The sequence below is a fragment of the Suillus paluster genome, assembly GCF_016628075.1.
Source record: "Suillus paluster strain FC165 chromosome Unknown EDB91scaffold_68, whole genome shotgun sequence".
Lineage (NCBI taxonomy): Eukaryota > Fungi > Basidiomycota > Agaricomycetes > Boletales > Suillaceae > Suillus > Suillus paluster.
In genome coordinates this window covers 1-130,341 of record NW_024537628.1, presented here as the reverse complement: position 1 = coordinate 130,341, position 130,341 = coordinate 1, and the positions used below count along the sequence as shown (strand labels likewise).

The following is a 130,341-nucleotide window of genomic DNA, read 5'->3' as shown; positions in this document are numbered from 1 at the left end:
CTCACAGATTCATCCTTATGCGAAGATGGCATTCACGATACTTACCAGTGCTTATGAGGTTTAGATATAGTTTTTTCGACTTCCAATATGATATTGACTCTCTTCTTCATCAGGTCATAAGATCGCGAGCCAACTGCGACCGCGGCATCCGTCGAGTCCTACATGCGATGCGAGAAACATACGACCTTATTACATCCGTAGATGCACTTCTGCGCCTGCAGGAGCGAGAGCAGATCCTCCATGACATCGCCCAGCAAACAGTAAATTGCGCATACTTCATCCGCGACTACGTCGACAACCGAAGCAAGCGTGAGTGTTCTGCACATGATGGAAATATGTACTTACGGTTCAAAACATTTATGAAGTGGTGCAAGCGATTACGAATTCGATACTGAACGCTGAAACCGAAATAAAACAACACGAGGACGCATTCAAAGACTTAATGCACAAATTTCACCTACAATTATCGATTAATACGCACGTCACCGTTTCCAAAGTACACGAGGAACTTCATGATCACGGTGAGTCCACCGATTATCTGCTGACTTTACCTATAATAAATGATAATCCGTATAGCCGCAAAGGCAATTCTTCGAGATATGGCCTACGCAAATGACGCCAGATGTATAACAGCATGTTCCGCTACCGCAACATCTTGTGCGACTACGCCTCCCCCAGCTGATGTCATAGCATCAATACAGAGCTGGGTAAACGGCGAGAGTAAAGATTCGGAGAGAATTTGCGTTGTTTACGGTCCAGAAAAGCCGTGCAGGGCCATTGCACAGCTTGTTGGAGAGCATTTCCGCCTCGCCTCGAGACTTGGCTCTTCATATTGCTTCCGAAATCCGAGAACTTCTGAAAATCGGACGTACGCAAACTTGTTCTCGACGATCGCCCGCGACTTGGCAGATCACCATGTCCAGTTTAAGGAAAACCTCCAGCTCGCCGTGGCTGACAATACAAGCCTACGGAAGACACAGGATGTGAAAACCCAATTTGAGGGATTCGTCCTCGCTCCCTCTAGAGATGTCGTCTTGACCGGACCGCTCTTGGTAATCATTGATGGCCTGGAACTAGGAGGAAATGAAGCGTCAAGGAAGGATGTATTGGCTGTCCTTGCAGGAAAAGGCTCCAATCTTCCCAGAAACCTCCGATTTCTGATCACTTGCCGCCCGGAGGAGGATATATGCAAGGCCTTTCGCCGCTTACCGCATATCGTACGCCGGCAACTAGGAGAAACTAGCTTTACTGCTAAACAGGAAGAATCAAATCGTTTCGGCGCGGAAAATCATGTATTGCCCAATACTTTATCTCCATCGCCCCCCTCCCTCGCCCCCGCCTCTTCCCCACCACCCAACCTTGAAGATCGGCAAGAATCCACGTCGTCCCGCTCATCGTCGGAGAGCTCTACCTCGGGACTTACGTCCTTTACTCATGACAGAGCTGCTTCACCCATTACCAGTGTTGAAAGTGCGGGATTTGATGAAGAAGATGCACTCAGCAAAGTATGTCCGCGCCTGAGTGCAACGTCCGCTATGTGATTATTCACGAGGTATGCAGTTTAAGTGATTGATTATGGTTGATTCATGGGCTGAAATATTCCTCTTTAGATGGCACGTGCGTGGGTCTGGAATACACAGTTTGTACTTGCTCGGTGACATGACCAGGTGTCGATTTTGTTCTCTACTATGTAACTTGAGGCTAGAGAGGTGTAAAGCTGGCTTGACACGAGTATGCCGCTCGACTCATGGGCCCAACTTCGTTATTACACAATGATCTCCTTTGCGATTGCAGCTAAATTATTGTATTTCACCATGCTGTTCTGATACTCTCAGCGTGCCTCTGCTTACAACACTGTAGGTAATATTCAATTGCGGGGACAATTTCCAAAATAGGGATAAATGAGCAGCGGGGACGACAAGACAGGCTGCATCATGGGGACAGGTAGATACGTGTGTGTTTAGAAACGGATTTCTGTTGGGCCAGGTGACTTGCTGCAGCAACTTTCAGGGGTTATCGGAATGCAGCGAATCAAGCGGCAAGCAGGTCATGATGATCCAGATGCGTCTGGTGGCGGAGGTTCGCGAAGCGGGTTCTCTTGCCGTGCTTGGCCAAGTAACTCGCCCAAACCTTTCTCTGTAACAGCTTTCTATGTTGGAAGAGGTCAGCATCGAATTTTAGCGGGAGCCGGAACCATAATCAAATGTTGAACGAGCACTGGATCTAGTGGATTGAGGTCGCTCAGGAAATTATTCCCTGTAAAGCGGAGAAAAGAGCTGGAATTAAAGGGGCTTACCTGCACGCAATCTTTGTACCTCGCCCAGATACTCCCACATTTGCGGTCGTACTCTTCCTTCTTTTGCTTTGAGTACTCGATTCTTTGACCTTGTGGATGTCCCTTGGTATTGGCATTCGAAATAGCCGGTTCGAGGTAGCCCTCAAACCAAGTATTGAAGCACGCATCATACTCGTGCTTCAATGGCGTACATTCTGGAGACAACGAGTGAGCCATTCCTGCAAGCGCGGCAAATAGGAAGAGAAGGACGGACAACCGGCATTAACGTGCCGCTTATATAATACTTTCCCACTGACGACCTGAAGCTTGAACTTCCCTCAAGGGAGTACCATCTATATGTGTGCAACATGGTGCTTGTCCTAATAATCGGTGACTTGCACATCCCACACCGCGCACACGACCTCCCAGCCAAATTCCGGAAACTTCTTGTTCCAGGAAAAATCCAACAGATCCTTTGCACAGGGAACGTTTGTGACCGCGAGACCTACGAGTACCTGCGTACCATAGCAGGAGATGTGTATGTTGTCCGAGGGGACTACGATGAGGTGCATAATGATCACTTTCCGTTTATGCTGTGGTAGAGTTATTACTGACCTGCAGACGACCTAGAGCGCGAGCTTTCCGCTATCTGCGACCATAGTGCATACCCCAATACGGATCGGAGTGATTCATGGGCACCAGTGCGTGCCGACTGGCGACCTCGATGCGCTCAGTGCATTAGCACGGCAAATGGACGTAGACGTGCTCGTTTCAGGGCATACTCATACGTGTGTTGACTCCGCAGCATCTACACGATAGTTGACATTCTGATGTGATTCAAATAAGCTTCCAGGCAATTGAATATGACGGTCGTTTCTTTGTGAACCCTGGGTCTGCGACTGGCGCATGGACAGGTTCATACAGCGGGTACGGCCTTCACATCATTCCGCCCCCATCCTGCTTGCTCAATTCCTATTCTTAGTGAAATAACACCATCCTTTGCACTGATGGACATTCAAGGCGCTGTGGTTGTCACGTATGTATATCAGCTCGTTGAAGGCGAAGTGCGGGTCGAGAAAATTGAGTATCGGAAGGATCTGGAGGCTCCCAAGCCAGCCCAATCACAATCGTCGACATCAATTCCCCAGAGTGGGGTAGCGCCGCAGAATATACCGAGTAGTCCGCAGTCAGGACAGACATTTTGGTGAGCAGGGTCGTGTAGGATATGTTTCGCTATATGTAGTTCAGGTGTACCTCCGCAACTTACTTGACAATGTCTTGTTCTGTATGGAGCTTTGAACAGGGATTTTACCACATGGAAGTCGGGTTCGTATGCCACCTATATTGAACATCTATTAGAGCGCGGCGGATAGCATATTGTCAAGAGTGTGCGTAGTGCGGGGTTGAGCACCACTCAGATTCAACGTAGGCTGGCGTGAATCTCTAAGTGTCGCAAAAGCAATAGAAATTCTGCAGCAACTACCTCACTACTTCTTCGTCTTCTTGCTCTCTACGAAGAGTACGCGAGCTTTAACTGAAATGAACCAGTTCAGAATCTTGGCCAACCACCTGGACACCAACACCAACCTTTAGGATCATATTTGACGGCAGCGAGCTTAGGACCCTGCCTTGGGCGCAGCGTGGTGTAGAAGAAACCTGTTTGAGCAGTGGAAATCAAGCGGACGATGATTGTTCTGGCAGGAAGACGTTGGCGAAAGGAAAATAATATTGCCACAAGGCCATTGTCAAGAGAAAGTCACTAGATTAAGAGGCCACATACCGTGCTTTGGCTTTTCCTGCCATCTCTTCTCCGTGTTATCACACCCTCCTCGTCGTTTCAAACTCGTCGGAAAAGAGTAATAAACTCGGAAGTTCACGTTGGGCTATTATATGACCCCTTCTTTGGGGGTCCCGGAGTCAGTGCCGAATCTGGGAGTGGTATTTGCAAGGCAGTATACAGGTATAGTACGAATAAATGTGTATGGTGTACATGGGAGTATTGCTATTGACAGCGTTGAAAACCACCACGATGGTGCGGGTAACATCATATTGATACAAGTACATAGAAATATGACACTCTCGACCAAAACATGACTCGAGTCAGGCCCCCCAACCTTCTTCCGAAGAGGTGTGCTCAGTAGAATATCTGGTAAATTGTCATGGCGAAAGAAGAGTGATAGACTGAGGTCCGGTGGTTTGTATCTCGCTTCGGATGATAGTCTCTTGTCGGGGTGTACGTCTCCGCCTTGCTGGACGAGGGCTATCACATCGAGGAGGGACAACCGCCAAGTTGTCTTCGGTTGGAGCAGTAGGCCCGGGAATGAATAAGCAAGCATTTGGCTCATCAAGAATAGGGGTGTATGATTGGACACGACGCGGATTCGAACTGACGTGCTGCTTAACGGTTTGCTTCAGGGATGTGTGCGTAACAGTCTGCAGACCAGCTTCATCAAAGGAAATTGCCTTTTCTCTAGTCTCGATGTGTTTGAATGTGCCGACGAACCGCTTTGGGGACCCTGCATCCGTGCATGAGGTGACACTGGATGCTGGAGACGATGTATCAGGGCTAAAGGTACGAAGTCCTTCATCGAAAATGGAAGGCGCGAGGGAGCTTATGCTACTTGACGAAACAGCACTTGAGGCAGATCCGCAGAAAGAGAAATAATCGGATTGTGACAACTCGGTCTGGATTGGAGGGGTGAGTGGGCGAGGTTTAGTTCTGACTGTGGTCAGTCCATTGTCACGAGGTTGTACGGTAACAACCGCATCAAGCTCTTTGGCTAGGACATGGGGTTCGTCGCGGAGGGCGATGGCTACATCAGTCTCCGGCAGGCAGGTAATCAAGAATTTGAAGCTAGGCGGGAGAACTTTCGCCTTCTCCTTTAGGACAGAGACAACCTCCGTACGTGAATTAACATCACCACATGCGTCGAGCCCGTCAATTACAACAAGCACAGGTCCCAAGCTCGTCATCTGTTGCGCCGGTGCGAGGATGAAGTCGAACTGCGTGGGAATATGTGGGGAAGAGCCTATTGCCCGCCGTTTCACCTTGTCCCTGAGACAAACCATGAACTCAGGGTCGTGATCTGCAAGATCCCGAGCGATCGTGCTAAAAAGATTAGCCGGCTTTCTCTGACCTTGACGTGTTCTGTCAAGACAGTATGACGATCCTAGACGAGATATGTTGTCGAATTGGCGAGCTGCAGCATGGGCAACTGCGCTGATCTCGGATCCGTGAGGCCCGATCAGCAGATAGATTGCTTCACTGCTCTTGCCATTTACCCAGTCCGAGATCTCAGCGACATGGATATCCTCCAGTGAGATATCGTAAATCCTCTGCGCATGGTACGAGGCGCCAGTCGCGTAAGGTAGGGTATCAAGATCTACTTTAATGGCTGAGCTTGGTGAGTAATGCTGCCCCCCGACAACGGAGAACTACTTACCGAGGTCCTTCAAGGCATCATGTATGCGAAAAACGACCAATTGAGTGTTGATAACAGCTTTTTGCTCCAGAGCTGTCCTGATGTTTCTGAAGGCAGCTTCATAATTCTGGATGGTTTCATCGATGTTCGAAAACACATTGGCGATGCTATGCTTCACTGGATAACTGTTAATTCTGGAACTGCATGATGCTTAATCTCGATCGCTTACGTCCACTTTTATGAATGGCATAGTCACGAATAAAGTATGCACACTCTATTGTTTGACGAGCGAGCAAGTTTACGGTCTCCGCTTGACCATGGAAATTGCACAAATCTGGGGCATTCGATACTAGGCCGTAGCTCTCACACATGATGGACGCTAATCGTCGAATACTATCATCACGAGCGAGCTGCCGTTGTATAACCTACACATTCGGTGAATTTGCAACGAAAGCTCAAGGTGAGAACACAAACCTCGTAGCCTGCAGTCAGAACCATGAGCGCCATCTTGGTGTACGGATGGGCCTACCATGTGGAGAATAAATGAATCAGCTCCAAGGTGCTCAAGGTCAAGTTCTGGCCATACCTCTGCGAAAGTGCGAGCAATTTTAACAAAAGTGGTGATCCCTGACAAGAGGGGCTGGAACGCATCCGCTGTGTCATCAACGAAACTTGTTACGACTTGAACAGAGAGTGGATTAGTGTCCCCTTGCACACAACCCTTCGGTGTGGGCGATATCATCGCCGCGACAGCACGATCAGCGACGTCAACATGCTGCTGTGAACTAAAATCCTTAGATTGTCGCGACGACGAACACATAGAATCCCCGCCGTGTTCGCTTCCATGAGAGGTCGAACTTCGCGTCATTCGAAATGAAAGTTTTGTCTCCAGATTTCTTTGGCTCTGCTTGTCGAACACAACGAGCTGCCTATCACAGCCTGCACATGAAGGTAAATGATAGCCAGTAGCACAATATTTTAATGCCCTACATCCAGAGCTCTGCATAAATGCCCCAATTCGGCCGCTCACCATTCCAATGTACTCATCATTGTGAATGTGGCGTCGGGCATAAACTTGGAGTGACAGCAAGGCCGTCTCCGGAACATGGCTAGTGCTAGTTAATAATGATGGTGGATGAATTTCCAAGGCCTAACTTACAAAATGTATTTCTCATTCCAGCATATCGAACCACTCTGCTGAGTTTTTGAGCTGGTCGTTTGAGTCTCCATGATATCCTCGACCACCAGCTGGACAAAAAATTGATCATTGAATGCGACCATTCCAATTTTCGGCAGTTGAGTCAAGTAAATATCTGGAAAATCGATGAAGATCACAAGGAAGTTTGGAACATAAGGTACTTGCCTGAGACCTCCACAGCAATTGTGGTCGATGTTAGTGCGTGGGCGACCCCCCCGCCACCCAGGATGTCATGTTTACCGTCCGCACGCTGGGAGCCATCTGAAGTAGGTGGGGTCAAGGATGCAATTTGAAACTCCATGCTTGCAGGAAGTGGGTGCTCTTTTCCGATCTGATCAATCTCCGAAATCTGTCGCCTGATAACTGTGATATGTAGATGAGTGACTGTCGACCAACAAAGAACGCAACTGACAGCCCCGCCGCAGTAAAGACTCTACCTCATCGCTGATTACACCTACAAATTGATCCTCGTGAACACGGCGATGCGCGAAGATCTTCAGTTGGATTCGAGAGTCCTTTCGGTATTCACTTGACCACAAAAGCTGTTTAGTATAGACAAGAATATAATCAAATGGCTGTACTCACCAACGATATTCACCCTCCCATTGTGGTGAGTGTCCTCTTTGTACCTTCGTGACACTGGTTATTTTGCCATCTACTTCAATTTGCACGAAGAAGTGATCATCCAGGGATACGAGCCTAATTCTTGGAAGGTGGTGAACGATGATCTCTGAGAGGTAATTATGAGTAAGTAGTCAAGAGAGGGGGTCTGTCATTCTACGGACTAGAGATACATAGCTGAGCCTTTGCTGCTGACGCGGCTGCCTCATCAGGAGAGATATTCCTTTTCGTGATCCTGCATATCAGGGATGTATGTTCGAGACTGTCAGTATACTCAGGGTTATGCCAACCCCTGAAGACAGCTGTTTGCGATGCTCAGCTATGAGCTCATTAAGGAAGGAGAAAGAGGCGCACTATCGTCTGGATGTGTCACCAGCGTGTCGACGCATCTTTCCACCTTGCCTATGAATTTATTTTCATGGACATAACGCCGAGCATACAACTGAAAGGAGAGTGCGGATGACTTCCGCATGTTGCTAAAACAAGATTTACGAACAAGGTTTGGAACACATGAACATACATACAAAGTGAACTTGTGTTGCCAGCGCAGAGAGCCACGACCCTCTACGCTCGTTTCTTCTACTTTACCGTCGGCAGTGATCTGAAGCCAAAAGTGGTCATCAAGCGAAAGCCATCCGACTTTTGGTAACTGGGTCATTTCAATGTCTGTGAAAATCTCTCAGCATCGAAAGTAGTTAGATAAGAGCGTCGTACTGGAGATTTCAACACTGTAATATTCGGGAACTGATCGACTATCATGGTGTTAGTCAGTGTGTCGATGCGGCGGATAGATGTCAGATATCACCTGTGACAGTCGCTCTGGCAATCAGACCCAGGTTGAGAAAAATGATATGTTGAATCGATATCAGAGGGCTGTCTTTGTGAAAATCGGTCCCGTGTCGTGAAACATGACTGCAGTTAACGCACCTGGTATCGTCCATCGGAGAAGGGTACACAGTTTCCATCATGAACTTCACTGAGTGTTGTGCACAAAAGAACTTGTACTAGGAGGACGTTCGTGCTATGTGTTCAAATGGCTGGGGAGTTGGAAAGAACAGAACGAGAAGAAGGAAAACAGCACGCCAGCAAGCGCAACTTTAATCGCTTCATTACGCCTGCCGTGGGGCCCATTCTACTGCCAGCCATCATAGATCAGTGGCTGGTAAACGCTCGTCGCAGATTAGAAGGCTCAAATCCCAGGCATGGCAGCTATTTTCAGTTAGTGAAAACATGAGGTAGTATCGGACAAGCCCGAAGACGTTAAACTGATCTTTTGCTTTGTACCCTGAATTTGCAAATCAGGATTCGGATGGATCAACGTTCATACGCACGTGTAGACAGCATTAGTGGTCTGCAGTGATCGCAGTGCAGATGATCGAGAGTAACGTCAAAACACGCTGGGTGCATTTCTGCCACGGGCATCCACCCAAACGTTTAGTCCTCAAAGCTCGATGCCTTGCAATCATTCATTCCCTGGAAAGACTAATATTTATATGGAGAGAAGACGATCATTCCTTCCCGATAGCGGGTGTTACCTTGACTCGGAGAGCCGCAAACATCGTGATGATCAAAAACCTTAGGCCAGTGACATCGTAGTGCAGTACACTATCCGTCACGGCTGAGTACTGAGTCGTCACCCTATGGAAAGCGAGAGTGATCAGCTTCGACCGGTACCTCTTTGTATGCATTGAAGTAGCTCATCTTGTATCACAGGTGTAGAACATAGATGTGTAAGTTAGAGTCGGTTTACGGAAGTACAAAAGCATAAGTAATGTAATGAGATTCAGAGTGTGATTAGGGGTCTGGGCCGCCTGGGGGAAAGCCAAACAAAAGCCTTTTTTATAAGGGACCGTACTGGACAAATTGTTTTTTCGCTTTTGGCTTTGCGAAACTTGACTTGAGCTTAGATGTTGGAATGTCTTCCGCGTTACTATGATGTTTTGATTTTGATTTTGATGTGTTGAGCTTGACTTTGATGTTGAGCTTGACCCTCGGCAAGTGCCGGCAGAAAGTCCAGCGTCCACATCGCCCGCACACTCAATAACTATGTCACCACGCACGTTTCCCGCATCCACCCAACGCCAAGCCCCAACGACACTGTGCGCTCACCCCCAGAACGCACGGACAACTCCCGGCACGATGGTTGGTGAGTTTTTTGTTCGTTTTGTTGTCCGTTGGCGGCGTGAACCATTATATCCCTGGTCCAACACGCCTCTTGGAGGCGACAAGCGTGATGGTTTTGTTCATTTTATTTTATGTATACGCTACTGACAATTTTTCACGTCTGCTTGTTCCTAGACCGAGTTCTTCCCCTACGACGCTCGGTTTGGCCATCCTGCTCCGAAGCTTAGTGGTGGAGTATCACCCTCCCTTTCTTCACATCCATTTACGGCGCGCAACACGTCGGACTGCCGTCCTCGATGCCCATTGTTTCTGCTTCTGCTGTTGATGACCCATGTAATTCCACAAAGTCACCATCAGCAGTCAAGGCAAATCAGCCTAATGAAGTATTTCATGAGCAGCTCGATAGTCTCAAGGGGAATTTATTGATACCCATCGCTGTAATTAATACGAATAAGCTGTGCAACTGTTGAAGTTGTCTTGCGTTATGCTTCGTAGTGTGCTTGGCGTGGTCGTCGTCGTCGTGTGCCACTAGTGGCACACAGCGAGCAAGCGTGGGAAACAGCGACGAAACGCGATTTTACCAATAGCGCCGACATCCTTGGGCTTAACAGTCACGGTCACGAGGGGAATTGGCTGTAATTCAACATAAACTGTATTAATCACATAGAGTAGAGTTATGGTTACGTCGAGGCAGAAGTCAAAGTCAAAGTCAAGGTCAATGTTGCTGTCCCTGTCGAAGGACACACCTTCCTTATTCGGTAAGATCAAACTCGAGATCAAGCTCAAAGCAAAACTCTAGAATTTTGTCCAATACGGGCCCTCATACTTTTTGGGCGAAGCTGATCACTGTCGTTGAACTCAAGTTGAGCTGACCACTTTCTCTCGAGCTGATCACTCTCGCTTTCCATATCACCCCTACTACAAGTCGTCAGGTCACGCGTTTATCAGACTCACAGTGGCTCACTGCGCTGTTTTGTGGCAACAATATTAATATGGCAACATTGATACACACTGCCAGCTGAATTTAAAGTTGGCATGAGAATCAGAATCATATAGCGCCTGTTGTAGATTCTTAGTAACAACGTGTCATCTTACCTGCAGATTTTTTGAGTAGTGCAGTAGTACTGGGGAGCTCCCCATCTAATTGGTGCTGATAATCTGATAATTTTGGTTTCAGGGTCGTAGTATCAAATCTGTCTAGGACACGTACCGAGGTTTTCCGACACAACAAGCGCCGCCTGGGCCCTACTAGGCTAGTAATAGGGCCTCCAGAATGATTAATTAGATTGAACCTTGCTTGAAAACATATTACAACATCTGAGAAAGGCCTCACTTTACGGTTTCCGGTACCCTGTTATCAGTCGGACCTTCCTCGGTTCCTTCTAACAACTTCAAACCCTGAGCAAACAAAGTCCGAACACCCTGACGGCATTCACGACGAAAAGACCCCAGACTCTACTCGACATGTTCGCTTCAGTTTAATGTTGCAGCTATCATTGAGCGGGTATATAACGGCCTCAACATATCCTCCGCACATGCTTGCTCCTCCGTGACTTATGGTGACTTTGTCTTTCCTTCGTTAACGTCTCTCCTACAACTTCGTATTGTTTTCATTACCAATGATCTCTCGTTGCCGATGTGGTGTTTCCTGTTCAGTCACTGACGTGGGGGTTAATCATCTTCGGACATTGTGTTATTTTGTATCCTAGCCTAAGTGACATTGATGAATACATCAAGTTGATTCCTTAAAAACGCGAAGCCTACTCATGGCTGTAAAACGGGACAAGCAAAGAGATATGCGATAACGCGAGCACACAACTGCGAAGCCTGCTCGTGGCTGTAAAATGGGTCAGAGTGTCTTGTTGTAGGCTGAGTTGATTGAGGTTTGGGTGGCGCATATTTCAAAGTTGAACATATGGAACCGACGGCGCCTCGCTGAGAATGCACCAATGCTGCGGCGTTGAACGGGGAGTGTTGCTCGAAGCACGGCCAGTGTGTCCATTGGGTGTGGCTATAATGTGCGAGTGTTTGGGTATTGTTCGCAAAGAGATTGAGCTTACTGGAAGTATCCGCGCCAGGCCGCAACTCTAAGCCTCGGAGGCCTTGTATGTCGGTGTCTTCAAGTGCCTTCCGAGTCGATTGCGGTGGTGAGAAAGCACGAGGGTTGTTTGGATAAGTGTTCACTGGATTTATTGCAATACATATATAAAATAAAAACATGGTCTGCACTGAGTAGAAAAGCTAATGCAACGCGTACAAACAAAATCGTCCAAAGACCGAGTGCAACGTTGGCAACAACACAAGTGTGGTGGAAAGACAACTAGGATAGAAAAGGCAGCTTAAGGGGAGGTGGGGGGCGAAGCCTACTCATGGCTGTAACGGAGGGTTAAGTTGACTGGAACGAGAATACCAGCGCCTAAGTATTCCGAAGTTAAAAAATAAGGAAGACGAGCGGCTAATAAAACCTCACCGGCGGTGCGGGATGATAACTCACACGAGAATAAGGAATGCTCTAGATTCCAATGAGTGGGCAGGTACATTAGGACCAAGCTCGCGAGGAAAAAGCACATTACTAATCTGAAAAGTCAAAGTCAGCATTGGGAGCTACATATTGATTATTGCGGTTGTCGAGGTCTTTTGTGATATCCGTAAGGTTCCGTGTTCGTACCTTATTTCCTCAGGGATTGAAGGAACCGAGGAAGGCCAAAAAGGGTCCGAGTGATAACAGGGTACCATGAACTCCTCACTTTACGTTCGCAATTTGAACCTTTCTTTAGCCTTAAGCGAGTGCTTTCATCGGTGGAGAGGCTCGCGTACGATATTAAGCGGTCGGCTAAGACCAAACTCAGCTCAATGAGTACTCGATGAGCAGTTTGAACTCGTAGATGCGGCATAATGCCGATCAAGCTGGGACAGTGCAAACACTACCGTGACGTAGGTATCGGCGTCAGTAAGTTGTGCGTAATGTAAGTACAAGTTGTCCACGAGGACGCTACACAGAAGGGTATTGTGATATAATTAGTGTACAAAGTGGACACCACTCGCCATTCCCTTTCAAAATAGTACTTAGCTTGGGCAGTTTAAATGGTATTTTCAGCTAGGCTAACCCACCCGAAAAGTTTAATAGCCCTTTGCCTTCAATGCCAGTATAAGTAGTACAGCATCGAACTCCCCATGGTCACTGGTCTGTCGAGGCTGGCAGTAAGTATCACCGACATGCGAGATCGTCCCGACCCATTATTTCCGCCTCATCCACATCCGTGGAGTGACGGATTAGGGTCTTTGCCCGAACCTGCTTCTGACGCGATCGTTTGGGGGGACGACTGCTGCGTCCAAATAATCCAACCGTTGGCGGTAAATCATTCACCGGCTCCGCTGATGTGAGGAATCTTAGTTCTTTCAGTAACAGACCACTTTGAGGATGATCGTGCTGTTCAACGACCCAGCTCTCAAGCTTCTCCGAATTGGTCCCTCTAATGATCCGGCCACCAGTCTCGGAGATCTTCTCCACAGTGATCAGCTCTTGGCTCCTGCGCGTAACTTGTACAATGGCCCTCCTCTTCGAAGGCTGTGGCTCTTCATCAACGGAGCTGGCACTCGTAGGAGGGGACTCTGCAGATTCACAGCCGTCGTCCGAGTCCCATGTATCAAACACAGTGGAAATGGCTGAGCCTGAACTCGAGCTGTCCGACGTTGGAGTGGAATTACTCGTGGCAACCGTGGACGAGCCCAGTCTCAGGTGACGGAATGTATTGCGTGAATTCTGGGATAGACAAGGGAGGGGTAGGAGGGCAAGGCCTAGGTCTGCCTGTCTGGTTTTGCGATAAGGTCCGTGGTGGACTGCACTCAGGAAAGAGTGAGTCGGCGTGATGTTCCAGATGTTTCTGCATAACATGAGATTTTCCTTCAAATGCAGCACAGATGTCGTCTTCTGGCTGGCAAGTGACTAGGAACTTGAAGTTACGGGGGAGCTCTGCTCCTTTCTCTGCAAGTGCAGTCAGGAGGTCTTTACGAGCTGACTCGCTACCGCTGTATTCCAACCCGTCGATGACTACTAGCACAGGGCCAATGCACGTCATTTGCCTCGCAGGAATAAGGATAAAGCGGGTAAACTGAGTGAGTGGGTTGATCGTTTCACGTAACGCGCGCTTGTCTTTCACGGTGCCCCAGAGAGCCTTCATGTATTGGGGGTCGTGATCAGCAAGGTCCCGTGCAATTGTGCTGAACAAATTCGTAGTATTTCTCTTGTCCCGGGTGGCGCGCGAAAAACAGTACGACGAACCAAGACGCACAATGGCGTCGAATTGGCGCGCAATGGTGTGTGCGATATTGGATTTTGCGGACCCCCTGGGACCTAGCAAGAGGTAGATCTGCTGTTCATTGTCTTGATTAACCCATGAAGTTATCGACTCCACGATATCGGTCCGTGAGGGCGCGTCTACGATCTTCTGTGATTCGTACGAAGCGCCAAAAGCATAGTGCATGGAATCAAGGTCCGTTTTCGTGGCTAACAGAAATATGAACACGCGCTGAGAGAGATGGAATATGGGTATTACCATGGTCAAGCAACAGATCATGCACACGAAATACATAGAGTTCTGTGTGAATTGCGGTCTGCTGTTGTAAGGCATTCTTGAGTTCTTTGAATGCTGTTTCGTATGTTAGGATCTTGGCATCGAGGTCGGATAACGCGTTCGAAAAACTTTGTTTCCCTATATCCAGGAACTTCGTTAAAAAACTCTTATAGGAAGCTGCCAGACTTACACCCGCTCCTGTTTTGCAGGTAGTCACGGATAAAGTACGAACACTCAATCGTCTGGCGAGCAAGGGAGTTGATAGTCTTTTCTTGTGATTCTACCCTTTTCAGTTCCTCTACGCCAGAGATAAGGCTGTAGGTTTCATGCATAATGGTAATGAGCCGACGGATACTTCGGTCTCGGGCAAACTGTGAATCTACCACCTAATCAAAGGAATGAGCTCATTAGGTCTTAACATGTGGCCGTCCCGCTCACCTGATATACTGCGGTGAGGACCATGAACGCCATCTTGGTGTACGGATGAGCCTAGGGAAGTGGTGTCAGACATGTTCAGTGTTCAAGTAGAGGGACCATACTTCAGCGAACTTGCCAGCAAGCTGAACGAAAATGCTAATCTTGTCCAAGAGTGGTGTAAGGACTTCTGAGGCAAAGACAACGACGACCTGCTCTGTAGACTGTTTTAAAGATCCATTTGGACTGAACCCTCCAGTGTCCGGGATAGATGATATATCCTTGGGGGCATCGATCGTCCGGGCTAGCTGGATTTCGGCGTACTGAGTGGTGTTATGCTCGATTGCTTCATGAAGGGGCGTGATCTTGAATTCCATGCTAGCACAAAGGAGATGTTTATTGCCATGGCGGTCAAAAGACATGAGGCGGTAGATTTTAGCTAATGTTGTATTCAACGACAAGCGAGCCGATCAGATGGTGACCAAAAACTCACTTCTGGGATGAGCGAGAAGCGGCTCGACACGTTCTTGTACCATGCCAATGTACTGATCTTCATGGAGGCAACGTTTTGCGAAGACTTTGAGGGAAATTATGGATGATGCCTGTACATTACTTGCTAGGAGTCAACGCCATGAACTGGCGGGGACAAAGTAACTCACAGTTTAAATTGAGTCTTCCATGGCAATGAATGCGCTTTCTCAGCAGTGGTAGACTTGTGATCGTGGTCATCTACGGAAGCATGGACATAGAAGCTGTCGTGAATCGAACCCAAACTGATTCGCGGAAGATGGTGCAGGTCGATATCTGATTGACGTCGCATGTTACCAAAAGTAACCGTCATTCGAGATGATCTAACGTACCAAAGATTTGCACTGCAGGGGGAAATGAAGTTCTGACGGCGTCCCCATGGTCATGACTCGTTATGGGTCCCTTCCAAATGCCTTCTTGGTGACCGGTTTCAGTGCGCTGAGATGGACGAGCAGGGCTCTCATTGCCCACGATGGGGGAAATCTTGAACTCCAAGCTTGCCCTAAGTAGCTCTTCCCTGCCTTCAGGGCTTATACACTTCAGGTTTTCAAGAATAGCTTTGTTAAACTGTCAGTACACACATTCCGCAAGGATGGAGTTACTCACCGCCAGGGTACCTCAAAAATTCTTCGATACACCCCTGAACCATACCAATGTATTGGTCAGTATGGAGTTGGCGATGGGCAAATATTTTCAATGTGAGAGTGGTAGAGTTGCGAACATTGCTGCTCTTTAAATCAGCCTTTGAATCAGGCAGTAATCGCCGACGTACAAGATATGTTTACTAGTCCAAGGCATAGAGTTGGGTTTCTCCGGACTCGTAGAATTGGTCGTCCCCGCATTATCGTCAATGGATATTTCAACATAGAATTGGTGGTCCACATTCAACCACCCAATCTTGGGCAGGTGATGGAGATCGATGTCTGGGATTTGTCAGAACGGAGCAACCACGACATGAGGCTACCAAAACATGCCGAAAATTTGCACGCCATATGTCTCTGGTGCCAACTGGCTGGTCCTGTGATTGCGTGTAAGTCCTTCATTTCCAAATGATGGGGAACCGTACATAGTAATATTGACTTGTTGAAGGGCGGTCATCCTGAACGCCGTCTGAATACAGAAGTTGGAGCTTGAATCCGTCTCTGCATGATGGAGATGGGAGCTACCCCAATGAAACTCTAAGATATCCCATCTTGCCGGCGTTGGGGAAATCTCACCTGATATGTTTATGACTTGAGGATGTTAGCCTCATCTCGTCAGGGGAAACGGGGTGGAGACTTCGATTCGTGCAATGCTTAACCGCGACAGAGGTTCTCTTAGCAATGTGACAAAACTATAAATGCTTCTACCCGCTAATGTTTCTGCCCACTTATAACACAGATCGTGGGGAGCGAGTGAATCAATGGGAGAGCTGTGAGATCAAGTTGGAGGCCAAGGTGCTGCATGCAACTCCACAATAATGCCATGCGGTAAACGCGCGCTTGTGCTTTTCGGTTCTTTATCCCATTACAGCACCACCCATTCAAAAACAAGCGATTGATCATTGAGGTGACTGGAAGCTCGGAGTGCCGTGTACGTACAACAGTAGTGCCTCGTGTACCAGGTCCATATTCTTGATTAAATGATGGCCAATGGCCAATGGCCACTGATCACTGTCATTGACAGGATATCGAAGGTCAATGGTTTTGTCATCTGGTCAGAGGTTCACCGCGACATCCCTTGAGCAGCGGCAGGCGCTTGCAGACTGAGAGACTCTTCTGCACGACGTCCGCATCCAGTCGATGATGAAATCCACGGTATTAATGAGGGCTTGCTTGAGCCTCATGCTGCCACCCTAGCCGGATGAAGATCCTTGAAATGGCAAGATCGACCCAGAGTTGAAGGGTGGGAGGTACAATAAACGTTCTTGCAGCTTGCCATTCTCGAGGCTGCAAAACGCCTCAAGAAACTGCCTGATGAGTGTACATTAAAGTCAGTTGCGGTTGGCCTATCATGATCGGTAGGGTGGAACATAGCCAAGCACGGGACTCTGAGTATATCCTTTCTGGTTGTGGTTAAACTTTGGTTTGTGCTGAGCGGTCTAACTTGCACATCAGCGGTGGGCATCATATCTTGCAATCCCAGACTGGGCAACATTGATTCTTCGAACCCTGTCGCTCCTACGTATGTGTAAGTATTGCTCGAATCCGGCTCCGCGGGTTCTAAGTAGCCAACATGAAGGCCATGCGATGGAGTCGGAGAAAGCGAAGCCAATGCCTTCATACTGCAGAGCCTGGCGGGGTTGTATCCCGGCCCGTATCCGACAGGGCAACTTCCATCAGGAACACGCACTCGCTGTGTCTTGCTTCTCCTAGTGTTATTCCATGAGCTGCATCATGCACGGAACCCTATGAAACCACGGATGCGAAAAGTACCACAGTTTATGTAGTGTTGGGAAATAGTGTCACTCTATACCGTCAGCGCGAGAAAGATGTCGGTAGTTGAAGCTCCACGGAATTGTGTGTAATATCGTTCCACAAGGTTGGTTCGAGGTTTGCTTGACCAGAAAGTACACCGTTTGCTTGTGTGATATAAACAATTCGACTATAGGCGAACCAGGATCCGTTTAATGAGGGGACGAGTCGAGCGATTAGAACATTCTTGAATGTCGACGTGTGAATTCACAACGCAAACGCATGTCAGACCCAGCCGATCATGTATTGCAATTGACCTGTAGGATCGGGTTATCGTTGTTTATATTCAAGTATAACAAGAACAAGTGTCCGCAAAGCAGACCTATTTGAATTGGTTCAAACACTTTACCTGGATGTGACAATCAGATGAACAGATACATGAGCGCATCATGATACATACACGTTTTGAAGCCCTAAACAACTCCCTCAGAAATGCAAGAAATTAATCTAATGGATTTGAAATGGAATATCTAACCTTCCATCCATGCTGCCCACGAGAACTGCGGAGGTGTGCAAGGGCACAGTGCTCTGGAGCTCACACCAGACGTCAAGATCGCGGCCAGAGGTTCAGAGCTGCAACATGAAATATACCATGCGACAGCAAAGTGAGGCTAGCTGCCGTCAGCAGCTTCTGCCTCCAGTATCTCTTTCTCTAAGCGTGCGCGCTCAGCTTCACGCATACGGAGGAGTGTCAACGATTCATAGTCCATTCCCGCCTTTGCAGCAGGAGGTGGCGGTGGTGCTACATCATCAAAAGCAGGCTGACGGAACAGAAAAATGAGTTGACTGGGGGGATAGGACGAGTGAACCAGACTCACAAAACTCGAGGGAAACGAACTGAACGTCGTCCCCACTGGAGAAGCATTTGTTTTGAGGGGCTCAGCACGCTTGGGTGCGGGCCCTCCGAGTTCCCCGCGCTCGCGAAGCCAGCCTAGTATCGGGGGCTCGGACCCGCCAGCCCATGCCACATCCATACCCCGATCTTTCAACGATTCGGCACTCGATATCACAGCAAATGCAGCGCCCAGCTGATTGAACGGCACCAGCGCGGTCACAATCATTTCGCCGTCTACCAGCCCCTTGGACTTTTTCGACTTTTTGGCTTTCTGCGACATCACCACCGCCCCTTCATCGATCTCGCCATACCGTCGGAGGTGCGCGGCGAGTGCGAACGCCGTAAGAAGCGCAGGATGTGATGACAGAGCGTATTTGACACGGATCGTGGTGTCCAAGTCACCAGGCGGCGGAGGAGCAAGAGTGTCTTCTTCGACAATTTCATCTAGCTCGGGCTTCAACCTTGCACGATGACGTTCTAATTCCTGCAGCTCGAGTTCCTTCTCCCTCTGCTCCCGTAATCTCCGCCCCTCCTCCCGAATCCTTACGTTTTCGCTCTCCCTTGCAGTTCTCTCTTGCTCCTTGGCCATTCGCGCTTTCTTGAACTCTTGCTCCCGTTCCTCCAACTCAGATACCATGGCCTTGCGCTTATTATCGTAAGTTGCGAAGCGCTGCTTCTTGGCAGCTTGCAAACGGAGTTGCGCATCGAGCGCGAGACGGCGCAGGGGATCGAGTAGGAGGGTGGAGGCGGTGGTCAATGCATGGAATTTCTGGGCTACATGCATGCGTTAGCTACATCTTTTGCGAAGCTCGGTACGCACCTGCATTAGGGTCATTCCTGTTCTGCAGCGACAACGTCAATTAAGTCTCGACCTTGGGATGAATAGACGTACTCTGTCTGGGTGGACTTTTAGCGAGCGAGTTCGATAGGCTGTCCTAACCTCGGCTTCGGTAGCCTCCTGTGAGATCTCAAGCAGATCATATGGGTTTTGTTCTGGTTCTTCCGGCGCTTTGGGTGGCATGGAAAGTGCGTCTAACTAAGGTGCCGTTTAAGCTCTTCGGAGGCCTGAGGAGCCAAACAAGTGCTTACTAAGCGAACCTGTTCTCTTGTGTCAAGACTGAAATAGCACTCAATCCAGGCTTGCTGCTACATGAGCATTTCAACTGTATTGCATAATTCATTGGTTTGTTCGACACTCGCACGTTAGGGTTGGCGTGATTCTTCTCGCGTTCACGTCAAGGTTTGTAGGCTTCGCTGTTGGGTATTGTCAAGAACGCTCGTTAGGTCATTTCCCGACTTTCAGGCCTCACACTCGAGGTTTATCTCGCAGTCAAATCCTCGCAGATACCTTCAACATTGATCTCGCGTCGGATTACGTGCGTATGTTCATTCGCGTGGATGAAGCCTCTCCCCCCAACGTCTTGTAATCGTATTTGACTGTGGCCGCCTAGGAAGCATTCGTACTCGGCCAGATATGAACGTCGTCCCGTTTTATCGCCGTTCTCTTGAAACCAACGACAGGCACATTGGAAGCCCCATATCTATTTTTCGCCCGCCAGTTGCACGTGTACACTAGGCTGTGACAGTGGCGGGAATTTCTTGACAAATTCGAGCGATAAGCACACAAGGCTGCAGACATAATTAAAGACCTGCGAGTTGCGGACAATGATGGTGCCGTCCCACCATTAGTTGAACTTGCCATGGGCTTGGTCAATAGGATTATCCAAAGCCTCGAAGTCACTCATGAGCCCAATCTCACGCTCACCGAGCAGCTCATCACCGTGAGTGTCCACTACGAATTCGATATCTCATAACCCGTTCCGTAGAACGAAGATTTGCTGCCTGTCGAACCAGAGAAACAAACATGGCGTGCATACAACTACGTTGCCTTCTGGATAGCAGACATGTTTAATGTTAACATGTGGATGATCGTATCGTACGCTCGCTGTCGTTATGTATCCTTGATATGTGTTAAATGAAACATCCAAGTTCCATGATCCAACTAGGAATGTCGTGGTGGCAAGCCTGGCTATGTGTATGGCTGGGTTATGGCATTGGCACGCCGTTCCTTGTTCTGAATGCGCGTCCCGGTGCCGTTTTCCATGTGATGTTTCCAATCGTGAATCGCACAAGCTTTGGGATGTTTGGCAGCCTGTGGTGTGTCTTCAATCGCGCTGCTATGGCATGGTGCGCATTTCTGCCTTTACAGTGACACGCGAGCTGAGTAGCACAGCATATGGTATGGTGTCCAGGCGAGCATTGGCGGTTCCTGTGTGCTAGTAATGCTCAGGGCAATGTGGCCTAGCATTAATGACTTGCGTGCGTCACATATCTCAGTTCCTGATGTATGATATCCAGCTGAGGCTAGGCAATAGCAAATTCAATGCCCGCATCCTCTGGAACAGACACTCGAGATTTTCTGTGCTTCTTCCTCTTCTGGCTCATTTCACTGCCGGTCATTTGGTTCCCTGTGCACAAGGTGTAGGTACACGTATATTATCCGGTGGTCATAAAGTGACCTTCCTCAGCCGCCACTTCTTCCTTTTGACGCCCATCCTGATGCCCATAGCCTCAATTACGTTCCTCATATGGTGCATTGTAAAAGCTCACGGAATTGGCCCGATCGTTCACCAACCTTCCACGCTGCATGGATCCAAGCTGGGCTGGGCCATGGTGGTCAGTGCCATGTCATGCATCAGTAACCAGGTAACGATTATCACAAACGCACCGGACTTTGCCTCCCGCGCACGTACCCCATCGGCTGCACTATACCCACAACTGGTTGCGAGTCCTGTCACAGCGGCGTTCGTGTGTTTGATTGGCATCCTTGTGAGCTCGTCGTCGCAGGCAATTTACGGGACGGCCATCTGGTCACCTATTGTTCTTTTGGAAAATTTCTTGAATGACAATGCGTCGAAAGCCACGAGATTCGGGGTGCGTGACTGGGATTCCGAGGAGGTGGGCGTATAGCTGACGCGTTGTCGTGTCTTCCATTTGGCAGGTATGGTTTATCTCGACTTCATTCATGCTTGCACAGGTGACGTCGCGCATCTTATTCGGTGTTGGTTACGATTCTGATGCTTCTTCTCCCAGTTGGGGTGAGGTCGACAAACATGTCCAGGGCGGTCCTTAAGCTGACGTCGGTCACCAAGCACGAACATCTGTGCGAACTCAGTGTCGGCAGGGTGTGATTTGACCGCACTGTTCCCTCGTTTCATTGTATGCATCACCAATGTATAAACAAAACCTACATACTAAGATTTGACTGCAGAACATCCGACGTGGCGGGTACATTGCTGCCATCGTTGGTCTGGCCATGTGCCCATGGAACCTTCTGAAGAACAGTAATGAGTTCACCTCTTACCTCTCTGCATATTCGGTGTTCCTGAGCTCCATTGCTGGGGTTATGGTAGGCAATTCTGTCATGATTCTTTCCAGTGATCTGAACGGGTTGCGATAGGTGACGGAATATTACATTGTCCGCAAGGGTCACTATAACATCAAGGACCTTTATCGTACAGGGAAGGGCACTTGGTACTGGTATACATATGGGATCAACTTCCGGTGAGAGTCTCAATAGGCTTGAAGCGTTCAAAACTCTGACAAGTGCAATCAAGTGCATACGCCGCGTATATTTCCGGAATCCTTATCAACGCTGTCGGTTTCGCTGGAGCTAGTGAGTTAACCACACAATCGCGATGCGCTGATGCTGAGCTGCTGCTTTCTAGCCGGGCGGACTGTCCCCCTAGCAGCCACCCGGATCTACGATTTATCGTTCTTTACGGGCTTTGGGGTTTCTGCACTTGTCTATTGGGCACTGAACCGTGTGTTCCCAGTAGTCGGTGCTGCTGACAGGTTCGAGGAGATCGATGTGTCTGGGTATGGATATAAGGCAGGTGGTTTGCGAGATGCCGAGGAGATGGACATAGATGCGAAGGACGAGGGCCGAAAGAGTAGCGGAGAAGCAGGTGAATTTTAGCCGACTCCTTCAACAGGAAGAATGTGGAGGAACAAGGGAGACAAGGAAGGAGCAGCAAAAGGGATATGCGAAGGGAAAATAGGATTAATCGTTGGCAACAAGAATTGGAACGCGAAGAGCAGAGCTTTACCACCTAGTAGTAGTACTACTACAAGTACAGGGTCTACTTTCCGTCGTGTAAATATTCTTGCCACCGCGTTCTAAATCCTGAGCATTCTAGGAACTGTACTTTCTCTGTTTTAGTAGTAGAAAGGTGGCAGTTGTAAGGGCCTGATGTGACACCAGAACCAGTCCATGAGCGATTTTAATTGGCAGTCGGGGGAGTGGAGACAGGTTTATATAATTCATACCATTAAAACAAAAAATGTTAACGAAAAATTTGAACATCTGATACTTTGTGAAGGACTCGTTTGTCGAGTAGTGAAGAACGGGCAGTACAGCATCAAAACTGAGATCTGCCAAAACTTTGTATTTCAGTTAAAAGGTTTTCAAAAAATATGAGTGTGTACACATCCGTTAGGCAGACCAAAAAAATATGCGGTTTCCAATATGTTTGTAGGATACCTGATCGCACGGTCGTCCATATCAAACGCCTTTGATTGATCCCGGACAACATTCAAAGAGGATATTTGCAGCTGGATCTGCGACGTTAGGTGCAGGACCGTACCTACGCAAGGGCGAGTACTGGTTGAACTCACCGAGCGCGGGACATTTGTCGAGCGAGAGGCAAACCAATTTAACCAAAGCAATGCAACGGGAGGTCACTTGCCGCAATACCAGTATGGAAACTACCAATATTCGGACATAGATAATACAAAAAACGCACTGTCCTTCGCAACGAGATGGATAGCAGTTGGGATTTCCCTGAATATGGAATTCTGGTGTTGGTGTGCTTGAACATGGAAAACAAAACCAAGAGGGACTTGTTATATAATTTTGATAATTCAGATTCCCGAATTGGAAGGTCCTGTGGTTCAGGACGACTCATTTGCATGCATTGTTCCTTTGTTCCACCAGGATTTTTCCAGGCTTCAAGCTCGAGGATGGACAGAAGATGATCGGTGTCAGGAATTGCGTATCCATCAGACCTTTGTTCTCGTATGCATGGTACCCGTCTCCTTCACTATGATAAAGGTGAATCAGACACCTTGAACATATGCGTAGCTCTTTTCATGAAAGTGCATTGTATTCATTAACTTCTTTTGTAACATAAAAACACAAAATATCCTGGTACATTTCTGACAACGCCTCCCACAGAAAGAATGCTGGTAATACACTAATGGTGGCGCTAGCAATACATCACAAATCCTATGGTATTACTGAGGCGTGTTATTGTAAGGTTCGTGCGCTCGTGGTGGGGGATGCAATAGAAAATCTGCGATCTGCCGGAGTACGCACGATGCGATATGGGTGCAAACGTGCCCCCTTAACCGTGCGATCGGTCAGTTCCAGACACTAACACTTTTAGTTCGGCGACCCCACCACCACTGTTACAGTGACACCACGTGATGTCACACTGCCAAATCGAGTAATTCTGTCGCGCTGAAAATTTTCACCACTCAACGAGAGACGCGTCGTATGCAATATAATGAGCCGGAAACATGCATGTATTGATTCCTGAGTGATGATATACAATTGGAAGCTATAAAATAGCGAGCGAGTGATGTACGTGTAATCGTGAAAGCATGCAAAGGAAATGAAACAAACGAACAAACTGACTACACAGATTTACAAGCTTCCTTCGCATTCGTATTGCCGGCGTTATTATTCTTCCGCTTGCGGGCACTTGGTCCGGGTTGATTCTCTTTATCATCATCCAAGTCAAAAAGAGGCATAAGCCATTGCAACTCGGGGATACCAGCATCACGTTGTTCGAGGCACGTCAGCATGAATGTGTTGAGAATGTCAAGTGGCAGAGGGAGACCAGTGGGATTTTTGGGGTGTGCATACTGAGGGTGAACATCATCAAGATGTTGAATCATGTTGTAGCGCCAGACAGCATCCACAAATCCTGATTCAGCACGAGACTTCTTCCCAGTGACGGGGGTGTGAGTGACGGGTGACAGAGCTCGCACTTGATTGGGACATTGTGTGAGGGTTGATTCTTGGAGCCAATGTTGGCATTGGCATATTGGAAGACGTGAAAGTAAGGGCAGCGTGTTTCGAGTGATATGCTACCCTTACTTGAGACCTTCATCAGCAAAACCCTAACCCTATGTGCAGCGTTGTGCAGCGCTGCACAGCAATCACAGTGTCACAGCGAGGTCCCCCCATGTACAGCGCTGCACAGTGTTGCACACTACACAATTTCTCAATAAAACATAATTGTTAGCATACCATCTTGTTATATATATGTTTGTGACTACATTACACTCGTTTTTACATAGAATCAGTACCTGTGTGATGCTGCAGAGCCTTTACAAAAAACTCTGTGTGACCTGTGACATGCTGTGTGGCTGTGGCGCTGTAGCCAAATCAGGGTTTTGCTGATGTTGATTTGAATCTTGCACTTGTTGCGACTAGATTGACCACAGAATCCACATGGGTATATGAGACTGACCTGAAAACTGGTAAGTCTTGCTTGCAATGAAAGCCTTGACACATACCTCCTCCTTTAGAGTCTCCTTGATACCACAAGATGCCCACAAGATATGAATACCAATATGTGCATGCATTGAGTCAGTTTTTATGCCACATAGCGGACAGTCATCCAGAGGTCCCAATTCAGCCACAGCAAGTTGCTGACTTGCTTCTATGCAAACAATACCTGCAGAGTGTTAAGACCATGCTCAGGGGTAAGGCTGAGTCTGAGGGGCTTGGCTTCAGCTCGTATGCTGCACCCCTTACCCAAGTATGTGCCCCTAATTTCGGATTGTAGTCCAACTCGAGTTCTATGAGCTCCGACAGTATGTTGGAGTGGAGGTCCTCCAAAGGAGGGCCGACAGACTACTAGATAAGCGCGGGAACATTGGGTGGAGGTTGGTCCACCCAGCAGGGGAGAGTCGGAGGGCTACTGCAGATGGAGCTAACAGTAGGAGTGGAGCAGAGGAGACTGCTTGGACAAAGTCCAAAGCAGAATGGAAACACAGAGGACAGAAGTACGAGAGTACTAGTTGTAAGTCCGACGCGCGGGAAAGGCAGCGGAGGTGCAGGAAGTCAGATGAGCGGAGGAGGCAGCTGACCTAGGGAGTCAATCCCCTAGGCCGGCAAACAGGAGTTGTCAAGGGGTTTGCCCAAGAACAAGGACAAGAGAGCAGGGCTTAGAAAAGGTAATATTCAGACTGAGTATCTACAGACAAATGTACATATGTTTATATACTCTAAGTGATGAGCATAGCATAGCAGAAGGCTATGTGCTGAGTGTACAGGATTACTAGAAGGATGACTGAGACATACGAGAAAAGGCTCGGAGAACAATATGCATGCGATGGATCAGTAATCACTCCAGTATAGGAATTACCGGTGATCCGAAAGGAGGAACTATGATACTAAATGGAGATAAGACCAGTTAAGTGGTGCCTAGTCTAGGAGTGGACTGGTGAAACGGTCGGGCAGACTGATAGTCGGGTGAGGTGATACAAGAGAAACTGGAGGAACCGAGTGGGTCAGAAAAGTGGAGATGGTGGAGGGAGTAGGAGTAGGATCAGTCAGACCAATGGAGCGGAGGAGCGGAGCTCCAGATAGGGTCGGAGGGTAGGGATATGGTGTCAGAGAAAATAGGGGTAGTGTCGGAGGAGCGGAGCGGAGTCGGGTGGAGGTAGCAGGGCTAGTCTTGCTGAGATGCACTTCATGCATTGTCAGAGAAGGAGGGATGGAGCGGACAGGGAAACAGGGGGTCGGACCAATAGTAGGGATGTCTATGAATGGTGTTGGGAGTGGCTGAATCAGGTATATGACACAGAGTCTGTATCATCATGTTCAAGTTAGTAGATATTATGAAGTTACAAGACAAAAAATGTACCATCAGTAAGAGTGTAAGGAAACATGGAAGGGTCAATGTTAGGTACCATGCCGACTCAAGAAGCGGAGGGGTCAGGGCTTGGCTTCAGCTCTTGCACTGTGCCCTTAGCCAAGTATGTGCCCCGAATTTGGAGCGGGTCCGATGTTGTCCAACAGTAGGACAAGTAGACCACTTAGGTCTGCTTTGAGGGTCAGGAGGTGAATGCTACTAGCGGCAGGCCAACTAGGAACAGAGTGGAGAAGGCGGAGGATAGTGCAGAGGGTGGATAGGAGCAGGGGGAATACTTGATAGGGGCAGAGAAGTAAAGAGAAGACTTAGAGCATGGCTCTAAGTCAGGGTGGAGAGTCGGAGGTGACAACAAGATGAAACTTGTGTCTGGAGGAGGCAAGGTCCTACTGAGAATTCTCACAAGTAGAAACTGCAAGAAGACAAGTAATATTAAGACTGGGGAAAATATCTAAGTACAGGATATGTTATATACTTCTAAGTATGAGGCAATGATCAGGATTACTATGTTGTAAAGCTATGTACCAAGGATATAATTTGTAAGTACTTACACAGGTGAAGACATAAGTTGGAGCGGATATCAATATGTACATGTCGGATCAGTGATCGAGCGGTAAGAAGAATTACCGGTGATCCAGAAGTAAGGGTCTATGTACTGAAGGGGAAAGTATATATCTAAAAGGGGAAAGAGGTTCCAGTTGAATGGAGACATTATGGAAGAGGACCGGTTGGGCAGTCGAGCGGAAGCGTAGGGGCAGATGCAGACAATGATTGGACGGAGCGGAGGATGAATGGAGCGGAGGTGGTCGGAAAGCGGAGTGGATATTAATATTGGAGTGGTCGGATCAGGTATATGACAGTCAGAAGGGGTAGGGATATGGAGGATATTCTTGATGCTGATTGAATGCTCGCAGGCATTGCGCCAAAGAGTGTCGCATGCGAGAGAGAGAGCTGACTCTTCAATGATCCACGTGTTCCTGAGGTTATTCAATGCGAAAAACCTGTCAGAATTGATGTCATCGTGCATGTGAACGCACATTGTCTCAGGGTTAATGAGTTCTACCAGAAGTCCTGGCGCTGTAATTTCGACAACCTTTCTGTAGTTTGCTTGATGCCTTGAATCTCCGAGTATGTTTCATAATCTCCCATCCAAAGCCAGGAGTGCTGTTCAACAGGTTGGTGTGTGGGGATCAATGTTAAGATTTGGCCAGTGATTTTGACGTCAGGAGCACAAACATTTGAGGCAAGAATATGATGATGCATAATGCTATGGTGTTCAATTGATGTGGAACACACAAGTGCAATAGTAAGCGTGAGATTGATGCAGATGATTGTGAGGAAAACATTGCCAATGATGAATGTATCACCACCAGTGATAGACCTCCCTGGGAGCTCATGTCGACGATTAACCTTTGTGAAACCGACACTATCAACTCGCTCCTGTCTATCGAGAGACTTTGCGATGAAATACTTGTTGAGTACCCATCGACAGATTGTCTCCTTGTGGATGTACTTCCCATGGACAAGAAGGTAATTGTCTGGATTGATCCCAGGGCCGCTAATGAGAGCTGGAGTGTCAGGATGCAATGTCGATGGAGTAGTATGGTCAACGTTTGGGCTTCCAAATGCAACATCATGAGTAAGGGCTTCCTCCAGAGTAAGGGCATCCTCATCTAGCTCAGGCTCCTCTTCGATGCTGGTAGGACCTACAACCAGCATTGACTTGCTCAGAATGGGACAGTTGGAAGCAGAATTAACACTTGACTCAACACCGTGACCGTCAATGTCTGATGTGATCCCTAAATACTTGTTTTCCCCCCAGGGATGCATGAGGTCACAGCCATCCTGGAAAAAAAACTTGTTGAATGTGCAGCAGACTGCAGACACATGAGCATCTGTGAGCACAGTCAGTGCCTTATCACGACCATCTTTCCATGCTGAGGGAAGGTCACAATGCAATGCAACCACATCTCCAACCCAGAGATCACAGCAAATATGATCGAGCCCTTCTGTTAAGGTCATGCTCAAGGGAGAGGTTACTCAAAGGGCTTCAGCTTCAGCTTGTGCACTGTGTCCCTTACCCGAGTATGTGCCCTTAATTTCCGGGGGACAGAGGGGAAGTCCGACAGAAGTCCGGGGAATTCCGGAGGACAGAAGTCAGTGGAGTTTGGCGGAACTCCAGAAGACTATGTGGGGGCGGAGTAAGGCTACTATGGAAGTCCAGAGTAGAAACAGAACAGAGGTTAGACTACCCTAAGGTAGAGCCAGAGGATTAGTCCTAAGGTTTAACCCCTAAGACTTGGAGGTGGACAAGAGGTGAGACTCAAGTCCGGAGATTGCAGGAATGAGCAGAACTAAGATGATATTCGAACTAAGGAGTTCCGGAGTATTACAGGGGTTTATATACTGTAGGTATCATGTAAGTAAATCAGTCAGCAAAGGTAAGGGCTATGTACGAAGCATGTGGAAAGTCTATTACTAAGTGTAACAGATCAAAGCAGTGAAGTCGGAAATGAAGTAAGAATGGACGGATCAGTAAGCATAGCGGAATAGGACATAACCGGTAACCAGAGCAATAGCTAATCTAAAAGGAGTTAGGAGTGAGTGCGGAGATGAAGGCGGAGCGCCAGGCGGAATAGCAAGACGGAGGACCGGACTTTAATGAAGTAGATCCGGAATTCCGGATCTGGAGGTACAGGATATGACACCTTCAATGTGAGTGATTTTGAGTCATCATGAGCCAGATTCAAGGTCTGGGTGTTTCTTGAAAACAGTATCAATATCCTTGGTGGCGCCGATGTGATCAAGTGCCTGTGAATAATTCATGGTGGAATTATGCTGGCCCCTCATTTGTGTGATACCAAACAGCTTCTCCAGGTGGTCATCACCAGTCTGAATGAGCCAAAACTTCTGCGACCCATCAAGTTTCTGTTGCTTTGCGATGCAAAAGCACGCATTTTTCACCATCGTCTGTGAGTCATAATAGAGAACATGCAGCATGAATGCAGAGTGGTGCAGACGGAAAAATGTAAATGTGAGGTGCGCATAGCAACTAAGATGAGCAATCTGTTGGTGCAGCAACAGTGTGACATTGACAAATGGGAGGAGGAGAGATTCTAGGATAGCACAAAGAATTTTGATGGCCGCAATATTGGCACATTCACTGACAGACATTGTTGCAGTGTCGAATTTGTTTTTGGAAAGGGTGATTATGGCTTGCATAAGTTTGATTGCACGAGGTACGTCTTGGGGGTCATCTGGATTCAGGAGCTTGAGTATGGAAGCCTCATCTTGATCAGGTAGCCATGAGAGATAGTGAGCAAGCACTGCACTGTTGACAGTATGACCATTGACAAGCTTCATTCCCTTGCGGTTGCGAAGTAAGTGTAGTGAGTTACAGGTATGAGCGGATGGGAGGGACACTAGTTAGAACAATAATCTCAGTCTGTAGTCAGAACTTCTTTATCACAAGTCATGTACCTAGTTAAAACAATACTAGTGACTTGTTAACTCATTGTATCGCATCTGTAAAATAATGGGTACTCACATCTCAGTCTGTAGTCAGAACTGAGATGCTCGTATGGACCAGCTCATAACTTTATAGTATGTAGGATGGAAACAAAAATATAATGATTGAGAGATGGAATATTTGACTGGTATGAACCAACATCAAAGCATTGTTTGTCCATCACTCCTTTTATTGTGCTCACACTGACATCTCAGATCCTTTGGACAGTGCAACTCATCATTTGAATCGTTCGAAGTCCAACACTCCCCCTCAAGCACAATCCAAGCTCATTTGAGCTCTGAGCTTCTGTAGATGGGGGCAAGGTAAGCCTTTGGTGAACGCGTCCGCCACATTGTCTTCGCTGGGGCAGTAGAACAATTGGAAGGTGCCGTCCTTTATGTGGGCGCAGATGAAGTGGTACCGAATGGCTATGTGCTTGGTGCGGGACTGGAATTTTCCGTTCGACGCCAGGGCGATGGCTGCCTGATTGTTGCAGTAGATGGGACTTGGGAGAATAGGGGGCTCATACAGTTCTTTGGAGAGATACTGCAGGCATAGTAGCTCTCATGTGACAGTTGTTAGCACTATATATTCTGCCTCTGCAGTTGATAAAGCAATCAAGGGCTGCTTATGTGTGCTCCAAGCAACGGGGCCACCATTTAGCAATACAATGTAACCTGACATCAAATGATGATGGGGCTGGGACGCCCAGTCCGCATCAATGAATGCCTCAAGACCTCCATCTGTGGAGCCAAGGGTGAGTTCATAGTCCACTGTGCCCTTTAGGTAGTGCATGACATGCTTTGCTGCTTCCCAGTGCGCCTTTCCAGGGTTGCACATAAATTGGGAGAGGGTGGCGACTGCAAAAGAGATATTGGGGTGAGTGCTGGTAGTGGCATACATAAGAGAACCAATGGCGCGCTGGTATGGAACATCAGCCATGGCTTGCAGTTCGGCATAAGTAGAGGGAGACTGGTCAGCAGATAGGATAGTGCCAGTGTCCATAGGTGTCTGAGCGCTGTGGGGAATACTCCCACTGTAGGCATAAAACCCCATCCTTTCTGCATCATCTCACATCAGTTCCGCATATTCTGTGTGTTCCGCGTTTCCCATGCATTGTCTGATGTGTTCCACATTCCCGCTGTGGGTACAACAAGTGCAGCGGAGAGAAGTCAATCTACTACACAGTTGGGTCTTTGCTGCCTGCTGCCTCGCTTGGGAACAAGTGCGTTCGACCCTTAAGGGGATTGCTACTGGGGAATACTAATCTCTGTCTAAAGCGACCCTATAGGATGAAAGATTCGCAAAAGCGGATGAAACGGATAGGATGCGAAACGTACGGATTCGTCAGATGGAGCGGATGGCACTTGCAGATTGGACAGGATGCGAATCAAAGTCAAAGGAAGTTCATTAAAGGTTGGATGGATAGTGGGTATAAGTCAAAGTGACCTTCTGGTAAGGTGCAGGAAAAGTGGGAGGAAGTTACATGAAGTAAGTATTTTTCGAAACCCTCCATGCTTATAGGGTACAGTATTTGCAAGGAACATAGATATATAGGTAGCAAGTCTAGACCGTGCCATAAGCTATCCGAAAAATACTGGAGTGTGAGAGGATATGTCTGTGTTCAGTCAGTAACAAGAAAATGCGTGTGAGTACGTACCAATGAGGTAGAATGGACGTGGACAGGACGGATGCGGCAGATGTGCGAGCTATAGGGGGAGATCCGAAGGTATCCGCATGTCATCCGAAAAGCGGATGTGTATCGAATGGAATGGATAGGTGTCGGATGGACGTTGGATGGACGCCTGATGCATCGGAAAAGTGGTGGATACGAGCCTAGCATAGGGAGACTCCCTACAGTGGAGAGAAATCGATCTACTACAAAGTTGGGTCTTTGCTGCCTACTGCCTCACTTGAGAGCAAGCACGTTCGACCCTTAAGGGGATTGCTACTGGGGAGTACTAGTCTCTGTCTAAACGACCCTAATCAACCCTACCGCAAGTAGGATGAGGATCCGCAAAAATGCAGAACAAGCGGAACAAGTGGAACAAGCGTGGAACAAGCGGAACCCGAGTGGAACTCAAGCGGAATGGAAAGGAATGAAACGGAACTCAAACGGATAAAGCACAGAATGTACTGATTCGTCGGAACTCGCAGGCGAAGTCGAAGGAAGTATATCATGAGGTTAGATTGATAGTGGGCATAAGTCAAAGTGGTCCTCTAGTAAGGTGAAGGGAAAGTGGGAAGGTAAAAGATGGGATTCGATCATAAACACCCAAGCCCTGAGTACCACTACTTAAAGGGAAGATTATTTGCAAGGAACACTGAGGTACAGGTAGTAAGTCTCTCAGGAAGCGGAAGTGAAGGCAGGCAGTGCACATGGGCGCAATACTCCGGAATAGGGGTCCGTACCATAAGGGCATGTGTCAGTTTGATCCGGATAACGTTAGGAACAGCAGGAAGAGGGATACAGCGTACCAATGGACCTGGAAGGATGGGGACAGGACATGCGAAGGTCGTCTGATGATGCGCGGGAATATCAGATAGTGCGGGTGGGTTCCGAAGGATGCGTGGGAATGCAGAACCCATCAGACAATGCGCGGGAAACACGGAACGTGCGGAATATGTGGAACTGATGTGAGACGATGCGGAAAGGACGGGGTTTTACACCTACAGTGGGGGAATTCCCCACACCATGCATCCTTCGGAACCCACCTGCACTATCTGATATTCCCGTGCATTGTCAGATGACCTTTGCATGTCCTGTCCCCATCCTTCCAGGTCCATTGGTATGCTGTATCTCTCTTCCCGTTGCTTCTAATATTATCTGGATCACACTGATACATGCCCTTATGGCACAGACCCCTATTGTGGAGTATTGCACCCTTGTGCACTGCCTGCCTTCACTTCCGCTTCCTGAGAATTTACTACCTGTACCTCAGTGTTCCTTGAAAATAATCTTCCCTTTAAGTAGTGGTACTCAGGGCTTGGGTGTTTTTTATTGAATCCCATCTTTTACCTTCCCACTTTTCCTTCACCTTACTCAAATTCTAAGTTAGCCGAGGCACAAGGCTAACATAGAATATAGTCTACGCATAAGTAAGCATTGTGGCGCAGCGACTTTCTTCTTGACCACATCAGCTTTTGAACGTCGTCGACGATCACCAGCCCTAGCTCTCTCGTTTTCTGCTCACTCCTTTCAGCAAATGGCTCCTCTACTAGACGACCCAAATTTTGCAGTCCTACCTGACTTTACGTTAAATGATCACAGAGAGGCTAGGGCACAACTCACCGCCAACGGTATCGCGAACGATGCCCAAGCAGCAGAAGTGTTAGCAGCGCTATGGACCATGAACAACAACGCAGCACGGGATCTATGGGCGGAACAACTTATAGAAGCCGCTAGAGACACTGAAGAAATTCAGCGCCTAGCAGCCGAAGAAGAACAAGAACGCCAACAGACCATCGCGGAAGAACAAGAAGCAGCTCATAAAGAGGAACAGAAGAAGAACAAAGCCAAATTTGTTCCCATAGGCAAAACCAAAGTACCATCTATCCCAGTCATCATACCTTCCCACTACGCTGTATGGAAACTGAAAGCAGGTGACTACTGCGAACTCTACTACTTCACCAACAAGGGCTTGAAAGACGCCAAGAAGACCCTGCTCTCCACAGAATCTCCAGGTCTAACACTAACGACAACAGCGGACGGCCGACAAACTTGGGTCAACGCTGACGAGACTCGCGACCCAAAAGCCGTCGTCACCAAAGACGAGAATCTGTCATGGGAGCACTTCAATGAAGCTGCACCCCGCATGATTGCAGCTATGAAACAGCACGAGTGGCCAGAGGACAGAGTCACCATGCATATTCAATTCTGGACAGCCCTTCAGAACCATCGCTGGAGACATGCTTTTGACATGTTAAAACAACGCGCACTACTTCTATATCAAAGCCAGCAATGTCGGCTGTGGCACCTAACAGCGGGCGGCCCGCATGGCTGGAGCATAGCAGAGCTAAATCAAGATCTCATCCTTGAAGCTAGAGAAGAAATCTTCAACGAAGACCGCAATCTAACCCTCGCCGCACTCAAACAGGTACGGATGTCCAAAGTTCTATCCTTGCAAACCTAACCAAAAAAATTTCATTCTATCAAACACATGCATCATGCCTGCTCTTACTCCCTCTATCGTTTCGACATCGCGCTCGATCAAAAACCCAACCTACCTTGACCATCACGTGTCAATTGGCTATCAAACGCCCACATCTCGGGCATCACACGCCGCCATAACTGTCGCATCCTGCCAAAACAAACTGCATTCGCACATGCATCAGGCTGCTGCCGTCACCAATGCTAATTCCAGCCGCAATGCACAGCCCAGCTCCAGCCGCCCCTTCGGCAATCAGAAGAGACCTCTATCCCCAAACACGGATAGCTCAGACCCCAAGAAAAGACCTCATTCCTTTCGGGATCCCACCAACCCATCCTTCCCTCTCCCATGCTGCGCCGTATGCCTTGGATGTAACTCACACCGCACGGTCGAATGCACTACCCCGAGAACTTGGAACAACCTCTTTGACACTTTCTCCGAGCGCATTAACAAAGCTCTATGGACCAAAGACGGACGACAGCTATGCACCTCATGGCAACGTGAAGAAGGATGCACCAACAACCAGCACAATAGCAAACACATCTGCTCAGGCTGTGGTGCATCCAATCATGGAGCCCAGCGCTGCACTAGAGCGCAGAAAGCATAACCCCCTTACCCCCTACATCACAGATGCATGGGAGCAAGCACTCCATAACGCTAACACAACCGAAAGATTTGCTAAGGTTCCCGAAGGCTTCTGATCAGGTTTTCTTTTAGATTTTCCTTTAATTACACACGTACAAAGCCCACTGAATAAGGACTCTGTTAATCAATATTGCATGGAATTTGATACCATCATCCAGAAAGAGTTTTGCAAAGGGAGATACATAGGTCCTTTCACACCTACAACACTTAAACATATCATAGGCCCCTTCCAATCCTCCCTGCTGTCCATAATACCTAAACCCGGAAAACCCGGTAAATTCAGACTTGTCCAGAATTTCTCCTTCCCACATTCTACAACTCCCACCTACCCCAACCCATCTATTAATTCTCACATCGACGCCAATCAATTTCCCACTACCTGGGGCAAATTTTCCGTTATATATCTACTAATCTCACGATTACCGCCAGGCTCAGAGGTCGCAATGAGAGACGTTGCAGAAGCTTATCGAACCCTTCCCCTACATCCCTCCCAATGGCCAGCAGGAATAATTTGGGTATCAGATACCGAAGTGTACATTGACACCTGCATGGCCTTCGGAGCCACTCCATCGGCAGGAGCATACGGCCATGTAGCGGATGCAGGAGCCAAAATCATCAGACATCACGGAATCGGACCACTCGATAAGTGGGTCGACGACCATCTATTCGTTCATATCCGAAAAGAATCAATAGTCAACGAGCACTATGGCACACTGACATAGTAGAAAGAGGCATGCATCAATCAGGCAGCAGGATCTGGTTTGGAGGCCGCATATTCGACGACAATTCAATAGAGGAATTTAGCGAAGATTGTTCATGGCCCCTCAAAGACCTATCAGACCAATCACCCAGATCAGAACATGACAACATGTTCGGGTACTGCCTTGAGGACGTCGACAAACTCTCCGTCAAACTCGGCATCAAATGGGAAAAAGAAAAAGATCAACTATTCGCGCCCTCAACTATCTGTATCGGTTTCCTTTGGGACGTAGGTAATTGCACCGTCTCGCTAAGCCCATCAAAAGTAAGCAAATACCTAATAGCCATCCACCAATGGTGCCGAAGACCCGTTCACATCCTCCAAGACGTACAAGAGCTGTACGGAAAGCTACTACATGCATGTCAAGTCGTGCAGAAGGGTCGTGCCTACCTAACGACGCTAGAATCCATGCTGAGTATATGCGGGAAGAAACCTCGCCTCCCACACCGCCCCAGAAAAGGCATCGAGGATGATCTCGATTGGTGGTCGGACTTGCTGCAAAGGGGAGGCATCTCAAGGCCTATATACCCCCCAACCACTTACTCCGACCCACAAGCATTCTCAGACGCTAGCTCGAGCATCGGGATAGGCATCGTGATCGGAAAAAAGTGGAGAGCGTGGAGACCCATCCCCAGCTGGCAAACCCTCAATGGCAAGCGCGACATTGGCTGGGCAGAAGCTGTGGGCTTCGAACTGCTCGTCAGAACTCTCGCTGCTATCCCCAACATGGGCAATGCACTCACAGTATATGGAGACAACACCGGAGTGGTCGAGGGATGGTGGAAAGGATGACATCGCAACCAGGAAGTCAACACTGTCTTCCGCCGCATTCACGAACTCATCCAACGCGCACCCCAGTGTTTCGCAATCCGCACTGTTTACGTCGCCAGCAAACAGAACCCAGCGGATGCGCCATCCAGAGGAATCTACCCCCCCAGAGAGCTTCTACTCCCTCCAATCGACATTCCTCCCGCCATTAGACAATTCATCATCGACGCAACCGAACCCCCAACAGCTACCGAACTTCGCCTCCTGCACAACGGGCATTACCCCCCTCCAGCCACCAAAGTCATCAACCGAGCTATGCTCAGACAACAAAGCGCAGATCGCCTACAGAGGTTCCGAGAAGAAGAAGAAGAGACCCTCCTCAACTCCCTCCAGAACCACACCAACCCTAGTGACTGAACGCCAGCGTTTTGACGCCATGCTAGCCAACACCATCGCCACCGCTCCTTCAAACCCGTAACCATACAAACCTAATCTCACGCCCACACCCTCGCCCCTCCGCCTGCACTGTCTAGCTCGAGACAGGTTAAGTCTATGGATACCCTCTGGCAAAGACACTCGCAGAACAGCAACCACCAATGACCCTCTTGAATTCTCCATCTCAGATACACAGCTAAACCGAGTACTAGAAGTCATGGGAGCCTCCTGGGCTAGCACCACGAAAGAGACATACGGCGCCGGATTGCTAGTATTCCACATATACTGCAACATACATCAAATAACAGAAAATCAGAGATGTCCCATTTCCCATTCTTTACTCCTAGCCTTTTTATCTAGCTGCGCAGGATCATATTCGGGATCCGCGCTCAGTAACTATGCAACAGGACTCAAAGCCTGGCATACGCTGCACGGCCGTCACTGGCTCATACCACCCAGTGAATTAAAATCTATCCTAGACGGTGCAGCCAAATTCACTCCTGCTACCTCCAAGCGCGCTAAACTCACCCTGTTCACCCCCGCCATCATCATCAATATCCGCAATCACTTGAACCTCAAAGATCCCAAAGACGCCACCATATTTGCCTGCATAACCACATCCTTTTACTCAATCGCTCACCTAGGAGAATTCACGGTTTCCGCAATGAAAGACTTCAATCCACACAGACACGTCACTTGAGGAGACGTATCAGAAGGGTGAGACAGAAACAGTTTTGCTATAACCAAATTCCATCTGCCCAGCACAAAAGCATCCCCAAGAGAAGGGGAAGACGCCTACTGGGCAGAGCAAGAGGGACTTTCAGACCCGAAAGAAGCCTTAAAAAACCACTTTCTCGTCAACCCAGCGGAAAACACAGATCACCTATTTGCCTGGAAGCATCCCGAGAAAGGCATACGCGCACTATCAAAACCGAGCTCATCAAACGCATCTCGAACATTTCCACCATCGCCAACTTACCCAATCTTAAGGGCCACAGCATCCACATTGGAGGCACACTGGAATATCTCCTTCGCGGTGTCCCATTCAACGTCGTCAAATCTATGGGACGCTGGTCAAGCGACGCGTTCATGTGATACCTACGCGACCATGCCAGGATTCTAGTGCTGTATATTCAAGCAAACCCCTCCCTCGAGCCATTCACTCGCATCACAATGCCACCGGTGAGATAATCTCGGAAACCCGGAGTGAGTCCTCCTCCTTACACACTGGGTCACAAGCTTCGCTGTTTGCGTCATCAACCTCCTAATCATTTGGGACTCACAGCTCACCTTTTTCTCCCAGGTTTGGGCTGGTGTTTCGGACCGGAAAGCCCTGTGGGCTTTCGCCCAAACTCTTGTTACTACCTTTTCATAGCTTCTCATTATCAATCGCCCTGTACCCAGTTGCCAATATCACTATCTTCTTTCTTGATTGGTCACATAGTATCGAAACGCATAGATAGAGGACCGCTTTGATTTATGCCCACTATCAATCTAACCTTGTGATATACTTCCTTCGACTTGACCTGTGAGTTCCAATGAATCAGTACGTTCCACGCTTTATCTGTTCGAGTTCCGTTTCATTCCATTCCATTCCACTTGAGTTCCACTTGTTCCGCCTGAGTTCCGCTTGAGTTCCGCTTGTTCCACTTGTTCCGCATTTTTGCAGATCCTCATCCTACCTGTGGTAGGGTTGATTAGGGTCGTTTAGACAGAGACTAGTACTCCCCCAGTAGCAATCCCCTTTAGGGTCAAATGTGCTTGTTCTCAAGTGAGGCAGCAGGCAGCAAAGACCCAACTGTGTAGTAGATTGATTTCTCGCTGCTGCACTTGTTGTACCCACAGCACTCTTTGCGTCAGTCAAGTTGAAGTGCTCTAGAACTGTGTCGATATACGCCTTCTGGGACAGGCTGATGGTCCGTGCGACATGGTCACAGGTGACTTTGAGACCCAGAAGCCAACTCAGCTCGCCTAAGTCAGAGATTTCAAAGAACTCATGTAGTTGCGACTTGAACCGCTGAATGTGGGAAGTATGGCTAGAAGTGACAGCCATGTTGTCGATGGACATGGTCACAACTGTGTGTTCCTGTGAGGTGTGTTTAAAGTAAACAGCTTGGTCAACCTTCGAGCGACTGAACCCAATCTTCAGGAAAAGGCCGACCAGTTCTTCCGCCCATTTAAACCCTGCTTGCTTCAATCCTGGCAAGCTTCTCTTTAAGCACAGCACTTTCCCCTTCTCTCCCTCCTTCAAGTACCCAGGTGGCACCCTCATATAAATCTCCTCTTGGACATCCGCATATAGGTACGCACTTTTGATGTCTACCTGGTGTATCTCCCAGTCACACTGAGCCGCCATCGTTAGCACTGTCCGGATGGTCGTCATGTTGGAGGTAGGTGCGAATGTGTCGAAGTAGTCGACGCCATACTGCTGACGTTGTCCATTCGCCACGAGACGGGCACGCAGCTTCAGCTTCTCTCTGTCTGGTCCTTGCTTGGTAGCCAGAACAAAATGACATGGAATTATGTTAGCGCTGCGTGGTGAGTCAACCATTTCCCATGTTCCAAGCTTTTCCAGCTGACTGATCTCATAGTCGACTGCCTCTTGCCACTCCTTGCCATCCGGGCCATTCAGGGCCTGCTGAAGGGTAGGCTTGGGTTGGACAGCTGCTAGGGCATACTGGTGAGTAACCTCCTCCTGCTCCTCCAAGGCTGAGTCCTCCAGTTCGAAGATTTTGGTGGCTAATGTTGCTCTCTCTCCCTTGTTAAGGGCAGCAAAGTATCCTGGAGGCGGGTGTACTCAGGTTATCCATGGCATGGGTGGGGTCTCAGGGCATTGGTGTTGCTGTCTGGGCGGGGTAGAAGGCAGCTGGGATGGGGAAGGAGAGGTAGTCTGGATGCTATTGGCAGGTGCGTTCTCGTTCTTCCTTGCATTAGAATCGGCATTGACGGACTTCCCCTCATCCAGTACATCCTCTCCAATAACCTCAGCTACTGGTGTGAACGTAACATTCTGCTCGACCAAAATGTGTCACTTCACTGGCCAGTACACTCTGAAGCCTTTGGACTCAGTGTCAATACCCACAAACAGAGCCTCCTCCACTCTGGCCTCCAGCTTGCCTGCATGTTCCTGATAGACGTAGACAGCAGAACCGAAATCATGGGCATTGGATAGGTTGGGCTTACTGTGATGGATTAACTCATAGGGCATATGACCAGGGATGGCCTTCAACAGCAGGCGATTCTTCAACCAAGTCATGTAGCTTATAGCCTCGGCCCATAGGAACTTGGGTAGGTCCTTCACAAGTAGCATGGTACGGGCAAGTTCAACCAAGGTACGGTTTAGGCGTTCAGTGATGCTGTTTTGCTGAGGCGAATCATGGACAGTTAACTGACACGCAATTCCTTGCTCCTGCAGGTACTTGTTGAACTCCTCGCTAAGGTACTCTCTGCCGTGATCTGACCGGATCTTCCGCAGCCGGATGCCTGGGTTTTGATGAGCCAGGTGCATCTCGTAGTCCTTGAAAGCTTCTAGCGCCTCACTCTTCACCTTAAGGAAACGGACCCTCGTTTCATGGGAAAAGTCATCCATGAAACTGATATAGTAGCTCATCCCACCTAGACTGGTGGTCTGGGTCAGCCCCCGGAGATCCATATGCATGAGCTCCGCATAGCTGAGCGCTCTATTCTTCATTTCACCTGGGAACGGGCGTTTGGCTGACTTCGCCTTCACACATGCATCGCAGAACTCGGGTGATGAGGTAGGGTCAAGTTCCAGTCCTTCGACAAGTCCCTTCTTGACTAACTGTTGTACAGTTGTCTGGGAAATATGGCCGAGGACACGGTGAAGTTGAGAGACTGTGAGTTTCGTCCTCACTGCATGTGCATGGTGCTTTCGAGCTGTAACACTATAGAGCCCTTCCACTTGGGGGATTTCGGCGATTACCTTGCGCTTGGGACCTTGCAATAGGATTTTGTACATGTGGCCCTCAAAGAGTATGGCCAGGCCAGCAGCAGCTATGTGGTTGGTGGATATGAGTGTGAACACCATGGTAGGGGCATATAGGGTGTTCTTCAAGGTAACATTTGTCCGCTTATCACCCAGAGGTAAGTCTATGCTCATGTCTCCATGATCAATTGCACTGAGTCTGGAACTGTCTGCAGTGTGGACATCCTGGGGGGCTATATCGACAAAGTTGGTAAATTTCGATCGATCAGGACAAAAATATGAGGTGGCACCGGAGTCCATGATGGCTCTGCGGCGATCAACAGGTACCTTCAACCCCTTTGCTGTGCCAGCCAAATCTGACATTATAAAGGCATACTGGTCCTGGGTGTCTGGTTCTGCAGCCATGTTAGCATTCTGCTTCTGGGTATGTCCGCCTTTGCCTTGTTTCTGTTGTGGACCCTGACCTTCCTTTCCACCACCCGGTCTCCAGCAGTCCACCTTATAGTGGCCCTTGCGGTTGCAGTTGAAGCAGGTAACATCTGCGTTCACTCCATCCACTGCGCCTGGGGTGCAGGACTTCATAGACTGACCGCCCTTGGCTGCCAATGCGGCATTTCCTCCCTTTTTCGTCAGGCGACAGTCTGTGAGCTGGTGATGCTCATACTCCTCCATAACGATGCTGATGAGCTCATTGGGGGTGAGAGGCTTCTTCATTATCTTAGCAGTGGCGTTTACTGATGAAAGGAGGGGGTGATACAACTCGGGAAGGGAGCCTTGGACAATGGCGTGAAAATCTTGATCATCAAGCGCTGCGCCCATGCCAGCAAGTGACTCTCTCAGCCTCAAGAGTTCAGTGAAGTGGGCCTTGACATCTCCAGCTTCATTGCACCTCATCTCCTGCAGACGACGATGTAGGTCAATTTGCACAAGCTCCGTTTTGCCTTCGTGAATCTGACAGATCTCTGCCCAGATCAGTGAGGCTGTCTCAAGCTTCTGAACGCAAAGCAGCAGACAATCTGTTATTGTGCTAAAAATTTGCTGCTTGACCAGTGAATCCTTCTGATAGAACTTGTTGATCCTTTTGTCTAGGTCGTCCAAGTCCGTCTGTGTGGGGCTTGTACCATCGGGCTTCTGAACTAGACCCGTCATAGGGTTAGTGGTGAAGGCCTTAGGTTTATCTGCATGACCATCAACATAATGTATCAAACCTTGAGCACCAATTGCTGTCAATGTTCGTTCCTTATAGGTAATCCAATTCTGTTAGGTACCGTGCCAGGCTCAAGAAGTGGAGGGGTCAGGGCTTGGCTTCAGCTCTTGCACTGTGCCCTTAGCTGAGTATGTGCCCCAAATTTGGAGTGGGTCTGACACTGTCCAACAATAGGACGAGTAGACCACTTTGGTCCACTTTGATGGTTGGGAGGTAAGTGCTACTAGCAGCAGGCCAACTAGGAGCGGAGCGGAGAAGGCGGAGGATAGTGCAGAGGGTGGATAGGAGCAGAGGGGGATGATTGGTAGGGGCGGAGAAGTAAGGGGGAGACTTAGAGCACGGCTCTAGGTCAGAGTGGAACATTGGAGGTGACAACAAGATGAAACTTGTGTCCTGAGGAGGCAAGGTCCTACTGAGAATTCTCACAAGTAGAAACTGCAAGAAGACAAGTAATATTAAGACTGGGGAAAATATCTAAGTACAGGATATGTTATATACTTCTAAGTGTGAGGCAGTGATTAGGAGACTTATGTTGTTAAGCTATGTAACAAGGATATAATTTGTAAGTACTTACATAGGCGAAGACATAAGTCGGAGTGGATATCAATATGTACGCATCAGATCAGCGATTGAGCGGTAAGAGGAGTTACCGGTGATCCAGAAGTAAGGGTCTATGTACTGAAGGGGAAAGTATATATCTAAAAGGGGAGAGAGGTTCCAGTTGAGTGGAGACGTTCTAGAAGGTGACCGGTCAGGCGGTCAAGTGGAAACATAGGAGCAGATGCAGACTGTGATTGGACGGAGCGGAGGATGGATGGGGTGGAGGTGGTTGGAAGGCAGAGCAGATATTGATATCGGAGCGGTCAGATCAGGTATATGACAAATTCGAGCCATCTTCAGCAAGTTCGGGGACGTTGAATAGGGATGAGGTGGTACTGGGGAGCAAGATATCTGTGGCCATGGCAGGGCTCATAACCTGTAGTGAGTTACAGGTACGAGTGGATGGGAGGGATGCTAGTTAAAACAATAATCTCAGTCTGTAGTCAGAACTTCTTTATTACAAGTCATGTACCTAGTTAAAACAATACTAGTGACTCGTTAACTCATTGTATCGCATCTGTAAAATAACAGGTACTCACATTTCAGTCTGTAGTCAGAACTGAGATGCTCATATGTACCAGCTCATAACTTTATAGTACATAGGATGGAAACGAAAATAAAACGATTGAGAGATGGAATATTTGACTGGTACGAACCGACATCAAAGTGTTGTTCGTCCATCACTCCTTTTATTGTGCTCACACTGACATCTCAGATCGTCCATCACTCCTTTTATTGTGCTCACACTGACATCTCAGATCGTTCAGAGTCCAACAGTAAGGTGCACCATCCTACATAGTGCAGTAGTTAGCCTGAGCAAAGCAACAAAGTATCACGATTAATGAAAACTTATGTTTGAAGATATGTTTATAGTCAAAGTCAAGAGTAATTTCGCCTTCACCAGTAGCAAGGTTAAGGCCATGCATGTGGGAAAGCGTCCCATAGAGCTTGGATGTTACTGAAAGCTCAGTCTTGAGGAACAAGTGGTGACCAGCTGCCCTTCGTGTCGAGTCACCATCTGTAGCGAAACTAAAGATTGGCCCAAGTTGTTCTTCAGCTCTGGTTTCCTTCCAATGGTCTCTGACCAGCGTGAAAATTGAGATCATTTTCTCACTGTCCTCACACTTGCAGGTGGGTGCGGCAAGAACAGGAAAAATCTCATCATCCCCAAACAAGCCTACAGCAATGACCAACATCTCCTTCCCTAAGTGTATCTTCCCTTCTGCGAGCTTCTCGGCAATCCTTAGCGCAGAGTCATACATGTGCAGGGATGGATCGATGAGGTGCAAATGAGAGTGACACAATCTGATAACATTATTTGATGCATGGTGATGTGAAGCCCTTTCTTCCAGTGTGATTTCATCCATCAAGACAGAGTATCCACAATGAGGGAGAGGCTTGGAGGAACTATGGGACAGTGGATTAAGAAGGAGGTTTTTGATGTTTGAGTCGAGCTGATCAGGTGTGGTTGGGCCGATTGTAGGTGTGATAGATGTAAAATTCCAGTGGGCTTGTAAAGTGTGTAATGATGGGAGAGCTAAGCGGTGACTAAATGCATGAAGGAGTGGGCGCCCACCAAGTCAGTATGCCAATATGGTGTTATGACCCATGTTCACCAATAATGATGAAGGAGAGTTCACGACCACTAGGACTCGGTCAGAGATGATGATGAGCAACAGGATAGATTGAGCGTGAACGTCTAAGTCACTACAACAGTAGGAAACGAAGAGGTTAAGTCTAAGGAGCTCTTATGCTAACTACCCTACTTTTATACATAACATTGAGTAGGAGTCTGAAAGAAATCAGCCAATGAGAAAAGAGTTGTATGATACTGCGGATGAGTAAGTATGACATCATGATATATAAGCGAATGAGTAAGATGGTTACTAAATAGAAACCCAAGATCCGACCAGTTCTTCTTTAGGAAGCAAGATTGTTCTAGCCTGTGGAGTAGGGGAGCCAATCGGAGAAGCAACGGGTGATATATGACGATGAGTCACGTGACCGGCTCGGGTACTGGAAGTAGCCGAAGGAAAACCGAGAAATGAAAAATGGTTCGTATTTGGGATTCGTGACATATGGCCATATCTAGATCATCGCCTGTATACCCTCATGGACAGTAAGCACCAGCAAGAGAATCTTCAAGAGTATTGATTATCTGCTGGATGCTTGACCCTCTCTTGAGTGCAACTGTAAGGAGATGCTGAAGATGTGGGATATCATTCTCCGATAGCGCCATCACAAGTGACTTATAGTCATCCAGTCGTGTAAGTACATGTGAAACCCTTCTCACATTGTTGAGACCCTTCAAATATTTATCAGCATGGTTAGATCATCAGACAAACAACAAACCTTGAGTTTCAATCAATTATTTTCAGCAGAATACTGACATGCAACATTAACCACATCAGAATGACTCAAAAATCGGTATTTGGTGTGTGGTTTGATATCTTGAGCGAGTAAGAGGAGGTGTTTGATGAATCCCACAACCTCAGTGCACCCACTACAAGGTGACATTGGTGTCATGGTAGTGCCTGCACAGTTTTGAGAGTATGCACGAGGGATATTTCCATGAGTATCAATGTCAAATGGAAGGACTCCTTGGCCTGTGTCATATACCTGATCCGACCACTCCGATATCAATATCCACTCCACCTTCCGACCACCTCCACCCCATCCATCCTCCGCTCCGTCCAATCACAGTCTGCATCCACTCCTACATTTCTGCTCGACCACCTGACCGGTCACCTTCTAGAATGTCTCCACTCAACTGGAACCTCTCTCCCCTTTTAGATATATACTTTCCCCTTCAGTACATAGACCCTTACTTCTGGATCACCGGTAACTCCTCTTACCGCTCAATCGCTGATCTGATGCGTACATATTGATATCCACTCCGACTTATGTCTTCGCCTGTGTAAGTACTTACAAATTATATCCTTGGTACATAGCTTTACAACATAAGTCTCCTAATCACTGCCTCACACTTAGAAGTATATAACATATCCTGTACTTAGATATTTTCCCCAGTCTTAATATTACTTGTCTTCTTGCAGTTTCTACTTGTGAGAATTCTCAGTAGGACCTTGCCTCCTCCGGACACAAGTTTCATCTTGTTGTCACCTCCAACTTTCCACTCCGACTTAGAGCTGTGCTCTAAGCCTCCCCCTTTACTTCTCTGCCCCTACCAATCATCCTCCTTTGCTCCTATCTACCCTCCACCTTATCCTCCACCTTCTCTGCTCCGCTCCTGGTCAGCCCACCACTATTAGCACTTACCTCCCAACCCTCAAAGCGAACCAAAGCGGTCCACTCATCCTATTGTCAGACAATGTTGGACCCACTCCAAATTTGGGGCACGTACTTGGCTAAAGGCACAGTGCAAGAGCTGAAGCCAAGCCCCGAACCCTCCACTTCTTGAGCCTGGCACAGTACCTAACAGCCTGCAGAAGCTCGACCAATGGGGAAGGTTTCAAGAAATGAAGGGCCTTGAACCAGCCAATGTATTGGAACTCCAGGGCATGCATCAATTGCATGTGACATGTCAGATGGAGTAGAATGTGGCGAAATACTCGAGGCAGAGCTGACTATGCTTGGTGATCGCTCAGAATCTGCTTGATTGTGGCCTTTCAGACACTTTTTACCCTGCCGATGATCACTGAGAGTATTAAAATACCCTGGAGCATCTAAATTGCTCAGAATTCAGGTCAGAAGGGTGGTCTTGATCCAGGCTTTGCAGTCTGGACACTTGACTTCCCACCAGTGAGTTCCCGCATGCTTCTGAATAAGATTTGCTGAAAATAGACGCATAAGATCAGCAGGCATGTTTGATTTGAGTAATATGTTGGGTTCAAGCAGCAAAGTGTCGGAATCGTCAGAAAAAGGTATAACAGCAGTGTCGGATGCTTTGGATCAAGTTCCTGTTGGATGAATTGAAGATGGCAGTGCGGGAGAGAACAGGACAGGGGTATCAGGATTGATGGAAACTGTATCATCAAGAGAATGTGCATTAATGTTGATTGGACTGAGAGGCAGATTATGCGTCCATTGAGCATGGTCAAGTTCAAAAGAAATTTGGTCTAAGTCTAGAATCGGAGAAACACAACTGCTTTGTGAGTCTGATGCTTGAGATTCGATGGCAAACCATGATTCATAACGGGCTGGGTATATAATATAGGCTCCTGTCCAAATAAGAATAAGAAGGAATGGCCAGAAAACTGCTGGTGCTAAGGGATATGGACGACACAGCGATACATGTAACATATGACAATGATCTCATCAATTGATCGCCACGTGAAATCACGACTCACGTGCAGCCAAAAAAAAAACAAAAAAAAACACTTTGCAGGGGAAATCAGCTACAGCATATGGAATTTATTAATACAGGTGTCTAGAATTACTCTAAGGTACCTATAACCACCACCTCCCCCAGGTTACCAAAAGATTTTGCGAAGAATTGAAAGTGCTGTCGAGAAGTTCAGACGACAACATACTCTAACGCCAAAGTGGCTGAGATTAAGGTTTTTGCTTACGGTAAGCAAAGTGTTGGTGTTTCGGCTTTCTCCATCGCACGCCTCTTGATCCAGGCTTGCTGCTACATGAGCATTTCAACTGTATTGCATAATTCATTGGTTTGTTCGACACTCGCACGTTAGGGTTGGCGTGATTCTTCTCGCGTTCACGTCAAGGTGTGTAGGTTCGTGTTGGGTATTGTCAAGAACGCTCGTTAGGTCATTTCCCGACTTTCAGGCCTCACACTCGAGGTTTATCTCGCATCAAATCCTCGCAGACACCTTCAACATTGGTCTCGCGTCGGATTACGTGCGTATGTTCATTCGCGTGGATAAAGCCTCTCCCCCCAACGTCTTGTAATCGTATTTGACTGTGGCCGCCTAGGAAGCATTCGTACTCGGCCAGATATGAACGTCATCCCGTTTTATCGCCGTCCTCTTGAAACCAACGACAGGCACGTTGGAAGCCCCATATCTATTTTTCGCCCACCAGTTGCACGTGTACACTAGGCTGTGACAGTGGCGGTGAATTTCTTGACAAATTCGAGCGATAAGCACACAAGGCTGCAGACATAATTAAAGACCTGCGAGTTGCGGACAATGATGGTGCCGTCCCACCATTAGTTGAACTTGCCATGGGCTTGGTCAATAGGATTATCCAAAGCCTCGAAGTCACTCATGAGCCCAATCTCACGCTCACCGAGCAGCTCATCACCGTGAGTGTCCACTACGAATTCGAATACCCCATAACCCGTTCCGTAGAACGAAGATTTGCTGCCTGTCGAACCAGAGAAACAAACATGGCGTGCATACAACTACGTTGCCTTCTGGATAGCAGACATGTTTAATGTTTACATGTGGATGATCGTATCGTACGCTCGCTGTCGTTATGTATCCTTGATATGTGTTAAATGAAACATCCAAGCTCCATGATCCAACTAGGAATGTCGTGGTGGCAAGCCTGGCTATGTGTATGGCTGGGTTATGGCATTGGCAGCGCCGTTCCTTGTTCTGAATGCGCGTCCCGGTGCCGTTTTCCATGTGATGTTTCCAATCGTGAATCGCACAAGCTTTGGGATGTTTGGCAGCCTGTGGTGTGTCTTCAATCGCGCTGCCTATGGCATGGTGCGCATTTCTGCCTTTACAGTGACACGCGAGCTGAGTAGCACAGCATATGGTATGGTGTCCAGGACAAGCATTGGCGGTTCCTGTGTGCTAGTAATGCTCAGGGCAATGTGGCCTAGCATTAATGACTTGCGTGCGTCACATATCTCAGTTCCTGATGTATGATATATATCCAGCTGAGGCTGAGCAATAGCAAATTCAATGCCCGCATCCTCTGGAACAGACACTCGAGATTTTCTGTGCTTCTTCCTCTTCTGGCTCATTTCACTGCCAGTCATTTGGTTCCCTGTGCACAAAGTGTAAGTACACGTATATTATCCGGTGGTCATAAAGTGACCTTCCTCAGCCGCCACTTCTTCCTTTTGACGCCCATCCTGATGCCCATAGCCTCAATTACAGTTCCTCAGTATGGTGCATTGTAAAAGCTCACGGAATTGGCCCGATCGTTCACCAACCTTCCACGCTGCATGGATCCAAGCTGGGCTGGGCCATGGTGGTCAGTGCCATGTCATGCATCAGTAACCAGGTAACGATTATCACAAACGCACCGGACTTTGCCTCCCGCGCACGTACCCCATCGGCTGCACTATACCCACAACTGGTTGCGAGTCCTGTCACAGCGGCGTTCGTGTGTTTGATTGGCATCCTTGTGAGCTCGTCGTCGCAGGCAATTTACGGGACGGCCATCTGGTCACCTATTGTTCTTTTGGAAAATTTCTTGAATGACAATCCGTCGAAAGCCACGAGATTCGGGGTGCGTGACTGGGATTCCGAGGAGGTGGGCGTATAGCTGACGCGTTGTCGTGTCTTCCATTTGGCAGGTATGGTTTATCTCGACTTCATTCATGCTTGCACAGGTGACGTCGCGCATCTTATTCGGTGTTGGGTACGATTCTGATGCTTCTTCTCCCAGTTGGGGTGAGTACAAACATGTCCAGGGCGGTCCTTAAGCTGACGTCGGTCACCAAGCACGAACATCTGTGCGAACTCAGTGTCGGCAGGGTGTGATTTGACCGCACTGTTCCCTCGTTTCATTGTATGCATCACCAATGTATAAACAAAACCTACATACTAAGATTTGACTGCAGAACATCCGACGTGGCGGGTACATTGCTGCCATCGTTGGTCTGGCCATGTGCCCATGGAACCTTCTGAAGAACAGTAATGAGTTCACCTCTTACCTCTCTGCATATTCGGTGTTCCTGAGCTCCATTGCTGGGGTTATGGTAGGCAATTCTGTCATGATTCTTTCCAGTGATCTGAACGGGTTGCGATAGGTGACGGAATATTACATTGTCCGCAAGGGTCACTATAACATCAAGGACCTTTATCGTACAGGGAAGGGCACTTGGTACTGGTATACATATGGGATCAACTTCCGGTGAGAGTCTCAATAGGCTTGAAGCGTTCAAAACCCTGACAAGTGCAATCAAGTGCATACGCCGCGTATATTTCCGGAATCCTTATCAACGCTGTCGGTTTCGCTGGAGCTAGTAAGTTAACCACACAATCGCGATGCGCTGATGCTGAGCTGCTGCTTTCTAGCCGGGCGGACTGTCCCCCTAGCAGCCACCCGGATCTACGATTTATCGTTCTTCACGGGCTTTGGGGTTTCTGCCCTTGTCTATTGGGCACTGAACCGTGTGTTCCCAGTAGTCGGTGCTGCTGACAGGTTCGAGGAGATCGATGTGTCTGGGTATGGATATAAGGCAGGTGGTTTGCGAGATGCCGAGGAGATGGACATAGATGCGAAGGACGAGGGCCGAAAGAGTAGCGGAGAAGCAGGTGAATTTTAGCCGACTCCTTCATCAGGAAGAATGTGGAGGAACAAGGGAGACAAGGAAGGAGCAGCAAAAGGGACATGCGAAGGGAAAATAGGATTAATCGTTGGCAACAAGAATCGGAACGCGAAGAGCAGAGCTTTACCACCTAGTAGTAATACTACTACTACAAATACAGGGGTCTATTTGCCGTCGTGTAAATATTCCTGCCACCGCGTTCTAAATCCTGAGCATTCTAGGAACAGTACTTTCTCTGTTTTAGTAGTAGAAAGGTGGCAGTTGTAAGGGCCTGATGTGACACCAGAACCAGTCCATGAGCGATTTTAATTGGCAGTCGGGGGAGTGGAGACAGGTTTATATAATTCATACCATTAAAGCAAAAAATGTTAACGAAAAATTTGAACATCTGATACTTTGTGAAGGACTCGTTTGCCGAGTAGTGAAGAATGGGCAGTACAGCATCAAAACTGAGGTCTGCCAAAACCTTGTATTTCAGCTAAAAGGTTTCCCAACAAATATGCGATGTCCAATATGTTTGTAGGATACCTGATCGCACAGTCGTCCATATTAAACGCCTTTGATTAATCCCGGATAACATCAAAGAGGATATTTGCAGCTGGATCTGCGACGTTAGGTGCAGGACCGTACCTACGCAAGGGCGAGTACTGGTTGAACTCGCCGAGCGCGGGACATTTGTCGAGCGAGAGGCAAACCAATTTAACCAAAGCAATGCAACGGGAGGTCACTTGCCGCAATACTAGTATGGAAACTACCAATATTCGGACATAGATAATACAAAGAACGCGCTGTCCTTCCCAACGAGATGGATAGCAGTTGGGATTTCCCTGAATATGGAATTCTGGTGTTAGTGTGCTTGAACATGGAAAACAAAACCAAGAGGGACTTGTTATATAATTTTGATGATTCAGATTCCCGAATTGGAAGGTCCTGTGGTTCAGGACGACTCATTTGCATGCATTGTTCCTTTGTTCCACCAGGATTTTTCCAGGCTTCAAGCTCGAGGATGGACAGAAGATGATCGGTGTCAGGAATTGCGTATCCATCAGACCTTTGTTCTCGTATGCATGGTACCCGTCTCCTTCACTATGATAAAGGTGAATCAGACACCTTGAACATATGCGTAGCTCTTTTCATGAAAGTGCATTGTATTCATTAACTTCTTTTGTAACATAAAAACACAAAATATCCTGGTACACTTCTGACAACGCCTCCTACAGAAAGAATGCTGGTAATACACTAATGGTGGCGCTAGCAATACATCACAAATCCTATGGTATTACTGAGGCGTGTTATTGTAAGGTTCATGCGCTCGTGGTGATGGATGCAATAGAAAATCTGCGATCTGCCGGAGTACGCACGATGCGATATGGGTGCAAACGTGCCCCCTTGGCTATCTGCCGCTGCGGGTGGCGTATGTGCTGCAAGGCAGGCCCGACAAGGAGTAGGGGCTGCGCGGGGTGTTTAAGGTTTGTGACGCCGGAGAGGGGGTGCACGTGTGGGGCATCGGGCGGAGGAACGATAACAACTGCGTCTGCGTGCTCAAAAGTGGTAGGCACAAGACGTATTTTAGTGGATCGACCTCCAGAAGTAGAAGAACGCGAGGATGAGAGGGGCGAAGGGGTAGGAGAAGGGGTGCGAGAAGACGTTGATGATGAAATAGAGATCTGACGGTTCTGGCGTGCATGTGGATATTTACTAGGAATGTGCAGCCTTGGAATCTGGAAGGTGTTATAATCTCAGTAAGAGCTGTGTATATCACGGATCCAAACTAACCTGGGGTTTGAATTCGTGGGGGTCATGAAGATGGAGTGCGTCAATGGGGGGGAGCTGAGTGTCTCCACGAGGAAGATCAAGCGTATGCAGCGGGGGAAGGGTAGGGCGAACAGATGCAGACGATGCACATGAGTTCATTGTGGGGAGAATAACTTGGAGAGGCGAAGAATAATGACGCGTAAAATGATGAAATGTTCAGTTAGCTGAAGTGTCCACCAGGGTTCCCAAAGGCCTGCTTTGAGTGTCGAATATATGGAACTTGAACAGAGGAGTATGAACTGAGACGGAGTTATCGAAACAGATGAGAAACGTCAAATGTCCGGGGAAAGGCGATGATCTTTATACCAGGCAATAAAGGAATATCTAAGCGACATCTGAGGCTGCCATAGTTGTTCATAAGATAATGCATTGTATGCCCTGACACGGAGACAAAAGAATTTGACAAAGGCTTCCCGGAGCTTGTTTGCATGTATTTGGCCTCAACAACCTCAATCGGAGTTTCAATGATTCAATGAACAATTATAGCAATGACTCGTATCTATTAGCCTATAACATATACCAGACAATGTCTCTTCAGCGTCGAGTGTGTGACAAGAGAAATATCATACAGGCAAGGCCTCGTGTCACCTTCTTAGACCCTAATACCCTTTTTGGGATTTCAATTATGTCTTCAATAACCTTCAAGTTGTCGTCGACATGCACATTGTTCCATGGTAGAGACATCCCCCAAAATTAAGATCCTGCCTGCCAGATCCCTATCTGCATCCATATCGATCATCTAAAATTTCTCAGATGAATGGTGCGGCATCCGATCTCTCAGCAGCGACATACCATCGGGGAACGCTCTGCGCTGGATGATTATGAAGAGGTATGCCGCTCTGCTTTCTTTCCATTATATTCCGGATGTTGACTGGCGTCTCCTTTGATGTTCTAATGAAGCCCAAAGATGGAACTTTACGGATACAGGTGAGCAAGCACTGCCAGTATTTTGTTCTGTCACCTTCGGCGCGGCTTCCGCGCAGGGAATGTGATATTTGTGATTATAGAGCATTCTGAGCGTGATCATCTCCCGCCTCGTGTCTTACTGGCCTGCGTTGCTTTTTCCAGCCACCCTGGTCATCGGACCGATATTAAGCTTGGCAGCACGATCGGGAACTACCTCTTACTTTTCTATGATGATTTTCTGATGGCATTTACAGCGTTCCTTACCCTTCGGAAAACCTCATCCAGCTGCGAATACAGATGTATGGTGTGTATCCACCATTCTTCCGCATTTCATTGGGGCATCCTCTGATTGAATTTTGTCAGATGGACTGTCATCCTTAAACGCACTGATGGAAGCCCTGAATAATCTTGATGCTTTACGTGAGACCGTGGAGAACAAGTACCATGCAAGTCTTGCTTCGAATGACTATGAACGATGGGAGGAAAGGAGCTAGACAATCAGAGCTCTCGCGATTTTTTCAGTGACCACTTTTTAGGGCCAAGGGCGTGATGCCGTGACTGACACCTTTTCGCAGTGGCTGTTTGTTCTGCCCTCCGCGAAAATGCATCAATATACCAATACCGTTGTCAATGATCTAAACACAGATGTGCTCGGGCAATAGTACAGTTCACTGAAGTTGCCTTGTGTGCAAACAGCCTGCTGGCTGGATGATACTCAGATCCGAGTCTAAGCCTGATGCCTCTAGTAAGTATCTGCGTGCCAGCCCAGACCTCAGTGGGTCTAATCCTCGACGAATCGTTTTGTGCTTGAGCCGAAAGTCTTGGTGACTGACGCGTGTAACCGGTTCCGGGGACAGCATGCCTATATTGAATCGATGATCATGTTGATTTGAACGCGACGCCAATATAGACAAGGGACATTAGTGTTGGGTATTAGCTCTGGCTAGCTCCGTGAACTAAAACGTCACTGACGGACTGTTCCGACGTTTCACAATTGTGGCCCGGCTTCAGTTCATTTACAGAACTGCGCACTCCCTAGCTGACTGCTAAATTATTAAAGACTCGACTCATGATAACGTTGGTCGAGGCCCTGAAATACTAATACCCCCAATTTAAATAGTCTCAACAGGAAAAATCGGGCGGACTCAGTATCCTTATTCCTCTACCACCTACGAATCTACGATGGATGAAGTCGTGCCAGGTGTTTGGATTGGAGATTTGAAGAGCGCTTCGGATGTCAAGGGATTGAAGGAGAGAAATATCTTCAGCATTGTAACAGCAATGCGAGGCAAAGTTACCATTCATGCGGTGCGTGTCACTAGCACTCTACTATTCATGTCACCAGGTTTCTATGTATTCTCTAGTATTATGCGAGAAAAAAGATCCGAGGCAGAAGCTAATGCAGATACCACCAGACCTTTAACAAATACCAAATCAACGTTGATGATAGTGCAAATGAAGATGTCCTCGTGCACTTTCTTCCATCGATATCATTTATCCAGAACGAGCTGGACAAGGGTCGTGGTGTACTCGTGCACTGTGGGGCTGGAATCAGTACGCTCACATCTTCTCTTCTCCAGCTAGCGGATCACTTCCTAACGTCCGATCACACAGGCAGAAGCGCGACGATTGTCGCAGCGTACCTTATGTACTCACTCCAGCTCGACCCAGCGAGCGCTGTAGACATGATAAGGAAAGTGAGGCCCATCGTCGAGTAAGCTACACTTAGCTCGTTCCTGAACTACCCAGATAAGGATGCTTCTGCAGGCCAAATGAAGGGTTTATGGAACAGCTTATGGTGTTTTACCGAGCATCATATAAGTTCACGCGTCAAGATAAGGCCACTCGCATGTTCTATCTGGAACGGACGATGGAAGATATTCTGAGTAAGTCCATATTCTGCCCTGCATGCGATAATCGATGCTTCAGGCTCCAGTCCGGGTTTGATCGGTGCTGATTGATTGAATCTTAGATGGAGATGGCACGATGCCAGAGACCGCAATGTTCGCCAAGCATCCCCGTACGCCATCTGATTCCGCATCCAACACACCAATGATCGCACCAAGCCGCCGCATACGATGCAAGATGTGCAGGTAGGTCATCCTCAGATCATCTCGCGATCCCGATGCTATTATACACCACCTTTCACAGGCAAGAGCTAGCGACGCGTGAGCACATGCTCGATCACGGGCAACTAGGCCCACCGACGCCTGCTCTGCCCTCGCTATCGCCTGCCACATCAAGACGCCCGTCTGCGAACGACCGCGCCACACCCTCACGACGACCGTCCGCGAGCTTCGGCGGTCGGGGGCTGATGGAATCGCTCTCAATGTCATCGATTTCAATGTCAGCACTCTCAATGTCAGCGCTCGAGACGGAGGATGACTCCGAGTCTGACCAAGTCGAGAACGGGCACGTGGGTGACCCGTCTCCCTCTGGAGTTGACGTAAAGCCTCCCCGGCGATCCTCGATGTCAATGGAAGGCCTCGGGAAGGACCTATCAGATGCACTCGATGCAACTGTCGCCATAGATGAAGACCCGCCAACAGGGACGGCTGCACAATCCGAGACGGTGCGTGTGCTGTCGCTTGTACAGGAGACCAGGGACGCATTGAAGAATAGCGGACCGCCTCCTCAACCGAGCACGCAGTATGCGAGCCCATTGGACCTGGCGGCTGAGCTGCATTCTCATCCGAAACTTGCAGCGCTGCGCACGCCTCCATCGTTGAGTATGACGGGCATCAACGGGTCCAGATCGGTGGTCAGTCCACCGATCCTCATGAACCCCAAGTGTTCTGGCTATTTTGTCGAACCAGTTTGTGTTTCTTTGCTTGTTGTTTGATCCGGGCCCAATCACCCTTTCAGATGAAATGGATGGAACCGTTTCTGGAGGATGGCCAATTAGCAGGGAAGATTATTTGCCCGAAATGCGGTGCCAAGCTCGGTAACTATGACTGGGCTGGCGCATGTTGCAGCTGCAACAGAGAATGGGTGACGCCAGTACGTTGCATTCCCCTCCCAACTCTTAACATCACTCACAAACTCACTACACACCAGGGCTTTTGCATACACCGATCCAAAGTTGACGAAGTAGTGGCGGGTTGAGCAAGGTCATCTAATATGCTATATCCTGGAGTTGATCGGATTCAAACTTACTAGGGTTTGGATGGATAATCGGATGGAATTGAGCAAAGGAATGTGGGTATGTGAGATAGCTTTCCGGTGAGATACAAGGAGCGGATTCGGTTCTCAGAAATCTCGGGGTAACTCTGCCAAAAAAAAAAAAGAAATAATGCATACACGAGAAGAACAAAAAGTGAAATATAAGGAATTTATATCATGATATAGCGACGACCATTATCAGGGAGCGTAGGCTGCGAGAAAGCGAGATATTGTGCGAGAAAAGCAAAAAAAAAAAAACAGGCAAGGCAAGAGCAAGGAAAAGGGCGTCGATCGCCCACTACCGATCACCAGCAGCGTTAGGTACAGTCTTTGTAGATCGTCGAGAGCCAAAGCGAAGCTTTCCATCGTCCCCTCGGCCCCATGAGAACAAACCGCCTATCTCATGAGAGTGTGCACTCCCCGTTCGTGATCGGAGTGACCACGCAGGAGATTCCGGCCGTACGGGAGCACTAATTTCAAGAAGGTGGTCACCATTGTGGGAGTGATGATGGTGGTGATGACGATGACCAGAATGTCCGACAGTATGACGTCCATCACAACAGGCGCGCACATTTTCCAAGCCCTCGAACCCGTCGTCCGACTGAGATTCGCCATGGAGTTCAAACTCAAGTTCGCCATCGTCTTGGCTATGACCCATTACTCGTTCGAAGGACCTCGTGGGGCTGTACGGGCTCTCGGGCGCTGCCCATCGGAGGTATTCTGCGGCTGGCGTTCCAGACCGTTTGCCTATGGACCCTCGAACAGAGAGTTGTGATCTGCTTCGAGTGCCCCGCGGCGTGGTGCTGAAGGCGCCGTTCCGGCTGCTTCGACCACTTCGTTGACTTTGGGGGCTTGTGTCCATCAGCTGACGGTGATCATCGTCTGTAAGCTCCACGCTTTGAGACATAGGGCTCATAGTGGCCGCATTTTCATTCTGACTGGTTGAGGGCGCCATCGTAGGGCTGGGACGTGCAAGCAGGTATTTCAAAGCCTAAAAAGATGTAAGTGACCACTCAAAAGTCAGAAGAAGAGACCAACGAACATTGAGCCAAATGTCATGGCGGTCCTTGGTAGGGGCGGTAATCTTCATTTCTCTCTGGGCTGTGGATATCACAACACTGTACTGGTATAAGCCAGGAGGCATGGGATTGGGGTCCAAAACAGAGCGAACGCCTTCAATGTAAGCTGTAGCCAAACAAGCCATCAATCCAATGTTAAATCAGAGAGAGAGCGCATCAATTCACTCACCACTCTTGGCACTAGACTCTGAGACGTTTGACGATCCGGGGTCAGCAGAGCTCCAATACAAAGTCTTGGTATACGGATGCACCCAGAAGAACCTCTTGTGCCTCTTCTCTCCATAGCCCTTGCCAATAGTACGCCGGGTATATTTGTACAAGAACTCGCCGATCATGGTCTGGGTAATCGCATGAATGACGGCAGGGTCTGTCGACATACTATTCCTGTTATTGTTAGGCTGCTCGAGATTCCTGCCAGGGGTATTGAGCACGCTAGGGCCGGGTGCACGATTTAAGAAGACATTGTGGTCCGAAGACATGGAAGATCGTGGCGAAAGCGCGCTTCTATCAGAAGTCAGAGACGTGCTCGACATCTCCTTCCTCTGTTGCTCGCGCACACCCCATGATGGTAAGCCAGACGGTGCAGCCGCATTTTGTGCATACGCTGCAGCATTGGCAGCAGACCGGAAGCTGCTCGTGGACGGTGGCTGTCGCAAGTTCGATTGGGGCGGGGGCATGCTCGAGCCATGTTGCCTAGGACCGTAAGATCCCCTGCCATGCACGGAGAGCATTGAACCAAAGGTCGGTGTGGTGGCACGTTGGATAAGTTCTGGAGGTGGGGGGGAGGACGGACGAGGAGGTGGCGCGTCCGATGCCGAAGACGTGGTAGCTGTTCTGCGTTCCGGGACGAAAGGGGGTGGTGGCATGGTGGCTGATGGAGGCGGCTGGCGAGGTGGTGGTGGCACGACCATCATAGGGGGACGAGTCTTGTCTATAATGGAGGGCACGGCAGAAGCGGTCCTTGAACGACGAGGTCCATCGTCAGCGCCGGAAGAAATTGCAGAATCAACTGATTGCCGATGCTCTGTGTTGGAGGTAACGGAACGAATGATACCGAAACTTGAGGTACTGAGACTAGAGTCGCGGATTGTAGAGGGAGTAGAAGCGGGCACTGGAGCGGCGGGTGCAGGGACAAACTGGAACTGTTGTACTGTTGTGCCGACTCGGAAGAGAGCTGGGGATGCAGGGAGGGAGGGTGCAGGTGTGGGAGTTGGGGTTATGGACGACACAGAGATGTCTTGGAAGCTCGTATTGACGGGGGAAGCAACGATGGTATCTGTTTGAATGGACATCTCCCTGAGCTCAGGCTTGGGTGGCTCAACGATCTTCTTGGCCACTCCGACTGCCTTGATGACTTCAACTGGTATCTGGACCTCCTTGATGACTTCCACAGGCACTTCTTTGACGACTTCAATCGGGACCTCCTTGATGATCTCAATCTCCTTGATGACCTCTACCGGAACCTCTTTGATCACTTCCACCTCCCTGATGACTTCGACAGGCACCTCGACTTCCTTGATCACTTCCACACGAATTTCCTTGATGACTTCAACGGGCACCTCCTTGATGACTTCAACGAGCACCTCCTTGATGACTTCAACGGGTACCTCTTTGATGACCTCCACTTCCCTGATGACCTCCACTTCCTTGATGACTTCGACGACATTCGGCTCCTCGACACTCTCCATACCAACACCCCTCTCCTCGTACGTAGCCGTGTCACGATAGTGCAACTCCCGACGCTGCGTCACAGACGCCATCGACGACCGCCTCGAGATCACCAACGCCTTGATACTCTCATCATCGCTCTCCGAAAAGTCGTTGTCCGTCATCGTCAACACAGAATGGAAGTCCTCCTGTGACTCCGTAGCAAGGCTGCCCCGCGCGTCATGATAGTCGTCCACATCAGTGTCCGTCTCGATACCAGTCTCCGTCGCTCCGTCGTCAATATCGGCGTCGACGTCGCTCTCTTCCTCGGACGTGAAACCACCTGGGATGGGCCGCCGGCCATTAGCTTCACCGGGGATGCCACGAAGGGTGCTGTCGCCCTCTGACGAACGAGAGAAATCAGACTGCGTGAGCGTAGTGCGCCGCCCTGGGGTCCGTGAGATGAAGACGCGGTCGGGCGACCGCATCTGGTAGAAGCTTGTGCGTGCTGCGACGGGAGAACTGGGCTCTTGCTGCACAGCTGATTCCATGTGTGCGACAGAAGGCTCCTCGTCAGTCTGGCATGATGTTTCAGAGGTAGATGTGGGGGATGCTGGAGTAGGTTCAGAGGCTTGCTCGACTTGCACACCCATGTCATTCACTGGGGAAGAGGGTGAGGGCACGATCACCGACACGTCCTCGAAGTCCGTCTGGCACGCCATTTCAGCAGTCAGTTTGGCTTCGATACCATCTTCAGTAACAGGTGTCATGCCAATGCCGAGCTCTGCAGCCAAAGCTTCAGGTGCCCCAACAAGGGACAACGGTCTGGCCTCTTGGAAAGCAGCGCCGCCACGAGAGCGTCTTGGTGGGGCTCCACCACGTCCGACGCCGCGTGGCGAGGAGCGAGTGAGCACGGAATGGCGAAGCGGGCTGGACTGGCTTGGAAGCGAGCTGTAGGAAGCAGACTTGCGTAGGACGTTGGCAAACATCGGGTCCATACCCTCAACACTTGTTCGTTTCGAAGACGCGAAAGGTGAGGAGTCATGGTTCTGCTCTTCTGGCTCGCCCTCTAAGTTATCCTCGTCGGACAGAAGATCATCAGCGAAGTCAGGGAGAGGTGGCACGGGTGGAGGAGGTGAGGCATTGTGATCGGACGTAGGACTGGGGCTTTGCGCCGCCATGCCGAGCCTGCTAACAAGGGAGGACCTTCCCCTACCTCTCCTGCCTCTGGCTCTGCCACCACCGGAACGGTATGGTGTCAGCCGGCGAGGAGGCTTGCTCTCAGTTTCATCATCCTCGTTCGTCTCATCTGCTGGAGGCTCGTTCTCGTCGTGCACATACCCTGGCGAAGACTCCAGTTTGCGCCTATACTCCATCCGCATCTCCTTCTCGCGATGTAAACTGCCCTTCAGGGTGCTGATCTGTCTCTGAGCATGTGCTAGCCGCTGCTGAAGGGCCTCGATCTCGTTATTGGGATGGTTGCTCGCATGGAATGGACGTGATGGTGACGGATCAGGGGAGATGTCTACAAGATCCTCGAACGCGTCAGGCTGGAACACAGCTAAATTGTCCATTTTTCGACGGTTATTGGTGCTGGCTGCGCTGGTGAAAACATCGTCATCCTCCGCAGCAGGAGTCGAGTACTCTCTGCCCTGGCTTGTGCCTGGAGTAAGTGGGCTTCCGTATCGTGGGCCGAGGCGGCGGCTCGCTTTCTCTACCTCCGTCTTCATCGAATCAAGTGCGGATTGCAAGTCGGACTTGTCGCGCTGTAGACCCGCGGCATGCTTGCGCGCCTGTGCTACGTCTGTCTCATGCTTAGCTTTCATATCATCGAGTACAGATTGGACGCGCTGCGCTTCATTCTTTTGCTGGTCTGCAACTTCTCGTGCATTGTTGAGCAGTTTCGTGAGGCGCTTGTGCTCGCCCTCGAGGCGCACCACTGTGGACTGCGAGTCTGATAACTGGGTGCGAAATTCTTGAAGAGTGACTTCGAGGTTCCAGTTTTCCTCTTTGAACTTGTCTGTGGCAAGTGAGTCTCGTGAAGCCAGGGGAGAGTCTAAACAGACGGACCAGAGCTTTGTTCTTGTGATCGAAGCGCGGTACGTAGGGACTCGACGGTCTTTTCGAGATCGTCTTTCTCCTCCTTCATGTCTTGGATGGCCTTGTCACGTTCACCGAGGAGGCTCTGCAGCCGTCGTACTTCGGTAAGGAGTCCGCTTCCGATCTCGAATGCAAATTCTGGTAGGAAAACGGTGAGCATTGAAAGCAAAACAGGACAGAATCAGGGCAACTTACCGACGTCATCTGCGCGATGGGCAGCATTTTTAGCACGACGGGACTGGGCAGCAGAGGAAGATGAAGCTTTGGAGCGCTCGGGCTCCTCCCGAGGAAGATCATTGACTGAGATTACTGGAGATGATTGCTGCGTAGGAGGACGCTAAAGATAAGTAGATTACACGTTAGCGCATGGTGTATTATGGAATTCATAGGTGAGGCGTGTGGTACATGTGGCATCACCAATAACAGGCGCTAGCCTAAAATTTTTAAATGAAGGACTTACTTTTTGACCAAAAGCACTGGATAGCTGCGCGTTTTCCGCGTCCCAGGCAGAAATGGTCTCTGCAAGTTCGCGATAGCGTTCGCGCGCGTCAGTATCAAGTTCCTCGTCTTCTGCACGTTCGGCATCAAATTCCTGGAGTTGCCTTATCTTCTCTTCGAGCTCTATCTGCTGTGCAAGAACCCGCTGACCGAGAGTTCCGGCCTGCTGTAGTTGCCTTTCCTTGCTGTCGAGGAGTAATTGGAGACGAAACTTGCGTTGGCCTGCGGAAGAAAAGGCTGGCGCAGAGAAATCTGGCATATTTGGTAGGACTTCTGCGAGACCGTCATCTGATGGACTGGCCATGCCTGCGCAGGCCGTCGACAATCAAATTAAACTGCAATGTCTTGATGGTTAGTCTCAAGAAACGCGACGCAGCCTCGCCCCAAATCAACATGCCCTAACCGAACTAAGCTCATATAAAATTGGAATATATTTCCCACGGATACTTTCGGGTTCTTTGACTAGTTCAAGTCTGTTGCTTGAATCAACGTTTAACTACTGTCAATCCAAATTTCTGGTCCACCAAAAGCTACAGCGATTGTCCTTCTTGTAGCCCCCTCTCCCTCCGCAGGTCTTCCTAAAATGAATGTAGAAGACACTGTTATGTAGCTGAAAGTTCCTCGTCGCCGTTTGCACGTCTCGATCCCTACCCTTCGTCCAACGCGGATCCTCTGCACCCTTGGCGTTCTGCCGAATTACTGACAAGGGTATGCTGCGGCTTAAGATATATTGACCTGTAATTTCATGCGCTGCGCGTGTGGAACGTTCGAGCCTCTGACAGCGATCATCCGGAGGCCTGCTGCCAGTAGTAGTTCAAACCAAGTACACCCACGATGTTACTTTTATAGATATTCACATGCGTCACCATCTATTTCTCAGACAAGGTACTAGTACTTGTATGTATTGGTGAGTCCATTATTTTTATGTCTATCTGCTTGCGTTCAGATGACCTCTACTAGTAAGGCGCACGTGTTTACGTGGTCAATTGCGCGCGGTCAGATGTGATCGCAATGATCACTCGAATCCGGTACTCTGACGGATCGCTTAGAAGTCACTGAATATCTTTATGTAGGTAGTGTCGATGACCCAGCTGTGCTGGTCACGATCACAATCTACGTCCAATAGCCCGAGCTATCGTTCAAGTAACATGACTACTTATAGCTCCTAAGGAGTGCTGAATACGAATCGAAGCTCAATTTCGCTTATCCTGCTAATTTGGTCGTGCCAAACCACCACGGATAAGGGTTCGGTCCCCATCTTGACCATCCTTATCGCAGTCGCCTAGCTTTTATCTCGTCTCGAACGATACCAGCAGTCCTAGAACCATAAATGAGTTCAGTGCAATCCATTCTGCGGTTAGGTGTTGACGTAGGAGGAACAAATACGTGCGTACCTGATTTGGACACACCTGACTCCGCGGACTCAAGAAACGTTTACCAGCGATGCAGTCCTCCTCGATCTGTCAGAGGGTTCGCGTCGAGGGCAGGTCCTCGCATCCGCAAAACACCTCACTACGGCGGACGTCACTCTGGGAATCCAAAACGCCATCGATTCCGTGCTGACACACGCCCAGAGCAAGTCAAATATCCAAGCGCTCTGCATTGGCACGACAGTGAGATTCCCTTGGCACATGCATCGCTTGTATTTCTGATTTGCCCGCATCCTAGCACTTTGTGAATGCGTTGGTGGAAAGAGATCCTCGGCGTTTGGACAGAGTTGCGGTCATTCGCCTGTGCGGCCCTTTCACGCATGGAACCCCACCATTTGTAGGCTTTCCGTACGAGCTGCGAGACCGTGAGTTGCTGCTGTGGAACATGCGATGATGTCCTGCTGTACTGACGTGCGCTTCCCTCAGTACTCGAAGGTCCCCACTTCCTGCTCTCGGGGGGCTTGCAGATTGATGGAAGTGAGATTGCTTCCGTTGTCCTTACGCAAGTCGAATCCGCCTGCGATGAAATCAAGCGCCAGGTACGGAAAACGATGATGGCCACGTTGGGTGCAACTAAGATCATCTGCAGGGCATACACGCAGTTGTCGTGTCCTCGGTGTTCGCCCCCATCGACTTCGAGATCCAACAGGAGGAAACAGTCGCAGCGATCGTGCGGAAGCGCGTCCCGGGAATGGACGTCGTATGCTCCAAGGACGTTGCCGCTATCGGGCTGCTGGAGCGCGAAAATGCGTCTATCCTGAATGCCGCATTGCTGCGATACGCGAAGAGGACGGTGATAGGGTTCGGGAAGGCTGCCCAGGCACTTGAGCTTCAGTGCCCCGTTTTCATCACGAGCAATGATGGCACCTTGCTCAGCTGCGCACAGGCAGCACGTCTTCCTATTCGAACATTGTGCGTGTTCCTCTCTAGGAGGTCTTGGTGACAAGGGTTGTCAAAAGCGCTTAATGATTTTCCTCGAAGCTCGTCCGGCCCAACGAATTCCATGCGCGGCGCAGCGTTTTTGGCCTCATTGGAGTCGGGCATCTCAAAGCAATCTGCACTGGTAGTTGACATCGGCGGCACAACGGTATGTCGCTGAGACACCCTTCAAATTCGTGGCAACAAGCTCACTGTTGTCTTTTTTCAGACAGATATTGGAATGTTGTTGTTCGTGAAGACAGCTTAGAAGTTTGTCAACCAGGCTGACGCTGCCCATTAGACCTAACGGATTCCCTCGCCAAGCCGCAGCTCATCACGAGTTCTGTGGAGTTTTGCTGAACTTCTCCATGCCACATGTCACCAGGTACGGTATTCCGGGGAATTGATACCGAATTGATTGACTGTGTTCTAGCATTGGCCTCGGCGGGGGTTCCATCATCCGGGAGGACCCGGTCACAAAGAAGGTCACTGTTGGTCCTGATTCTGTTGGCCTTCGGATCACCTCCGAATCTCTAGCGTTTGGTGGCTCTACACTGACCGCTACAGACGTGGTTGTTGCAGCAGGTCGCGCTTCAAACATTGGAGACGAAAGTCTCGTTTCCAAGATCGGCCAGTCGGTCATCGAAGGTGCTCAAAGTGCTATCAAGAAGATGCTTCAGGACTACCTTGATGTCATGAAAACGTCTTCCCAGGATGTCCCAGTCTATCTGGTCGGCGGAGGGTCCATCCTTGCTCCGGATATTCTCGCAGGCATCAGCCGGGTTCACAGATTCCCTCACTTCGAGGTTGCAAACGCCGTTGGTGCTGCCATTGCCCAGGTAATGCGGAAATGAACTTCTTCTGCTCACTGATACTCAATCTCGATCTGCAGATATCAGGCATCATTGATTCCTTCGAAGACACATCCACGACACCTATCATACAGGTTCGCGCTGATGTGGAAGCCAGGGCTATCGCTCAAGCAATTGCTTCCGGTGCGGATCCACACCGCGTCGCCATAGTAGAGAGCGAGGTCATTCCGATCGCCTATACCAGCGGACGTTGCCGTTTCTATGTCAAGGCCGCCGGAGACTGGAGCGGTGTCGCCAGCCCAAGTTGGACGGAGGTCGATGATCCGCTGCGTCTTGAAGCTTCTACCGGAGAGACCGCCTCCCGGCCACAAATGGTAGCATCCGCCGCCGCCTCTGCCGTTGTGGCGCCGGTCATGCGTAGTGCGAGTGACATTCTGGAGTATAAGCCAAGGATCGAAGGGAGAGAATGGCTCTTGTCTGAGGTTGATCTGGAGTGGATTGCAGATGGCTGCTATGTACTGGGATGCGGCGGCGGCGGGTCTCCCCTCCATAGTTTCCTGCAACTCAGAGAGCTCGTAAGGTCAGGTGAAACAGTACGAGTGATTGACTTTTCGTCAGTTCCGTCCAATGCAGTGGTTGGATGGGGTGGAGGCATGGGTAGTCCAGAAGTGTCCTCTGAAAGGCTACTTGGGAATGAGTCAGTTTTCTGCTGCGTGGATGAAAAGCGTGGTCTAATTGACATGGTCCTTAGATATCAGGAAGCTAGCGTGGAGTTGTGGTCCCTGATAGGGGTAATACGATCTTGGCTGGTCTGAACTGACCATAGTGCTCTAACAATATTTGGGCTTCTAGCTTGCGAAACCAGAAGCGCTTTGCGCACTGGAGATCGGGGGTGCAAATGGTATGATCAATGTATGTTGAATCTATTGTCTGTCAAGCGAAGGCGATTATTGACATGGCTGTAGATGATTCTGGGGTCGACGAAATACTCCGATATACCCTGCGTAGATGGGGACTTCATGGTATGTAACACCAGGCACGTGGTCCGCTGTCTAAATCGTCACCTCCATACAGGGCCGTGCATACCCCACTGTGAGCAGTATGATTCCGATCTTGAATGAATGCTCCAATTTACGATGATGAAAGTGGCACCAAACAACGACCAATGTCTACGATGTCGGCGGCAAAGGAGCCAAGATGCTCCCGAGTGTCATATCGAGTGGACATGGGAGCATCATGGTGTGTTTCCTTCTCAGGTGCTGATAAGTCGAGGTCGATTGAATTGTCTGCAGATCATGACAAAGGCCAAGCGTGACATCGACGTCGATTCCTCGTTACGAGCGGCATGTGTTGAAATGGGGTGAGTGACAAAATGTGTCATGAGTATGCGTGATGGTCATGGACGATATCGCGTGCATTAGGACCTACGTGGGACTGGCCAGTCGCCCTCTAGAGGCTGACTATGTGGATATCGCCATGATCAAGAATACGGTGTCGTTGAGCTGGCGCATTGGAAGAGCTATTGCACTTGCTCGAAAACAGTCGAGTTTGTCTCGGATTGGGACAATCATTGTTGACGCTGTAGGCGGCTCCAATTCTGCAAAAGTGTTGTTCATGGGCAAAATTACCGATGTGAGAAGGCGGTCAGTTTTATTTTATTTTGATCTCTTGTCAGGCAACAGTGCTGATCTGCTTCAGTGTCTATAAGGGTCATACGATTGGAGAAGTCGTCATCACCGCGCTGGCCGTGGATGACGACGTAGATGATGATCCTCATTGTCCCATGGAGCGCTTCACCGGCAAACTCACCATTCCATTCAAGAACGAGAACCTGTATGCAGAACATACTGCGGATGATGCAAAGACCACTGTGAGAGCATGCTCCTTTGTTTTGAAGACGGTGCTAAATGTATCATTGTGAAGATGGTCGCGACTGTTCCCGATCTAATCGCCGTACTCGATGCTCAAAATGGGTCTGCTCTCGGTACGCCTGACTACAAATACGGGTTGCGGGTTCTCGTGGTCGGAATCACCGCGGCTCCCCAGTGGACCAGTACTGAACGTGGTATTGCGCTGGGAGGGCCGGGTGGTTTTGGGTATGTACCATGGTCGTTCTCATGGAGCCATTCGTCATAATTGAAACCATGTGCATAGATTCACACATATTCCGTACAAGCCGCTGGGCAAGTACACACAGCCTCGGTCTGTGATCGAAGAGTATGCCTGCAATAGTTGACTTCTTGCAGGATCAAGCACTCGGATCTGGGGTAAAGCCCCTTAGTCATTCTGCTCCGCTTTAACGGGGCGGATGACACTTGTGCTCCCGACCCAATGTATCGAGATGTTGATAGGCAGAATGGTACTATTTATTTGTTGAAAGCATGCACAGAAGAATATTCTTCTACTCATGTAGAGGTAACAAACTTATCTTGCCTCGAAAATATATCCCAGAAGTCTCAAGAGGTCAGCGTGCTGTTCTTCGAGAACGCTGCGCATTGCACGCGTGTTGCATCCAGCGAATCGAAAATTTCCTTTTACATGCCGTAACTAGTGAGTACAATAACAGCTAAGTACAGTAAGTACTGGGTTTCCGAGGCGCCAGTTCTATAATTTGTTTTCGATGCAATCGCCCAATTGGCCGGCACTGCGCGCAGTGCTCTCACTCACCCTTCCAGCGGAATGCAGATCCGATCTCCCCCCAGTTCTAGCTCGGAACCAGCCCATTGCCTTGAAGTTTTACAGCTTTGCAACGGCGCCCGTCCTGATCCATGTATATATCAAGCAAAACAAAAAAACATTTCAGAATAAGGCTTCGGGGTGTGAAAACACATATCTCAAAAGCAATTTCACTGATTAAGTTCATAAAAATTTTGATACCATGTGAGAGGCAAGGTCAATTATCCTTATAGATGTATTTTTGAGGCTATGAAGTGTGTTGTGAATGTGGGAGATGTGTTTGTATTAAGGAGTGACAGTGTCTCAAGAACTGACGGATAACTGTATAGTCAGTTGATAGTTAGTGAGTGTTGCATACACCCAACAAAGTAATATGATGGAGAGCTCACACACCTCTGTTTGATACAGCTCAGTCCAAGGATCAGATTTCAGATTCTGAGGTTCAGGTAATCACTAAGGCAAAAAATCCAGATGTGATCCAATATGATGACAAATAGGCTTGTGACTAGCCTAGTGTATTCTACCATGCACTGTTAGATACCATGTTCAGAAGGAGAAGTGGAGGGGTCAGGGCTTGGCTTCAGCTCTTGTGCTGCACCCTTAGCCAAGTACATGCCCCAAATTTGAGATGGAGCTGATGTTGTCTGATGATAGGACAGTTGGACTGCTTTGGTCTGACTGAGGGTAGAAGGGGGAAAGGCTACTAGTGGTGGGCCAACTAGTTAGGTGGGTGGATGGAGCAGGAAAGTTGATAGGAGGTGGAAAGAATTAGAAGGGAATTTATTGGGCGGATGGGGCAAGAGGTAAAAGTCTTAGAGCACATCTGGAAAAAGCATTTTGACTCATAGCGCCACGCCAAGACTATGTAACACCTGAGAGTCTCGGTAGCTGCTGGTAGACAAACATGTAACACCATAGCCACAGTAGTCATAGGCTGGTATTCCCGAGCAATAGGTAGTCTACTCCATCAATGCAAAGTGCTATGTATAACAATGCGACTATGTGAACAATTCTCTCCGCGCGTGATGTAAAACTGGCTCTAAAATGTGCTATAAGCGCTCCATAGTGTCAAACAAGTGAAAATTAATGTAAGGATTGACATAAAACTCATCAGCGAGCTCAAGAACATCACCATTGATCCACGACACGTCTACTTTGCCCGATCTGAACCTGGGAATTAGATGACCTCCTTGCAGAAGGTCTTGAATACTGACGACTGCTGCAAAACACCGTTGGTTATGAGTTGACTGTGCAAGTCGATAGAGGTTGGTCATGGGTTCTGGCTCATGCAGAGGTCAAAACCATTCCACATAAGCCAGGGGATGAGGAAATTTGCCGTAGTGAGATGGTAATTTAAATATTGCATGTATTTGTGTGAGTGTCATATCCCATACCTCCGGATCCAGAATTCCGGATCTACTCCATTAAAGTCCGGTCCTCTGTCTTACTATTCCGCCCGACGCTCCGCCTTCATCTCCGCGCTCACCCCTAACTCCTTTTAGATTAGCTATTGCTCTGGTTACCGGTTATGTTCTTTCCGCTATGCTTATTGATCTGTCCATTCCTACTTCATTTCTGACTTCACTGCTTTGATCCGCTACACTTAGTAATAGACTTTCCACATGCTTCGTACATAGCCCTTACCTTTGCTGACTGATTTACTTACATGATACCTACAGTATATAAACCCCTGTAATACTCCAGAACTCCTCAGTTCAAATATCATCTTAGTTCTGCTCATTCCTGCAATATCCGGACTTGAGTCTCATCTCTTGTCCACCTCTGAGTCTTAGGGGTTAAACCTTAGGACTACTTCTCCGGCTCTACCTTAGGGTAGTCTAAACTCTGTTCAGTTTCTACTCTGGACTTCCGTAGTAGCCTTACTCTGTCCCAGTATAAACCTTCTGGAGTTCCACCAAACTTCACCGACACTAAGTCCTCCGGAACTCCCCAGACTTCCGTCGGACTTCCCCTCTGTTCCCCGGAAATTAAAGGGCATGTACTTGGGTAAGGGGTGCAGCACACGAGCTGAAGCCGAAGCCCTTTGAGTAACCTCTCCCTTGAGCACGACCTTAACAGTGAGCCATAACCCTGCATTGGCGTTAGCATCATGCCTTGAGTATGATTGCAAGACATACCATCAAACCTGTACCGCTCTCCCATAACTGGCGGTCTTCAATGATGAATGCAACATCAAAATGTGATGGTGACAGCGGCTTGTGACGGTTGCGATTGGGGATAGCAGGATGAGCTCGAATCCTATTCAGCCGCTTGACATCGCTGATGTGATTTCGCCAAGGGAGAAGAAGTAGAACAGATTTAAACACATCAAACCGATCATACTGGCTGGGAGAGATGGATGAATGAGGAAAGTGGTGAGTGAGGAATGTTTGCAGGGCAGGTATGAAGTTGATGGCACCGAAAGCTGTTTGCAGATGAGATGTGGAGATGTTGAGGAAAGGGCATGTTTTGGCAACCTGTCATATACCAGATCCGACTGCTCCGATACTGATATCCACCCCGCTTTCCGACCCCCTCCACCCCATCCATCCTCCACTCTGCTCTATCACAAAACCCGCATTCCGCCCTACGCTTCCGCTCAACCACTCAACTGGCCCCCATCCATAAACCTCTCCATTCAACTGGATCCCTTTCCCCTTTTAGACATATACTTTCCCCTTCGGTACATAGACTCTTACTTCTGGATCACCGGTAATTCCTATTACCGCCCGATCGCTGATCCGACGCGTACATATTGATATCCGCTCCGACTTATGTCTTCGCCTATGTAAAGTACTTACAAACTATATCCTTGGTACATAGCTTTACTACATAGTTATCCTGGTCACTGCCTCATACATAGAAATATATAACATATCATGTACTTAGATATTTTCCCTTAGTCTTAATATTACTTGTCTTCTCGCAATTACATCTTGTGAGAATTCTCAGTAGGACCTTGCCCCCTCTGGACACAAGTCTCAACTTGTTGTCACCTCTGACCCTCTGATCCCCTGCTCCGACTTAGAGCCGTGCTCTAAGTCTTTTCCATATACTCCACCCCTATCCAATATTCTCCCTTGTCCCTCTGCATCATCCCCCGCCTTCTCCGCTCCACTCCTAGTCAGCCCGCCGCTAGCAGCTCTTACTTCCCGACCCTCAAGCAGACCAAAGCGGTCTATTCATCCTATTGTTGGACAACGTTGGACCCGCTCCAAATTCGGGGCATGTACTTGGCTAAGGGCGCAGTGCAAGAGCTGAAGCCAAGCCCCGACCCCTCTGCCTCTTGAGCCGGCACGGTACCTAACACAACCCAATAGCCATGCAACTTTAATAGACCTGATGGAATGAACTGGGATGGCAATACATCCAGAGTGTGACAGTGCATCACACTATCTGAATCTGCAAACTCCTGTTCCTTGTCCTCATCCTCCTCATCCTCAAGTGTGTCTAAGTCATAGTCAGCAAGAGGTTTTTGGCTTTGGGTGGCAACCCAATCAAGGTAGATACAGTGTCAAAACACAGCTTCTTGAAGTTCGAGCCAGTGTGTCATCTGTGCAATATAATCAACCTTGCTGCTCGCCTGGTAAGCATCCTTCGCATAGTCAATGTGCAAGCATTCAGGGCTCTCCAAGTTGAAACCGTCAGCACTTCCCAAAGATCAGATGGACTGCACATAGTAGCACATTGAATGAACCTTTGGTATGTTGAAGTGCTTGCAAAGGCTGAGCTCAATGAAGACGGTCTTGTTCGCATGAAACTGTTAAGGTCGTGCTCAAGGGAGAGGTTACTCAAAGGGCTTTGGCTTCAGCTCGTGCGCTGCACCCCTTACCCAAGTACGTGCCCTTTAATTTCTGGGGGACAGAGGGGAAGTCCGACGGAAGTCCGGGGAGTTCCGGAGGACTTAGTGTCGGTGGAGTTCGGCGGAACTCTGGAAGGTTTATGCGGGGACGGAGTAAGGCTACTACGGAAGTCTGGAGTAGAAATAGAACAGAGTTTTGACTACCCTAAGGTAGAGCCGGAGAAGTAGTCCTAAGGTTTAACCCCTAAGACTCAGAGGTGGACAAGAGATGAGACTCAAGTCCGGATATTGCAGGAATGAGCAGAACTAAGATGATATTTGAACTGAGGAGTTCTGGAGTATTACAGGGGTTTATATACTGTAGGTATCATGTAAGTAAATCAGTCAGCAAAGGTAAGGGCTATGTACGAAGCATGTGGAAAGTCTATTACTAAGTATAACGGATCAAAGCAGTGAAGTCGGAAATGAGGCAAGAATGGACGGATCAGTAAGCATAGCGGAATAGGACATAAAGTAAGACGGAGGACCGGACTTTTATGAAGTAGATCCGGAATTCCGAATCTGGAGGTATGGGATATGACAGAAACACATCAAGTGCTTCCTGCATTCGCGTGAGTGTTGTGTCCATGTGAGCGTGGTATTGAGCATAATAAATAAAGTCGAGAATAGCACGTGCAGCCTGGAACACATGAGGTTCAACAGCACCCGCAATGACACCCAAAACAACGTGCTGCATCTCTTTATGCTCAGTGCAAGTCCACTGTGAGACATTTGAGATGCCACATTTGAAATGACGAAGACCATGAAATTCAGACATGGCTTGAAATCGTGCATCAAACTCGGCATCAGAGATGATGGTAGCACACCAACTAACGATGTGGTCCTTGAAGACTCCCTTATGGAGCTGGTGGAGAATATCAGGAGTGATGCATGTGAAAATATCGGTGTAGGGGAGATATGCCCAGAATGGATAATGAATCGCCCGCAGACCGTGATCTTCAAAAAGGTGAGGGTCTTCACCATTTTGATGTCGTTTGAGAGTTGCTCTGGTCTCAGTGACATTGCGGAGAGGTGAGTCAATGTGGTCTCCTCGTTGTTTTGTTCCCACAACACAACGAGGGCAGTGGTTTTCTTTGCAACATGCAATAAGGCACTGCTCGGGGTGATCTGCAATATATGCCACAAGGATCGGAAAAATGTGACAGATGTTCCTATCAGCGCAGATCATCTTGATGCCACGATGACCCGCATCAAGGAGTGGTTCCATCACTAACCGCATGCAGTTGTGAAACAGTCAATAGCGACCAAGTTGCCGTCCTTCATCATCCTTAAAATGCAGCATCTTCGAGATTGGTAGGTATCCTATCAGCACTGTCGCATGCTTAGAAGGCTGACGGCGGATATGCTTCTTGATATTACCAATAGTCAGATAGATTGGCCAGGCAGCTTTATCTCCATGAAAACGGGTAAGATTTGTCTTATCAGAGGTGAGGATCACAGGCGCCACCACAGCGCCAGATGGAAGGTGTTCCTATATCATGATAAGCTGACTCCGAATTCAACCCTCGTATTCAAGGCTTCACTTGACTAACCTGCATGTTCCACCACCAGTCACCTGTCCACATCTCATCATACACCCATGTCTTCCCTTCAGGATCCATGTAGACTTTCTTGGGCAGGTATGCAAGGTAATCCTTGAATGTGGGATTACCCATCAGCTCACGCACACACTCTACAGGATCACAACACCATAGTTTGTGTTGTTTGGTGAGGAACTCCTGATTCCCATCCACTCGATCTCCAGTCAATGTCACAATATTGCACATCCAACCAGGCCCTTTTGGAAGCTTGTCAAGCTTCTTTCGGAATGTATAGTTACTTGTATAGCTGGGCCGAGTGCGATTTTTGGTCTGTGTAGCTGCGTCGTGAGACGGATGATTCGCAAACATGTGGTAGGCTTACAATGGCAAGTTTCAGGAATTTGTCAGTTGCTGTTTGGTTAACTCTCTTCGCAAGCCACTCTGCAAGGCCCCATTCTTCCTCATTGCTGAATGGTGCCCATGGATTCGCTTCAAGACCCATGTTAATTTGATCCTCCCGAATTTCTTCAAATGCTGTCTGGCCAACCCCTAAAACTTCAGCGGCAGGGTGTGGGAACACCTTGGCAAATCTTTCAGGCTCTTCTTCATCAGCTACATCTTCCACTCGAGCCTGTTTTGATTGCAGGGCTTCATCAGGCTCATACTCGGCTCATCGTTGAAATTTGTAGTCAAGATCTTCAGGTATTTCATATTCATATTCTGGGGGTGTTGCTGGACCTGATTTATGTTGCTCGTCTGGCTGTTTAGGTGCAGTGTTTTGCTGACTTGAGACCAAGAGCTCCCATTGTTGCTGACATGTTGGGGTGTTTTGAATGTGTAAGGAGACATCTTTCTGTCGGGCCAGTTCTTTGAGACAAAAATTACAGCAATGTTTTTGGGTTGTCCGCAACATTATGGAGGCTGTCCAGCAAGAGGTATGTTATTTTTGTATTTGTTTTGGTGTTGCTCTAGTAACTCAGCCTATGTGTCGGACTGAAATCCCGAATCGGCAGTCCCATCATCCAATACTGTCGGGCATTGTCGGTAGATCATAAATAGGCATGTCTGTTTTTCTCTGCGTTCTTCTGATCCCCCATCTGATCTGATCTGGTTGATCTACACAGAACTACTAATGTCTTCATCTGTGAAATCCACTGCTGCTGAGCATGCTGCTAGCTGCCGTGATTGCCGACCTACTGAGAGGGCTCAATATGTTGGTAAGTTGACCTTCTCCGATTTTTTATTGCCACTGTTGATCAAGTCGTAATTCAAAGCTGAGACTCACAAGGACAAAGAAAATCATCAATGCCAGCAGGTCGATAAAGCCCAGGAACGCCAAGAAAAGGCTTGCCAAAAGGCCAGCAAGGCTGCCGAACGTGAGGCATACCAGAAAGACAGATGTACAGGTGGGTGAATGTTTTGTCATTGTTTTACCTTGCTGATGCCATCAATGTTTCACTAGCACTCTCTGACACCCCTCCACAGGGGTCTGTTGCTCCGTCAGTTCATGACCCTGGGGTGAGCCTTTGTTTGCTTATGCACGTCAGGCTTGATCACACTTGCATATGTAGTTTACGAGTCAAAGTGTCTTGACACCGGTGAGGGAAAACTTAGTTGCACGTAAAAGTGTAGTGCCCCCTGCGCCACACAGGATTTCTATGGGGAAGACACCACGCCCCAACACTTTGACACCTGAAAAGGCTGCCGAGCTTTTGTGCCTACGTGATGCTGTTCTTGCCGAGCAAGCACATAGTCCTGTAGTTGCAATGTCTCATGGTAAGTATCTCATATCTATGTTGATTCAATGCAATTGATTTGCTTGTAGGTGTTTCCCGCCCTGCTTTGGGTCTCAACCACATTGTTACTCACTCTCCCAGCCCTACTGATGAAGATCTATTTGATGACGCTATTGCAGGACTGGCAGACTTCGAGATGGATGGTGAACCTATGGACGAAGGTAGTACCACTAGTAGGTCCCTGACACCTGGTGTTGAAGGTCTAGGCAAATGTCACCGCTGTACATCGGACAGTGACAACGATGGTGATGGGCAAGTTTGAAAGGCTGTCAAGATCCATGAAAGCAGGGGGCGACCAAAGGCTGCTGACTATGAACCCTCAGTTCGTACAATCTTCAGTGTTGCTTGGGCACTATATTGTGGCCATCTCTGCATGGAGGGAGCTATGCCTGATCGTATGCAGGAGGTCACTTGGGTGAAGTTAGCATGGAATGAGGCATGTAAGAGGTTGCAGACTTGTGTTGCTTACGATGCCGAAATCATTAAAATGGTATGTGATTTTTCTGATAGAGGATCTCTCTAAATGTGCTACTGTGTAGATCACCTCCCAAGGCTCTCACTTTCATGGCGAGGTCAAGAGTAAAGTCCAGCCATACATTGCGGACGAGTATGGGTTTGAGACAAGTACAAAGCAATTCGTGATTGATCGCAGCATTATGCTCACGCGGGAGCTCAAGAAGAATTTCGCTTTTGTTTATAAGGTAAGTAATCATCCTTTTTTGGTGTCAGTCGCTGATTGTAGTATCAGACTTGCTCTGCTGATGGTAACAAAGGATTGTATGGTTCAAAGATCATCCAGAAGGCGGTGAATACAATGTGGTTTTGTGATAAGAAAGATGAAGGTGTGCTATATCCTGAGTTCTACAAACCATTCCCAGAGGTTGGGCTCACATTGCTCTTGACTGCAGTACATTTTTTATGTGCCATGTTGAAGTTCGAGTGCTAAATTCTAATGATGTCTGTTGTTAGATTGAAAGCTGCATTGACGAGTGGAGCACCGGTGCTCAATCAAACAAGATGTTCACCGTGGATGAGTATCAGGGTGTGCTCGATGAGCATCTCAATAACCTCACAGATTTTGATGAGCATACCAAGGCTCAAGGCCTGCTTCCAAAGTTGTTGTCACATCTTCATGACAGTGGCTGGTATGTGACATGTCAAAGCTGGGGATGATATCTAATTGATTTTTTCTTACTTTCATTCATTAGCGTCCATTCAAAGGCAGACCCACTTGGTCACGACACTGGCTGCACCATGGCACGTAGCACATTTGATGCCGCCATCAAAGAGTACAATGACCATGGGGGTGTCTTTAGTGATTCCGGGGATGATGAGTAGTAGGATCATTATGTATCAATGGCTTGCCATTTGCTCAAGAATTTTATATGATTTTCATTTTCATCGAAAGATTATATGAAATTACTAGCAACTATGAACTGATACTGCTGACAATTGCATGTGTGACTTATGCTACTGAGTGCAATTTAGCACTACTCATGTGATGTGGCTACTTGACTCCACGGCAATTGGGTGCTATCACAAGCTATATTGCATCAACACAGTGCTACCAACAGTTCCAGAGAGGGGGGGGTAGCTACTTGACTACGCGCAACATAGGCGATATAGCGCTACCCTGTAGCCTCACTTTTTCCTGATGCATGGCTCTAAGTCAGAAAGTGGAGGAGTGGAGGTCACAACAAGACAAGACTTGTTGTCTGGAGATGAGTAAGGTTCTGTGGAGAATCCACACAGTAGAAACTGGTAGGGACAATGTAATATTAAGACTGAGGAATACAGACTAAGTACAGGGTATTATATGCTCTAAGTAAGATGGCAGTGATTAGTGATGTGCATGGCCTGGCTTCAGGCCATGGGCAGGGCCAAGCTGGGCCTGATTAGGCCAGGCCAAAGTCACAGCCTGGACACAGCCCAAGCCGCAGCTTTGTATGATCACATTGTCTGTTACAGACTCATCCGCAAGTCAGGTACAAATCTATCTGCTATATCTATTTCTGTCTAACCATTGCTACTCTTCCGCAAATCTAACAAATGCTTAAGACAGCAATGCAATATCAAGAACACTCAGCCGATGTCAGATGCATCACTTGTTCATCTCATTTTGGGTTGCTGTTAAGGTCGTGCTCAAGGGAAAGATTACTCAAAGGGCTTCGGCTTCAGCTCATGTGCTGTGCCCCTTACCCAAGTATGTGCCCTTTAATTTCTGAGAGGCAGAGGGGAAGTCTGATGGAATTCTGGGGAAGTCCGGAGGTCAGACGTAGGGGGAGTTCGGCGGAACTCCGGAAGGCTAGGAATGAGCAGAGCAAGACTACTACGGACAAGTCCGGAGTAGAAGTGGAACAGAGTTAGACTACCCTAAGGTGGAGCCGGAGATTTAGTCCTAAGGTTTTAACCCTAAGACTCGGAGGTAGACAAGAGATCAGACTCAAGTCCAGAGAAGCAGGAATGAGCAGAACTAAGATGATATTTGAACTGAGGAGTACTGGAGTACTACAGGAGTTTATATACTGTAGGTATCATGTAAGTAAATCAGTCAGCAAAGTAAAGGCTATGTACGAAGCATGTGGAAAGTCTATTAGTAAGTGCATAATGGATCAAAGCAGTGAAGTTGGAGATGAAGTAAAAACAGATGGATCAGTAAGCAAAGTGGAAAGGACATAACCGGTAGCCAGAGCAATAGCTATTCTAAAAGGAGATAGGGGTGAGCCTGGAGATGAAAGCAGAGCACTGGATGGAGAATAGGATGAGGGAAGTGGACTTTCGTAGGGGAGATCCGGAATTCCAGATATGGAGGTATGGGATATGACAGTTGTGCTTGCCCATAATTGGTTGGATTTGATCCTGCTCATTCTCAGATGGATCAGATTCCAACAAAGTGTGCACAATTTTGATGGACATATTGAGATAAAAGGTATCATGCCTACCGTACTAGTATGTTGCTGTCCTTTCTGTGAAAATATCATGGTCAGAACGGTCCATACAGACAGTGAAGATGAGCCATGTGTAGTACATCCAGTGTGCAAAGTTAAACCAACTGCTGCACTCCTGGAGCACTCTGAGCAGGCTGTACTCCTCTCAAACAAAGGCTATCACTGCCTTCTGTGTTGCGCAGGCTGCCAAATGTGTTGCCAATGACACCCAGCCCACTGTCCCACAACCAACATTAGCACCCAGCCTGCCCACTCCTGAAGCCACCCTTCTTGCCCCTAAAAACCTTCAAACTAGCAATCGAAGTACTACCCATGGCTCACAAAACCTTTCTGATGTTGAACTTCCTGGCAACATGTCATATACTGGATCCGGGCACCTCCAATACCACCTGTGAACATCCCCACCCCTTTTCTGACCCCCTGTTTTCCTGTCCGCTCCATCCCTCCTTCTCTGACAATGCACAAAGTACATCTCAGCAGGACTAGCCCTGCTACCTCTGCCTGACTCCACTCTGCTCCTCCGACACTACCCCTATTTCCTCCGACACCATATCCCTACCCTCCGACTCTATCTGGAGCTCCACTCCTCCGCTCCATTGGTCTGACTGATCCTACTCCTACTCCCTCCACCATCTCCGCTTTTCCGACCCACTTGGTTCCTCCAGTTTCTCTTGTATTGCCTCACCTGACTGTTAGTCTGTGTTAAGGTCGTGCTCAAGGGAGAGGTTGCTCAAAGGGCTTCGGCTTCAGCTTGTGCGCTGCGCCCCTTACCCAAGTACGTGCCCTTTAATTTCTGGGGGACAGAGGAGAAGTCTGACGGAAGTCCAGGGAGTTCTGGAGGACAAATGTCAGTGGAGTTCGGTGGAACTCTGGAAGGTTTATGCGGGGATGGAGTAAGGCTACCACAGAAGTCCAGAGTAGAAACTGAACAGAGGTTAGACTACCCTAAGGTAGAGCCGGAGAAGTAGTCCTAAGGTTTAACCCCTAAGACTCAGAGGTGGACAAGAGATGAGACTCAAGTCCGGATATTGCAGGAATGAGCAGAACTAAGATGATATTTGAACTGAGGAGTTCTGGAGTATTACAGGGGTTTATATACTGTAGGTATCATGTAAGTAAATCAGTCAGCAAAGGTAAGGGCTATGTATGAAGCATGTGGAAAGTCTATTAGTAAGTGTAATGGATCAAAGCAGTGAAGTTGGAAATGAAGTAAGAATGGACGGATCAGTAAGCATAGCGGAATAGGACATAACCGGTAACCGGAGCAATAGCTAATCTAAAAGAAGTTAGGGGTGAGTGCAGAGATGAAGGTGGAGCACTGGGTGGAATAGCAGGACAGAGAACTGGACTTAAATGGAGTAGATCTGGAATTCCGGATCCGGAGGTATTGTCATATACCTGATCCGACCACTCCCATATCAATATCTGCTCCGCTTTCTGACCCCCTCCACTCCATTCATCCTCCACTCTGCCCAATCACAAATCCGCATTCTGCCCTACGCGTCCACTCAACCGCTCGACCGGTCCCCTTCCATAATCTCTCCATTCAACTGGACCTCTTTCCCCTTTTAGGTATATGCTTTCCTTTTTGGTACATAGACCTTCACTTCTGGATCACCGGTAATTCCTATTACCACTCGATCGCTGATCCGACGCATACATATTGATATCCGCTCCGACTTATGTCTTCGCATATGTAAAGTACTTACAAACTATATCCTTGGTACATAGCTTTACTACATAGTTATCCTGATCACTGCCTCACACATAGAAGTATATAACATATCCTGTACTTAGATATTTTTCCTGAGTCTTAATATTACTTGTCTTCTCGCAGTTACATCTTGTGAGAATTCTCAGTAGGACCTTGCCTCCTCTGGACACAAGTCTCAACTTGTTGTCACCTCCGACCCTCCGACCCTCCGCTCCGACTTAGAGCCATGCTCTAAGTCTTTCCCTTATTACCCCGCCCCTATCAATATCCTCCTATCACCCCTTTTCCTATCCTCTGCATTATCCTCCGCCATCTCCGCTCCTATCAAAATATCTCCCTGGTTCCTATCCACCCTCTGCATCATTCCCCGCCTTCTCCGCTCCGCTCCTAGTCGGTCCACCGCTAGCAGCTCTTACTCCCCAACCCTCAAAGCGGACCCAAGCAGTCCACTTGTCCTACCGTTGGACAATGTCGGACCCGCTCCAAATTCGGGGCACATACTCAGCTAAGGGCGCAGTGCAAGAGCTGAAGCCAAGCCCCGACCCCTCTGCCTCTTGAGCTGGCACGGTACCTAACAGGTATGGGATATGACAGGGGAAGACTTTAGAGCACTGCTCTAAGTCAGAGTGGAAGGTTGGAGGTGACAACAAGATGAAACTTGTGTCCAGAGGAGGCAAGGTCCTACTGAGAATTCTCACAAGTAGAGACTGTGAGAAGACAAGTAATATTAAGACTGGGGTGTATCTAAGTACAGGATATGTTTTATATACTTCTAAGTAGGAGGCAGTGACTGGTTAGTCCTTGGTAGGAGGCTATGTACCAAGCATACAATTTGTAAGTAAAAACATAAGTTGGGGGGGATATTAATATGTACGTGTCAGATCAGTTAGATGAGTGGGTATAGGAAGTACCAGTGATCTGGGAAGTAAGTACTATGTGCAAATGGGGAAAGTATATACCTAAATGGGGCAAGGATATTTACAGTAGAATGGATGGTGCAGAAGGCAACCAATGAGGCGGTCGAGCGGAGCCATAGGAGCCGATGCAGGAGCTGACTGGGATGGGCAGAGGGTGGATGGGGCAGAGGTGGTAGGATAGCAGGGGAAGTAGGATGTCAGGCAGAGCGGATATTAATATTGACAGAGCGGTCGGATCAGGTATATGACACATCCGCCACATCCATTCTGTCCACATCCATTCTACCTCATTGGTACATACTCACATGTTTTTTCTTGTTACTGACTGAACACAGACATATCCTCTCACACTCCACTATTTTCCGGATAGCTTATGGCACAGTCTAGACTCACTACCTATACCAAGTGTTCCTTGAAAATACTGTACCCTATAAGCATAGAAGTTTTCAGAAAGTACTTACTTCATGTAACTTCCTCCCACTTTTCCTTCACCTTACCAGAAGATTGCTTTGACTTATACTCACTATCCATCCAACCTTTAATGAACTTCCTTCGACTTTGATTCACATCCCGTCCGATCTGCAAGTATCATCCACTCCATCCGACGAATCTGTACATTTCGCATCCTATCTGCTTCATCTGCTTTTGCAGATCTTTCATCCTGTAGGGTCACTTTAGACAGAGACTAGTATTCCCCAGTAGCAATCCCCTTTAGGGTCGAATGCGCTTGTTCTCAAGCAAGGCAGCAGGCAGCAAAGACCCAACTTTGTAGTAGTTTGATTTCTCGCTGCTGCACTTGTTGTACCCACATCGGGTATAGGGATTACCAGTGATCCAAAAGGAGGAACTATGATACCAAAAGGAGGTAGGACCAGTTGAGTGGTTCCTAGTCTAGAAGTGGACCGGTGAGGCAGTCGGGCAGACTGATACGAGAGAAACTGGAGGAACCAAGTGGGTCAGAAAAGCGGAGATGGTGGAGGGAGTAGGAATAGGATTGGGTGGACCAACAGAGCGGAGGAGCAGAGCTCCAGATAGGGTCGGATGGTAGGGATATGGTGTCGGAGGAAATAGGGGTAGTGTCGGAGGAGTGGAGTAGAGTTGGGCGGAGGTAGCAGGGGTAGTCCTGCTGAGATCCACTTTGTGCATTGTTGGAGAAGGAGGGATGGAGCGGATGGGGAAACAGGGAGTCAGACCAGCAGTGGAGATGTTCACAGGTGGTATTGGAGGTGCTCGGATCCAGTATATGACAGCAGCATGGATGGTTTCAACTCAGAAAGCCCTGAACGATTACATATCAACTACGTGTGAGATGCTTATCAGGTGAGCAGCAAAGTGGATTATATAGCACAAATGACTCACTGGCTCGAAGTTCAAGAGGCCATATTTCGCCACAGAATCTACCTTGAATGGATCACCTCACAACATGAATGCCCACTCAACTTAGATGCACTTGAGGATCATGATGAGGAGGATGAGGTTGCCAATTTGGATGGTGGGAGTCAAGATTCATTATTATCTTAGTTCATCCCTTCTGGTGTGCTTGCTTTGCATGGCTACCATGTGGCCAAGAGCTGCCATTTTTTGAATGTGTCTGTCCCTCATCTTCAAACTGCTTTTGGCGCCATCAACTTTGTACCCATCCTTCAAACATTCCTCACCCATTGCTTTCCCTGTTCATCAGTTTCTGCCAGCAAGTATGATTGGTTTGACATGTTCAAATCTGTTCTGCTTCTGCTCCCTAAACAGAATCATATCAGTGACCTCAAACAGTTCAATCGGCTTTGAGCACATCCAGCTATTCCCAACCACAACTGTCAGAAGCCAGCTTCACCTGCACACTTTGATGTGGCATTTGTTGTCGAAGATCGTGAGTTGTGGGAGATTGGTACAGGTCTTGATTGTATGTCTATCAGCTCCTGCTTCGAAGTGTTGTCCTTATTAAACACTTGCAGGCTTGTGAGTTACACAGATACATGCTATTTTTAAGTTGCCATCTCACTATGGTCACTTCAGTCACCTGCTCACATACATTGAATGGTTCCGCCCACTGCATGAGCCACAACCCATGACAAAGCTCTATCAGCTCGCACGGTCAACTTGTAACCAACATCATTTTTCAGCCATGGTCAGTGTTCAAGATCTTTTGCAAGTGGCCCATCTGATGCCCAGGTTTGGATCAAGCAAGGTGGAAGAATCGGTGATGTGCTTGAGCTTGCCAACGATTTTTATGTGAATCCTTACATTAATTTTAACTTATTTGATACAATACAGCATTTGTCATAAAAGTGTCCTCATTCCTCGGTGCGCAAGTGTGGTGTGGTTGCACATGTAGTTTGGTTGTTGTACATAGGTCTGTGCATTGTCTGATTGCCTACCTACAACTATGGAACATAGGTCTATGGCTACTATTGCCCAGGTGCTACAAGATCAGCTACCAGATGCTACTGAAACTCCCAAGCACAGCATAGCGTTGGCGTGGTGCTACCAGTCAGAACACTTTTTCCTGATGTAACATAGATGGGATTCATTCATTTGTAGCAGGAAGCAGCATTCTCTCAATGTCTGGGTTGTAGCTTTGTATCAGTGACAGCATGTCTAACTTGTGTGGTGTCTCAAGTGTAGGATCAATGGGTATGTCTGCAGGTCCAGATGACTGATTGCTTCTGTCATATACCTGATCCAACCACTCCGCTTATTGATATCCACTCCACCCGACAATCATACTTCTCCCGCTTTCCTACCACCTCCGCTCTGTTCACCCTCTGCTCGTCCCAGTTGACTCCTGCATTGGCTCCTACGGCTCCGCTTGACTGCCTCATTGGTTGACTTCCACATCATCCATTCTACTGTAAATCTCCTTTCCCCATTTAGGTATATACTTTCCCCATTTGCACATAGTACTTACTTCCCGGATCACCAGTACTTCCTATAACCACTTGAATAACTGATCTGATGCGTACATATTGATATCTGCCCCGACTTATGTTTTTCACCTGTGTTCACTTACAAATTGTATACTAGTTACATAGCCTCATACCAAGGACTAACTAATCACTGCCTCCTACATAGAAGTATATAAAACATATCCTGTACTTAGCTACTCCCCAGTCTTAATATTACTTGTCTTCCCACTGTCTCTACTAGTGGGAATTCTCCATAGGACTTTGCTCCCTCTCTGGACACAAGTATACCTTGTCGTCACCTCCGATTCTCCGCTCCGACTTAGAGCCGCACTCTAAGTATTCACTCTTACTTCTCTGACTCGACTAATCAATCCCCTTGTTCCCCTCCATCCCAATAAACTTCCTCCACCTCCTCCGCTCCACTCCTAGTTGGCTTACCACTAGCAGCACTTACTTCCTGACCCACCAAAGTGGACCTAAGTGGTCCACTCATCCTATCGTTGGACATTGTCAGACCTGCTCCAAATTCGGGGCACGTACTCGGCTAAGGGTGCAGTGCAAGAGCTGAAGCCAAGCCCCGACCCCTCCACTTCTCCATCCGAGCATGGTCTCTAACAGCTTCCTTCTGACAACGTTGGCTCCATGTTCATTACATCAGGATGCATATATGCATCATAATGTTGGTCCTGTGGCAACATAGCATCAAATGACTGCAGTGGATGAGGAGGGATGGACTCCAGAGGAACTAGGTGAGCTACCAGCACTGTCTTATGACCAACCAGAGATGCTAATATGGATTCAAGTGCTGCAAATGGGTTTTTGAACCCACCTGTGGTTCATGGCTGCATTGGAGCCTTCCTACTGCATTTGAGCCTTCCTACTGCATTTGGAGGCTGTTGACACATCCCCAGCTCCATCATCCAGCTTCTGCTTGTGCACAGCCTTGTCCCCAGCCCTATGACTCTCTTCCGGACTCATGTCCTGGCCCAGCACACTGTGTGAAGCAACCCAAGGCTTCTGAGGAGGCACATCAGTAAAATACCACATTACTTAATCAACTGGGCTAACTTGGCTGAAAACTGTTTGCTCTCTCCTGCAACATTCACTTGGCATATCTTGATTTTTTCAGTGCAAACTACAATAAAATATGTATGTTAATATGATCAAACAATTTTTTTCTGAACATGTTGAAGTTGAAATTTTGGCAAAGTGTGTCAACTTCTGCAAAGTCACTTAAGTGTGAGTTAAGTCTGTTTAAGGCAGCTTAAGTAATGTGGTATTTTACTGATGCATGGAATTGGAGATGGTTGTGTTGATGTCCAAGGGTCAAACCACACATCAAAATAGCTTCAATGGGCTCGTCTGGATGCTCGGGGGCTGGCTCAGCAGTACAGGCTTGCCACGGAAGGCTCTGATCGTTGCAGAAGGAGCAAGGAGGTGCATCACAGGGGAATATGCTGTATTAGGCTACACACGGAAAACTTTTTGACAGGTGAATAATTAGGGAGAATGACAATTTTTTTGCCATTGAAAAGCGTCAAATAAGGGCTCATCCTGATGATTTTTGGCTCGTTGGGATATTGGCGATTATTTGCCTGAATATCGTCAGATATTTGCTCTTTCCGACGATAATCCACCGTTGGTAAATTTGCGTCAAAGTCTGGTGGTACTAGGGCTGCTCAATTCTAAAAGTTCGAGTTCACTTGGATTCAAGCACCACTAAGTGTCACCAAACCTTGTCCTAAACGGGACTTGTACCTAAACCTTACGGCGCGCAGTGCCAACACTTGGTATATACAAGCAGTCTTAAAGCACATCCCAAACCTCACTAAACCTCGTCATTTACATTTCTAACTCTCGTCTGGTCTAACCCTAACATTCCTGAACCTTTTCCTAACCATTTTCATAGAGTACATCATATGTAGTATGTTCGTGAATATAATATAATCATTTCTCACGCAAAAATGGGCACTTGATTGTACATTGCTGGCTGAGATAAGGGTCAGCTCTGCTGAGGGTTAGGAATGACGAGGTTTAGGAGTCTTGCTGAGGTTTAGGATATACTTTCAAACTGCTTGCAGATAATTTACTACACCAAGTGTTGGCACTACGGTGCTCGGATCCCAAGTGAACGCGAACTTTTAGAATTGAGCAGCCCTACTAGTACTTTTATGTATTGGTGAGTCCATTATTTTTATGTCTATTTGCTTGCGTTCAGATGACCACTACTAGTAAGGCTCACGTGCTTACGTGGTCAATTCACATTGATGCGCGCGGTCAGATGTGATCGCAATGATCACTCGAGTCCGGTACTCAGCTGACGGATCGTTTAGAAGTCGCTGAATATCTTTATGTAGGTAGTGTCGATGACCCAGCTGTGCTGGTCACGAATCACAATCTACGCCCAATAGCGCAAGCTATCGTTCAAGTAACATGACTACTTATAACTCCTAAGTAGCGCTGAATACGAATCGAAGCTCAATTTCGCTTATCCTGCTAATTTGGTCGTGCCAAACCACCACGGATAAGGGTTCGGTCCCCATCTTGACCATCCTTATCGCAGTCGCCTAGCTTTTATCTCGTCTCGAACGATACCAGCAGTCCTAGAACCATAAATGAGTTCAGTGCAATCCATTCTGCGGTTAGGTGTTGACGTAGGAGGAACAAATACGTGCGTACCTGATTTGGACACACCTGACTCCGCGGACTCAAGAAACGTTTACCAGCGATGCAGTCCTCCTCGATCTGTCAGAGGGTTCGCGTCGAGGGCAGGTCCTCGCATCCGCAAAACACCTCACTACGGCGGACGTCACTCTGGGAATCCAAAACGCCATCGATTCCGTGCTGACACACGCCCAGAGCAAGTCAAATATCCAAGCGCTCTGCATTGGCACGACAGTGAGATTCCCTTGGCACATGCATCGCTTGTATTTCTGATTTGCCCGCATCCTAGCACTTTGTGAATGCGTTGGTGGAAAGAGATCCTCGGCGTTTGGACAGAGTTGCGGTCATTCGCCTGTGCGGCCCTTTCACGCATGGAACCCCACCATTTGTAGGCTTTCCGTACGAACTGCGAGACCGTGAGTTGCTGCTGTGGAACATGCGATGATGTCCTGCTGTACTGACGTGCGCTTCCCGCAGTACTCGAAGGTCCCCACTTCCTGCTCTCGGGGGGCTTGCAGATTGATGGAAGTGAGATTGCTTCTGTTGTCCTTACACAAGTCGAATCCGCTTGCGATGAAATCAAGCGCCAGGTACAGAAAACGATGATGGCCACGTTGGGTGCAACTAAGATCATCTGCAGGGCATACACGCAGTTGTCGTGTCCTCGGTGTTCGCCCCCATCGACTTCGAGATCCAACAGGAGGAAACAGTCGCAGCGATCGTGCGGAAGCGCGTCCCGGGAATGGACGTCGTATGCTCCAAGGACGTTGCCGCTATCGGGCTGCTGGAGCGCGAAAATGCGTCTATCCTGAATGCCGCATTGCTGCGATACGCGAAGAAGACGGTGATAGGGTTCGAGAAGGCTGCCCAGACACTCGAGCTACAGTGCCCCGTTTTCATCACGAGCAATGATGGCACCTTGCTCAGCTGCGCGCAGGCAGCACGTCTTCCTATTCGAACATTGTGCGTGTTCCTCTCTAGGAGGTCTTGGTGACAAGGGTTGTCAAAAGCGCTTAATGATTTTCCTCGAAGCTCGTCCGGCCCAACGAATTCCATGCGCGGCGCCGCATTTTTGGCCTCACTGGAGTCGGGCATCTCAAAGCAATCTGCACTGGTAGTTGACATCGGCGGCACAACGGTATGTCGCTGAGACACCCTTCAAATTCGTGGCAACAAGCTCACTGTTGTCTTTTTTCAGACAGATATTGGAATGTTGTTGTTCGTGAAGACAGTTTAGAAGTTTGTCAACCAGGCTGACGCTGCCCATTAGACCTAGCGGATTCCCTCGCCAAGCCGCAGCTCATCACGAGTTCTGTGGAGTTTTGCTGAACTTCTCCATGCCACATGTCACCAGGTACGGTATTCCGGGGAATTGATACCGAATTGATTGACTCTGTTCTAGCATTGGCCTCGGCGGGGGTTCCATCATCCGGGAGGACCCGGTCACAAAGAAGGTCACTGTTGGTCCTGATTCTGTTGGCCTTCGGATCACCTCCGAATCTCTAGCGTTTGGTGGCTCTACACTGACCGCTACGGACGTGGTTGTTGCAGCAGGTCGCGCTTCAAACATTGGAGACGAAAGTCTCGTTTCCAAGATCGACCAGTCGGTCATCGAAGGTGCTCAAAGTGCTATTAAGAAGATGCTTCAGGACTACCTTGATGTCATGAAAACGTCTTCCCAGGATGTCCCAGTCTATCTGGTCGGCGGAGGGTCTATCCTTGCTCCGGATATTCTCGCAGGCATCAGCCGGGTTCACAGATTCCCTCACTTCGAGGTCGCAAACGCCGTTGGTGCTGCCATTGCCCAGGTAATGCGGAAATGAACTTCTTCTGCTCACTGATACTCAATCTCGATCTGCAGATATCAGGCATCATTGATTCCTTCGAAGACACATCCACGACACCTATCATACAGGTTCGCGCTGATGTGGAAGCCAGGGCTATCGCTCGAGCAATTGCTTCCGGTGCGGATCCACACCGCGTCGCCATAGTAGAGAGCGAGGTCATTCCGATCGCCTATACCAGCGGACGTTGCCGTTTCTATGTCAAGGCCGCCGGAGATTGGAGTGGTGTCGCTAGTCCAAGTCGGACGGAGGTCGATGATCCGCTGCGTCTTGAAGCTTCTACCGGAGAGACCGCCTCCCGGCCACAAATGGTAGCATCCGCCGCCGCCTCTGCCGTTGTGGCGCCGGTCATGCGTAGTGCGAGTGACATTCTGGAGTACAAGCCAAGGATCGAAGGGAGAGAATGGCTCTTGTCCGAGATTGATCTGGAGTGGATTGCAGACGGCTGCTATGTACTGGGATGCGGCGGCGGCGGGTCCCCACTGCATACTTTCCTGGAACTCAGAGAGCTCGTAAGGTCAGGTGAAACAGTACGAGTGATTGACTTTTCGTCAGTTCCGTCCAATGCAGTGGTTGGATGGGGTGGAGGCATGGGTAGTCCAGAAGTGTCCTCTGAAAGGCTACTTGGGAATGAGTCAGTTTTCCGCTGCATGGATGAAAGGCGGTGCCTAATTGACATGATCCTTAGATATCAAGAGGCTAGCGCGGAGTTGTGGTCCTTGATAGAGGTAATACAATATTGGCTGGTCCGACTGACCATAGTGCTCTAACAATATCTGAGCTTCTAGATTTCGAAACCAGAAGCGCTTTGCGCAATAGAGATCGGTGGCGCAAATGGTATGATCAACGTATGTTGATTTCATTGTCCGTCAAGCGAAGGCGATTATTAACATGGCTGTAGATGATTCTGGGGTCGACAAAATACTCCAATATACCCTGTCTAGATGGGGACTTCATGGTATGTAATATCAGGCACGTGGTCCGCTGTCTAAATCATCACCTGCATGCAGGGTCGTGCATACCCCACTGTGAGCAGCATGATTCCGATCTTGAATGCATGCTCCAATTTACCATGATCGAAGTGGCACCAAACAACGATCAATGTCTACGATGTCAGCGACAAAGGAGCGGAGATGCTCCCGACCGTCATATCGAGTGGAGATGGGAACATTGTAGTGTGTTTCCCTCGCACGTTTTAATACATCGAGGTCGATGAACTGTCTGCAGATTATGACAAAGGCCAAACGTGACATCGATGTTGATGCCTCGTTACGAGCGGCATGTGTTGAAATGGGGTGAGTGGTAACACGTGTCATGAGTATGCTTGATGATCGTGGACGGTGTCGCGTGCATTAGGACCCACGTAGGAATGGCCAGTCGCCCTCTGAAGGCTGATTATGTGGATATCGCCATGATCAAGAATACGGTGTCGTTGAGCTGGCGCATTGGACGGGCCATAGCACTTGCTCGAAAACAGTCGAGTTTGTCCAGTATTGGGTCAATCCTTGTGGACGCTGTAGGCGGCTCCAACTCTGCAAAAGTGTTGTTCATGGGCAAAATTTCCGATGTGAGAAGGCGGTCAGTTTTTTTTCGATCTCTTCTCACAGCTGTGTTGATTTGCTTCAGTGTCTACAAGGGTCATACGATTGGAGAAGTCGTTATTACCGCGCTGGCTGTGGATGACGATGTAGATGATGATCCTGATCATCCCATGGAGCGCTTCACCGGCGAACTCACCATTCCATTCAAGAACGAGAACCTGTATGCAGAACATACTGCGGATGACGCAAGGACCACTGTGAGAGCATGCTCCTTTGTTTTGAAGACGTTGTTAAATGTATCATTGTGAAGATGGTCGCGACTGTTCCCGATCTAATCGCCGTACTCGATGCTCAAAATGGGTCTGCTCTCGGTACGCCTGACTACAAATACGGGTTGCGGGTTCTCGTGGTCGGAATCACCGCGGCTCCCCAGTGGACCAGTACTGAACGTGGTATTGCGCTGGGAGGGCCGAGTGCTTTTGGGTATGTATCACGGTCGTTCTCATGGAGTCATTCGTCATAATTGAAACCATGTGCATAGATTCACACATATTCCGTACAAGCCGCTGGGCAAGTACACACAGCCTCGGTCTGTGATCGAAGAGTATGCCTAGTTGACTTCTTGCAGGATCAAGCACTCGGATCTGGGGTAAAGCCCCTTAGTCCATTCTGCTCCCCTTTAACGGGGCGGATGACACTTGTGCTCCCGACCCAATGTATCGAGATGTTGATAGGCAGAATGGTACTATTTATTTGTTGAATGCATGCACAGAAGAACATTCTTCTACTCATGTAGAGGTAACAAACTTATCTTGCCTCGAAAATATATCCCAGAAGTCTCAAGAGGTCAGCGTGCTGTTCTTCGAGAACGCTGCGCATTGCACGCGTGTTGCATCCAGCGAATCGAAAATTTCCTTTTACATGCCGTAACTAGTAAGTACAATAACAGCTAAGTACAGTAGGTACTGGGTATCCGAGGCGCCAGTTCTATAATTTGTTTTCGATGCGATCGCCCAATTGGCCGGCACTGCGCGCAGTGTTCTCGTTCACGCTTCCAGCGGAATGCAGATCCGATCTCCCCCCGGTTCTAGCTCGGAACCAGCCCATTGCCTTGAAGTTTTACAGCTTTGCAGCGGCGCCCGTCCTGATCCATGTATATATCAAGCAAAACGAAAAACGTTTGTAGGGGGCACCAAGCTTAATTTGGTGCTCCGTCCTTCCGGGTCCAAATACTACTTAGAACATTAAATATAAATCGTACAGCGCATATAAAATTATTCTACTCATCATATCATTATGTGTCCGTGACGTAGATCAACACTACTCGTCAGGCTGATGGTATTATATCAGCCATGGGATATGTTCTTGTGAGGAGCAAAAAAAAAGACAGAAAATACAAGATGCGAAGATGCGATGAGAAACCGTGTTTGCGTCAAAAATATGCGTCAATAAGTATGCTGAATGTAAGTATCCACACGCAATGGTCAAGCTCCCTCGTTCTTCCGTTTTGCTGCTATCCGTTTCCGTTTCCACGCTGGGGTGAAATCCACGTTACAGAGAAAGACCACTGCTATGGCATATACAACACCGAAACAGATGGCCGGTATCGTGCCGAAGTGATAGGCCTGGATGAGAGCATCAAAGATCTGGTCCTCGTACTCAGGGTATTGAGCATGATTGTCTGCGAGCGCCAGCCCCTGATTTACTAACGAATCTGGGAGATGACCACGTAGTGATTCCGTGAAGCTGGTCTCGTATATTGCCGTGAGGAGTGCAGTGGCGAATGTGCCCCCCAACGTTCGTAGGAAAGATAGGAACCCGCTGATTCCCGCAATTTGATGGGGTTTGACTGACATGGGTCCAACAACGAGGGAAGGCTGGTAGAGTAGACCCGATGCACTGCCCGTGATGATAGAAAAGCCAATAGCTGTCGCTGCTGGCGTGCGCCGTCCCACAATCAACATTAAAGCACTGCCCAGTGCGTATAAAACGCCACCCACTACGCCAATAAGGCGCACCTGCCCCGTGTGTGCGAGGATGTTAGCCCCTGCAACCGAGGAGATGCCAAGCGTAAGGATGAGGCCAAGCATCTGCAGCCCGGAATGAACGAGGTCGGAACTTTTGATATCGATGAAGTAACGGGGAAGGAAGAAGACGGAACCGAAGTAGCCAGCTCCAGTGAGAAAATTGATCAAACAAGTAATGGGGATATTCGGGATGCTGAAAAGGCGGATATCAACAACAGGGTGCTCGGCTACCTTGAGCTCGTATAACACAAAGACGGGTATTAGGAGACCTCCGATGACGAAAAGAACAATGATAGGTGCCGACTAAACATGCAGTGTTTGTCAGTACGAAATACTTGTGAAGCCATGCACGTACGTTCCAAGGGAACATCTTGTTTCCCATCTCTATGGCAATACATATCATGCTCGAGACTGCAACTGCAAGTATAGAACCAATGTAATCCACTTCTCCCAGCTGCGCCAGTAACCCGATGCGTTGCTTCCGATGAGGAACAGGGTATCGGAGGCTTGCTGTCCCAATGGCCAGCGTGACCCCAATGAGCATGAGCGTGATCCAGAATATCCATCTCCATTGTGTGTCAATGGAGAGGACTGCGCCAAGCACAGGCCCGATCGCTAGACCAATTGCAGGAGGCGCAGTTGAAAAATCCCAACCACAGACCTCGTGAGTCCGCCGTCGTCAAATCCAAAACAATGATCATGCCGACGGATTGTCTTCCAGCGGCACCTATGCCCTGAAGAAGGCGAGCACCAATCAATGAATTCATGCTCTTAAATGCGTGGGTATGTCAGAAAACTACGTGCACGGATAGACACGAAAGAGGAACGTACCGTTGCTAGCCCACACCACAGAGTTCCAGCACCAAAAATAAGCATTGTGCCGTTGAACATCTGGGCACGCCCAAAGATGTCAGAGAACTTGCCCAGAAGGATTTGGGTGACAGTGAAGCCCAACAAGTACGATGTTGCGAGCCAGTTCTGGTTGGCGAGGTCGTTGAAATCAGCTGCGATGACATGCATAGCAGTGGTGGCAGTAGTCTCGTTGAAGTAGGCAGTAAAGTTGCCGATCCATATACTTGTCATGATCAGAAAAAAGTGGGTACGCGTGACGACAACAGCGGGCTGCTGTTGCTGTGGACATTGAAGTGTCTCCTTCTGACAGGCATCCAGTGACTGTTTGTGAAGAGAACCGGGCGAAGAGACTATTGGCATCTTGTCTTCACCAACGATGATACTATTGTTCATGGTCGCGCATCGCGATAGAGTAAGAGCGGGCGATGAGCTCATGTGGGCTGAGAACTAGTGATGAAATGTGAAAATCTTAATGTATTAGTAGGGCGAACATTAAGGTGCCTCGAGCCGTCAGCATGCGAGAATTGGAAGCGCACCCTTGAAAGTCAGGAAGTCTGGGAACGCCAGAAGGGTCTGACTGAAGCTGACTGAACGAAGGTATACTTTGAGGAAATACGGCGCTACGTGAACCCATCGGCGACTTGATACATACACACACGAGTACCATCCCTTGCACACGGATCCGCGGGGACGAGGGACAGATCCCGAAACACTATGTGCGGAAACAGACGGAAACTCGGCGAGAGTTGCTTCAGGCACTTATTTCCGAAGATGTAGACAGTTAAGGCCTCTGAACCAAATTCAATAGTAAAAAAGGAGGCCACAGAAGTTTCTGTTGCAAGCAAGGAAACTCAGAAGAACGGAGAGTCCGCAGAAGTCCCGTTGCAACCAAAATTGATTTTAGCCTAGTTCTTGACCCATTTAGTATTAACTGTCCGCGGAAATCATATGGACTCGATCTGCGGAAGGGTGAGAGATCTAATATTATAGATAGCATCAGTGGGACATACCGCACATGCTCGGCGTCCAACACTCTAAACAGACTTGATGCTCGGAGACATAACCCAACGATTTGCCATGCGCCGGTCATTGCAACAGACCAGTGACATGTACTAGTACAACGATCGCTTGTCGTTCCTCAGATTCACTCAGAAGAAAGAAGGATTGAAGAAGCTTACTACTTACCTGGAAACTCCTCTGTTTACTCAATGTTTACTACACCGAAACCGAATATCGCAGTTTGAACGGCCGGGCAAATACTGTTATGGTTCATAGACCAGCATAGAAAGGTTGTACCGCGAGCCTCGAGGAAGGCAGGTGTATGAAAAACGAGGTGAGCGGAGTGATATAAAAGTCTAGCTATTGTCAATCGATTGTGCCTTTCTATATCATCATGCTGTAAACCGTTGTCGCGGACTCGGTGTTCAGGACGCCACCGCCCTTCTATTCTTCTTGGGGGTCTTGACACAACACAAATTTCGACTACCCTTCTTTTCTTTTGCAGCCATGTAAAAGAGCTAAGCAACATAAGTAGCCGCCCCACCAAGCACTCGGAGGAGTCCCTTCTTGAAGTTCTCACTGGCCACTTCACAAAAACCGATTACTACTCACTGACACACAATCAGAGACAATCAGTCATAAATCTTTCTGATTCCAGTCCGTTTCTGATTGGTTATGTGTCAATAATGGTCACCTAGACTCCACTCCACGATGAAGGTGACCATGGCCGCCGGAGAACGTGACGGAGCTTCACTTAATGTGCGTACCGGGTGTTCCCCGTGTTCCCACTTTGAGGTCTATTACTAGTATATGTTCAAATCGGTTGATCTCGTTGACTCATCAGGGATAGATTTCACTTGCTGCATTCATGCTGAAACGAGGAGTTCACTCTAGTACTATTATATGCACTTTGCGCCGAGCGCGGCACGAATGCTTTGATAGTTATACGCTGAATTGTATCGCATAACGTGGCTTTTTTACGATCGATCAGTGGCAGCCCTTCACCTGTAAGCTCATGTAAGCCAGAGCTTTGACAGCATTTGAGGATCCCCCTGTAGGTTCCTGCACGTAGAGTTTCTTGCACGCATGGTTCGTGATGCCGCGGTCAAACTGAGGGTGCTCAACACGTATTCTAAAACCTCCACGGGTGTTTTACCAGGTTTTACCTGACACGAGGATGAAGATCATTAAATCCGTTGATGTGAACAAGACTCCAAGGAAACAAGACTCCCAAATGGCGGAGTACCAGCCGCGAGGCTCTGCCACTACGAAGCCTTTGCCTTAAGGCTTAAGCTCCAACCCGTCACCTGCGGTCACGTGTCCTGCCGTGTTACGAGCACTGACTCGTGCCGCCGCCAGAAACGGCATATTGCGTTGGACTAGTTTCGGGAGTTATGTAGTCAATGAGCGGCTAAGTCGCAGATCAAGTCGTGCGTGTCTCGTGATCGATTCAAGTCGGGCATCCCTATTGTTGAGGCGATTCAATCCAGATGCTAGTAAAAGAGCATCACTGTCGTGCTTACCGACCTCCGTGCTATAGGGTCAACCGGTTCGCGAAGCCAATCGGGGCGGTCCTCCAAAGTCGGACCTGCTAAATAAACTTTTCCCTCTGCGCTAACACGCCTCTATACTTAGTTCCAGGGGCTGAACAGTGTTAGGAACCAGAGAGGCTGATGCCATTGGCCCCTCGACTGGGTCCCCGCGGATTCGTTCTTTTTGTCACTGGTCGACAGCCGGCTCAACCCATGTGTATGTTTTTATCGTTTTCATTTGACAGCGACCAAGTTTTCAGTCCCATGATCTTGTCATGAACAATATCGTGTCTTCCAATCATTAGCCACGTTCGCCTCGCGTGTACGAGGGGACGAAAAGGGCCGGATATATCGTTATTTCTGTGCGATGATCTTGACGAGATAGAACCGCAGGTCAGGGTACGTCACGTTGGATATGAAACTATCTGATTGATATTTGTTACAAGTTAATACCAAAGTGTACCAAATGCCCATCAAGCACAAGTTTCCATATCATCATGATGCGGCTCCTGATAGATCATTGACCAGATTATGAGGCCAATCGTGCTTGTTATCTGTGCACAACGCTGATTGTGTATATGTAGTAGTACATCTTGACCGGTCGACCCACGATATGAACGCATCTTTTCAAGTTTTGGCACTATGTATCGCTGCCAGCCCGCTACTATATTCTCAGAATCACTGAATCTAACAACATCGCTAGTCAGGGAAATGCTAAGCTCCGCCGGGTCTATTAATGTGAAGTCCGATCATATTCAGTGGTTCATTTGATACCCGTCGCATAAAGCCAATACATACAGCCAGTACTGTGCAATAAGAGTGGTAACGATAATGATCGATGAACTGATAATTATCAGATAAATGGGATCTTTATAATCGCAGCGGACTTTGCCGAATCTATGTTGGTTATGATTGATGTTGCCGGACATGAACATTCTGAACGTCGACTGGATCTAGCTTCCAGATACATATCATAAGCAGTACGGAAATACGTTCACATCGCCCTTACAACTCCGAGTTTCGGCGGCTTGGTGCGAATCCCAGCAACCGGCATGATTCTCGCGCGTAAATACTGGTACTTACTTTCTTACGCTTCATGTTTGGGAGTAGGGGACTGGCGTGGGCGCCTTGCGTGCCGTTAGGGATATTATAGAACACGCTTAAAATCAGGAACGATGGGTCTAACCCTGCATGATCGTGTCAGCCTCACGTGGATTTTTATTGGGTCGGCAATTGACATCTCAATCAGCCTGGCAACTTTATCGCAGTTTATGGGCGGCCAGTGCAGCGCAACCGCGACGGGAATACCTCTTTCAACACATTCTGGCACTGCTTCAGCGGCACTATCAGAGTACGGCATCGTAAGATTGGACTCCTTACTTGCTCACACGCAAAAGCAGCCGGACTGACCAACGAATCATGCCCTGCATAGCAGCACCAGTGGGAATCGGGGGAGCTCACGCCATATGCTGAATCGTTATTTCAGGGAACCATTAAAGCTCAGGGTGTTGATATCGGGAATCGAAACCGAAACATAGAAATAGCAGTTAATTTAACGATATGAAAAGTCAGGGCAATGGGGTATGCTGTCAAGAGTGAACCAGTTATACGGCATGGTGTTACCACGGGGATCCTCGTAAGCTCGAGCCTCCAGATAATGACTCGCCGTTTGTAAGCTATGGAAATAAAGTGAGTCGAGAGGGGGATGAAAAAGACAATGTACAATACCACAGCGTTAATCTGCTTATGAATCAAGCATAAATCTAAGTTGTCAATTAGTAAGGAAGGCCCGCGGCTCATAAATGAAACCTACAGTCTAAATATGCCATGGCAGCGTTGTTCTGGTCTTCGACAAGCATGTCGCTGAATTCGATTTCCGTACCGTCCATATTTTGGCGGACGAGGAGCATCTTCGGAGTGCGACCTCGTTGAGCGTAGCGGTGCGTCAGTATATTTCTGACCTGAGCCGACAATCGAGTATCAAGAACAGGGAGCTGGATCTGTGATGACAGAGATCAGAGGCTGGATATCCCAGCCAGCCCAGGCACTCACAGTATCCGGATCCAGAGCCAGGAGGTCGTCCACGTCAAATAGGTCGAGAAGCAATTGTGGGGACACACTGGAACCGACCCAAAATATCATGAGATCTTCGTTATCTGATGGAAAGACGTAGGTAAAGAGGTTGTATCGAGAGAAGAGCAGCTCCTACCTATTAGATAAAGACCGTGTGCTTCCATATAGGTATGGCTGTCCCGCATTAGTGACGGAAACGACATCTGACCTGTTGTGGGGTCTGGAAGCGCTACGTTGTCAGCCAGGTCGTGCAGCGCCAGAAGGCGGGGATAGAGATGCTGCATTGTGGTGCGCACACCCATAGATAGGATCTTCTGAGCGTGATAGTTGCGCACGTCCGCGGACACATTACGACCTGCGAAAGCGTGTCGGTTGACGAAGCGAGGAACGGCTAAATAACGCACCTTTGAGGGGTTTGCACTTCGCGATCGCTAGAGTGTATACAGGTAGAGCTCGAAATGCTTCAGGTATAATTAGCTGCGAATCTTGTTAATGAAAAGAACGGAGATCATGTCGAGCAAACTCGCTTGAGAGACAGCGGTAGCAGCCGCACAATTTCGCCTATAGCCGAGCAATATCGACGAACATCTATCGGTCAACTCTTCTCGAATGTGAACCATTCGCCGTGAAGTCAGTTTTGTCATAGCTAGAAGGGACGCGTGAGGAAAATGAAGGTGGCAGGGAGAAGGTTAAGTCGGACATTCCCTTGCCAAATGACACACTACGGCATCCATATCAGCATACCTAAAAATATTGGCGGCCAAGTCTGCCACTTGCAAGGCAAGGTTACATGTTCGGACACGGCGTTGACCATCTGGTGTTGTATGCAGCACAGCACACTGCAAGAAAGCATATTCCCGAGCATCCAACTTCCGCGAGTGCTCAATATGTACGGATATGGCTTTGTCGGCGTCAAGGACTCCAATGTCCAAGTCAGACAGAGAACGTTCATGGAAATTGCCATAGTACTTCGATATTCGAAGGCCTGCGCATCATACTCCTTAGTTACGTCTTCAAAGGAAATAACCATTGCGGAACGCTTACCGTTGGAACACCGTACGCGCAATAAACAATTATACACTGTCGTCCTAGTTAGTAAACGCCGTAGTTGAGAAGCCAGAACGTGTTGGTCTCGTGCAGGGTTGAACCTAGGATGGAAAAACAGTTCGCCGCCAGTGGCAGAAGATACGATACCTGTGCAGCTGCTTAGCGATGGGGGCACTGGCAGCAAAAAAAGCAAGACGTGCCAATAGATCCAACATCGATGGGTTTGCTCATCCCAAGGAACATGCTCACTCCAATACCCTCCTCTGAGCACTCCTCAGCAATGTCTCTCCATGTCTGGTGACGCGGGAGAAACATAGTTCGCTCTTTCTCCGTACCATATAATGATGCCTGATCACCTGGTGGTTCCAGAGCACCGGGTCCAGTTGCAGGTAAGACACTCTGGAAAGCAATGATATGACCCCCTCGACCTGCCTGCACGAACAGACATTAACTTGAACCACCTGATCAATAGCTGGGACGTACGAGCGAAGCTAGACCAGCAAGTAGCGCACCCCCCAGCGCTGCATTACCAATGACGGTATCTAGGTAACGTTCCGGTAATGCCTCAAGTAGACCTTCGATGGCGGTCCTTAGAGAGGGAGTGAGAGTGAGTTGAGAATAATGGCAGTAAACGTTACTGACCTGGATTTCCAGGGATCTACGAACAAGCCCTCACGCAAAGGAATAAAGACTTCCTCTAAATCGGAGACCACAATCATGCTCGCCAGCGATGACGCTGGCTAGAAATCGTCTACATCAACTTGATGCAATGATGGGAGTTGCGCGCTTACAGACAGATTGTAAAAGTGCAAAGATGTATCATATGTCAGAATCGCAAGCTGGCAGTCCCGGGGAAAGGCCGGCTCCGACTGAGTCCCATCGAGGTAAGTACTGCCGTATATCACATCTCGCAGAACAACGCAGGCGGACTTGAGAAATCCCGTTCGTATGGCGTCCAGGGAGACGTCGAGTGCAAAAAGGTAGTTCAGGGATTTCGGCTCGCGTGCTTGAGAGGAAGGAGGGTCGATTGAGAAATAGGATGAATTCATCCTTGGTAAAGGTGGAGGTGCCCAGTATTCTTTTCCTGAGACGACGAAGTCAACAGTTCCCTTGTTCAATTCAGGGCGGTTTGGAAGATCCATTCGCATGAGATTTGCGTCCAAATTGCAAAAATAATCCGGCGATACTGGAAAGTAAGACTGAGACGATATTCACTATAGAGGTCATGTCACACCTTGAGTTTCGTGACCGCAAAGATTGCATTTCCATCTGCATCCACCAGCAGTCCACGCACACCAAGGATTGATGTACGCTCTACACTCCTCGCACCGAGGAGGACCCGTATCACCGCAGTCCACGACCGGGATCGACTCTTCGCGAGGATCAAGATCTGCGAAGGGTTGAAAAATTGCCGCAAGGGGGATATCGCACTCTTTCGCCAGGTGAGAGGAGCTTGGAACGTTCCATGTTGATACTCTAACGTATTTTGGGCTCGAGTTTCCTGTAAACAGAAGATTCGGTCAATAATTTTGTAGCAAGACTTGAAGCCGAGGTGATAAGCTTCCTGTGAGCCAAGTATGAATACGTGGAAAGGTTTTTTCCACATTGCACCACTCACAGCACCTGGCCTGCGTGCCACATTCCTGGCAGGAAATAAGGCTCACCTTGGTCAAACGCTGTGAAGTCGGTTGTTGATAACGGCGGGTTGTTCCCGGGTAATGTCATGAATGCTTGTCCTTCCCATTGCTCCTTGTCTGATTCTATCATGTCAATCGGAGATGGCATCTGACTTGGGTCGATCCGAGCGCGTAACCCTGTGGAAGTACGTGTCAACTAGGGATCGCAAAGTAAACAGGCTGATGGCGTTCCTTTGTAGGGTTCCCCAGCACTGTGAGGGGGCTGTGGAATGTGTCGGTTTGCATGCATATAGAGTACCGGAATTCCTACAAAGTCGTTGCTTGAGCGTAGTTTGGACGGTTGTTTGGCAAAAGCTTTAGATCCAAACAATCCAAATTTGGCTGCAACGCCCTCAAAGATTGAATGAGAATTTCATTCAGCTTGCAGTTGGCTTGCAGGCATGGCCACTCCGCAAGCCATCCTCGGCACAGATGTGCAACCACAACAGACTTCATCTGCGACACTTATTCATGATATCACATCAAATGGCGCTTCCCAGCCTTTCATTCACCGTGAAATCCAATTACGGTCACGACCATCCACCGCCACCTCGAATAACAATCACACTACTGGACAATCTGCCCCTATAGGGGCGGTGTCTAGCTCTATACATCATGGTGCTAACTTGATCCTAGATCTAATTAGGACTGAAAGACAACAGGTTTTGAGTGACGCCGAGCGACAGATAGGACATCTTCAGCAGCAATATAACGAACATCGCTCATTATATTCGAAAGAGTTTATAGAAGAATCAATCAAGCGACGTGATGCTGAGCACATAGCTTCATTCCTCTCAACTGAACGGGAGAGATATACAAAGGAAGTGACTGAAGCACACAATGTCGCTCTCCTGGCCAGAGCAGACGTAATTGCGGCGCAGAGCACCGCATCTGAAGCCGCAAGAGCAGCAGACGCCGCGGGTATTCACCTCATGGCGGTTCAGGATGCGCTTCAGCAGGTTGGCATTACCATCAGTCAAGACGACTCTGACACTTCCAACAAGCCGAAGATAATCCTAGGCACGCCATGGTTGGAACTCATCCCATCCAAAATCCATAGCTCAGATACGCCACTCCCCGACCCCTCCAATACCCCCGACGGCAAGCCAAGTTTTTCCCCTCCTATCCAGCACCTCCTCAGCTCGCCATCGAATTTTGTCGTAGTTCTCAAAGAACAAATTAAGTACCTCAGCGATAATTTATCCGCCACTCAAAACAGCTACGCAAGTCTTGTCTCCCAACGCAATCAGCTCCAGAGCGACCTGCGTAATCTGGGCTATGATCGAAACCAGCTCGAAAGCTCGAAGAGGGAAACGGAAGACAACGCGAAGAAGCTCGACCAAAGACAATCCGAAATCACGAAACTGGAAAATAAGATATTATGGTTGAAAGCAGAGCGAGATGACGCAGTGAAGGCCAAATTTACTGCCCTCGACGAGATGAAGAGAACCATGGCAGAGAGTGCGATCACTCTTAAATCGTATGCTCGCTTCTCACTCTTCACTTGATTCGTCTTGCTAAACGAGTCTTCCGCCAGCACGTTTGATCAGCTCTCACAAGATCAACAACGTCAAGCCGAGGCGAATGCAGAGAAGGACCGGCAAGCACTGGAGAGCTCTCTTGAAGCTAAAACCGCGCAAGTTCGTGAACTACAGAGCCAGCTCGCACACATCAAGGCCGTCGCGAATGAATGGAAGGGTAAATCAGATGCAGTCGCAAAGGAGCGTGACTCTCAGAAGCAGCTCCAGGTCGCCGAATTGCAGAAATACAAAGAGTATGTAACCGTTGCAGCATGTGACGTCATGGTTGCTCACTGTGATCACCTAGAACAAGTTCGCTCCGAAAGGCACAGATAGACGACTTGCAGAAACGACTGGAAGCCAGTGTCTCCGAGGATGTTTTTAAGGCCAACGTATCACGAATAGGGGAACTCGAAAAGGAGCTGACCTCGCTCCGGGAACGCCACGCTAAATCGAGCCAGGAAAAAGATGAAGCCGTTGCTTTGGTCAAGTCTCGCAATACACAAATAAAAGAGTTGCAGGACATGCTCGCGGCATCTTCAAATCGTAAATTAACGACGGAGTCTGCGCCGAAGAATCATTCAGAGGGCAGTTGCGAAGGGAAGAAAGCTCGTGCATCAAAATCATCGACGCCTTCGGATCAAACCCAGTTCAAAACGCCTGGAACGCACCCCGCATCGACAGGTTCGTATGATTGCCCTCAGGTTCAGAATCCCGTACTAAGCTTCACGGAACAGTCGATCGGCGATCTAAACAGATCCCCGGCCCCAAGAAAATAGAGAAGCAGAAGTCCAAGTCCTCCTCAAGCACTGTATTACCGGGTTCCTCTGCCGAACGCCCGATGGAGATCGACTCGGCGTCATCGACTGACGTAGAAATCATATCAGGACCTATGCCAATCACATCGCGGGTTGCTACTGGTAAGCGACCATCGAGCCAATATATCACATTTTTAGTCACCAATACGTTTTTTAGCAAAGCAAAAGTCACTGCGCACTGTGTTGAACAAAGCGCCTACAGGTGCTAGCACTATCGAGATAGTTGACTCTGTTCCTGCAGAGAAGACCAATCTCAAGCGTACCTCGGACACGACCGATACTTCCACACCTGCTACAAAGCGGCCCAGACTCTTTCTTGACTCATCTCCCAGCTATGTGAAAGATAGAGTCACGTCTGCTGCATCCAACTCACCGGTTGTGACTCCCTCGGGGTCGAGATCGGCGACATCTTCACCAATCATCGCGAACCCTGCCTTCAACTTCAAATTTCGAAAACATTCTGCACAAGCGAGTAGATCAGTTTCCTCGGGCGGTGCGACATCGTCAAAGAAAACTTTGGCTAACTCGCCAACTTCGTGTATACCTCAGAGCGCGAGTCCATCCGACGCCGCTTCTGCAGGCGTTAGCGATGCCATGGAGGATGACGCGCATCATAGATCAGGTAGCATAGGCTTGGAGACTCAGCTCGCAGCCGAGAGCACGGTTGGGGCAAAACCCCGAGCCCGGTTTCTACGACCCGGGCAGGGTAACCTCGCCGCATCGACAGCCTGCGAGACCACAAACTCCAAGAAACAGGCTGAATTCAGAAACTTCAACCTCAGTAATGTTCCTGTAAAGGAGCAACCCTCTGGGTCATCGACCTGCTCAACAGCTACAAGCGCGGAGCAGCCGCGAAGCGCACAAGCAGCCACATCCGCCACCCCTAACAGAGAAGCCTCATCATCGTCCTCTGGGAAAGGCAGGCCGTCTTTGCTGCGCCAATTTAGTGGGTTTCTCTTTTCAAGGACATATCAATCAAATTCATAGTCTCTAGGCAGCAAGGATGACCTCTCAACACCTCTATCCAACACTCTTCTGTCTTCGTCCCCCTCAACTAGGTCTGGGAGTGCGGTTTCACGAGGCCAATCCACTTCATCACGCAACTCTATGTTAAAGGCCAATCCACCAGCAGGAACCAAGCCTAAGCCTGTCCCTAAGCATATCCATAAAGGCCCGAGGTCGTCAATGGCTATGATACAAGTGACTCTAGACCCCTCCTCCAATGCACCTGGGGACACAAAGTCGATGCCGGCGACTAAATCGTCAGGAAAGGTACCCCAAGGACCCAGAGCAACAACTGGCGTGCCCAATACTGGAGATCTCAAGAAAGGCACCTAAAATTCTCTCCGTTCCATTATTTTGTATGATTAACCGAGCCCTTGTTCTTCAATGTCCTGCCACCGTAAAGTATCCCTTGTATATTTGTCTTACTCCCGTCTAATACTTCTTGTACGCGTTCCCATTGTTACATGTATCCAATGGTGTAGCTACTGTGTGTACACAACAACTTCGCCTTGCAATATGTAGAAAGTGCATGTGTCCGCTGAGGGACGATAATTCACGATGCACTAGCAGGGTCAGACGATCAGCATGTGGCGATCGCGATGCAGACGTCGAAAAATGAAGGGGTTGTTGCATTGATCTGTCATGAATAGCGGGGTTGCGATCGAGAATGAATGAGGAATGAAACAATGCTTCGAGTTCACACTAAAATTACAATAGTAGTAACAATTATCTGAAATACAGGGAGTCCACGAACCCCCTCTAGAAGCGGACACATGGGCCTCTTCCGTGCGCTTCCGTACCCGTGTCAATCTGCCCTGCTGCGGATGGCTGCGGTGTATTGGGGTGCGATTCAGGAGAATCCCAGTCCTCATCACGTGTGTATCGATCATCCGAATTGCAGGGAGTGTGCGCTGCGGCATGGCGCTGGATATTTATCTATGAGACATTAAAGACACAGTGATAAACATCAACCATGCTCACCGATAGACCTTGCGCGAAAGGAACGTCTATGACGGGTGGCGCTGCGGAATCTGCGTGAACGGGCCGCCAGCTCAATAGGGGTCGTAGGCGGGCTTTGAAGGTGGTGGCAGGGGTGGTAGGGGGTAGGTTGGTAGGCGATATCGGGGGAGCTGGACGAGGGATACTACGAAGTCTCTTGAGGAACCCCGAGCGCTGCAGGGGTCGTGGCGAGGGAGTTTGGGGTTGCTGTGATGAATGATATGTCAGCGAGAAACAAAGTACACGCTGCTGGACGCACGTCATTCGTTCCCCGGGAGGAGTCAAGTCCTGTACCTTGTGTGCTGTCATGTTCGCCTTGACCAAGGATGATGGAGGGAGTACATGCGCAAGGTACATGGTCATCGACCGTGGCCGCGCTGCATTCTTGCTGGAGAGCTGATGGAATGAGGGTGAGACTATAGCCTTGGTTGACATTACTGAAGACTTGCCAGTAGACCAATTGAGGCAGCTGGTCTTCATAGTTTCATCAACAGCGTCCATCATGTGTCGGTGCGATTCGAGGGCATCTTCAGGCCTACCTGCCAAATGGAGAGCCTGGCACCGTTTCTGGTGTGCAGTCAGCCATAAAGACTCAAGATCCCATCCGAAGAGCTGCCAAAAGCACGCGGTTGAGTATGAAAAAATACTTCGGATGTAAGATATCAATGCACCACTACCAAGTCCTCATAGATGTAATCAATGCGCGATGTCGACGAGAAAGAGCAGGATTTGACAGCGGCAGCGAAGTGGTCAGCAGCTTCATGGTGACATGCGCTATCCAAGGCATTGATTCCCAGTTGGACATGTAAATACGCCTGACGTGCAAAGTTGCGGAGATCAGTGTCAAGGCACGAACCTGGTCTTAATTATATGAACTGAACTCACTTCCACGACACGACACGCAAGAGTATCGTTATTCGGACAAGTGTCCGCTAGCTCTTGTACACGCAGAATTGCTTCCTCGTGTTGATCCGCATTGAAAAGTGCAATGGCCTGAAACCCACGATGAAGCATGGCATTTGCAAAAACAATTTAACCTGCCTTGATCAAAAGAAGGAAATGATTTGTTTCTAAATCTCCGTTTGTGAACATGGACGCGATATCAAATGCTTTGAGCGCATCTCTGATGTGCCCTTTTCCGCAGAGCGCAATGCCCTTGGAGATACAGCCTGTCAACGAGGGCTGAATGGTGATGGACTACGTCACGATCAGCCATTTGTAATGGGGCCATGATGGATCGGTGTATCTCACCTTCTTCGCGTCATCAAGCGCATCGTCCCAGTCGTGCTTTCGCGCCATAACAAAAGAACGATTGGCATAGGAGCGGTAGTTGTTGGCATCGGTATCAATCTCTTGGGTCAGCAGCGTTTCTGCAGCAGGCAAGTCCCCAGATATGCATGCATTGCGAACTGTCGTGTGTATATTTAGGACCTGCATGGCGTAAGGTTATATTGCGTTATAAGAGAAGGGCGAAAACATGGGTTCAATCATACAAAAGGGGACATACATCGGTCTTGATGGGTGGGGCATCCTACAAACAATGTGTGAGGATCGAAATGACAGTCAGTCAGTGCAAAGGTACCTCGTTCGAAGCCTGTTCCTTAGAGGCATTCTCCAGCAGAACGTCCTCTGGCACTAGCCACTCACAGACATCACCCTCAGAAGCGCTGCTGAGGATGTGCTTGTCATCCATAGAGAAGGTGACACAGTACACTCCCTCGGAGTGCTGGAATATTGCGATGGTTTTTCGATCCGAGAGCCGCCAGATGCGGACATGGTTGTCATAAGATGCGGAGGCGACAAGAGTGCCAGCAGGGTTGATGGCAATGGCGCTGATGCCGTTGGTATGTCCTTGCCATGGATGACCGACCTGGTGCCAGGTCAACGTGTCCCACTCCAGAATGGCTCCATCAGAGCCTGCTGTGAGAAGGCGAGTGCCATCGGGGGTCCAGGTGAGTGAGGAGTTCCTTGGTATTGAATCAAAGCTTAAATAAAACTTTGTGTCTTGATTCCATATTTGGATATTTTCTGATGTCGCGATGGCAAGATGTTCACCAGACGGCGAATACCGAACGCAGGAGATTTCACTGCCACACTCTATTGGATCTCCTTGAAGCTGAAACGTTTTTGTGCACCATAGCTTCAAAGTGGTTTCGCCTATTGAACCACTCGCCAGCACTGCGCCATCTGGTGAAAAGTTCAGCGATTGAACCAATTTGGTGTGGGCTTTGATGGCTTCAGTCAGAGGTTCTCCGGTGTCTCCGTCCCAAATGATGAGCTCTCCGTTTACGTAGTCACCGCTTGCCATCAATCTTCCATCTCGTGATACCGCCACTGCCCACACCACATTACGATGCCCCTCCATATTCTTCATCACAACCCCATCCTGTAAGTCCCACAGACACAGCGTTCCTGAGTGAATTGCCACCATATGTCGTCTATCAGGGAAGATTGCGCATGCAGTTATGGTGTCTTCATGATGAAACGCTCGAGTGGGTGTGGTGATTGGAGTAATGGGGTACCATACTTCTTCTGTCATTATGGTCGATCTTCAATGGTCGTGTTGAGCACCGTCGAAGTGGACTTGTTGGAGGGATTGTGGGCGTTACTGCTGCGGGGGTGCGTGTACCTCATGCTCCTTGTCGGCATTAACATTGTGCCTCGTGACCCATTACATACTGAAGACATGAGGCTGATCATATTAAGGCAGAATGTTGTCATACGCATTTGTCCTTACTTGTCCCGGTGTAACTTCCTTCGCCGTTGCCCTGCGACAGTACTAGTATACAGCCAGCGCTTTCCGACTTGTCGTCGAATCTGGCTGGCAGTGCTGAGAGCCTGTTGAATAACATCACCGTCTATCCTGCAGGACTGCACGAATCCCCCTGTTTCTCATGTCGAGCTGCTCTTCCAGCACATCACTGTGACCACCTGTCCGAACGGCTGTATCTTGTATACGTCATTCCGCCTGCCCACCTTCTGAGATGCACTGAGCTCGCTGTGCTATCATAGTAGCCATCCTGTCGACTTGCAAGGTTTGCGTGTGCATTGGATGCAGCTGAAAAATCTCGCATCTCAAACCGCGAGTAGTTCACTGAGAAGTTTCCACCTTCCGATGCGTAGTTTGAACGACACTTTGTGATGATATCTCCACACCATTGCTTCCTGCGCTTCGACGGACGAAATTGTAACATTGCAGATGCTAAGTGTGTGGCAATGTTGACCTTGGGTATGTGTCAACTCCTGAGGCGTGTTTCAATATCAATGTGTAAGCAAAGCCCCGACGAGCTACATACATTGGTGATAGGCATCGTAAAGTCCTCGAAAATATAGCCAGGAAGACCAGACGCAGTCTGAGGAACTCGGGAGAACAGTTTGAGTAATAACATACGTTTGTGTTGAAACCCAACCAATGCGGAGACGGATGTTCAAGGACAGCATGCGCAATATCCCATCATAACTTCGCCTTTGAACCAGTCTCAGCAGTCTCTTCCCACAAACTCCATACAAACGCATCTCCTGGAGCTAGTCCCCGCTTGACTATTTCCTCATACGCAGCCTTCACCTGGTTCGGGCCACAAACCCTCCGAAGCGAGACACCCCAGGAACGACAGCCGGACATAAGCTTGGTCCAAGCCTCCTTCTGCATCTGAGTGATCGCAGAAACAGAAAGCTGCTGCTTGCGGATAGCAAGCCATTCCGGCATGAAAAAATGCTCGACTTGTGGGTTGGCTTCTGGTAGTGCCTCTGAACCAGCCCCCACAGAAAAGTCATTCTTCCCCCAGTTGGCTGACGAGGAGTTGACCGTAGAAGGTGATACATTCGTCAAGCCGAGCGCGATGCAAGCGATGAGTTCAGAGTGACCGCGTGCGCGGAAATGATTGCGCACTCTGGCGTTCAGTGCATCGTTGCCTGCAACGTCTACATATATACAGTTTCCTCTTGCGCAGTCCCCGACCAGTGATGTATCAAATGATTCGTAGTCAAAGACGTCGTCGTACAAAGCAAGGTGCTTGGTGAAATCGAGATTTTTCGTGGAAGTCAGCCCAATTATCCGTCTCGAACTCCCCTGTAGGGAGTTACGCCTGCGAATAAGGTAGGCCAAGCAGAAGGCTGTCTTTGAGGAGGCAGAGGATAAAAGGATCTGAGTAGACCCTCCCTTGTAATTGGACGAGTTGAGCCAGTCCTCGCACCAAAACGAAGTCCAGAAAAGAGGACGATAAAGCATAGTGAGATCTTCCACAATCGGCGATGGGTCATATAATGGGTCCCCGGCGCACCGCGTAACCTGGTTATATGGTCGACGATCTATGATACTTCGTCAGTAGCTTCTTGGATCAATTGTTGAAGTAAATCACCTGGAGGAAGATGAGGTCGCGGCACAAAGAAAGCATACTTGTTCACTTCCGGAGAGACGGGCAGCAGAAGGTATCGTGCTGGGGCGAGGTATCCGTACACTCGCTCCCCAGCGTGAACTTTAGAGTGTGTGGACTTTATTATGGTACCAAAGCCCCACACAGGAGTCACACCGTGCGTTTTTGAGGAAACGCCTGCTGCCTCTGGAGCGTGGTGGAAATCAAAATACCTAGTATGCCAAAGTGAATAGGTAACATGTCTAATGGAGAGGGACGGACCTGAAGTGGGAGGTTTCGCCCAAAGCTTGGTATGTCACATTATTTGCGGAGAAACCGAAGCGGTCGACTTCAAGCAGGACATGGTCGATGGGAATAGTCTGTGGAATATCGCATTTGACTATTATCGCTTGGTTGGGGTCTTGACCGGAAGACGCCCTCGGGTGACAAAGTATAAAGTTTTTCATCTATTCCACTGGGTGTGGTTCGGATTCGCCCGTCAGACGAGACTTCCAAGCTTCGGTGTCAAATGATGTGCGACGAGTCGACGACAGCAGTAAAGGTGCGACAAGTTAGCACAGCCACCCAACCACCATGCAAGCTCCAAAGACGCCCATGCCAAGCCCAAACCCCAGACAGAAGCAGCGCTGTGGTGGTTCGTTAAACGCGTTAAACTTCGTTCTTCCCAGCGTCTTTTCTTTGCAATTGCACTACTTACCAAATCATAATCATCATGTCACCTCACGAACAACACGTGTATGCTGTATGTGCAGTTGCAGCGGTGCAGCTTGAATGCATGATCGACCAGCTGCAGTTCTCTTTCGCTCTCCAATATGCATCTTGTCGCCAAGTATTGGTCTAAACTACTGTTTCTTCCTTTTTTCTACTTCTCGGACGCTGGAGTTGGCCCCCAAGATGATCATAACCTCCCTGTAGTTGAACACGGGCACCGCGTTGTGCAGCCGTTGAACGTTCCTGATGCTCTTACCAGTACCGCGAATCTCGAGGCCATCAAAACGGTCGGCATCACTAGTACGTGTCTTCTAGTACCATAACAAAGGGATTAACGGCTGTCAAACAGGCATTCGGGCGACTGATGTTTCCCTTGGTCTTCGACGGATCCCAGTTGGCTTTCATGTAACAGTACAGGCTGATGGCGCTAAATGGCAGACAACAAACAAAGTTGTACACATCGATCAGGCCGTTGTTGAATGGAACGAGCGGATACCCCTGTAAGTTGTCCTTGTCCAATCTCTCCTGCATGTATTGAGAAATGTTCTAGGCCATTGGAGCCATCTTCCAAAGTTTGGTTTCGGGTTTATGCGTCATTTGAATCAAGTCCTATGCTCGGTCAGGGAGAACCACTCCGCACATTCGAAATCTCTGTTGGTGAATTGCTGGATCGCAGTGAACGGGCATGTCGTTAGTAAATTCTATTGCGAATCACTCCTGACGAATGTTGACGAGATAACGAAGCCTTCACCTTTCAGCCTAAGGTGGGGGACGTTGTGTCTCCATGTACTTCACTGTTCATCACAGTGGAGCAGCGAAATCTTCATGAAGACGACGCCGCAGTTCCTTACCCCATCACTCCCGTGAGTAATCAATACAGTTTGACAATGAAAGCTCATAATTTGCAGTCCACGTCTTCCGAGATGCCCACGTGAATGCTCATGACAGATGCCGGACATCATCTTCTCGCTCGATACCACAGGACGCAATATGGGAGGGATCTTGATGTATCTATACAGCATTTTGAACGCGCCTCCGATCTCTGCCCTGTTGATCATCCCTACCGCTCTGCGGCACTGTCTAATCTAGCTACCGCGAAGTTCACCCAATGCCAGGCTAATGGAACCTACCTCGACCTCGATATCCCTATCTCTCTCTTTCAAGATGCCTTGGATTTGCGTTCCGCCGGTCATCCAGACCGACCTCTCACCCAGTTCCATCTCGCCAATGCTCTGCTGTCTCGTTTCGCGAAAAGGGGGTTTCAAGCGGATGCCGATGTGGCTGAAGAGTTACTTAATGAAATTCTCGATATCTGCCCCGCCAACAACCACATCCATAGATCAGCTCTGCTTGCAATCGAAACCTCTGCACCGGGTCATCTATATAAGTGGATTTGGGTCAGAGGGGCCCACTGCGTCCATGCCTCCTTGGTCCCTTGATGAGCTTGCTCGTCGAGCCGAGCTTTTTTTGCGAAGTGACGATCCTCATGCCTTAGATGAAGTGATATCCCGTCATTACGGCGTACTGGGACACTACACCAGAGCGTCTCAGCGAGGTGAAATATTGGGTAACCTAGGTGCTCTAGTGGTGACCCGCTTCAACCGACGAGGCAATGTCGATGACCTGGACAAGGCGGGCGCGCTTCTCAGGCAAGCCTTGACTTTATGGTCGCCCGGTAACCCAAAGCGGTCTACCTCATTGAATAACCTCGCATTCACGCTCTCCACTCGCTTCAAACACCAGGGCAGTGCCAATGACCTAGAGGAGGCGGTCGCGTTTCAAAGGGAAGCCTTGGCTTTACTCCCAGTCAATCATCCTGATCGGTCTGTCTCATTGAATAACCTTGCACACGTGCTATCTACCTGCTTCAGATACAGGGGCAATGATAATGACCTGGACGAGACAATCATGCTTTACAGGGAAGCCTTAGCTTTACGCCCAGTTGGTCACCTGGATCGGTCTGCCTCATTGAATAACCTCGCACATATGCTATCCACCCGCTTCAGACACCGAGGCAATGACAATGACCTGGACGAAACCATCGTACTTTACAGGGAAGCCTTGGCTTTACTCCCAGTTGGTCACTCGGATCGATCTGCCTCGTTGAATAACCTCGCACACATGCTATCCACCTGCTTCAGATACAGGGGCAATGACAATGACCTGGACGAGACAATCGTGCTTTACAGGGCAGCCTTGGCTTTACGCCCAGTTGGTCACCTGGATCGGTCTGCCTCATTGAATAACCTCGCACACATGCTATCCACCCTTTTCGAACACCGGGGAAATGCCGATGACCTGGACGAGGCTATCCCACTTCACAGGGAAGCCTTAGCTTTACGCCCAGTCGGTCACCCAGATCGTTCTGTGTCGTTAAATAACCTTGCAAACATGCTCTCCACCCGCTTTGAACACCGGGGCAATGACGATGACCTGGACGAGGCTGTCCCGCTTCACAGGGAAGCCTTGGCTTTAGGTCCGGTCGGTCATTCAGGTCAGCCCCCCTCGTTGAACAACTCCTTGGACACCTTCCCCACTCATTCCGAGGACCGAGGTAGTCTCGGAGACATTGACGAGCAGATCGCTATTCACAGGGAATCGCTAGCTTTGAGCCCAGTCAGTCACCCAGACCGGGTTGGACCATCGAATAACCTTGCGACTGCCCTTTCCACCCGCTTCCGTCACCTAGGCAATAATAAAGACCTCGACGAAGCACTCGCACTCCACAGAGAAGCCCTGGATTTGTGCCCACCTGATCACCCAGGTCGGTCCGCCTCATTGAACAATCTCGCACACACACTCTCCACCCGCTTCGAGCATCGAGCCAATGTCCAAGACCTCGACGATGCGCTCGCACTTCGCAGAGAAGCGCTAGATTTGTGCCCACCTGATCACCCAGGTCGGTCCGCCTCATTGAACAATCTCGCACACACACTCTCCACCCGCTTCGAGCACCGAGCCAATGTCCAAGACCTCGACGATGCGCTCGCACTTCGCAGAGAAGCGCTAGATTTGTGCCCACCTGGTCACTCAGGTCGGTTCGCCTCATTGAGTAATCTTGTACACACACTCTCCACTCGCTTCGAGCACCGAGGTAACCTCGACGACATTGGCGAGGCAATCATACTCGTCAGGGAAGCGATGGAATTGTGCCCAGCCAGATACCCAGATCGGTCTGGGTCATTAAACAGCCTTGAAACTGCCCTCTTCACCCACTTCCGTCACCGTGGCCATGACCTCGACGAGGCCATCGCACTTCAGAGGGAAGTACTGACTCTTTTCCCGATCGGTCATCCATATAGGCCTGCCTCATGCAACAGCCTTGCGATTATGCTCTTCACTCGCTTTAACCACGGGGGCAATGACCAAGACCTTGACGAGGCAATCGCATTTCACAGGAAAGCACTGGCTTTGTGCCCAGTCGGTCGCTTAGATCGGTCTGGGTCATTGAATAGCCTTGTGACCACAATCTCCACTCGCTTCCGTCACCGAGGCAACGATCAAGACCTTGACGAGGCCCTCGCACTTCACAGGGAAGCGTTAGATTTGTACCCACTAAGTCATCCAAATCGGTCTGCCTCGTTGAATAATCTCGCAAATACTCTCTCTACTAGCTTCGAGCACCGAGGCAATTCTGAATACATTGACGAGGCAGTCACATTCGGCAGGGAAGCGTTGACTCTGTGCCCAGTGAGTCACCCAGACCGGGCCGCCTCATTGAATAGCCTTGCGACTGCCCTCTCCACCCGCTCTTGTCACCAAAGCAATGACGAAGACCTAGACGAAGCGCTTACACTTCACAGGGAAGCACTGAATTTGTGCCCAGTCGGTCACCAAGGTCGGCCCGGGTCATTGAATGACCTTGCGACTGCCCTCTCCACCCGCTTCCGTCACCTAGGCAATGACCAAGATCTCGATGAGGCGCTCACACTTCACAGAGAGGCGCTAGCTTCGTACCCACTCGGTCACCGAGGTCGGTCCGCCTCATTGAATCAACTCGCAAGCACCCTCTGCACCAGCGTTAATCACCGAGGCAATGACCGAGACATGGACGAGGCGGTCGCATTCGACAGAGAAGCACTGGCGTTGCGCCCACCCGATCACCCAGGTCGGTTAGCCTCAATGATTAACCTCGCAAAACTCTTTTTACCCGCTTTAACCACCGCGGTGATGACCAAGACCTTGAAGATGCAATAGCACTCCACAGGGAAGCACTGGTTTTGCGCCCACCCGGTCATCCAGCTCGGTCTGCCTCATTGAGTAACCTCGCAAACACCCTTTCCACTCGCTTCAAGCACAAAAGTAGTAATGATGACCTCAACGAGTCGATCACACTTCAGAGGGAGGCACTAACTTTGCACCCAGATCGTCGCCCAAATCATTCTCGCTTGGTGATAGAACTTGCTAGTGCACTCTCCACCCGCTTTGATACTGAACACGATCAGGACGACCTCGATGAGGCAAAGGCCCTCCATGGAGAAGTTCTAGCTTTGTACACTGTCGGTCACCCAGACCACTCTGGCTCATTGGATGACCTCATAACTGCGCTGTCAGCTCGCATTAGAAAGGCAGAAAATGAGGTATGTTTGTTAAAAGGCCATCTCAGCAAGCTCCCAACATTCACTGGTCACAGGATGCCGCTGGCGAAGCATTTGATAATGTGCGTGACACATTTCTGCTCTCTAGGCCATTACCACCCCTACTCACGATTTGCTAGTTCGATGTAACACAATCGCCGGGAATGGAAAATGGCCCGCCAGGCGACTTTTTCAACGAGAGATCTGTCAACGTGCGTTTGTTTCATGTCGATTCCCATGAAATTGTTGTTTGAACGATCCCCTCTTGCAGTTCGCAACTCATTCTCGTTCCCGTGCTCGCTACAACCGAAACACTGGAGTAATCCGAAGTCTTGTCAGTGGTTCACTATCACCAGTTATATGAACTTATCAACAGGCATACAGTTTTCTCGGCATCGCACGGGAGAACGCCACAAGATTCAGCACGCTACGCAGCGTCCAGCGCCTCCCTCATTCCCTATCGACCGGGCTCGACATCTCTTCTCGAAAATAAGGCGCACCAGGGCAGCCTCGGACAACGGATTGCAAGAGCGCTCATCAAGAGTGGTCGATGTAGCATTGTGCCAAGCCAAACGTGTGGGTTCTTTTTTGCACTTCCTTGCATAGGTCTATCTTCATATAAGTATGTAGAGGAATGCCTGCGCCCGAGAAAAACGCACCGTATATCGTCCGCTCAAAATTGCAGGAGCGTCAAAGCCCGCTAGTCATGCTACAAAGTCAAGGCTGAAGCAGCAATGCAACGAGGCGGGAACGAGTTCCAATCCACAGAATGCTGCATCAACGCAGGCCGAGGGCGTAGCAGTCGCTGTGGCGTCGGCACCCCTTGGCGCATTGAAGGTCGAGGCTTTGCAGTCCATAGATGAGGCGCATGGTCGCATGAGGTTCTGTTGTTTTTGATTTGGGTGTCCCTCGCCGATATCTTTCCTGATAGTAGCTTCGTCGATGCATTATATTTGTAGTCTTGGTCATGATCTGATATCATTAGGCCCTCGCATAAGTACATACCGTTTCAAACTTTCTGTTTGTATTCGGCAAGCCAACATAAAGTGTGTAAACGGGCAAATGACCCAGGTGTATGATGCATGAGCGGTCCTGCCAATGACAGGGGATCTCGGAGGACGATCTGCAATAACTTTTCATTTTTTTCCCCGATAGAGTCAAGTCTACACTTGCTGGCGTGCTTATTTCTATCGCTGTTGTATTTTACAATAAGTGCCATATCTGGCCTGGCCCGTTGTCAAAGTGCAGCAGCACTTCAGCGACGGGCTGATACACAGCAGAGCAAACCGCGTCAGACATAATGCAAAAGAGGAAGCCCCGTCGAGCGCCCAGAGGATATGCAAGGACGGTACTGGAAAGTCCAAAGAACGATGCGCAGAAGGATTACTGAGAATATAGGAAAGGCAATGCAGACACTGCAATGTGCAATCTTAATGATAAGTGGGATCTCTTGCTTTAACGACGATGGCGATGCGAGTGCGGATGCGAGATGCGAAGTGCGGCTTGAATAAATATGCGGTCGTCATACGAGACGACGCGATGCTAGTAGGGCGGGCGTTTGAACTCGTTGCTGATGATTTGTGCCTCAGGGTCGAATTCGTCGCCTTTCACGATTTTGCCTGTGGCATCGTACTCGACCAAGCGATCGGGGCTGGCAAATGTATCCATCTGGGAAGCAGGTATTCAGGACGCAGACGAAGACGCCTGAAGACAGACCTTACCTGGACGTGTACACTGTCGCATTTCTTGACAGAGAAGCGACGGTTCGAGCTAGCGTTGCTCCTAAACGCGAGCGTCGAGCCCTGAGTGGAACTGGATATGATGAAGAGGGATAAGGTAAGAGAAGTGCAGAGGGGATGAAAAAAACGTACGTGAAAACCTCTGGACCTTGAGATGTAAAGTTGGTCAACCTTCGCACGACGCGGCATGCTACGATCTGGAAGTGCATTAGCGAACACTCGACAGAAAGACTATATTTGAACAGACCGTTGATGCGATGGCAGCAGGAACGTTCGCAATGATCGACATGACTGCGTTCAAATTCATGAGCATGAAGATCGTCGCGAGCAAGTTTGCCAAAAACCTGGGGTGAACAATGAGTAAGACAAGGGGCTGTATACGGTGCACGTACGCAATAGCGAAATAGATCAAGCCATCCCCAAATATAAGTTTGATGAGTTTAGAGCGACCGTTAGCCGGGAATGCCAGTTTCCAGCCGGTTAAGCACAAGACTGTGAAATCAAATGCCATGGAGTAGATGAAGCTGATGGCGAGGATTTGATTGTCCGTGTAGGTGATGGCACATGCACCATCCACCCATTCAGCCTTCAACAAGATACCTGGTGAATTCGGCTATTATACCTGCATATATGCGCTGGTTTAGGAGATGAATCGCGCCTACCATGAAGAAGGAATGACCAGTGACCCAGAATGATAACAACGAGGGTAGTCACTACGTATTTGTTCTGCGACCAGACTGCCATGCTACAGCACACGTCAGTTACAGCAGGTGGGAAATATAGATGTTTGCTACCGACGTTCGCAAGGATAGATTAATGCTGGCTAAGCCAATAGCAGTATTGCCGAAGACCTGGTTGAAGGTATATAGTGCCTGACAATTAACCTCGGTCGTCACGTTGAGCGCAATGGCGCTGAGTAAGGCGCGTCAACAGAACGCGTAGAGTGAAGGGAGGGGCCGGACTTACATGCCAATCAGCGCGAAAAGTAAACTGTAACGACCAGAAAAATAGAATATCTGTCACAAATCTATTGTTCAGGGGGGGGGGGGACACTCAGATACTCTAGAAACCTACCAGTGGCCATCGGAATCGCCTCTTGCCCGAGATAAACTGCCAGTCAAAATCCAGCGAACTGACAAACTCCCATCTGCACCGTATCAGTTACAGTCCTTGACTCACTTGAATGCCTCTTACATGTAGAGCCCAAAGAGCACATGCATGAACTTGCTAAATGCCTCTGCCCGCAGTGCGTCAGTTCTATAAATCTAATCGAGATATTCCTGATTTACCAGCGTTGGCCATCAGTGTCTCTTGGGAGTGCCAGTCGACCATGGTAACTTTCAGGATACACGACGACGGCACAGAGGGGGACGACCTGATGGGCTTCGAAACTAAAGCTTGTCCTTAAATAGGGCACGAGAGAATGATGCGGCTTCTTCCTGCCGCATACGAGCGGCTTCGAATGGAGTTTCGACGGTAGCCTCTTCTTACATAGAACTACTGCAATGCAAAGATACCGTAAGGCTCCACTGGAAGCATCCTGCCACTGACTCCTGCTCGGAACTCAAATACACCGAATATCCAAGAGGGGGCGCTTCATATATAATCCCAACGCCCTTACTAATGCCCACTCATTGATTGCAAAGACCTACCCATAGGTACGCACATGGGGCTTCAGCGCTTCAGCCCGGCATGGGCATGATGGCCACGGTGTTGGTCGGAACTCGGCACGGCACATAGACGGCAAACTCAATTAATTTTTGGGGTGCTGACGATCCATATTTTCGAACCTGTGACAGTGGCACTTGTCACTTTAGAGGCTCCTCGACACACCTGCAGGAGGCTGCCAGCGCCAACTTCGGAGTTAACAATTCTGCTTCATCAGGTGTCTGAATATCTTAGTGGTACTTTGGCAGAAATGACAATACACTAACAGAAGCGTCCTTCTTCGTGTGATGTAGGTGTCCGACAACTAGTTTCTGAAAGCAATTAGATACATGCCAAGGAGGGTAGACCTTCTTACCTTTGGGACAGCAATGCAATTTTATTTATTACACAATATCATTGCCAACGACCTTCTCTGCCTTCCGACTTCCGGTGCCCTGGCCAGTGGCAGGGAACCATACAGCTGGATTAACAGACTGCATTAATATTGAAACTGGAAGCTGTTCCCCCGCGAATGCAACCAGTCTTGCTCACGCTGATGTGCCTAACAAGATGCATAGGATAGAAGGAAGGTTGTCTGACGGCCTGGCTAAGGCTAGGTAAGCAAGATGGCCTGCAGTTAGTGTTACTGCCAGTGCGGCAGTAATCTCCAGGTGATCAGGTCTCGAGCCCAGCTTGTGTATATTTTGATGAACTTGAGCGAGACACAGATATCGCACTTACCAAGAGACATGGTTGAAACGTTAACGTTGACCTTAAGTATAAATTTCCGCGTCCAAGTCTAGTAAGAAGGAACGACTATTTTCATTCGTCTATGGTCTGTCTAGGAGAGACTAGTCCGAGTCAGAATTTGCGCGAGTACTCGGACACACTCGCTGACTAAGCCGCGTAAGCGCTCCCTATACTGGGCTAATATTAATGCCACTTGACTACTGCCACGTAGTATATACGTTCTACCGGACGAGATTCCACAACGATTTCTTCCTACCGGTGGCCAACTGCATGGCCCCGCGGCGCAACCTTCTCCCACATGAGATGTGGCAGTTAGCATTAACGTTTCTATGCCACGCTGGTGCGTACTCCTGGTGCACAGCCCTAGCACATTCAAGCCAAGCCGATGGTCTCCCAAAGTCAAACAGGCAAATATTCCGAACGGAGAAGCTGCCGGTCTTTCTTTGCCATTGAAGTCTGCAAGCGAAAGTTGTCGCTCCGCGTACTTACCTCGAATTTTCTCCACATTAGTTTTTCCCCATCGAAGATTCAAATCAAATTGGAATTCTTGGCGTCGTTTTTTTTTTTCAGGTGGTTTGATTCTTTGAATCGCGCATTAAAACTTCTACTACAAAACGAGACTAATATTACCGAAATCTCCTCACGGAGGATGAATGTTAGTCCAGCGGCTATACTAGTGTTAAAGAGTGTAGTGCATCCTGATATCTTGTCAAAGTATCGGATATCATGGTTCACCACGATGGCGCAGTAAGCAAGTTGCTTCGAGATCTCATTCAGTTAGTGTACGGTAAAGATACTGATAGTATGGTCGGGACTTTCATCGAATGCCAGAAGATCTTTCGACCTTGATAACGAGTACAACTTTTGTGTTGACGACACGTACGGCAAGTATGACTTCCTGCCTAATACCTTGCATTTCGCTGGAGCTGCAAATGAAGTTGGACTAGGAGCGAATCGAGCTTCTGAACTGTTTTGCGGGATCTTCCGTCGTGCGAGATGACCTTGTGTTTCGCAAGATTTGTGGAGCGATGTCTGCCTTTCTTGCGACTGCCTCATCTCCGTAAGTAGTGCGCAGCCCGCCACTATGTTCTCTGTTGATTCGGTCGACGGCAAATAAGCCCCATTCATTGAACCTAGATAGCTCCATCATCGCGCACCTGTCACGAGTGATCCACCTATACTTTGATCCCCGCGCTCAGAGACTGCTCATTGCCCATTACCTTTCTCCTTTCTCCCATCTTCCCACTGTCTCCTAGGACCGTTGCCACATATCAAGGGCCTGGATATCTCCAACCTCCAATGCAATGTGGCGATGGGAACTAAATACATCCCCGAGCAGGAGCTACTCAACATGAGCGTTTCCGTGTGTACATACCATGGTGCGAGTTGGCATTTTTTTAACTGCATATCCCACAGACCAAGTTGCACAGCGCCGTCGAATGCGCCCAGAGGGCATGATAAAAGATCATCTCTCGCTCATGTCGTATTAAAAATATTGTTGAGGACACATGGCGCGTCCCTCACATACAATACTTATGCTTGAATTATGCTTCGTTCGATAGCATAAAGTTAGATAGAACCTGATTCAGCCACAACCCCTGATGGCACACGCTCGTAAGTGCCGTAACCTCTTCGATATTCGATACCGTGCCGTTGCATCCTGAGTCTAACATCACGCCCTACCTCTATTTACATCCATCGTTTATCATTCTCCCATATTCACGAGTCTTACTCGGAACCGTACGCCGGCGGTCGACATTCAGCTTCCTGATCGCACACCCCGCGGCTGTTTTATTACTTCCTCGATCGGGCGGGCAAATCTCGCAAGCGAACAAATCGGAGTCAGTCAGCAGTTCTCGCTTGGTTCCCGCCGGAAAAACAACTTGACGTATACTTACACTCACCGACTGCCGAGGTGCACCCATCGTGACCGATACTTGGGTTCTTACGGCCTATACTGCCAATGTATTCGTCAGTTGTGAATAACTGGCTGCGACTCGATACGCTGCGACTGTGTGGCAAGTTGGGACATTTTCCCACCAATTCAAGATTCAAGAGCTAGTCTGACTCTTCAGCAACTGCAAGAGACGGAGACGGACACCTTGCAAGACGCCAAGATAATGTAAGGTATTCAGTCACGCTTATCTTGTTCACGATAAGTACACATCTCAGTGATTCCGTATTCTATAGAAGCTCGAGATGCGTGGCTCCGCAGGCAGTCACTGGGCTGGAGCTCTATAGTCAGCACTCAGCTTGAACGAGCGTCTTGATATCGACCAGCTTTTTTTCCAAGGGTCTTCTCACAGGAGAAGGGGGATATCATGATCACATCAAAGGGCACGAGTTCAGTGGAACGAGCCGGCACTGCGCCAACCTGTCCGAGGCAGTCGGCAGGCTACAGGATCGCCAACTTCTCATAGCTCATGCTTACAGTCAATACAATCATCACCGTGACAGCAATGAAACTTACTGAAAAGGGCAGTATCCCCATGGATCGCTGGGATTGTTGTCGAAGAGATAAAAGCACAGCCCTACTGGTATTGGTCTAACACGCTCATTTTCACTCCAACTTGACGGTCTTGGTGCCGTTCATAACCTACCAGAAGCTTAAAGTCATTTGTGAGCAGTAAGATGGTGAACTGGAAGTCGCCAGAAGAGATCGAGATGGATTCCAGTGCGTATTGATGGCATTTATTTACCTTGTTTTGCTGATTCCCACTCAGCGATCTTCCTGAAGGTTATGCATACCCTCCTTGGTCTATATGTGTGAGCCTAACTCTCGTTAAACCATTGATTACAATCTAATAGATGTATTAGATGGGAGTTCTTTGTCTCTCTGGACTTCGACTGGGCGGTCCTGACGGGCAAGACGAGGTTCCGCTGGCCACTGGTGAGGATATTCCTCTGATCCTTTGCTGAAATACATTTCTGGAACTGGCTTTCACCAGACCTTCTACTTTGCTGGACGATATCTTCTTCTTTTTGCAATGATCGGAATGTAAGTGTACCATGCTCTTGCCTCGCTGTTTCTCACTCCCCGCTTAGTGCCGTGGCCCTGGATACACCAATGTACGTCGGGACATCAATTCCTGTTGCTCCACAAACAGTTTATTTCCTGCCAGCGAAATCAATTGCCAAGCACTGTATGCCTTTAATCAGGTGAGTTCGTATTATGTGAAGAATGTCATAGAAGATCATTTTATTTAGCTAGCTGGTAATGCGGCGGTTGGACTTGCAAGCATTAACCTTTCTCTTCGAACGTGAGTCAAGGATTGATCATATCTCATGCTTGCCTTATGCTGGTTATAGGATAGCTATCTGGTCGCAAAATACCTCGATCGTTATCCTCTTAGTGTTAATCATTATCGGGCATTGGTCTCTAATTCTGCAAGGTGCCCCCCTTTCATAAGAAGTGTGAAACTTGACTGAGGATCTCTGCAGGTGTTCTCCTGACTGCTACCTGGCTTCCTGACGTCGGTTGTGCAATCACTTACAGCAATACCACCATCCTTGCCGCCACTTTCATTTATTCAATGTGCTTTGACTTTTGGTCATGTGCCTTTCCGCATATAAGCTCGCCTGGACACCTACGCGGAGCGGCACGAATGGCGCACCTACTAGACTCGTCAGAATGTTGTTCTCTGATGGCTTAATATACTTTTTCATCGCGTACGCCTGTTCATCTATTTTCCAGTTATCAAAAACACAATCCTTCCTGTTTCAGATTTGTATCCAACTTGATCGCCACCACGATGATGGTGCTCAACCTGAACGCCATCATGAGTGTCATTTTCAATGTCCCAGCTGCTATTGCTTCGACAGTGAGCCGAGTTTCATCCATATTCCTTTCCTTGCTAACCGTGGAATGCAGATCGTGGCGTCTCGTGTTGTCAGGCGACTGACCAACTTCCAGTCTTCAGGACCAGAGATAATGTAAGTGTACCTACTGTACATGGACGTGTTGGCGCCGCCACAATGTTTACTTTTTCTTTTTAGCAGCTTGCCTCTGAGAAACTCGGGTACTGCATTCATGAACACCAATGCAGGACGTTCTAACGGAGTCGCTGCACCAAATACTACTGGTATTCATGTTGAGGTGGGCAGTACGCTCACGTAGTCCCTTCCTTTCCTCATCGACAGTCACTGCACAGATGGATGCTTTTACGCAGGCGGCGGATATTGACCTTGAAGGATATCATGACGCCCGTCGCGCCACATCTTCAGCAGCCAGCTACAGCGAGGACCATAAGCCTGTTCATGTGATTTGACGTAAGACCGCGTCGCCTGGACGTGTTTAATACAGGCAGTCTCGTGAGATACTTTTGAATTAGGTTTTCATCTAGACGACTATTAATTCCAGTTGTTGATTGTCTGCCACATAGCATAGCATATAGTATTTAAAAAGTACTATGTTTTTCACCGATAACAATGAGATACCAGGTACACCGTGACGAGCTCGATCTTCTTTTTAAGTCTCTTTGGATAGCTCGCATTTAGCCCCTCATAGTAGAGTGACTCTACTTGTACAGGCACCCTGAGGCTCCGTGCGCAAGGTTATCTCCGTTTTCCTTTTCTTTGTACATGGTGAGTCAAGATTCATCCGAGGCCGAGTGGGCGTATCTAATCCCATCATGGTTTATTTACAGTGCAATCGATACACATGCGAATGGCAGTGTCCTTCAGGATCTCTATGCTGCCAGTGAGGTGACACTCTTCAAGGATGGCAGATTCAAGCCCATTCTGCCCCTCATTTCAAACACCTTTATCAATTCAGGGATATCTCCGTGATACGACGTGGCACAACCAGACCTCCTTCGCTGATAGGGCTGATTTACACACGCTCAAGGAACGCAGGGCAGGCATCTGTCCAAGGAGTTATGTGAAGAATGATGAGTCTCCTGAACCGTATGTCTCCTGTAGTGTCGCATCTGTCACAGCATTAAGACGAAGTGCCTTGCAGACAGATGCCGCATCATTAGATATGATCAAGCCGCCTGGAGATAATGTGTATTGCAAGACCGTGTGCCAATTCGGGTTCCAGCAGGTACTGTACAAGTTGCAGAATGGATTGGTGTCTCAGGAAGACTCTGCCTCGGCCAGCCGTTGTTACGGCTGTGCTTATCTTGCTTCTTTTTCCCTTGATACACGCTTACTACGCATGTCTCTTATCATGCTATATTTAGTTCGGTATTACTCAGACGCCTCATTGCTTACGCATGTGCTTACTGATACATACCTATTATTACGTCACACCCTGTACCCAGTATACTATATAAACCCTGGCTAGGTGATGCTGATTCTTCAGCTTAACCTACGCTGGTTTTCCTCTGAACATCTGACTTGATTCTAAGTTACCTCTTTGGTACTTAGCCTTGACTTGACTTAGGACGTTCTTAAGACTGTTGTCTTGAACGTATCGACAGACCTTTGGTCTTATTGGTTATTGTTTTGCCTGCGTTATACTTCGGCGTAACAAAAGGTTAAGCTCTATCACAAGACGGCGCTACCCTAGTAGTCGCCACGATACACCGTGGCTTATCGCGACCAACGACAGTACTCCTCAGAGTCTGAACACAAAGAAGAACATTTCTCTCCACCAGGATCTCCTATCCAACAGGATAACAACGAATATATTGACGGATACAGACCAGATCAACCAGGTCCATCGAACCCACCACCACCACCTCAGACTCCATCTGAACCCATACCTAGAAAGAAAATGGGAGAACTCAACTTGAACAGACCGGCAAACTTTGACGGATCGCAGAAACAGGCGAAAGCCTGGTGGACGACCATGTCCACCTATATAACCATCAATAAAGACGTATACGACAACCATGAAAAATGCATCGCATTCGCAACGTCTTTTATGACCAAGGGACACGCCCAACAATGGGCCACCGGATGGATTAATAGGAAACACGACACCGCTACCCCAATGGGGAAATGGGATGAATTCATTACCGAGTTCAAATCGGTATTCTTCCCTAAGAACGACACACTTACCGCTGTCAACGTAATGATGAAAGCAAAGCAAACTTCCACAATCTCAGTGTATATCGCTTACTTCAAGAGAATCTCGGCAGAAGCCCGATGCACAGATTCGGACGTCGAAACAACATGTTTCAGACAAGGACTTAGAAAGGAAGTCCAAGAAGCAATTCTCATGAGAGAAAAGATGCCCAACAATATCAAGGACTGGATTGATGCCGCGAGAGAATACGAATCCAGAAGGCTTCTTATGAGTTCTGCAGGAGGCTTCACGAAGAAGAACGACCCATATGCGATGGATATAGACAAGATCGACATCGACGATGAAGAAGATGCCACTCCAGTGCGCAACGCGTGGCTCTCACGTTCTGAACAGGACAGACGTTGCAAGCTTGGACTCTGCTTTAAGTGCGGAAAGAAGGGACTTATGAAAGATTGCCCAAACCATAGAGAATCCGCTCCCGGTTGGCAAAAACCAGCCGGACGACCAGTCCGTGAGACCAAGATCGAACAAGACGATCAAGACGCAGAGTATCAGGAATTCCTTGCTTGGAAAGCTTGGAAAGCATCTAAGACACCTTCTTCTTCTAAGAAGGATTTCTAAATGGGGAGACCGGACCGGTGTCGGAAACCCCTAGTACATCTATCGGACTCATTGTATCTTCTGTAGGCGATTCAAATTCTATGCGCATTCCTATTTCGATCGAATCCTGCAAGTCCGATAAAACCGCCGAAGCAGCTGCCCTAATTGACTCGGGCGCCGCTGGAACCTTCATTGACTGGAAATACATACGAAAAAACAATTTCTCAACTCACAATCTCTCTTCACAAATCGAAGTCCGGAACGTGGATGGAACGAAGAACAAAGCAGGAACTATTAGTAAAGCCTGCAACCTTTTCTTCTCAGCAGGTGGCCGAACCATGTTCGCTACCTTCCTTATCACCTCTTTAGGAGGCGAAGACATCATCCTCGGACTTCCCTGGCTCAAGAACGAAAATCCAAATATAGACTGGGCTAAAAGCGAAATTTCGCTAGAAGAAGACCCAATCATGATCCAGACTCTTATCTCCGATAGAAACAAACATGCTTCCATGCAACCAAGGATAGAAGAAGTCGAAGACGAAGAAGCATATACATCCTCGGAAGATATTCCCGAGGAACAACCGGAACTTCTACCCGAAGAAGAACAAGAACAAGAAGAAATAATAGAAGAACTACAAGATGACGAAGTTCTTATCACTTACGTTAAAGGAGAAGCATTCGTGGGAATGTACGAGAAAATCGATTTCAACTCACCACTTACACAAGAACACATCCCCACCACATTCTCCTTCCTATCCCGAATGAACAGAATCTCTAAAATCCCCAACTCTGCTCGATTCATGTTCACTCCTCTTCCGGTACAAAAGGCTGCCAATGTCGCTCAACAATTAGCACAAGAAGCATACGCAAAGGAAAAGCCAAAGACCTTTGAAGAGCTTGTACCTGAAGTCTTTCACATGTACAAAGATGTCTTCGACAAAACAGCTATGGATACTCTACCCCCGTCTCGACCCTTTGACCACAAAATAAAACTAAAACCAGACTTCGAACCACGCTCTTGCAAAATCTACCCATTGTCCGCACCGGAAGGAAAGGCAATGAACAAGTTCATAGATGAACATCTGGCTAAAGGAACCATTGTACCGTCTCAATCCCCACAAGCATCTCCTTTCTTCTTCGTAGGAAAGAAAGACGGATCTCTTCGACCATGCCAGGACTATAGAAGACTCAACGATGCAACCGTGAAGGATGCCTATCCCTTACCCCATATTCCCGACCTCATCGACAAACTCAAAGGCGCGACAATCTTCACGAAAATGGATGTACACGCAGGATATAACAATGTTCGTATCCATGGGCCGGATAGATGGAAAGCCGCATTCAAAACATCTAGAGGACTCTTCGAACCAACGGTCATGTTCTTCGGTCTATGCAATGCTCCTGCAACGTTCCAAGCAATGATGAACGATATCTTCTCTGACATGATAGACGAAGGTTGGATGGTCATTTATATGGACAATATCTTAATCTTCTCCAAAGACCTCGAATCCCATCATGAACGAACAATGCGAGTACTACAACAACTTCGTGACCACCAACTCTCTCTCAAACCCGAAAAATGTGTCTTCAACACCACCGAAGTCGAATATTTTGGCCTCCTCATCCGTCCTGGACAAATCTGCATGGATAAAGTCAAACTAGATGGAGTCGTCAAATGGGAACAACCCACAACGGTCAAACATGTTCGATCATTCCTTGGATTCGCTAACTTCTATCGCCGATTCATTGCTGATTATTCTACTATCGCACGACCACTCATTGACCTTACAAAGAAAGACATCATCTTTGATTGGTCCCTAGCATGCGATAAGGCGTTTAACGACCTGAAGAACCGATTCCTCTCTGCTCCTGTACTTTCCATCCCTGACAAAGACGCACCATTCGCAATCGCTGTTGACGCATCTCTCTATGCTACCGGTGGAGTGCTCCTTCAAAAGGACTCCAATGGTGACTGGCACCCTTGTTCCTACCTTTCACAAACCTTCTCCCCGGCTGAACGGAACTATCAAATCTTCGATCGAGAACTTTTGGCCATCATACGAGTGTTGGAAGCTTGGCGTCACTACCTTGAAGGTTCCCCATTCCCAGTCCTTGTCATGACAGACCACAAGAACTTGACTTACTTCCGCCAAGCCCAACAGCTTAATCGTCGACAAGCTCATTGGCTCCTATTCCTTTCTCGATTTGATCTTCAGCTCCAACACGTCCCCGGCAAAGACCTTTCCATTCCTGACTCCCTATCCCGCAGACCTGATCATATTCCTATTGACGCTAAGGACAATTCCGATGTCACAGTCCTCCCTGACGGACTATTCATTAACCTCATCGACAGTTCCATGCAGGAGAAACTCCGCATTTCCTCCTCAGTAGATCCCGTAGTTCAACAAACTATCGACGCCCTTTCTAATCCCACCCTACCCCTCCCTATGAAATCAGCACTCTCTGACTGGACATTTTCCGATGCTATTCTTACCTTCAAAGGACGAAACTACGTTCCCCCGGGTCCTTTACGAAAAGAACTGATCTCTTTACATCACAATTCCCCCACTGCCGGCCACCCTGGTCGCTTTAAGACTCAAGAAATCCTCTCTCGTGACTACTGGTGGCCTGGCCTTCCCACCTTCGTTCGCAAATATGTCGAAGGTTGTGCCATCTGTCAGCAGAATAAGGTCAACACTCATCCTACACGGCCGCCACTTTGTCCTATTCCCGCCCCCACTTCATCCCGCCCCTTTGCCCAATGCTCTGTTGACCTCATCGTAGACCTACCTCCATCACATGGTTTCGATTCTATCATGGTCGTGGTAGACCATGGGCTTACGAAGGGGGTGGTGCTCACGCCTTGCAACAAGACGATCGATGCAGAAGGAGTCACCGACATATTCTTTAATCGCGTCTATACACGCTTCGGACTCTATGACAAGATCATCTCTGACAGAGGACCTCAGTTTGCAGCTAAATTCGCACAAGAACTGGGACGACTTCTTGGATATAAAATCGCTCTTTCCACTGCATTCCATCCTCAGACTGATGGAGAAACTGAACGAGTAAATCAAGAACTAGAAGTGTACCTCCGCATATTCTGTGCAAACGACCAAACCTCATGGTCAGAAAAACTTCCCATGGCAGAGTTTGTACATAACTCCCATCATCACTCCGCACGCAATGCTTCCCCATTCTATCTCATGATGGGATATCACCCTCAAGCACTACCATTGGCTACTGAGAAATCGGATCTTCCAGCCATCGAAGCGAGGATATCAGAACTCCAGAAAGCTCGAGAAGAAGCCTTATCTTCACATGAACTCGCTAGACAAACCATGAGGCAAAGAATCACCCGATCATTCACACCCTTAAGAAAGGCGACAAGGTTTGGCTAGAAGCAAAGAACCTTCATCTCAATTACCCCAATAGGAAATTAGCACCCAAGAGAGAAGGACCTTTCACTATCTCGGAAGTACTCGGACCAGTCACATACCGCCTAAAGCTTCCGAGCCAATGGCATGTTCATCCGGTATTCCACGCAGCACTTCTTACCCCTTATCATGAGAATGAAGAACACGGTCCTAATTTCCCATCGCCACCTCCTGACCTAATTGACGGAGAAGAAGAACACGAGGTAGAAGCCATCCTCGGACATAAAGGAACGCTCTCACGACGACGCTTCCTTGTCAAATGGAAAGGTTACCCATCGGCCGACAATGAATGGTTATCGGAGTCTGATTTAGCCAACTCCGCTGAAATCTTGAACAGATATAAGCAGGCACATCAACTCATTCCCCTCTCAACTCGAACTATCATCACTAAACCATTCAGACCATGCCCTCTACTGGTGGACGTAACTACATCTCCTCTAACGACGAGGATATAAACATCGTCATCACGCACAACAGCGCCCCGAACGTTCCTATCCCAAATCTTAGATTCCCCGTCTTCTCTCCTCGTCCTCATTACATGACCATCAGTCAGAGGAACTCCCCAGAACCTCCTCGTCCTACGTCTCCTCTGCCTCCATCGGGACAATCGTCCCCTTACCAAATATTTAACGAACCTGTCATTCCGACGTTCATCGACACGCCAGCTAGCCCCATTACCATCCGCACTCATGAGCGTGTTGCAGCTCGTAGACGAGCAGCTCCTTGGAGAGTAGCAACTGACCCCTACCTGTCCGATCTTGAAGATCGTCGACTTCGTCGTAGAATCATGTTGTCGTCCAAACTCTTCAAAAACCCTATCAAAGACGCCATCGATACCAACCCCGCTCTCAACGCTCTCTACGACCTCTACCGCCTCGGAGATCGTCTCGAGAACACCTTGGAAAGGCACAATGCCGAGTACAGAGAAGACGAACTCTTCTCCCTTGATTATAGTATCCGAGACATCAAGGAAAAGCTTCAACAATTGACGTTGATTCTTATGGAGGAAAGAGGTTTCTTTGAGGCCCTAGATGGGCTTGGCAGCACTGAGGACAATCGGCGTCATGCTCTTGAATGAAAGTCTGGGACTTTCCACATAAGAAGGGGGTGATGTTACGGCTGTGCTTATCTTGCTTCTTTTTCCCTTGATACACACTTACTACGCATGTCTCTTATCATGCTATATTTAGTTCGGTATTACTCAGACGCCTCATTGCTTACGCATGTGCTTACTGATACATACCTATTATTACGTCACACCCTGTACCCAGTATACTATATAAACCCTGGCTAGGTGACGCTGATTCTTCAGCTTAACCTACACTGGTTTTCCTCTGAACATCTGACTTGATTCCAAGTTACCTCTTCGGTACTTAGCCTTGACTTGACTTAGGACGTTCTTAAGACTGTTGTCTTGAACGTATCGACAGACCTTTGGTCTTATTGGTTATTGTTTTGCCTGCGTTATACTTCGGCGTAACAGCCGTATGTCCAGTGATGGCGATACTTGTCTGGGAGTTTAACTGATGAAGAGTCGATGCGGTAGTTGCAAGTTTGCATTTATCTCTTCTGCAATTTGTGCGTGCAGTGTAGACACAGCTGCAAGTAGAACAGGAAGGTCGGTCATGGTGTTCACCCGCAAGCTGAAAATGACTGTGAGCGCCTTTACGTAGGGCGCCCAAATCTGCTGAAGGACTTCAGAGCAGTCCGATGTGGTACACCCTAGCCTGAGACTAGTCAGGGACGGTAGAGTTATAATGGGCAAGGCAAGCATCACAGAAAGACCTTTAATGTCCAGCCCAAGGGTTTGCAGATGCAACAATCCCTGGAGAACATTGACAAATCTGGAATCATGTAGTGTGTGCATTTCTATGTGGAGGAGATATTTGATCATGGTCACATCCACGCCTTCAAGCATCACATGTTTACCCAGGATGAGTTCACGTAATGCTGGGGTTATGAATTTGGCTAGGGTATGATATGGCAAAGTTGTGGGTACGTAAAAGCTGCCAGGGGTGTTGACGAGTGCAATGGCTTCCAGAACAGAACCGGGGCCAGGAGCACATCCCAGGATAAACTCGAGTTCCCCGGGCTGCATAGTCGTGGAAATGATGAGGACGTGGGTGTGGACTAGATGCCCCATCGCCAACTGGAAGGCCTCAACTACAGAATTACTGTAGCCACATATCACGAGCGTCGATGGGGCTCCCTTAGATCTGGCCAGCATTTCCCTTGTCCACTCGTTGCCGAGCAGCGATGGGGCAACATAGGTCCACAAGGTGGGGCAAGCGAGGGCGATGGCACGCCACCAGTGGCACACCTGTCTGATGATTGTGATGTCCACGTCAAATTTGCTTGGAAATACCAATCCATGCCAGCACCCTTATGCAAGTCTCGTGCGGGTCTCAGCATGTAGAAGATTTGTTCCAGAACTTCTGTTGGAAAGGAGGTAGGAGCAAGGCTATTCAGCTTAGAATAGACCACAGCAAGATTTGTCTTGAGAACGCAAGCCTCTTCTAGCAATTGCTCTTTTCCAGAATTCGATGGTACAGTCTGCTAGGATGCCCCGGCACCACTGCGCTGCCTTTTACCAGCAGGTGGGTTCATTTGAACTGCTAAGCCGGACCTATTTATCTAGCTCTCAACTTGGGCAAGGATCAGAAGCACGGACTCACTACAGTTGCGGACAACCAAACACCACCAATTTGGTAGCCGTCCAGCGTGAATTTTTGGTGCCAAACCAAGGCCAGATCTGGATTCAGGGAGTGAAAATACGTCTAAAAACAATGGTCCGAAGTTTTTCCCACGAGGTTTTTGGCCCGCCAAATTTTTGGACAATTTGAAAGACATTGTGTACCCCTTTTGGGTGTCTGAGACACCATTTTGGGGGCCCTATATCACCAAGATCAACAAATCATTCTAATTTAGCTATGTAGACTTTATTGGGTATGATTTCGCCCATTCGCGGCCCAACTGACAGAAGTTCGGGAGTATTTACCTCAACACTTACCATTTTTAACGCTAGAACGGCTCGATATTTTTGTAATATTTCAATGGAATCACGCACAGGACATCGAAAGGAAGCGATTGCCATATTTTTCGAGATTTTAGCAATTTATTTATGGTACCGCCAAAAATTTGCCCTAAAAAATCCTCAAATGAGAGTTTTTGGACAATCTGCTCGTGCAAATGCATTGCACTGGTCCTCAATAAACATATTCTGCACCAAAAATGGGTTTCCGGTTATTTGTGGCACCAGGAAAAATCAGTCTTTGGCGTCGTCCAAATTTGCTGACTTTGCCTGTCCGCAACTGTATGTACAATCCAAAAGTTGTATTAGTAGGCTTCGGAGATCTGAGACAGCCTGAGAGCCATGGAACAGTTCGAA

At 48.6% G+C, this 130,341-nt stretch overlaps 35 protein-coding genes across 35 annotated transcripts in view; 16 read left to right on the top strand and 19 right to left on the bottom strand.

Moving 5' to 3' along the window:
- The window catches only part of EDB91DRAFT_1252468 (uncharacterized protein), a gene marked incomplete at both ends in the record, with an annotated part of 3,639 nt that extends 2,098 nt beyond the window's left edge, over positions 1–1,541 (top strand). Inside the window, 4 exons of the mRNA XM_041323510.1 lie at positions 8–58; positions 114–309; positions 366–521; positions 577–1,541. Coding sequence (XP_041173206.1) covers positions 8–58; positions 114–309; positions 366–521; positions 577–1,541 — 1,368 coding nt within the window. The remainder of the gene's footprint in view (positions 1–7; positions 59–113; positions 310–365; positions 522–576) is intronic.
- A 533-nt stretch (positions 1,542–2,074) lies between these two features.
- Positions 2,075–2,615, bottom strand: EDB91DRAFT_1206871 (mitochondrial distribution/morphology family 35/apoptosis; the record flags this gene model as incomplete). Its single annotated transcript, XM_041320715.1, has 2 exons — positions 2,297–2,615; positions 2,075–2,149 (listed from the first exon to the last, which is right to left on the bottom strand). Coding segments are annotated over exons 1-2 (291 nt in total), but the record flags the coding sequence as incomplete, so codon positions are not given.
- On the top strand, positions 2,616–3,595 carry EDB91DRAFT_1156181 (Metallo-dependent phosphatase-like protein). Its single transcript, XM_041319616.1, has 4 exons — positions 2,616–2,841; positions 2,906–3,063; positions 3,122–3,202; positions 3,258–3,595. Exons 1-4 carry the CDS (start codon positions 2,644–2,646, stop codon positions 3,481–3,483), a joined length of 663 nt encoding a protein of 220 aa, XP_041173204.1. The 5' UTR covers positions 2,616–2,643; the 3' UTR covers positions 3,484–3,595.
- EDB91DRAFT_1156178 (uncharacterized protein) lies at positions 3,596–4,194 on the bottom strand. Its single transcript, XM_041319615.1, has 4 exons — positions 4,056–4,194; positions 3,863–3,969; positions 3,759–3,809; positions 3,596–3,705 (listed from the first exon to the last, which is right to left on the bottom strand). Exons 1-3 carry the CDS (start codon positions 4,076–4,078, stop codon positions 3,763–3,765), a joined length of 177 nt encoding a protein of 58 aa, XP_041173203.1. The 5' UTR covers positions 4,079–4,194; the 3' UTR covers positions 3,596–3,705; positions 3,759–3,762.
- Positions 4,007–6,811, bottom strand: EDB91DRAFT_742641 (uncharacterized protein). Its single transcript, XM_041328255.1, has 5 exons — positions 6,284–6,811; positions 6,172–6,222; positions 5,927–6,122; positions 5,719–5,874; positions 4,007–5,670 (listed from the first exon to the last, which is right to left on the bottom strand). The coding sequence occupies exons 1-5, from the start codon at positions 6,728–6,730 to the stop codon at positions 4,433–4,435; spliced, it is 2,088 nt and encodes a 695-aa protein (XP_041173202.1). The 5' UTR covers positions 6,731–6,811; the 3' UTR covers positions 4,007–4,432.
- A 1-nt stretch (position 6,812) lies between these two features.
- EDB91DRAFT_742719 (uncharacterized protein) lies at positions 6,813–8,717 on the bottom strand. The gene is made up of 11 exons (XM_041328256.1): positions 8,444–8,717; positions 8,322–8,393; positions 8,231–8,268; positions 8,041–8,182; positions 7,871–7,992; positions 7,681–7,818; positions 7,595–7,625; positions 7,481–7,534; positions 7,308–7,423; positions 7,061–7,251; positions 6,813–7,010 (listed from the first exon to the last, which is right to left on the bottom strand). The coding sequence occupies exons 1-10, from the start codon at positions 8,482–8,484 to the stop codon at positions 7,172–7,174; spliced, it is 834 nt and encodes a 277-aa protein (XP_041173201.1). The 5' UTR covers positions 8,485–8,717; the 3' UTR covers positions 6,813–7,010; positions 7,061–7,171.
- A 4,610-nt stretch (positions 8,718–13,327) lies between these two features.
- EDB91DRAFT_742847 (uncharacterized protein) lies at positions 13,328–16,227 on the bottom strand. The gene is made up of 11 exons (XM_041328257.1): positions 16,223–16,227; positions 15,929–16,174; positions 15,763–15,881; positions 15,489–15,713; positions 15,288–15,432; positions 15,122–15,240; positions 14,754–15,067; positions 14,653–14,703; positions 14,405–14,600; positions 14,197–14,352; positions 13,328–14,147 (listed from the first exon to the last, which is right to left on the bottom strand). Exons 2-11 carry the CDS (start codon positions 15,952–15,954, stop codon positions 13,345–13,347), a joined length of 2,154 nt encoding a protein of 717 aa, XP_041173200.1. The 5' UTR covers positions 15,955–16,174; positions 16,223–16,227; the 3' UTR covers positions 13,328–13,344.
- A 1,993-nt stretch (positions 16,228–18,220) lies between these two features.
- EDB91DRAFT_1085296 (uncharacterized protein) lies at positions 18,221–19,465 on the bottom strand (the record flags this gene model as incomplete). The annotated part of the gene is made up of 4 exons (XM_041315882.1): positions 18,221–18,370; positions 18,428–19,218; positions 19,265–19,286; positions 19,337–19,465. 4 exons carry the CDS (start codon positions 19,463–19,465, stop codon positions 18,221–18,223), a joined length of 1,092 nt encoding a protein of 363 aa, XP_041173199.1.
- Positions 19,466–20,138: 673 nt separating this feature from the next.
- On the top strand, positions 20,139–22,633 carry EDB91DRAFT_1307206 (permease for cytosine/purines, uracil, thiamine, allantoin-domain-containing protein). The gene is made up of 12 exons (XM_041325053.1): positions 20,139–20,225; positions 20,271–20,380; positions 20,434–20,631; positions 20,678–20,763; positions 20,820–20,925; positions 20,973–21,378; positions 21,446–21,486; positions 21,597–21,663; positions 21,716–21,853; positions 21,905–22,008; positions 22,062–22,120; positions 22,173–22,633. Exons 1-12 carry the CDS (start codon positions 20,145–20,147, stop codon positions 22,421–22,423), a joined length of 1,647 nt encoding a protein of 548 aa, XP_041173198.1. The 5' UTR covers positions 20,139–20,144; the 3' UTR covers positions 22,424–22,633.
- Positions 22,634–24,060: 1,427 nt separating this feature from the next.
- On the bottom strand, positions 24,061–26,218 carry EDB91DRAFT_1349521 (uncharacterized protein; the record flags this gene model as incomplete). The annotated part of the gene is made up of 2 exons (XM_041326023.1): positions 24,061–24,497; positions 25,981–26,218. The coding sequence occupies 2 exons, from the start codon at positions 26,216–26,218 to the stop codon at positions 24,142–24,144; spliced, it is 594 nt and encodes a 197-aa protein (XP_041173197.1). The 3' UTR covers positions 24,061–24,141.
- A 1,264-nt stretch (positions 26,219–27,482) lies between these two features.
- Positions 27,483–28,418, bottom strand: EDB91DRAFT_1019981 (uncharacterized protein; the record flags this gene model as incomplete). The annotated part of the gene is made up of 1 exon (XM_041312548.1): positions 27,483–28,418. A coding segment is annotated over one exon (936 nt), but the record flags the coding sequence as incomplete, so codon positions are not given.
- A 705-nt stretch (positions 28,419–29,123) lies between these two features.
- On the bottom strand, positions 29,124–29,753 carry EDB91DRAFT_1059197 (uncharacterized protein; the record flags this gene model as incomplete). Its single annotated transcript, XM_041314225.1, has 1 exon — positions 29,124–29,753. The coding sequence occupies one exon, from the start codon at positions 29,751–29,753 to the stop codon at positions 29,124–29,126; it is 630 nt and encodes a 209-aa protein (XP_041173195.1).
- A 3,351-nt stretch (positions 29,754–33,104) lies between these two features.
- On the top strand, positions 33,105–34,031 carry EDB91DRAFT_1059138 (uncharacterized protein; the record flags this gene model as incomplete). The annotated part of the gene is made up of 1 exon (XM_041314221.1): positions 33,105–34,031. One exon carries the CDS (start codon positions 33,105–33,107, stop codon positions 34,029–34,031), a length of 927 nt encoding a protein of 308 aa, XP_041173194.1.
- Positions 34,032–34,401: 370 nt separating this feature from the next.
- EDB91DRAFT_1030846 (uncharacterized protein) lies at positions 34,402–34,650 on the top strand (the record flags this gene model as incomplete). The annotated part of the gene is made up of 1 exon (XM_041312712.1): positions 34,402–34,650. A coding segment is annotated over one exon (249 nt), but the record flags the coding sequence as incomplete, so codon positions are not given.
- Positions 34,651–43,201: 8,551 nt separating this feature from the next.
- On the bottom strand, positions 43,202–44,191 carry EDB91DRAFT_1239022 (uncharacterized protein; the record flags this gene model as incomplete). Its single annotated transcript, XM_041321799.1, has 2 exons — positions 43,202–43,958; positions 44,172–44,191. 2 exons carry the CDS (start codon positions 44,189–44,191, stop codon positions 43,202–43,204), a joined length of 777 nt encoding a protein of 258 aa, XP_041173192.1.
- Positions 44,192–46,233: 2,042 nt separating this feature from the next.
- EDB91DRAFT_1085291 (permease for cytosine/purines, uracil, thiamine, allantoin-domain-containing protein) lies at positions 46,234–50,616 on the top strand (the record flags this gene model as incomplete). The annotated part of the gene is made up of 23 exons (XM_041315881.1): positions 46,234–46,294; positions 46,446–46,522; positions 46,588–46,666; positions 46,843–46,943; positions 47,066–47,098; positions 47,160–47,235; positions 47,492–47,637; positions 47,684–47,788; positions 47,864–48,015; positions 48,112–48,179; positions 48,321–48,345; positions 48,446–48,542; positions 48,573–48,674; positions 48,714–48,800; positions 48,868–48,964; positions 49,048–49,082; positions 49,135–49,272; positions 49,324–49,427; positions 49,481–49,539; positions 49,592–49,831; positions 49,859–49,981; positions 50,250–50,299; positions 50,431–50,616. The coding sequence occupies 23 exons, from the start codon at positions 46,234–46,236 to the stop codon at positions 50,614–50,616; spliced, it is 2,241 nt and encodes a 746-aa protein (XP_041173191.1).
- A 206-nt stretch (positions 50,617–50,822) lies between these two features.
- On the bottom strand, positions 50,823–52,068 carry EDB91DRAFT_1156084 (uncharacterized protein). Its single transcript, XM_041319614.1, has 2 exons — positions 51,622–52,068; positions 50,823–51,566 (listed from the first exon to the last, which is right to left on the bottom strand). Exons 1-2 carry the CDS (start codon positions 51,757–51,759, stop codon positions 51,150–51,152), a joined length of 555 nt encoding a protein of 184 aa, XP_041173190.1. The 5' UTR covers positions 51,760–52,068; the 3' UTR covers positions 50,823–51,149.
- A 112-nt stretch (positions 52,069–52,180) lies between these two features.
- EDB91DRAFT_1156082 (uncharacterized protein) lies at positions 52,181–53,242 on the top strand. Its single transcript, XM_041319613.1, has 4 exons — positions 52,181–52,489; positions 52,561–52,587; positions 52,821–52,870; positions 52,930–53,242. The coding sequence occupies exons 1-4, from the start codon at positions 52,476–52,478 to the stop codon at positions 53,058–53,060; spliced, it is 222 nt and encodes a 73-aa protein (XP_041173189.1). The 5' UTR covers positions 52,181–52,475; the 3' UTR covers positions 53,061–53,242.
- A 506-nt stretch (positions 53,243–53,748) lies between these two features.
- Positions 53,749–55,671, top strand: EDB91DRAFT_1059141 (uncharacterized protein; the record flags this gene model as incomplete). Its single annotated transcript, XM_041314222.1, has 8 exons — positions 53,749–53,874; positions 53,982–54,120; positions 54,181–54,280; positions 54,334–54,452; positions 54,539–54,659; positions 54,718–55,381; positions 55,432–55,566; positions 55,624–55,671. The coding sequence occupies 8 exons, from the start codon at positions 53,749–53,751 to the stop codon at positions 55,669–55,671; spliced, it is 1,452 nt and encodes a 483-aa protein (XP_041173188.1).
- A 355-nt stretch (positions 55,672–56,026) lies between these two features.
- On the bottom strand, positions 56,027–61,311 carry EDB91DRAFT_1059250 (coiled-coil protein; the record flags this gene model as incomplete). Its single annotated transcript, XM_041314227.1, has 7 exons — positions 56,027–56,719; positions 56,771–56,913; positions 56,977–58,114; positions 58,415–60,474; positions 60,525–60,692; positions 60,750–60,891; positions 61,015–61,311. The coding sequence occupies 7 exons, from the start codon at positions 61,309–61,311 to the stop codon at positions 56,027–56,029; spliced, it is 4,641 nt and encodes a 1,546-aa protein (XP_041173187.1).
- Positions 61,312–61,967: 656 nt separating this feature from the next.
- On the top strand, positions 61,968–66,767 carry EDB91DRAFT_1156058 (hydantoinase). The gene is made up of 20 exons (XM_041319612.1): positions 61,968–62,438; positions 62,494–62,665; positions 62,721–62,847; positions 62,909–63,021; positions 63,072–63,394; positions 63,464–63,569; positions 63,630–63,649; positions 63,702–63,785; positions 63,834–64,239; positions 64,293–64,909; positions 64,964–65,003; positions 65,065–65,124; positions 65,178–65,234; positions 65,287–65,304; positions 65,359–65,451; positions 65,505–65,572; positions 65,634–65,855; positions 65,911–66,082; positions 66,136–66,308; positions 66,367–66,767. The coding sequence occupies exons 1-20, from the start codon at positions 62,383–62,385 to the stop codon at positions 66,446–66,448; spliced, it is 3,009 nt and encodes a 1,002-aa protein (XP_041173186.1). The 5' UTR covers positions 61,968–62,382; the 3' UTR covers positions 66,449–66,767.
- Positions 66,768–67,937: 1,170 nt separating this feature from the next.
- On the bottom strand, positions 67,938–72,772 carry EDB91DRAFT_1239017 (uncharacterized protein; the record flags this gene model as incomplete). The annotated part of the gene is made up of 12 exons (XM_041321798.1): positions 67,938–68,171; positions 68,199–68,282; positions 69,027–69,313; positions 70,091–70,191; positions 70,242–70,367; positions 70,410–70,538; positions 70,560–70,648; positions 71,280–71,686; positions 71,711–71,959; positions 71,996–72,221; positions 72,283–72,600; positions 72,653–72,772. The coding sequence occupies 12 exons, from the start codon at positions 72,770–72,772 to the stop codon at positions 67,938–67,940; spliced, it is 2,370 nt and encodes a 789-aa protein (XP_041173185.1).
- A 630-nt stretch (positions 72,773–73,402) lies between these two features.
- Positions 73,403–75,404, top strand: EDB91DRAFT_1085285 (uncharacterized protein; the record flags this gene model as incomplete). The annotated part of the gene is made up of 10 exons (XM_041315880.1): positions 73,403–73,487; positions 73,545–73,676; positions 73,733–73,788; positions 73,842–74,046; positions 74,096–74,239; positions 74,390–74,556; positions 74,606–74,767; positions 74,815–74,973; positions 75,036–75,211; positions 75,275–75,404. The coding sequence occupies 10 exons, from the start codon at positions 73,403–73,405 to the stop codon at positions 75,402–75,404; spliced, it is 1,416 nt and encodes a 471-aa protein (XP_041173184.1).
- Positions 75,405–81,460: 6,056 nt separating this feature from the next.
- On the top strand, positions 81,461–81,743 carry EDB91DRAFT_1035150 (uncharacterized protein; the record flags this gene model as incomplete). The annotated part of the gene is made up of 2 exons (XM_041312788.1): positions 81,461–81,545; positions 81,607–81,743. Coding segments are annotated over 2 exons (222 nt in total), but the record flags the coding sequence as incomplete, so codon positions are not given.
- A 2,992-nt stretch (positions 81,744–84,735) lies between these two features.
- EDB91DRAFT_1156053 (hydantoinase) lies at positions 84,736–89,535 on the top strand. Its single transcript, XM_041319611.1, has 20 exons — positions 84,736–85,219; positions 85,275–85,446; positions 85,502–85,628; positions 85,690–85,802; positions 85,853–86,175; positions 86,245–86,350; positions 86,411–86,430; positions 86,483–86,566; positions 86,615–87,020; positions 87,074–87,690; positions 87,745–87,784; positions 87,845–87,904; positions 87,958–88,014; positions 88,067–88,084; positions 88,139–88,231; positions 88,284–88,351; positions 88,413–88,634; positions 88,683–88,854; positions 88,908–89,080; positions 89,139–89,535. Exons 1-20 carry the CDS (start codon positions 85,164–85,166, stop codon positions 89,209–89,211), a joined length of 3,000 nt encoding a protein of 999 aa, XP_041173182.1. The 5' UTR covers positions 84,736–85,163; the 3' UTR covers positions 89,212–89,535.
- A 546-nt stretch (positions 89,536–90,081) lies between these two features.
- EDB91DRAFT_1239015 (major facilitator superfamily domain-containing protein) lies at positions 90,082–91,707 on the bottom strand (the record flags this gene model as incomplete). The annotated part of the gene is made up of 4 exons (XM_041321797.1): positions 90,082–90,927; positions 90,980–91,239; positions 91,286–91,394; positions 91,456–91,707. 4 exons carry the CDS (start codon positions 91,705–91,707, stop codon positions 90,082–90,084), a joined length of 1,467 nt encoding a protein of 488 aa, XP_041173181.1.
- Positions 91,708–92,084: 377 nt separating this feature from the next.
- On the bottom strand, positions 92,085–92,652 carry EDB91DRAFT_741409 (uncharacterized protein). The gene has a single exon (XM_041328252.1). The coding sequence runs from the start codon at positions 92,564–92,566 to the stop codon at positions 92,258–92,260; it is 309 nt and encodes a 102-aa protein (XP_041173180.1). The 5' UTR covers positions 92,567–92,652; the 3' UTR covers positions 92,085–92,257.
- A 2,974-nt stretch (positions 92,653–95,626) lies between these two features.
- Positions 95,627–99,053, bottom strand: EDB91DRAFT_1239014 (uncharacterized protein; the record flags this gene model as incomplete). The annotated part of the gene is made up of 16 exons (XM_041321796.1): positions 95,627–95,683; positions 95,736–95,770; positions 95,821–96,007; positions 96,060–96,163; positions 96,217–96,435; positions 96,485–96,557; positions 96,617–96,726; positions 96,781–97,065; positions 97,125–97,274; positions 97,328–97,559; positions 97,611–97,716; positions 97,770–97,867; positions 97,919–98,313; positions 98,362–98,628; positions 98,792–98,941; positions 98,981–99,053. The coding sequence occupies 16 exons, from the start codon at positions 99,051–99,053 to the stop codon at positions 95,627–95,629; spliced, it is 2,541 nt and encodes an 846-aa protein (XP_041173179.1).
- Positions 99,054–99,190: 137 nt separating this feature from the next.
- EDB91DRAFT_741063 (uncharacterized protein) lies at positions 99,191–102,599 on the top strand. The gene is made up of 6 exons (XM_041328250.1): positions 99,191–100,283; positions 100,341–100,577; positions 100,631–101,007; positions 101,061–101,243; positions 101,299–102,087; positions 102,136–102,599. The coding sequence occupies exons 1-6, from the start codon at positions 99,205–99,207 to the stop codon at positions 102,477–102,479; spliced, it is 3,009 nt and encodes a 1,002-aa protein (XP_041173178.1). The 5' UTR covers positions 99,191–99,204; the 3' UTR covers positions 102,480–102,599.
- A 4,000-nt stretch (positions 102,600–106,599) lies between these two features.
- On the bottom strand, positions 106,600–107,964 carry EDB91DRAFT_1239013 (uncharacterized protein; the record flags this gene model as incomplete). Its single annotated transcript, XM_041321795.1, has 3 exons — positions 106,600–107,453; positions 107,504–107,730; positions 107,780–107,964. 3 exons carry the CDS (start codon positions 107,962–107,964, stop codon positions 106,600–106,602), a joined length of 1,266 nt encoding a protein of 421 aa, XP_041173177.1.
- Positions 107,965–108,180: 216 nt separating this feature from the next.
- Positions 108,181–109,256, top strand: EDB91DRAFT_740853 (uncharacterized protein). The gene is made up of 5 exons (XM_041328249.1): positions 108,181–108,529; positions 108,579–108,729; positions 108,780–108,919; positions 108,974–109,092; positions 109,138–109,256. The coding sequence occupies exons 1-5, from the start codon at positions 108,331–108,333 to the stop codon at positions 109,162–109,164; spliced, it is 636 nt and encodes a 211-aa protein (XP_041173176.1). The 5' UTR covers positions 108,181–108,330; the 3' UTR covers positions 109,165–109,256.
- A 392-nt stretch (positions 109,257–109,648) lies between these two features.
- EDB91DRAFT_1059248 (TPR-like protein) lies at positions 109,649–112,426 on the top strand (the record flags this gene model as incomplete). The annotated part of the gene is made up of 2 exons (XM_041314226.1): positions 109,649–110,993; positions 111,663–112,426. The coding sequence occupies 2 exons, from the start codon at positions 109,649–109,651 to the stop codon at positions 112,424–112,426; spliced, it is 2,109 nt and encodes a 702-aa protein (XP_041173175.1).
- A 1,718-nt stretch (positions 112,427–114,144) lies between these two features.
- EDB91DRAFT_741131 (uncharacterized protein) lies at positions 114,145–116,216 on the bottom strand. Its single transcript, XM_041328251.1, has 11 exons — positions 115,835–116,216; positions 115,740–115,782; positions 115,620–115,692; positions 115,512–115,561; positions 115,344–115,457; positions 115,208–115,290; positions 114,938–115,145; positions 114,793–114,889; positions 114,678–114,742; positions 114,528–114,618; positions 114,145–114,474 (listed from the first exon to the last, which is right to left on the bottom strand). The coding sequence occupies exons 1-11, from the start codon at positions 115,875–115,877 to the stop codon at positions 114,349–114,351; spliced, it is 993 nt and encodes a 330-aa protein (XP_041173174.1). The 5' UTR covers positions 115,878–116,216; the 3' UTR covers positions 114,145–114,348.
- Positions 116,217–119,573: 3,357 nt separating this feature from the next.
- EDB91DRAFT_1239011 (uncharacterized protein) lies at positions 119,574–120,879 on the top strand (the record flags this gene model as incomplete). The annotated part of the gene is made up of 12 exons (XM_041321794.1): positions 119,574–119,616; positions 119,666–119,708; positions 119,760–119,832; positions 119,891–119,940; positions 119,988–120,011; positions 120,065–120,101; positions 120,150–120,202; positions 120,252–120,334; positions 120,384–120,492; positions 120,540–120,611; positions 120,667–120,763; positions 120,814–120,879. 12 exons carry the CDS (start codon positions 119,574–119,576, stop codon positions 120,877–120,879), a joined length of 750 nt encoding a protein of 249 aa, XP_041173173.1.
- A 7,861-nt stretch (positions 120,880–128,740) lies between these two features.
- EDB91DRAFT_1085276 (uncharacterized protein) lies at positions 128,741–130,027 on the bottom strand (the record flags this gene model as incomplete). Its single annotated transcript, XM_041315879.1, has 6 exons — positions 128,741–128,778; positions 128,883–129,127; positions 129,274–129,388; positions 129,629–129,845; positions 129,964–129,974; positions 130,021–130,027. The coding sequence occupies 6 exons, from the start codon at positions 130,025–130,027 to the stop codon at positions 128,741–128,743; spliced, it is 633 nt and encodes a 210-aa protein (XP_041173172.1).
- Positions 130,028–130,341: the final 314 nt, after the last annotated feature.

What these genes read in the sequence shown, in the direction of transcription:
- EDB91DRAFT_1156181 (XM_041319616.1), top strand. Translation starts at nt 2,644, where the DNA reads ATGGTGCTTGTCCTAATAATCGGTGACTTGCACATCCCACACCGCGCA. An exon ending in GTTTCAGGGCATACTCATAC is followed by an intron (nt 3,064 to 3,121) that starts GTGTGTTGACTC and finishes GATTCAAATAAG; the next exon opens with CTTCCAGGCAATTGAATATG. An exon ending in TGGACAGGTTCATACAGCGG is followed by an intron (nt 3,203 to 3,257) that starts GTACGGCCTTCA and finishes TCCTATTCTTAG; the next exon opens with TGAAATAACACCATCCTTTG.
- EDB91DRAFT_1156178 (XM_041319615.1), bottom strand. Translation starts at nt 4,078, where the DNA reads ATGGCAGGAAAAGCCAAAGCACG. An exon ending in GCAGGAAAAGCCAAAGCACG is followed by an intron (nt 3,970 to 4,055) that starts GTATGTGGCCTC and finishes TCTTCCTGCCAG; the next exon opens with AACAATCATCGTCCGCTTGA. An exon ending in CGTCAAATATGATCCTAAAG is followed by an intron (nt 3,810 to 3,862) that starts GTTGGTGTTGGT and finishes GGTTCATTTCAG; the next exon opens with TTAAAGCTCGCGTACTCTTC.
- EDB91DRAFT_742641 (XM_041328255.1), bottom strand. Translation starts at nt 6,730, where the DNA reads ATGGTGAGCGGCCGAATTGGGGCATTTATGCAGAGCTCTGGATGTAGG. An exon ending in TTCTGACTGCAGGCTACGAG is followed by an intron (nt 6,123 to 6,171) that starts GTTTGTGTTCTC and finishes CCGAATGTGTAG; the next exon opens with GTTATACAACGGCAGCTCGC. An exon ending in TGCCATTCATAAAAGTGGAC is followed by an intron (nt 5,875 to 5,926) that starts GTAAGCGATCGA and finishes ACAGTTATCCAG; the next exon opens with TGAAGCATAGCATCGCCAAT.
- EDB91DRAFT_742719 (XM_041328256.1), bottom strand. Translation starts at nt 8,484, where the DNA reads ATGATGGAAACTGTGTACCCTTCTCCGATGGACGATACCAG. An exon ending in TGGGAGGGTGAATATCGTTG is followed by an intron (nt 7,424 to 7,480) that starts GTGAGTACAGCC and finishes TTTGTGGTCAAG; the next exon opens with TGAATACCGAAAGGACTCTC. An exon ending in GTCTTTACTGCGGCGGGGCT is followed by an intron (nt 7,252 to 7,307) that starts GTCAGTTGCGTT and finishes CACAGTTATCAG; the next exon opens with GCGACAGATTTCGGAGATTG.
- EDB91DRAFT_742847 (XM_041328257.1), bottom strand. Translation starts at nt 15,954, where the DNA reads ATGCCTTGGACTAGTAAACATATCTT. An exon ending in TGGACTAGTAAACATATCTT is followed by an intron (nt 15,882 to 15,928) that starts GTACGTCGGCGA and finishes TTTAAAGAGCAG; the next exon opens with CAATGTTCGCAACTCTACCA. An exon ending in CCTGCAAAACAGGAGCGGGT is followed by an intron (nt 14,353 to 14,404) that starts GTAAGTCTGGCA and finishes TCCTGGATATAG; the next exon opens with GGAAACAAAGTTTTTCGAAC.
- EDB91DRAFT_1307206 (XM_041325053.1), top strand. Translation starts at nt 20,145, where the DNA reads ATGGGCTTGGTCAATAGGATTATCCAAAGCCTCGAAGTCACTCATGAG. An exon ending in GCCTAGCATTAATGACTTGC is followed by an intron (nt 20,764 to 20,819) that starts GTGCGTCACATA and finishes GCTAGGCAATAG; the next exon opens with CAAATTCAATGCCCGCATCC. An exon ending in GCTCCATTGCTGGGGTTATG is followed by an intron (nt 21,854 to 21,904) that starts GTAGGCAATTCT and finishes GGGTTGCGATAG; the next exon opens with GTGACGGAATATTACATTGT.
- EDB91DRAFT_1156084 (XM_041319614.1), bottom strand. Translation starts at nt 51,759, where the DNA reads ATGAACTCATGTGCATCGTCTGCATCTGTTCGCCCTACCCTTCCCCCG. An exon ending in CCCACGAATTCAAACCCCAG is followed by an intron (nt 51,567 to 51,621) that starts GTTAGTTTGGAT and finishes AACACCTTCCAG; the next exon opens with ATTCCAAGGCTGCACATTCC.
- EDB91DRAFT_1156082 (XM_041319613.1), top strand. An exon ending in ATGGAACTTTACGGATACAG is followed by an intron (nt 52,588 to 52,820) that starts GTGAGCAAGCAC and finishes TGGCATTTACAG; the next exon opens with CGTTCCTTACCCTTCGGAAA. An exon ending in GCTGCGAATACAGATGTATG is followed by an intron (nt 52,871 to 52,929) that starts GTGTGTATCCAC and finishes GAATTTTGTCAG; the next exon opens with ATGGACTGTCATCCTTAAAC.
- EDB91DRAFT_1156058 (XM_041319612.1), top strand. Translation starts at nt 62,383, where the DNA reads ATGAGTTCAGTGCAATCCATTCTGCGGTTAGGTGTTGACGTAGGAGGA. An exon ending in CGTCTTCCTATTCGAACATT is followed by an intron (nt 63,395 to 63,463) that starts GTGCGTGTTCCT and finishes TTTTCCTCGAAG; the next exon opens with CTCGTCCGGCCCAACGAATT. An exon ending in GGAGGGCCGGGTGGTTTTGG is followed by an intron (nt 66,309 to 66,366) that starts GTATGTACCATG and finishes CCATGTGCATAG; the next exon opens with ATTCACACATATTCCGTACA.
- EDB91DRAFT_1156053 (XM_041319611.1), top strand. Translation starts at nt 85,164, where the DNA reads ATGAGTTCAGTGCAATCCATTCTGCGGTTAGGTGTTGACGTAGGAGGA. An exon ending in GACGTAGGAGGAACAAATAC is followed by an intron (nt 85,220 to 85,274) that starts GTGCGTACCTGA and finishes AACGTTTACCAG; the next exon opens with CGATGCAGTCCTCCTCGATC. An exon ending in TCCATGCCACATGTCACCAG is followed by an intron (nt 86,567 to 86,614) that starts GTACGGTATTCC and finishes ACTCTGTTCTAG; the next exon opens with CATTGGCCTCGGCGGGGGTT.
- EDB91DRAFT_741409 (XM_041328252.1), bottom strand. Translation starts at nt 92,566, where the DNA reads ATGACCGGCGCATGGCAAATCGTTGGGTTATGTCTCCGAGCATCAAGT.
- EDB91DRAFT_741063 (XM_041328250.1), top strand. Translation starts at nt 99,205, where the DNA reads ATGGCCACTCCGCAAGCCATCCTCGGCACAGATGTGCAACCACAACAG. An exon ending in CACATCGCGGGTTGCTACTG is followed by an intron (nt 101,244 to 101,298) that starts GTAAGCGACCAT and finishes TACGTTTTTTAG; the next exon opens with CAAAGCAAAAGTCACTGCGC. An exon ending in GTCTTTGCTGCGCCAATTTA is followed by an intron (nt 102,088 to 102,135) that starts GTGGGTTTCTCT and finishes CATAGTCTCTAG; the next exon opens with GCAGCAAGGATGACCTCTCA.
- EDB91DRAFT_740853 (XM_041328249.1), top strand. Translation starts at nt 108,331, where the DNA reads ATGCATCTTGTCGCCAAGTATTGGTCTAAACTACTGTTTCTTCCTTTT. An exon ending in TGGAACGAGCGGATACCCCT is followed by an intron (nt 108,730 to 108,779) that starts GTAAGTTGTCCT and finishes GAAATGTTCTAG; the next exon opens with GCCATTGGAGCCATCTTCCA. An exon ending in TTCCTTACCCCATCACTCCC is followed by an intron (nt 109,093 to 109,137) that starts GTGAGTAATCAA and finishes CATAATTTGCAG; the next exon opens with TCCACGTCTTCCGAGATGCC.
- EDB91DRAFT_741131 (XM_041328251.1), bottom strand. Translation starts at nt 115,877, where the DNA reads ATGGTCGACTGGCACTCCCAAGAGACACTGATGGCCAACGCTG. An exon ending in CAAGGTCCAGAGGTTTTCAC is followed by an intron (nt 114,619 to 114,677) that starts GTACGTTTTTTT and finishes CATCATATCCAG; the next exon opens with TTCCACTCAGGGCTCGACGC. An exon ending in GCGACAGTGTACACGTCCAG is followed by an intron (nt 114,475 to 114,527) that starts GTAAGGTCTGTC and finishes CCTGCTTCCCAG; the next exon opens with ATGGATACATTTGCCAGCCC.